At 44.2% G+C, this 144,179-nt stretch overlaps 1 protein-coding gene across 5 annotated transcripts; it reads right to left on the minus strand.

Moving 5' to 3' along the window:
- Nucleotides 1–5,706: 5,706 nt before the first annotated feature.
- Nucleotides 5,707–96,627, minus strand: ESRP1 (epithelial splicing regulatory protein 1). Of its 5 annotated transcripts, none has more exons than XM_077270949.1 (16): nt 96,152–96,618; nt 95,801–95,929; nt 76,788–76,901; nt 54,061–54,175; nt 35,087–35,185; nt 33,259–33,313; nt 31,932–32,042; nt 31,137–31,269; nt 31,006–31,048; nt 27,712–28,013; nt 26,775–26,993; nt 20,906–21,104; nt 14,334–14,505; nt 12,120–12,273; nt 7,181–7,252; nt 5,707–6,623 (listed from the first exon to the last, which is right to left on the minus strand). In XM_077270949.1, exons 1-16 carry the CDS (start codon nt 96,284–96,286, stop codon nt 6,582–6,584), a joined length of 2,094 nt encoding a protein of 697 aa, XP_077127064.1. In that variant the 5' UTR covers nt 96,287–96,618; the 3' UTR covers nt 5,707–6,581. The 5 variants fall into 5 exon arrangements, with proteins under 5 accessions (XP_077127064.1, XP_077127068.1, XP_077127066.1 ...); XM_077270953.1 differs by having other exon boundaries at nt 5,985–6,623; nt 7,141–7,252; nt 96,152–96,627; XM_077270951.1 differs by having other exon boundaries at nt 5,985–6,623; nt 31,932–32,039; nt 96,152–96,495.
- Between the last annotated feature and the right edge of the window lie 47,552 nt (nt 96,628–144,179).

Consider the following 144,179-nt stretch of genomic DNA (forward strand, 5'->3'; position numbering starts at 1 on the left):
TGACTCCAAGGCAGCGGGCATGTTGCTTTGGAGTAATGGTGGAACCGCACACGGAGATGGCAATGTCAGGCAAAGGTAGGTTTGTAGAGGGAGAGAACACGAGGAGTTCAGTTTTTGACAGGTTCAGTTTCAGATAGAGGGAGGACATGATGTTAGAGACAGCGGTAAGACAATCACTGGTGTTTTCTAAAAAGGTCGGCATGATAACAGGAGAAGAGGTGTATGGCCGGGGTCACACTAGACCGTAATACGGACGAGTGCTATGCGATAAAAAATCGCATAGCACTTGGCCCAATGTTAATCTATGGTCCAGCTCCCATCATCCGATATTTTCTCCACCGTATTTCGGATCCGAGGGAACTCGCAGCAGGCTGCGATTGTCAGCGTATCTCGGCCGAGACTCGCCAATGCAAGTCTATGGGTGCGAGAAAAAATCGGATTACACACGGACCATGCGTGTGCATTGCGAGAAATACGCAGCGGTGTTCTATAGAAAAGCCAGTAATTCAATTGCCGGCTTTGCATTTCTCCTTCACAAACCCGACAGGATATGACACATGGTTTACATACAGTAAACCATCTTATATCCCCCTTTTTTTTGCATATTCCACACTACTAATGTTAGTAGTGTGTATGTGCAAAATTTCAGCGCTGTAGCTGCTAAAATAAAGGGTTAAATGGCGGAAAAAATTGGCGTGGGCTCCCGCGCAATTTTCTCCACCAGAGTGGTAAAGCCAGTGACTGAGGGCAGATATTAATAGCCAGGAGAGGGTCCATGGTTATTGGCCCCCCCGTGGCTAAAAACATCTGCCCCCAGTCACCCCAGAAAAGGCACATCTGGAAGATGCGCCTATTCTGGCACTTGGCCACTCTCTTCCCACTCCCTGTAGCGGTGGGATATGGGGTAATGAAGGGTTAATGCCACCTTGCTATTGTAAGGTGACATTAAGCCAGATTAATAATGGAGAGGCGTCAATTATGACACCTATCCATTATTAATCCAATAGTATGAAAGGGTTAATAAAACACACACACACACACACGATTTAAAAGTATTTTAATGAAATAAACACAGCGGTTGTTTTAATAATTTATTGTTCTCTCAATCCATCAGCAACACCCTCGCTTGGAAAAATAATAAACGCACAAGATACATACCTTCTGATGTCCTATCACGTCCAACGAGGTAATCCATCTGAAGGGGTTAACTAATATTACAGGCACGAGCTGCGATAAACCACTCGCTCGTGCCTGTAATCCCCGGGTGCTGAAAGGAAAGCAGAGTGATCTATACTTACATTGAGTTGCGGTGATGCGCCCCTGCTGGATGTCCTCATGAACTGCAGCCTGGGAACTTTTTCCCACGCTCCAGGTCATATGAGGACATCCACCAGGGGGCGCATCACCGCGACTGTAGGAAATGTAGGTCAATGACCTACATTTCATTCATTCGCCGGGGATTACAGGCACGGAGTACAGCTGCATTTGCAGGGCTCCGGCTTGTAAAATATTTTAACCCCTTCAGATCATGGATTGCCTCGTGGGACGTGACGGTTCAGCTGAGGGTATGTATCTTGTGCGTTTATTATTTTTCCAAGCGAGGGTGTTGCTGATGGATTGAGAGCAATAAAATACTGAAACAACCGCTGTGTTTATTTCATTAAAATAATTTTTAATAATGTATGTGTGTGTGTGTGTGTGTGTGTGTGTGTTTTAACCCTTTCAGACAATTGGATTAATAATGGATAGGTGTCATAATTGACGCCTCTCCATTATTAATCTGGCTTAATGTGACCTTACAATAACAAGGTGGCATTAACCCTTCATTACCCCATATCCCACCGCTACAGGGAGTGGGAAGAGAGTGGCCAAGTGCCAGAATAGGCGCATCTTCCAGATGTGCCTTTTCTGGGGTGGCTGGGGGCAGATGTTTTTAGCCACGGGGGGGGCCAATAACCATGGACCCTCTCCTGGCTATTAATATCTGCCCTCAGTCACTGGCTTTACCACTCTGGTGGAGAAAATTGCGCGGGAGCCCACACCAATTTTTTCCGCCATTTAACCCTTTATTTTAGCAGCTACAGCGCTGAAATTTTGCACATACACACTACTAACATTAGTAGTGTGGAATATGCAAAAAAAAAGGGGGATATGAGATGGTTTACTGTATGTAACCATGTCTCATATCCTGTCGGGTTTGTGCAGGAGAAATGAAAAGCCGGCAATTGAATTACCGGCTTTTCACAGATATCGCGCTGAATGAAATATAAATACAGAATATATATATGTGTCTCAATGACATCTCTCTCTATATATATATATATACTGTATATACCGGTATGTTTTCCCGAACATTTGAGCACATAAATCCATTAGATGTCAGTTTTGCAAGCTTGCGAGAAAATCTCGGCATACGGATGTCACACGGATCATTTGATGCGAGGAAATCGCATCCTTGCACTGCACACGGATCACTGTTTTTGAAACATTTCTGCGATTCTCGGCCGTGAAAAACGGACCGTTTTTTTATACGTTAAGTGTGTCCCCGGCCTATAACTGAGTGTCGGCATCATAGAGATGGTACTGGAAACCAAATCTACTGATTGTTTGTCCAATAGGGGCAGTATACAAAGAGAAGAGGAGGGGGCCTAGGACTGATCCTTGAGGAACCCCAACAGTAATGGGAAGGTGAGAGGAGGAGGAACCAGCAAAACATACAGTGAAGGATCGGTCAGAGAGATAGGAGGAGAACCAGGAGAGAACGGTGTCCTTGAGGCCGATGGAGCGGAGCATAGTGAGGAGGAGCTGATGATCCACAGTGTCGAATGCTGCAGAGAGATCCAAGAGAATTAGCATGGAGTAGTGACCATTAGATTTAGCTGTTAGTAGGTCATTAGCTTTTGTATCATCTGCAAATATCAATATTTTACTGTGTTAACCTTCCACCAGATCGTTACTATGTTGAAGAGAATAGGTCCCAACATCGACCCTGTGGTACCCCACTGGTCACAGCGACCCAGATAGAGAATATACCATTTATAACCACCCTCTGCTTTCTATCACTAAGCCAGTTACTTAGTCATTTACACACATTTTCCCCCAGACCCAGCATTCTTAGGCTATGTGCACACTTTGCGGATTCTGCTGCGGATTTTTCCGCAGCGGATTTGATGAAATCCGCAGTGCAAAAAGTACTGCGGATTTATTGCGTTTTTTTGTGCGGTTTCCACTGCGGTTTTAGACACCTGCGGGTTTTTAACATGGAACAGGTGACAAACCGCTGCGGATTCCGCACAAAGAATTGGCATGCTGCGTAATGAAAACCGCTGCGTTTCCGCGCGTTTTTTTCTGCAGCATGTGCAGAGTGTTTTTTGTTTTCCATAGGTTAACATTGTACTGTACACCACATGGAAAACTGCTGCGGATCCGCAGCAAAAACCGCAAAGTGTGCACATGGCCTTACTGTTCCTACTGCTCCCAGTATTAATCCCTGAGGTCTCCACTGCTAAATTTATCCCATTTAGTGAATGCACCATTTACAATGAATTTTTGTTTCCTGTCTCTTAAGCAGGGTGGTTTTTTAAACATTTTTTTAAAACACATGCATAGAAATGGCACCTAGTCCTTGCTTCTGAAGCTTCAGTTCAAGTCTGTTTGGTGATACAGTATTAAATGCACATTTGCAAAGTCCAGATATATCACATCAGCTGCATGGCCAATATCCAGATTTTGCACTCTTTGGTAGGCAGAGTCAGAGGTCGCATATATAGGCATAGTAGCATTGTACATCACTGGCTCTGCCATATATTGTGCCAGGTTATGAAAGGAAGCAGCAAAATGCGCCTCCAGGTGTGGCAGTGATACAGTCAGGGCCAGTGTTGGGGAGGAAGGAAGTGGGCAATTGCTCAGGCCCCCATTCTCATGAGGGCCCACAGCAACTACAAGCAGAAACTGCACTGATAATAGCAATCCTACGTTATTGACACAGCAGGAACTTTGGTAACACAACAGGTCATGTTTTCAGGATTTCCTTGTATTGCACAGGTGATAATTTAATCACCTGCACAGAATGATTCCAGCACATTGTGGAATGCTAAGGAAATCCTGAAAGCATGACATGTTGGCGGCCCTCGAGGAATGCAGTTTGACACCTCTGCTCTATAGTGTATGCGTGCGCTATTTAAACACATGTGGGCACTGTGGTTTGTATACCGTCCGTGAAGTACACCCGCCTGAACCTGAACTTAGACACTCAACACTATAATATATATATATATATATATATATATATATATATATATAGTAGTGTGGCTTCACTAGAATGGCAAATAGGTAAAATTATGAAACTTCCTGTGCCCTAAAATTAGCCAAAATTTCAGACCAAACTCATAACAGAAAGGAAGCCAAGTAATAGGATGTAGTCTAAGCTTACGCAACCCAACACTGCACCAAAATCAGCAAACCTGAAATGCGAGAAAAAAAAAAAAATATATATATATATATATATATATATATATATATATATATATATATATATATATATATATATATATATATATATTTTTTTTTTTTTTTTAAGCTAAACATTATGTGATGTAGATGCATTTTTGTCATGTTTCCTCAGACATTAAAATTTGATATATAAATCAAGGTAAAGCAAACCCTTCAGTGGTAGCTGCAGACAAACAGAATTTTATAAGAATGTGTTTTTTGATCATTTAGCTATCCGAATACTGGAAAGGCCTGTACTTTGTCTATGGATAAGCAGTGGTCACTAGTTCTGCAGGGACTCACCCACCGTGATCACAAGGAGCGCTGAGGACCCAGGAGTATTTGGACAAGCAGAAAAAAAAGCATTTTATTATTATGTGCACATGTAAACAGTTTATTCACAGACAATTATTTTTTCCTATTTGTTTGCAGTTTGTGCAATACAGCATTAATAAAACAGTCATGGAATCGGTACACAGAGTATAAACAAACAGAACTACTTTTTATAGCACAAACTATGATAAACTTATCTAGACATGCAATGACACACAAATGTATATAGTCACGTAGAATTGTTCAGCTTTTTTTTTTGCCATGAAACCATTGGGTCAATGTTCTCACTGATTGTTTTAAACACAAAAGTGGTGTAAATGTGACAAGAACATGCAAGTAGCTTCCAAGTCTACAAGATGATCGGTTCGGACCAGGAGTTGACACCGTTGGGTTCCTTTGGCTTCCCTCCATGCCTGGATGCCAGAACAGGAAATCTGCTTCATGGTGGATCCATAAATTCCCCAGGTCTTGGTTTATATAGATATGAACAATCTTAATCTCAGCATCCACTAAATCATCGCTCCATGCAAAGCCAAAGAGCTCAGGTAGTGTCGTGCGTAGGGGAACCTTTATATGAAGAACATCCGCACAGTATATACACATCCGCCTTTCTTATGTTGCTGGACTATGTGGCTTCTCACCATGGATGTACGTGGAGCACAGACCATGAAGAAAAAAAAATATATATATATTCAGAGGAAGCACAAATGTTTGCTCCATGGATAGGACCGTCAGCACAGAATGATCCAAATATCTCATGGTCGTTAATAGGTGCACAAAGGAGGGTTTCTTGACGGAACCCAGGAAAAAAAACATTTTTTTTAATTTTTTATTTAGAGAATTATATTAATAAAAAATGTAAGTGAATAATTAAAGCGCCAATTCATACTTAAGCAACTTTACTATAATATAATGTTCACAAGAGGTTCACAAAATATATACAAAATATTTAATATATAAATGTAACAAATAGTGTTTGACAAAAGCAAAAATAAATGACGGGAGTGCATCATGCGAGGGCATTTGCATTCACAGGAAAGTCTGCTTCATGTTGCCAGCACACAAATTCATAATTTTTTTGTTATTTATTTTCTTTAACTTTTTTCCACCTTTATTTTTATTTTTTTTATTATCATAAACTAAAAAGGTTACATAGAATATTTCAAAGCTTTTTTTTTTTTTTTTTTTTTTCTTCGACATTTTGAATTCTGATCTAGGTGAAAAAAAAAATGTTGCATCATATACAACATAACGTATGCAGATATGGAAAAGCCAGTCTTCTCTGAGCAGGGCAAGTGGTCTTATTCTACAGAAAGTGAACCTCTGGTTTCCTAAATTGAACAAATAAAATATACATAAAAAAATATCACCCGCTGTATTAACACTTTTGGTGCAGCAGTGGAAAAAGACTAAACAGAAAGTTCAAAAATAAAAGGGTTTTCTATTTTTTCTTTTTAGGTGTAGAAATTCCTCATACTTGGTGGCTAGTGCCGCTTCTCAACATGTCAAAGAGGTCAAAAGAGAAGTTATCCCGCCTTAAAATGGAGCGATGAGGTCATCATTAAACGTCTGATCTCATCTCGGGGTTAAACCATCTTTACACATGGAAAGATCTGTCCATCCACCCGGGTCTGCGTTACATATATCGACATCAAATCTCGCAGGGATCGGCTGATTTTTCCCAAAATTCTTTTCTGGCCGGGTTAAGAAATACAAAAAAAACAAAAAAAACAAACAAATGGCCAGGTGCTTCCTGCTTAGCAAAGTGACAATGTAGGATTAATCTGGTTGAGAAAAACCTGTAGAAAAGAGAAAATGATAAAACATGTCAGGACAAAGGAACGTTCACCGAGAACACAAACCTTGCCCCCTATGTTCTGTGACTTCGCTAATTATTAAAATAAGAAAATGAAAGCACATATAAATTAAATGGACTAGGAGAAGTTTGTGGAAAATATAAAGAGAAATCTGTCAAATAGAACTTAAAAAAAAATAAAAAAAATTTAAACACCCCAAAACAGGTTGCTCTTTAAATTTCCTTCTGGCAAACCTAGCTACCCACAAAAACTCTGGTAGACCGTTGTCCTGTGTGTAGCCCTCGTGGTTTATTATAAAGTCATACATATAAATTGTATTTCTATGATTAAAATCAATATTCCAATCGGGGATATAACTTCTCAGCGACTCCTGTGATAACTCGGTGGCAGCCGGTATAATCTACCGTTCATTGTATTTATGTATTTTACTACGCAAGTGGTGAATCTTCTTGACAGGACATGAATATCACAGGTTAGGGGGAAGCACAATTTAACATACCACTTGTTTATAAGCGCTGAAAAGACCTCTATATACAGACCCATTCTTTTGGATGGGTGATCAAGGTCCTGGCTTGGTCAGTGACTGGGAGCAGACCTTCATCCGGTGAGTACTAGGGTAAAGTAATAAGTACAAGTGAATATACAGATTTATTGGCATCACGTAACTTATGTGCTCTATGGGACGTGCAGACTGGGCAGGAAAAACAGTTGAAACCAGAAGTTTACATGCTCTATATAAAAAAAGACACATGCATGTTTTTCTCAATATCTTACATGAAATCAGAATAAACCTTTCCTGTTTTACGCCAATTAGGATAACCATAATTATTAATATTTGCCAAATGCCAGAACAAAGAGAATGTTAAAGGAATTTTTATTACTTACTGCAAAGTCAAAAATTTACATAAACTAAGATTACTATGCCTTTAAACAATTCTGGACTGAAGATGTCATGTGTTTGGAAGCTTCTGATTTGTGTCAAGATCTGAATTAGAGACACTTTCGGATGTATTTTAATGCACACCTGAAACACACTGCTTCTTTGTGTAGCATCATGGGAAAGTCTCAAGAAGTCAGCCAAGATATCAGGAAGAGAATTGTGGACTTGCACAAGTCTGGCTCATCCTTGGGTACAATATCAAGATGCCTGAAGGTGCCTCGTTCATCTGTACAAACAATTATACACAAGTACAAACAAGATGGGAATGTCCAGCCATCATACAGCTCAGGATGGAGACGAGTTCTGTGTCCCAGAGATGAACGTGCTTTGGTCGACATGTGCATATCAACCCAAGGATAAAAGCAAAAGACCTTGTGAAGATGATGGTGGAAGCTGGTAAGATAGTGTCAATATCCACTGTGAAACGATGACTATATCTACATGGGCTGAAAGGTCAATCTGCCATGGAGAAGCCATTACTCCAAGAAGAAACATAAAAAGACAGATTAATGTTTGCAAATGCACACAGGAACAAAGACCTTAATTTTTGGAGACATGTCCTGTGGTCTGATGAAACTAAAATTGAACTTTTTGGGCATAATGACCATCGGTACATTTGGAGGAAACAGGGAGAAGCTTGGAAGCCTAAGAACACCATCCCAACTGTGAAACACGAGGGTGGCAGCATGATGTTGTGGGGCTGTTTGGCTGCAGGACGGACTGGTGCACTTCACAAAATAGATGGCATCATGAGAAAAGAAGATTACGTGGCAATGATGAAGCAGCATCTCAAAGCTTTAGCCAGAAAGTTAAAGCTTGGGTGAAAATGGCTCTTCCAAATGGACAATGACCCAAAGCATACTGCCAAAATAATAAAAAGTGGCTTAAGGATAACAAAATCAATGTTTTGGTGTGGCCATCACAATGATCTCAATCCTATTGAAAATTTATGGGCAAATCTGAAAAGGCAGGAGCGAGCAAGGCGACCTACAAACCTGGATCAGTTTCACCAGTTTTGTCAGGAGGAATGGGCCCAAATTAAAACCAACTATTGTGAGAAGCTTGTGGAAGGATATCCCAAACATTTGACCCAAGTATTCGGTTTAACCCTTTGACCAGAGGCATTTTTGTTTTTGCATTTTCTTTTTTGCTCCCATTCTTCCCAGAGCCATAACTTTTTTATTTTTTGGTCAAAATAGCCGAGTTGACGTTTTTATTGGTACCATTTTCAGGAACGTGACATGTTTTGATCGCTTTTTATTCCGATTTTTGCAAGGCAGAATGAACAAAAACCAGCAATTCGTGAATTTCTTTTGGGGGGGCGTTTATACAGTTCCACGTTTGGTAAAATTAATAAAGCAGTTTTATTCTTCGGGTAAGTACGATTACAGCGATACCTCATTTATATTATTTTTTTATGTTTTGGTGCTTTTATGCAATAATTTTTTATATAAAATAGATTTTATTTTTGCACAGCTTTATTCTGAGGACTAACTTTTTTATTTTTCTGCTGATGACGCTGTATGGCAGCTCTTTGCGGGACAAGATGACATTTTCAGCGGTACCATGGTTATTTATATCTGTATTTTTGATCGTGTTCTATTCCACTTTTTGTTCAGCGGTATGATAAAGCATTGTTTTTTGCTTCTTTTTTACGGTGATCACTGAAGGGGTTAACTAGTGGGACAGTTTCATAGGTCGGGTCGTTACGGACACGGCAATACTAAATATGTGTACTTTTGTTTTTTTATATATTGGCAAAAATGTTTTTTTATTTTTTTTTTCTTTATTTAGGATATTTTTTTTTTTTTTGTTTACACATGTAAATATATATATATTTTTTTACTTTGTAACATTGCCCCAGGGGGGACATCATGTTACAGTGACAGATCGCTGATCTCACACTTTGCAGTGCACTGTGTCAGATCAGCAATCTGACAGGCACTGCAGGGAGGCTTGCTGGCGCCTGCTCTGAGCAGGTGCTTGCAAGCCACCTCCCTGCAGGACCCGGAAGGCCCCCCCCCGCGGCAATTTTGGATTCGGGGCCTTCAGGGAAAAGGAGGTAGGAGACCCTCGCAGCAACGCGATCACATCGCATTGCTCCGAGAGTCTCAGGGAAGCACGCAGGGAGCCCCCTCCCTGTGCGATGCTTCCCTGTGCCCCCGGAACACTGCGATCATGTTTGATCGCAGTGTTCCGGGGGTTAATGTGCCAGGAGCGGTCTGTGACTGCTCCTGGCACATAGTGCCGGATGTCAGCTGTAATAATCAGCTGACACCCGAAGGCGATTGGCCGCGCTCCCCCCATAAGCGTGGCCGATCGCCTATGATGTACTATTCCGTCCATGGGAAGTAGGGCCCACCCCACATGGACAGAATAGTATGTCTATAGGACGTCTAATGACAAAGGGGTTAATATTTTAAAAAAAAATAATAATTGTTTTTTTACTTTTTGCATATTTCAATAGTCTCCATGGGAGACTAGAAGCTGCAGTACTTTGATTGGCTCTGCTAAATACAGGCAATGATCAGATCGTCTGTAGAATACTTACTTGGTATAAGCGCCGACCACTGGGCTGCGCTCATAGCAATCTGGCTATGACAACCATAGAGGTCTGCTGGAGAACTCTGGTTGTCATGCCAACCCATTGGTGACCCGCGATCACGTGATGGGGTCACCGATGGGCGGGATTTCTGGCACGCTTATCGGAAGCATGTATTAAATGCCACTGTCCGATTGACAGTGGCATTTAAGTAGTTAATAGCCACGGGTCGATCGCGATTCCACATGCAGCTGTTGTGGGCACGTCAGCTGTATATATCAGCTGACATGTGCCCGGAAAGGTGCAGGCTCAGTGCCAGAGCCCGCACCAAACAGGGGAACTCAGACATCGGTGTACTATTACGCCCGATGTCAGAAAGAGGTTAAGAGAAATATTACCAAATACTACAAAGTCAAACGTTTACATACATTTCATTACTAAATAATATAAATGCCTTACAAAAAACAAAAAAACATTCTCTCGCTCATTATTCTGGCACTTGACAAATAATAATTATGGTAATCCTAACTGACCTAAAGTGGGAAAGGTTTATTCTGATTTCATGTCAGATATTGAGAAAAACATGCATATGTGTCTTTTTATACAGTGTATGGAAACTTCTGGGTTCAACTGTAGATGGGGCTCTGTAGAGCCAGATTCCACAGCCAAGATCATGAGCTAGGTGGTTCCTTGCAATTGAACCCCCACCCCCTTCCCGAGAGATCAGCAAATTATCTCCTCTCCTATAGATAGTATTTCAGGCATAACCCTTATTACACAAATACTACTGTAACCTCCTGCTCTTTGGCCACCCTTCTACCACTCTCGCACCCCTCCAATCTATTCTCAACTTTGCTGCCCAACTAGTCCACCTATTTCGCCCGCTATTCCGCAACCTCTCCCCTCTGTCAATCCCTGCACTGGCTCCTCATTACCCTGAGACTCCAGTTCAAAACCCTAACCATGTGATACAAAGCCATCCACAACCTGTCTCCTCCATACATCTGTGACCTCGTCTCCCGGTACTTACCTGCACACAACCTCCGACCCTCACTAGATCTCCTTCTCTACTCCCCTCTTAGCTCCTCTTCCCACAATCGCATACAAGATTTCTCTCATAGATCACCCCTACTCTGGAACTCTCTACCACAACAAAACTCTCGCCTATCTTTGAAACCTTCAAAAGGAACCTGAAGACCCACCTCTTCCGACAAGCCTACATCCTGCAGTAACCACCGATAGACCAAACCGCTACACGACCAGCTCTACCCTCACCTACTTTATCCTCAGCCAACCCTTGTAGATTGAGGGTCCTCTCCTCCTGAACCAGTCAGTGACTTATTGTTTAAGATTAATGCATTTGTTTTTATCATGTACACCCCTTGTCACATGTAAAGCGCCATGGAATAAATGGCGCCAATAATAAATAATAGTAAAGAAATATAACAATCACAGTATAAAGAAAAATCTCTACAACTTTCGGTTCCTCAGCATTTTCAGCTTTGCGTGCTGTCTGGGAATGAAAGCATTACCTAGACACGTCTGAACGTAAGCAGATTGTAGCAAACCCCCCCCTAGAGAAAGGTGAGCAGGTGGAGATATATTCCGCTCACAGAGCATTGCGTAGACTGAACAGAACTATAGCCAGTCCTCAACTCAGCGCAGGATGCCCTGTACATGAGGTCTGCAACCTCCGCATGTCAATATGACTGTTCTCATTCACAGACAGCAAAAAATAAGAACCTAAAATACAAAATATATTCAAATGTTGTAGAACATTAATACAATGATTAAACCAGAAGACTCCTTTAAGAAGAAAGGTGTGTATTGAGGTCAGTGCCACACTTATGGAATTATCAGCGGCTCTATGCACAGAGAAGGGCCAGAGGCATTGACACTGGAGCCCATGGAAGCTCCTGACCTCGGTTGTACCGATGCACAACAGTTACCACCACTCACACCAATACACCGCCTAGTGACACACAAGGCCGCTTACCTGATAACCTTGGAAGAAATTCAAGATCTCTTTTACACCAGAGTTGTAGGCCAGCCCTTGCATGCGGACCACCGCACCGCCGTTGTGAGCGGGGATACTGCTGGCACTGGCTGTGGCTGGGAAGAACCCAAGATTGCTTGGAGAACCTGGAGGGCTGAAGAATGGAGAACACAACATGAGTGAGGAAAAAAAAAAAAAAAAAAGAAAAGCCTTATTGGACATTTCATTCATATAAATATCTGGCTGTTGTCCCTCCATGACCAGGGAATCCTAATGTTTACACAAGTGACTCATGAAGGGGTCAGCTTCAAGGAAAATCACAATCCCTATTTCTAGAAGGCTGGCCTTTAAACGCCCTTGGTCATTCTGGAGATCTCAGTGGGACTTTATGCTCTTCACATGGCACTTTATGACTTGACACTGCAGGAAACTGCTAACGTGCCGCCGTCCTCTACCAGGTGCAACACTTATTATGGCCACCAGGGGGAGCACAGTTTACGGATTTACTATTACAATTAGGAGGAGCTTACTGCATAGGGGTGTATTCAGCCAGCGGGTGGAGGCATCTAGATTTACTTTTATTTTGCAATTTTCAGGCTGCCACACATATGAACATATTATAATGTATATGTATATAATTTCCAGCTGTGATTATGTTCGCCAGACAAGCATAAAAAAAAAAACTTGAATCAATGATATCAGTAATTTAAAAAAAGGCTGAGTGGTCTAGTGGGCATCTATTTACCCCAGCGGGCTCCAACATACTTGGAAACCCCTTTTTAAAGACTTCTTTTGATGCCCCGATGGCTCCACATTACATTTGGTGCCTACTTTTACAATTGCTTTTCTATCATGGCTACACAAAATTAAATTCTGAGGCAAGACGCTAAGTAAGCACCTACATAGGCTAAAAGCAAAGGGCGGGCTTCACTAGAAAAACACATTCCAGAACACCAAAAAATGAGATACTAAAGTAAAAAAAAAAAACCCTTAGGGACAATCTAACTTCAAAACCACAAATATTCATAAACCCGTCCACACCTTGCAGAGCGAAAAGTGTGAGAAGGTTATTTTGCCTCTAGTCAAATGATCCACATTCATAAAAAAAAAAAAAAAAAAAAAAAAAATAGAGCAAAAGGAAACAAATCTAATTTGGTCAGTAAGTAAGGTTAACAACCCCTTATACAAATTAGAAAAAAAAAAGTCGTCAGAATCATTTTACCACCTGGTGTATGGGAGGGTGTATGGCAGGAAGAGGTACACTCCCAAAAATCTTTCAGGAAAGATGAGGATGGGCGGTTGCAGTAGATCTCAAGATACAGAATTTCTCGTGTGTGGGGTGTTGGCAGAGATCGCCATCAGCCCAACAATCAGACGGCAGATTTTCCCTAGCTCAGCATTTCATGGTGGAGATGGGAATAACTCTGCTGATCCCGTAATCCCACCTCCCGTGATAGGAGTGGAGATGAAAAAAGCCCTCTACTAAATTTTTTGTTCAGTAGCATCTGTGTATTAATCAAAAAATACATTTAAAAAAGAGATTACTGTTTCAGATAATAAATAAAATATTGGAAAATTATAGAATTTTTTTTTTTCTTCCAAGATTGATGTTTGCCGTGACCGTGAATCTTCATCGTCCACCTTTGTGACCAGTCAGAGCTGTATCTTCTAAGGAGCCCCAGAAAGAAAGTATATTACCAAAAAAAATAAAAGATTGTTGCGTAAATGGAGAATTATCCATTTTTTTGCTGACACTAATATCTTTACAGAGCGCACCACCAAACGAGAAGGTCTACTGTGTCCTAAGGTCTACCACGCCCCAGGAGCTTTGGAAAGTCTCCTACGTAGGTAACATTCTTTTCTCTGTACAGAAGCTGCAGACCTAAGACAAAGCCTGACCTTGCACACAACTATTTTAACTCCAGGGCAACAATTTGGCAGGTTGAAAGATTTCTACTCCTTACAGAAGCCTTTACTGCTGGAGATTTATTGCCGCTCGATCACCCATTAACAGCCACTGCCGCCTTATGCCCTTGAATTTCAATCTCCAGGGTACGTCCCACTGAACACAGACTCGGGGTCCTTGGCTACTGTAGGTGCACAGTTGTGGATTTATGCACTACAAGTCCCAGAGTAGTGATCGCCTGGCGATATCCACAGTGCATAGCTAACCTGTTATCGGTGCCAGTTCACACTGTTCCTGGCCATTCGTACCTTGGGTAGTAAGCAGTGTAGTTCATGAAGAGCTGAGCGCCAGCTGGGTAATACGCTGCCGATGGCTGCAGGGCACGTGGATTGAGGAGTAAGGAAGGCTGGTAAAGGGCAGCTGCATCAGTAGGAATGACGGCGGTGGGTGCTGGAAAGGTGTACGACGGGGGAGACAAACCTAGAGGAAGAGTGAAACGCATCTATGAGAGAAGGATCCTGGTACAGGACATCTTTGTTTCTGTAGCGGACGCCCATGAAATGTAATAGCCCAAGCAGATTAAGGGGAATCTGTCAGCAGGTTTTTGTTTTGTAATCTGATAGCAGCATAATGTAGGGGCCGAGACCCCGATTCCAGTGATATATCACTTGCTAGTCTGCATGCTGTCATTTTGATACAATTCCTTTTTTTCCCCTACTGCAGATCCGTGGTTGGACCAGGAGGCACGACACAACTAGTCCTCTAGTGATAATCTCCTGCTGATAAAACACTGACTTCATTGAAATAGGCCTAGTAAGTGACACATCGCTGGACTCAGGATAGCTCTGCCCTTACATCGTGATGCGCCTAGAATACATAACAAAAACCTACTGACGGATCCCCTTTAAAAAAAATTTTTTTTTCAGCCATCTACGCTGTGAAATGGCTGATGAATTCTCAGTTGCCCATCGCTGGCTGCAGAATTGGTTAATGTAACAAAAGTTTAATGACACCCAATTGCAAAAATAATTTGTTGGCCATTTGCATGCATTTAAATTAAAGAAGGAAAAAACAAAAAAAACAAACAAACACGGGGTTGTCCACCTTCGTGGCCCAATTTTTAAATACTACATTCACCCTTGTCCTTTTCATTATTACATCCATAAAAAGGTATAGTTTTCTCCAAATGGTCTTCAGCTTTTGCATCTATTTTTTTCTCATTATGGTTTTTTATCAAACTGAAAAGCGGAAGGTTTAGGTTCTTTGGACTGAAAACTGATGAGAAACAATATCTGTAAATGTATCTCTGGGGGATTGTCAGCTCTCCAGAAATGTCTGTCTGTAAATACTTGTATTCCCCATGAAAATAATAATTTTGGCTCATCTTTTCTTAAAGCCTTGCATCACTCCTCTTATTACTCCTGGAAAGGAATAAATAGTCAACTGGGCGTTACCATCCCCATTGTCGCACTACTTCATCGACATGGGAAATTTAGTTGTCAATATAGTCACAAATATCCAAGAACAAAAACAGAAATGACAAAAATGGAAAAAATGTAACTGCAGGATGGATGGATCGGGTGATCTTTATCTGCTGTTGGGTGGGGACCGCATAAAAGCAGCGACTTAAGCTAGCTCCAGTTGCTGCTATTTAACCATTAAGTTGCCGATCATGGTGCACTCATGAAGCCCAACCATATTACAAGCTCCGATGGAGATCAGGTTTTTCCAATTCATAGCAAAAAAGTTAAGAACCCTGCAACTTATGATCACATGATCCTGTTTTTGTGAATTTGTGTGGACCACTCTGCCAGCAAAACAATATCAGGAAATGTGAACAGCCCCATAGACTATACAGGTACAAGCTCCTTCCATGAAAAACACAGACAGATCTTGTATCTGAATTAGCTCTTTGAAGAATGGGGGGAAAAAAAAAAATGTGCAAAAAAAAAAAAATTGCTGCATCCTTAAAATTTTATGATCAAAGTTAATTTTAATCAACATTTTAATCACTGAGATTCTTTAATATTAAATTCCACAATTGGATGTGTTTAATAATAAAATGTTCCTGTGCTGAGATAATCTTATAAATGCGCTCCTGCTGTGTACTATGTAATCGCCATGTCTGACCGTACAGGGAAATGGTCTGATCATACCACAGCTCCTGGGCAGGAGAGGAAGCAAAAAATAAATAGATACAAACAAAAGGAGGATACAGACAGGACAGCACATGATCATGAATAATTCTGTTAAGTAAAACAATGGTTAAAAATAGGCAGTGAAAGGTTTTGCCTCACAAAAATATTCAGCTGTGATCCCCTGCTGTCCTGTCTGTATACTTTTGCTTCCTCCCCTGACCAGGAGCTGTGGTATGATCAGACCATGTCCCTGTACGGTCAGCCACAGCCATTACACAGTACATATCAGGGGCACATTTATAAGATTCTCTCAGCACAGGAACATTTTTTTTTTTTTTTTTTTTTTTAATTGATTATTTTTAAACACATCCAATTGTGGAATTTATTTTTATTCCAAGATCTATTAATTAAAAAATACTTGGTTAGTGGGAAAACCATTTACAAAAGGTGTTAATACGAGACACTAATTTTATTTGACTGCTATGTGGTTAGAATTTTTTTTTTTAAATTTCCAATTACATCTGCTGGAAGTTGGTTGCAAGCATTTAGTAAATCAGTTTCAAGATTCTTCAGAATTGTTATTTCATGGGGAATACTAGCAAATAAAAAAAAAAACAAACAAAGAAAAAAAAAAAAAAAAAAACACCAGCTATGTGAGAGGCCATCACTGTGGAAGACGCTACCTCCCCTCCTCCTTTCACCCCTGAAATCTAAATGCTATGAAGGTATGAGACCCACAGGGTACAAAGACCAGAACCTAAAACAGGAGTCAACTTGAAAAATAATATACCACTGGAGAGATCAGATTGCCAAGACAGTCAGTCTTCCAGGTAACTTCCGCCACTCGCTTTAAATTACAGCGCTACAAAATAAATTGTGGGCTCTACACACCGGAGCATGATTACAAGTCCCGGGGCCTCGGGGGGCCCATTGTGGCAGGAGCCCCCTATATCCTCCACGTCCATCAGGAAATTGCAAAGAACCAAATTCCTCGATTTACTTTTGTACAATACGGTTTTAAACTAGCAAATCATTAGTGACGTCTTATTTTTCATTGGTAAATCAGCAGGAATCAAATGAGAATCTTACAAAATAGTTTACTAAAGATTTATTAAAATATTTTCAATTGTGTTGTGCACGAAAAATTATCGAGTGTCAGCGCTCCACACATGTTTATTTTAATAAATACTTCTAATCCTGGACACTTTCCTATAGCTCTGCATTGTGCCGCTCCGTTCCTCTGGTACTCCTAAAAACTCATGAAGAAATGGGCGGAGATTCCATTCCTGTTGTCAAGGGGGTGTGTTTATGCAGCAAATGTCAGCCCTTATTGGACAGTCAGGGTGCACAGGGACACACCCTCAACTGATAAAACCCAGGTGTATATTCAGTGATAAAATTTCCAAGAGGAACAGAGGAAAGGCACAACACAAGTTACTTCAGAAATATTTCTTTGGTTTTGTTTTTTTTTTTTGTTTTTTTTTCTCCAAACAGGCATTTACTAAAATAGACATGTCAGGATTAGCAGTACGTCCTAATTGAATTGCAAAAAAATAATAGATACAGGTCCTTCTCAAAAAATTAGCATATAGTGTTAAATTTCATTATTTACCATAATGTAATGATTACAATTAAACTTTCATATATTATAGATTCATTATCCACCAACTGAAATTTGTCAGGTCTTTTATTGTTTTAATACTGATGATTTTGGCCTACAACTCCTGATAACCCAAAAAACCTGTCTCAATAAATTAGCATATCAAGAAAAGGTTCTCTAAAAGACCTATTACCCTAATCTTCTGAATCAACTAATTAACTCTAAACACATGCAAAAGATACCTGAGGCTTTTAAAAACTCCCTGCCTGGTTCATTACTCAAAACCCCCATCATGGGTAAGACTAGCGACCTGACAGATGTCAAGAAGGCCATCATTGACACCCTCAAGCAAGAGGGTAAGACCCAGAAAGAAATTTCTCAACAAATAGGCTGTTCCCAGAGTGCTGTATCAAGGCACCTCAATGGTAAGTCTGTTGGAAGGAAACAATGTGGCAGAAAACGCTGTACAACGAGAAGAGGTGACCGGACCCTGAGGAAGATTGTGGAGAAGGACCGATTCCAGACCTTGGGGAACCTGAGGAAGCAGTGGACTGAGTCTGGTGTGGAAACATCCAGAGCCACCGTGCACAGGCGTGTGCAGGAAATGGGCTACAGGTGCCGCATTCCCCAGGTAAAGCCACTTTTGAACCATAAACAGCGGCAGAAGCGCCTGACCTGGGCTACAGAGAAGCAGCACTGGACTGTTGCTAAGTGGTCCCAAGTACTTTTTTCTGATGAAAGCAAATTTTGCATGTCATTCGGAAATCAAGGTGCCAGAGTCTGGAGGAAGACTGGGGAGAAGGAAATGCCAAAATGCCTGAAGTCCAGTGTCAAGTACCCAGTCAGTGATGGTGTGGGGTGCCATGTCAGCTGCTGGTGTTGGTCCACTGTGTTTCATCAAGGGCAGGGTCAATGCAGCTAGCTATCAGGAGATTTTGGAGCACTTCATGCTTCCTGGCACCTGCTCACAGTGCCAAAACCACTGGTAAATGGTTTACTGACCATGGTATTACTGTGCTCAATTGGCCTGCCAACTCTCCTGACCTGAACCCCATAGAGAATCTGTGGGATATTGTGAAGAGAAAGTTGAGAGACGCAAGACCCAACACTCTGGATGAGCTTAAGGCCGCTATTGAAGCATCCTGGGCCTCCATAACATCTCAGCAGTGTCACAGGCTGATTGCCTCCATGCCACGCCGCATTGAAGCAGTCATTTCTGCCAAAGGATTCCCGACCAAGTATTGAGTGCATAACTGAACATTATTATTTGATGGTTTTTTTGTTTGTTATTAAAAAACACTTTTATTTGATTGGACGGTTGAAATATGCTAATTTATTGAGACAGGTTTTTTGGGTTATCAGGAGTTGTAGGCCAAAATCATCAGTATTAAAACAATAAAAGACCTGACAAATTTCAGTTGGTGGATAATGAATCTATAATATATGAAAGTTTAATTGTAATCATTACATTATGGTAAATAATGAAATTTAACACTATATGCTAATTTTTTGAGAAGGACCTGTATATACTGATATTGGTGGCGCAGCACTAGTCGCTCCCAAGACCGGCATTGAAGATAAGTAGAAAAATGAAGTAATTTAAACAAGAAAAATCAAAAGATGCAGTTTTGCCTCTGCTCCGGGTGAAAGTTTCTAGACAACTAAAGGCACTTAAAGGGGAACTAAATACAGACAAAAAAAAAAAAAATAGAAATTAAAACATCATTCTTAAAGGGCATCTCCTGTTTATATTTAAACAGGGTACTAGGTCATAAAAAAATGCAAGAAAATGAAGTTTACAGCAAGTGACCTACTGCCCATTAATAATCCACAGTCTATGGTCCCCAGACAAAAACGAGGGTCAGGGATACACATCGATCGTTACTCCAATCTTAATGGACTTACAGGGAAATTACGGCACGTGTTTTACAGCGAATCAATTCAATTTATGTTACACATGACAAATTTTACATACGGTATTTATATATTATATTTTTCAGCGCATCATGGAGTTTAAAAAAACAACTTTATTTACGGTATTTATTTTGTAAAAACCATGATGCACTGAAAAATGGGGGAGGAAAATTTCCAAGGGGAGTGGTACTGGAGGGGGAGGGGGGGGATTTAGGAAAATCCAGATGTTCCGCAATTGTGTATTTTTTATTTTTTTATTTTAATGACATTCATTTTGCTGTAAAAATGGCAATTTTGTTTTTAACAGTCTGTACGATTGTGGTGGTAAAGTAATTTATAATATTGTCTTTAGTCTCATTTTGAGACCAATAACTTCAGTGTGTTTAGGTTGATAGAGCTGCATGGGGCTTTTTTTGGCTGAGTCTGATGTTTTTATCATTGCCACTTGTTAGTACATATAATACTGACCTTTTTATTCAATTTTTTGGGATAGGAGGTATGAAAAACTAAATTCTGACAAATTAGTGGCACATTTCCGCCATACACCTATGCCGCACATTGCCAAGGACTTAAGGGAAGGGAATTATGGTTATGGTAAACAAAAGTTAATTGTTTAATGAAAAATAACACGATTATATCCAGTTTTCAAAATCTCCGCTTCAAGTCATTAAACGGGAACCCTCAGTTAACTTCACCGGAAAAACAAGCCTGTTACTGTCCAGCCATCAGAGGGTTAATCAGCAGTGTACAGAATCTATAGATTTTTACAGCAGAAATAAACAGTGAAGGTTCCTATTGAATGACAGCAAGTGGAGATCTTACGCAAGCGTCAAAGCTCCAGTTTTAGGATATACGCTCGTTATCACACTGGCTGGTAATGAATGAGTGGAGACCCAACACTTGGTCTTCAAACTTCTCCCCGCAAAAAAAAAAAATAAACAATGTCTGTAGTACTTCTCTATTGAAGTGTTCATGGAGACTTCATTCTTTGGTCAGTTTTGCTTTAGTTCCCCTTTAAGAAAAATACAAAAAGGATAAAAGGCTGCATAAACATTCCACTGATGCCCCAAAATCTCATTCATCACCAAAGGAATTGCAGAGGTTGATTTGTTATCCCCCAACTTCATAAATAAGTACAACCGGCCAAATCCCCACAAAGAAGGAAGCAGTTCCAGCACCTACCAGCTCAAAGCGCAGAGAAGCGGCAAGACCCTCAGCCCAAACTTACATGGTAACTTACATGGCGGTGGGGACAAGCCATTGCGATTTAAAGTTCCCCCCATTAAGACAAAGTTCATCTCCTCTGCAGAACACTGAAACACCTCCACATATCTGTCCTTCATGGTCTTCTTGTGACACTTTTGTGAGGCCAGATAAGCCCTCTCTGCTGACTTCATCTGAATGAATGAGTCTCCCGATGGCCGCCCCTGGAGAAAAGAAAAGAAATTACAAATTGCATCAACTTATCAGATGATCACTTTTGCTAAGGGAATCAAAAATATAAGGTGGAAAGAAGAACGGTAGCTCAGTGTTTAGCTGTTGCTTTGCAGCCTTGGGGTCATGGGTTTAAGACCCACCAAGGACACAACATCTGCAAGGAGTTTGTATGTTCTTCCAGTGTTTGCATGGGTTTCGTCCGGGATCTCAGATTTCCTCCCACACTCCAATGACATACTGATAAGGAATTTAGATAGTGTGCCCCAATGGGGACAGCAATGTAGAATACGGCTGCTCTACACAGGGGCATACATAGAAATCATGGAGCCCCATAGCAGAAGTTCTAATTGACACTCCCCATAGTCCTCCATACAGCACTCCCCATAGTCTTCCATATTGTATAATACAGTCCCCATAGTCCTTCATATAGCTCCCAGGGGCATGTAAATATGTAGAACAGCTAGTAGAAACCAGATAGCAAAGCGGTATTTGGTCTTCACACGTAGCAGGGGGCCGGCCGGTCCCGATGATACCAAAACCGCCTATTAAGGAATTAAGATCCATGTTAGGTTTCGGAGTTTTTAGCTGCAGAGGCAAAGGAAGGGGATTTAGGTTCAGCCCAGAAGGCAGGAGGGCAGTGACCTAAAGGGGGTAAAGGCTAGTGTAATGCCATGTAGTCTCTCTCTGACATGGTTGCTGCTCACTTCTAAAGTACGGGGCCGTGTCAAGTAACATACCGAGAAGGGGCCAAGGAACAACTGGCAGCCCATGCGCCTTGCGGCCCAGCACACACATGGTCGAACAACAACCCAGTAAATAACATTCTGCTTATATCTTTTGTCCTACCACTATTTGTATTTGCATATCTGAGCATTGTATATGTGTAACTATTGAGTATATGGTGTATTGTCTACTGTGCCCTTAAGGCGATTAAATATATAATTTAACCTTGGGCTGCTCTTATATGTTGATCCACACGTCTGTTTCTCGGTTTAACTTTCCATGCCATCGAAGCCTGTTTCTGGCCCGATAGATAAGCCTGGTCCGTTAACAACATTATATAACGAAGAACTGGTGGCAGTCCTACCGGGCTGGCAGAGCTCGGTATCACTGGTGATAGTGAAAGTGGCCTCTCAGCCTGTCAGGGTAATGAGCGAGTGTGGTGCCAAATCAGTAACTGTTTGGGCCACATCCTCTCACTCCCCGTGCCTCCCTGGGCCCGTGTGGATAGGGTGCGTCTGTGTAAACCTGTACCAAGCTGACCTTAGGTGCCCTCAGGGCTGCAGAACTTCACAATGGTGAAACTGGGGAGACCACATTACGTGATCCGTCTGACGTTCTAGTGACGTCAGGCGGGGTGGCAAGGTGCAAGTTCCTCACATGTTGGCAGCAGTAGGATTCTGCATGATCTCTTCGGTGTCATTCTTCACAACCCACCTTTCCTCCTCCGGTTTCTGCAGCGTCGCACAATTTCAGCACAGCAGGCGCCATGTAGTGATGTCATTGCACCCGCTGCACCGAGAAGCGAGACGCCGGAGGAGAGATGATGGAAGAAGTGGCAGCTCACGGGCGTACATAGAAACTTTTGGGCTGCAAAGGGCCATTTTCTGTCTAATACAAAATTGAATTTGCTTTGGTGGTGGAAATGTACCCCCTTACCTCTTGGGCTCCTGTGCGGCAGCAGACTGCACCAATGATATGTCCGCCCCTGCTTCAGCTGACTACCTCTTTTAGCTTTACTTTCAACTGTATTGTTGGTGGCACCGGGACTCCCCCGGCTCATGGGCCACAGCAACTTTGTGGCCTGCCACCATTACAGGCTATATACCGTAAGCATAACAAAATAGAGAAGCTGGCTTCCAGTCAACACACTATAATCCCACCCTCTGCTCCATGACTCACACAGCCCGCGCTGTACACCTGCTGCAGACTAGGATGTCCATAAGGTGCAGAGAGATTTTGTGGCCCTTATTAATACTGTGGTGAGTAAAAGTTGGTGGAACCTACATACAGTAAATTCAACCTAAACCGATAACACATTTTGACAAATCCCACAAGTAGATAGAGATAAACCAAATCAAATAAATTAGTCAAAATTAGATCTTCATTTTGTTAAGTGAGGAAAATAACCCAATGTCACATCTGTGAATGGCAAAAGTATGTGAACCTTTAGGATTTGGATATAATGTGAAGTAGAAATCAGAGTTTGGTGTTTTCAGTCAATGGGGTAACAATCAGTTGTGAGTGGGTGACCTGTTTTTATGTAATGAACAGGGATCGGAGTCTGGTCTTCCCAAGGTTCTCCTCCTGCACTCATTAGCACAGCCTTTGTCAAAAACTGCACAACTTTCAAGGTTCTAAAAATGGCTACTGATGGAGGAGCAATAGAAACACCACTAAAGAAGGCCAAATTGGCAGAAAACAGTGATCCAGGCTACTTCAGATCAGTGCTTGCAAGCTCTTTTGGAACATGCTTGTAAGCACTGAGCATGTTCAACCAGCACTGCTACGGCGAAGCAATGGCCGGTTCTAAGAAAAAAGCAGCAAACATTAAAAAAACTCTCAGGTCCCAAGAACGGAGCGATTTTTAATTAGTACATGGAAAAGTTGATTGTTAATGAGTGCAAAGTGCTTGTAAAAATCAATAACTTTAAAAAAAGGTGAAAGGACTGTCTTATTGCACCATTATTTATTTTTACATAAAAATGTACATGTTTCTTTCCTACAAACTGGGATGAGAGCGCTGCAGTACTGGGTTGCTTGGATTGGTGGGTCACAAGGAGCGGTGCCGCTGTCATGACCGATTACAGAAGCGACCAGCAAGAATGCCAGTCTCATAGCGGTCAGCCAACAGGAGGTGGTTCCAGACACATCGACTTGCGGTCTCTGGGGCGGACCTGAACCCGACCTTGCGGATACTTTATATAGGGAGCAAGTCATTTTTCTAAATCGGAGTACAGCGAGAGGCACTTTTGCATCTCACGATGGCATTTCTCCTCTTTGCATATTTTTCAGTTAATGAATATGAGTTTATTGCAAAGAATCAAGGCTGCTTTGAATGACTAGCATGCTTGGTAGGTCATGGTGCTATAAAAATCTCAATAAAACCTATATTTTACACAGGGCACTGTAGACAGTCTGCAGTTACAACTACGCCACTGTTCATATGAGTGAGCTGCGGCCACATTTCCTATAAGAAGCGGTTACAGTCACCCAAGAGGCACTGCAGAATACTGTACAGTGTGCAGATCATTCTCCAGGATTTCCATTTGTCACCGCTCCTTGGCGTTCAGCCAACAGGAAATCTAATAATGCATCTACGCCACAATCTACACCTTACATAACACTAGTTTCTGCAGCGGCTGTCACTTAAGTGAGGGAGTGTGCGGAAGTACGGTAATCATTAAAGCTTTGTCATTAAGTAATTGGGAGGTGCCCGATGCCAAGCATGGTATTTGCTTGGTGACCTTGGAAAAGTCATTACACAGAGTGCAGCGTCTAGACTCCCTGTGTATAATGGACGCTGCTGCGATATACCAATAATGGAGGAATGCTCTATACCACACACTGCCCATGATCAAGTAAAAACACACAGAACATAACTAAAGTGACAATCAATAGCGATGAGTGAACGTGCTTGGAAAATGTTATCTGAGCATGCTCAGGTGCTAACCGAGTGACTTCAGCGTGCTTGAAAAATATGTTCGAGTCCCCACGACTGCATGTCTAACAAACAGGCAATCCCTGCATGTGTTGGGGGCTGTCAAACAGTCGACAGACATGCAGCCGCAAGGACTTGAACATAGTATTCCAGCATGCCGAAAACAGCCGGTTAGCACACAAGCATGGTCCATGGTCATGACCTTATGATCATCACTAGACAGGACCGCTTTAGATTGCGTGCACAATTTGTACAATGAAGCAGTCTTGACGCCCATGACGATCTATAGCACGAATAAGTGGCATCATTCATACAATTTGCTCTTTAGAGACGCCGAGCAGTACAATGCAAGAGCAGAATGAAGCCATGTAATGTCCATATACGCAAATAATAACAGGAAACAAAGGAAACTGGTTTACTTGAAGCCATTTGACATGATCTGGCGTGTAGAAGTGGTTGTACTGGTTTTACGTCCTCGTTTGAGCAAACACCAAACATATCACAAATCCCATATTCAGATAAATATTTCCTGGAAGTGTTATTATAAATTTTAACTCTACCATTTAAAATCAAGCCATTGCCTACTTAATGTCACCCTGCAATTATTAAGGAAGTCAGAAACATCAGCCAGGACCTGCGCTATGTAGCAGAGGAGAGGTTATAGTTACTTACAAAAAAAAAAAAAAAATCTTTATAGTTATCAGTTCTCATCTTTTTACTGCATGCGCCTCTAAAGTCGGAGTGTGCACGGTCTCACTCGACTACATCATTCTCTATAAAATCTGGACTGCGTACACAAACGAGAAATCTCACAGGATTAGATAAAAGAGCGATGTGAAGAGAAAATAGACATTAGATGGACAAACGATCTAACAGCTCTCTCCCTCATACACAACTATTCTGTCAGCTGCGCTCTGCTATTTTGACAGCAAGGGTGATCAATGAGTGGAACAGGCTGCCACGAAAGGGGGTGAGTTCTCCTTCAATGGAAGTCTTCAAACAGAGGCTGGACAGACATCTGTCTGAGATGGTTTAGTGAGCAGGGGGTTGGACACGATGACCCTGGAGGTCCCGTCCAACATTCTATGACTCCTAGAGAATGATCCGGTTGCAGCTCGTCTCCGGGCAAAACAACGAAGTGCAGCCATTGAAATTCCTAGGTTCGAATCCTTCATAAATCAGAAGATAATTGGGAGGCCCCCTGCACACAGACAGCGACCCCCGTTATTTAACTCTTCACTCAGAATTATTTTTGGTCTAAGTGTTAAGACTGGCATGAAAACATGACAGAAGAAATCCCTTGACAGTCCCTTATTTTAGTAACTGGGACTCGGCAGATGTTATGTTCTCAACCTTATCGACCTGCAACAAGGATATCTGCTAAAACAGTCTTCATAGTAAACAAATTGGAAATGAAAATGGATGTAAACCTGCGCTGCCGAGAATCCAATATACAATAGGTGACCAGTTGCGGTATGGATGTGGCTTTTTGTCAACGTGTTTCGAGGTGGTCATATCTCTTCATCAGGACAAACCACAATGATATGCCATCATTGTAGTTTGTCCTGATGAAGAGGTATTATCACTTCGAAACATGTTGACAAAAAGCCACATCCATACCGCAACTGGTCACCTATTGCATATTGGATTCTCGGCAGCGCAGTTTTATAGCCACTTTAATCTCCAAGTTTGCTTACTTCCGGTTTGGTGGCTCTGCAGCAGCAGTCTTTGCTTACAAGCCAACAAAGGGCTTGTGTCACAACTCCCCCAGGTGAGAAAATCCCATTTTACTCTTTTGTAATCCGGATAAGATCCTATTGCGCTTATTGTCATTCCAGTTTTTTTATCTACACACAAAACAGTCTTCATGGCACATCTCATGATACATACAGGGGAGCTTTCACTTTTTTTTTTTTTTTTTTTTAACCAAACTTCTTGAATATTGCTTTTTGCCAATCTAGTCTTAGAAATGGAGTTTCTGCAGGTTCACAGAATTTACCTGGTGATTGAGTACCATGTGGACTCCATGTGTCCTGATATCAACCGAGAATTCACCAAGAAACTCCAAGATGTCCTCTATGGTTGCAGCATATGGAAGCCCTCGAAGACGTATGCAGTCTCTGACATTGACCGGAGGAATGAACGGCTGAGGTAGTACAGGGATAATTGGGGGTGTCGGGAGCGGGATTAGAGGTGTAGAAGAGTATCTGTTCAGAACCTGCGGGAATATGAAGCGTATCTAATCAGTTTCAGACTCCAAATAAAAACTTAAGAAAAAAAAAAAAAAAACTTGCTGAAATGTAGGACAACATAAAACTGCTGACAATGGATTGGTTTTAGAATCAAAGAGAAACAAAAAAAAAAAAAAAAGCCACGTTACTGGACTATTGTTCTATTCCATCTAGTAATATCACTTTTTTCATACCTCGAAAACAATTGTTGGGTTGGGTTGAAGGGCGTGAAAGGTTTCACAAAGTTATCAGTGACAGGTTTAGTGGTGGATGAAGACGCAACACGCTGCATCCCTAGTCTAATAGATGTACGGCACATGGGTGGAACAATGGTGCGTGCGGAGGTAGAAGTCGCACATGAATGGTGGTGGTTGGAGATGCCCCCATAGCTCCACACCCGTATTATAAAGGGCAATGCTAGGTGACTGGGCTGAGAAGCTGCAGATTACACATACGATGACGGACATTGTTTGGTACCTTGTTTATAAGGTGATTGTCATATATAAAGTTGCCCATGATCTATTATATGCCCTGAAAAACAGAAGTTAAACAGGTGCACAGAATAGGTACCTGGTTCTGCAATTGGCAGACCCTAGATCTTGGTGCACCCACAGCTCACATATCAAACATATAGTAAATTTCCTCCCATATCAACCCAGTAGAAGCTTCAAATGCAATAAGTCCTAGAAATAAAAGCCAACAAACCTGCTGCACCTCCGCTGCCGTGCTCCTGAACAGCTCAATATATCGCTTGCCCAGCAAGTCCTTGTGCTTCTTTAATGCATTTTGTGCATATTCCTCACAGGCAAATAACACAAATGCGTCTCCTGTCGGCCGGCCGTCAGGGTAAGTAACAAACAAAATCCCTTCTTTGCCTCCAGTTACGGGGCAGTGTTGGCCAAAGAACGTCAGCACTTCCTCGGCGGTGGCAGTGAACGGCAGCCCCCTCATGCGTACAATCACCTGGTTCTCTTTAGACAGAAACTGAGCAACTTCATTGGATGTGCCTAAAGAAAAAAGGAGGAGAGATCATTAAGGAGCACTCGCCGGAGGAATACATCCTTTGTTGTAGACGACCAGAAATATTAATGTTCTGCTGGAAGAAAAACCAGTATAATACATTACTAATCCCATACTGGCAACAGCTGATCTGGGAGGACCCAAGCCAGAAGCCCCGTCATGGTCCGCTTATGGACTAGCAACTGAGAAACGAAGAGAGACATCTTAGGGGGGGTTCTCCAACAAAAAAGGGTCCATTTCTTCAAAGAAATGACTTTTTCACGGGTCTTGTCAGTCAGACACTGCATCTTTATGAAAAAGGGGCCGGTACACAGTCGAGAAAAGTTGCATGAGTTGGATAATTTCCGCAGGATAGGCAACAAAAATTCACTCTAAAAAATGACCATAATGAAAAAAAAAACAAAAAAACAACAACCTAAAAAAAGGCAATTATACTTTGATATTTGGTTTCATTATCTTTTATAGAGTTTAAGGCTGCTTTTTTCCCCCCTGAATATTGCTGGCTGCAGAAGGAGATTAACTAAAATGTTAGAAAACGGTTAAGAGTTACAAACCCAGTGAGAATAAGCTCAATGATAGATTCTCAGTTAACTCGCTCTGCAACCAGCACAGTGCAGGGAGACAAACAACCTGAAAACCCAAATGGTGCAAATTGTTTAAAGAAACCCAATTTGATTTAATTTTTATTTTTTTAAAGCCCCAAATACACGCATTTGTGTGTATGGAGGGTGCCAGAGTCCAACCCAAAAGATGATGCAGTGTATAAATGAATACAGAATCTGACATCTAGAAAGGCTGGAGAGCCTCATAGGGCGTACAGGCCACATAATACAGAGGATGGGGAGTAAAGAGTTTAATCATTTGAATGGGAAATGTAGGGATATGCAGCGCCCCAGATTCCTGGTCGTTGCAGTACTGTGGCTCCGCCGCTAAGGGGGGCTATGGTACGTCTGATGGCACTGAAGGAGTTCATCTGACCAGGTATCACAGACACCAATACATTTCACAGTCTGGCCTCAAGGGGGAGCTAAGGGAACTATTAATTAGGCCACTCCTCACAATCTGGTAAAACTGGGGGTTAGGCAGGAAGTTAGAGAAGAAGCTGACTGGGGATTGAACAGGCAGCACCCTGTGGCAGAGGGTGTTGCAGGGAGAGACTCAGAGGGGTCCCTGTCAGGGGTGGGATCCTGACAGAGGCCTAGCAAACAGAGGAACGTTACGGGACCGCGCCTGCACGATATAGCGGCGGTACCCCAAGAAAGGACAAGAAGCGAGGTTTATTGTGCTGAGTGAGAAACGAGATCAACGCAACAAGGAGAATACCAGTAGGAGTCGTGCTGTAAGACGAGGCAACATCCTACTGAGGCGCATAACCGGTGGCCGGAACGCCGAGGAAGTATAGAGCTCCAGGCCAAACTTCAAACCTACGGCAGGACAGTCAGTTACAGGCGGGCTGTCTCACCCAGACCCAGGAAGACACAGGGGGGTAACAACAGGAGTGGGGCGACGCTGGAGTCCCGGAAGAGCTCCGAGCCTCCCCGTCATACGGGTGCGTCCTAACCGTAAGATCAGGGGGACGTAGAGGGAGAACATCAGAATCGAGTTGTGAGGGAACACGAGAAACAGAACAGTTGTGGGGACTATCCCGTAAGCACAGCAGGGGAGGACCACAACACAAGCGCAAGAAGGTAGGCACAGATTTCCACCTGCAAAGGGAATTCTGGAGGTGCCATCGGACCGGCCAGACTTGCGCAGCCCGGTTAACCGTATTCCGGATTGAGGACTCAGAAGCCTTCAGTAAAGAGGTAAAGAGACTGCAACCTGGTGTCCTCGTTATTTACTGCACAGCACTACCACCACCATTCACTCCCTTTCATTGAGCGCCCCTCAGCAGGGTCACGGACCGGGTCTAGCCACCGTGACAACCCCAGAGCAGAGACTCAGAGGCCCGGTACCGGGTACCCCTCGGCCCTGCGGCAGTGGGGGCGCTGCAGATACGTGGGGGGCTTGTGACTGGAGGAGGAGGTTAGGGGCAGCATTAGGAGGAGATAAAAGGAGGTGAATGGGATGGTTACCTCTTTCTGCCTGGGACACAGCCGCTCAGTCACCCGCCCAAATTAATTAATCAAATAAATATATAAAAATACATGTATCTGTCACAGTGGAAGGGGATAGGTCTGATGCAAAAGCTGGTTATTGGTAAGGTCAGTTTTGGTGGGAAGTCACTTGTGAGGAATCTTGTTGCGACCAGGGATATCTGTTGGAGGCGGCTTCTGGACAAGACGGATCTGTTATTATATATGTAATCTTTACATTAGTGATGAGCGAGTATACTCGCTCGGGTTTTTTAGAGCACGCTCGGGTGATCTCCGAGTATTTGTTAGTGTTCGGAGATTAAGTTTTCATGGCGGCAGCTGAATGATTTACAACTATTAGCCAGCTTGATTATGTGGGGATTCCCTAGCAACTAGGCACATGTACTCAGGCTGGCTAGTAGCTGTAAATCATTCAGCTAAAGCGATGAAAACTTAATCTACGAATACTAACAAATACTCGGAGAGCAACCGAGCGTGCTCGGGAAAACCCGAGCAACGAGTATATTCGCTCATCACTAGTATACATGGTTGTTGTTTGTAATGTTCTGCGGCGCCATTGTTGGGGTTGCCTCAAAGTGTATGTAATATTTAATGAAAGGCTGAAGCCAATTAGCCAAAGTCACAAGCAGTCGTGTATTTTATTCAAAGGGGTCAGTAAGGAAGTGGTTGGTGGGAATGGTAAGACTAAATTCCTTCTTGGATTGTCAAATTTTGATGACCACCCCTTCCCTCTACAAAAATAAAAAAAGCGGCTTTGGAGGGGGGGGGGGGGGAAGGAAGGAAGGGATCACGTTTCCTGAGGGGTCTTCCTCTTGGAGAACGCAACATGTTCGCCTGCCTGAAAAGGGGATCGTGTGCACATACCCTTACGGTGAATATTTACCTCCAGCTATTTTCAGGAAATCCTCTCCAGTTGCTTTGTACACCTAAGATAATAGAAATTTTAGTTAACATTTCTACAGCAGCAAGTTAAAAAAATAAAAAAAAAAAATAAATCCATTCCTGGAAGCGTACCTCAATGTATCTGTTGCCCATGTGATGTTTGTGTCTCTGCAGCGCCAAATCTCTGTGTTCCTCGCTGACAAATCGCACCAAAGCTTCACCGTTTCTTCTTCCCTGGGCATTGAGACACAGAGCAGCTCCACCCCTATACATGCATTACACAGGAATTATACAGGGGACACACAGGAACTACAAAGACCCCTTACTGAACCGTGCAAATATGTCAACCCATATGAGAAGTGGATGAGAATGTGGAACAATGAGCTCAATTTGAAGACCACAGTTCACATCGTCATTAAGGAGAATAGGCAACCCCCTAAATCAAAAAGATCCAACCAGCAACAATAGGTTCACAGCAAACTAAAAAAAAATATTAAAAAAAGTTATGACATGCAAAGATCAAATAGATCATAGTACCGTCTACAAAATTACGCCAAAAGGAACAAGAATAGAATTTAAAACCATACTAAACACTGCGACCAGAAAAAGTGGAGAAAGGGGTGGAAAAACGCACACACGCCGCTGAAAAACCAGTAAGGCATCCTGTTTAGCAGAGACCATAACCTGCCTTGTAACCTGCGCTAATCTTACCTTCTGTAATGCAGGGTGTATACAAACCACCCCTTTAAGAAATGGGAATTTCCCAACTGGGAAAAACAAACAAAAAAAAACAAAAAACAGAAAAATGACTAAGTCACATACACACAGCATAAAATACAAAAGGAATTTAGGACAGAAGTAAAAATAAATAAATCAATCAATAAATAAATAAAAAATAAGGAAGGAATGGAAGGTGCAAAAACTCACTTTGCAATATTTAAGCCCTTGAAAAACCGGGCAATGTCCTGGTCCGATGACTGCCATGGTAAACCTCGTGCTCGGATTATGGTGTTATCATCAATTATTTCCAGCTTGCTGCTAAAAAATAAAAAATAATGAATAGGCAGAGTGAAAAATGCATCAAGAAAGAAGAAACAGAAGCGAGCCTCCATTATCAACACAAATGTAAAAACAGTCCTTGTTGCCAATACCAACCATAGTAGATTCCCCTTAAAACCCTATGGGTGGGCTTAAAGGGAATCAGTCACAAGGTTTTTGCCATGTATTCTGAGAGTGGCATGATGTAGGGGTTAAGACCCGAATTCCATTTATGTGTCACTTACTGGGCTGCATACTGTAATTCCGATTAAAAAAATAAAAATAAATAAAAATAATCACAGTTTTCTCTACTGCAGATCTAGCGGAGCTCAGAATGCTGAGCTGTGTATAAACCAGCCCACACCACTGATTGCATAGGCAAAAAGCTACCACAGTGTACACAGAAAACTTCCAATCACTGGTGGGGGCAGATGACTAAGAGCAACAAGACACCTAGTCCTGTAGTGAATCTCCTGCTAATAAAACACCGATTTTGTTGAAAACGGCAACATGTAGCCTAGTTAAAAATAAATAAATAAATAAAATAATGACACATTGCTGGAAACAGGTCTACCCCTACATCATGCTGATCTCAGACTTCCTAGCTTTTCCACCTTTAACAAGACTATATACATTTTTTTTTTTTAGTCAAGGGGCTGTGGTCCTCAAGAAGAGATCTACAGAAGAGGAGAATATGAGCTCACTTGACTAGCTAGATTAATAGAAGCAAGAAAAAGAAAAAGTTGAAAACAATATAAATAACTTCTAGCAAGAGACGGGTTCTATTTAAAGGAGATTTAGTGCCTCACACGTGAGTGGAGAGATGTAAGGTGCTACTGACATTGTGTCAGCTGCCACCTGACCGGCATTGTGCGCCTGTCCTGCTAGAATAGGATGCGTGCACAATACCTGGCAAGTGTCCATCCATTCAATATTAGAAGAGTCTCATTTCACCACGTGAAAGTAAGAGGTGCTGGATGACCCCTGTGAGGATCCCACCTAAAGCCAAGTGTATGTAAGGCAATGGCACATTAGGGAAATTGCAAGGTAAGGAATTTTTGTAATCCAATATGTGACTGTGGCGCTATGAGCCGACACATCATCCCATGTGATTTAGACGTAGCAGATGGTTTCCTTCGTTTCTTTAAAATTAAAGTTTAGTAATAATTAACAATATGACTGGCAATTAAAACAGGAAAATATAATGAGGACTCACCAGGTACCAGACTCAAATTTGTAGTTTACTCGTTCAGGGCCTGAAAATTTGTGACCTAAAAAAATAAATAAATAAAATTGTAAAAAAACCACAACTCTGAATTAGAGAAGCCATTAGCTTTATTAAATTTCGAACCAAAAGAAAAAAAAAATAAATAAAAGATTCCCAAAACACCTCAGCAAAGGGGTGGAATTACTTTATTACCATAGGGATTTGCAAATTAAAGAGGACATGTCTGGTTTAGAAAACTCGTTTTAGATTCCCCTTTTGGGAATCCTCATTAATTGTCCCCCTATTCAGGACCCTCCTACCCACGCACTGATGTGAAGACCCAATATTTCACACAAAGTGCAATGATTTTCATAGGATCTCTATAGTCCTTCAAAATGATCAGTCACCAGACTACACAAGACAAACTGCATGCATTATATTGATCTTAGGCCTGATGGGGCTAGTGTACTCACTTTGCAAGATCAGTTCTAGCGGACCTTGAAATGCTCAGGATTACAACAGCCAGGGGACTGTGACATGGATTTTCAAGTTGCGTACACCAGCCTTATCAGGTCAGAGACCTTTCTAAGCATTGCATGCAGTTTGCATTGTGAAATCTTGTGATGGACCCACTTTAAAATTGTAAAAACAAGCAACTTTGCAATTTTAATCTTATTTAAAATCCTCTGTTCAAGAATGGAGGGATATTCAAGATGTGATTGTCTAGGTTACCAACCACAGCTGTAGTCTGTCAGGATGGCCCAACAGGCGCAGTGCTTACAGGCTCTTTTCAATAGAGCCCTGTAAGCACTGATCTAAACTTGGCAGGCGCTCATAATCGATCCGGCCAGCTTTAGTGTCCCTGCCTTATTCCGAAGCTCCTGCAGCATCAGGATAGATCAAAGTACAAAGCAGAGGAGCAACCGTGCCGCTGGTCTGCACTGTTAATCTTCAAGAGCGCACCGCCACTGGCAATCAAGAAGCTAGGAGGCAGAGGAACGGTGCGCTCCCAAAGACTAAACCTGAGCACAAACCTTTAAATAGTAGATGCAGTGCTCCTCAATTCGATTGTAGTTGCTAGGCGGGGCTTCAAACAGCAGGATATCCTGGTCTCCGCTTATTGTTAAAGGGACTGTCCGCGCAGAATGACTTCAAGTACAGGTGCCTTTGACATGATCAAATATTTAAGTGCTTCTTTCCATCCACTTGTTTTCCCTCCATCTCCAATCCCCTCTCTGACAACTGAGGGCAGCGATCGAGGGAAAACAAGCAGGTCGGAAGGTGCACCGAAATGTTTGGCAACGCCAAGTGTGCACAGAGCGCCTGTGCTTGGTGTGAACAGTCGTTATGTGTTGACTGAGTCCCCTTAACTCATTTCACTAAACATTTTTAACTCTTATTACAATATTTTATGTCTTGGTTAACAGTTCTAACGCCACTATTCAAAAATTATCAGATCCTCAAAATTAGGGGAGCCAAGTCTACCGAAAAAAACAACATCATTGACAATTTTATTTTCCTGGCATCTGATTAGAAGGTAATTTCGAACGCGTGGTAAACAAGGCATTTGCAAGATAAACTGAAAAAAAAAAAAAAAAGGGACCGTCTCCTGTTACAGAAGAACAATTCACTACAAATGCGCCGGAAAGGAAAAGAAACTTCTGCCATTGAATCCCCGAAATTATTTTGGCTGCCCATGTAAGCAAGTTCACAAGTGACAGATCTGAGCTAAACTTGTACACAGGGTATGTAAAAAATAAGTGCACAAGCTGTAGAAGCAACCTTGCTCATATGTATGGACCAGATCTAGAAATTGACAAATGTGAAGGCAACTTACTGTAAGGCTTGGAAATCAGCGTTGCAATAATGTCTCCCATAGCGTCCACTTCTGAGGCTCCATGGGGCATCATCATGTCCTGTTCTTCCAGACCTAAGTCTGCAGATATCGGGTTAAGGAGAACTAGGCAGTGATTGTGATGGGAGAAGGTAAGTGACTGCAAGGTGACATCCATATCTGGAGCAAAAGGCGTTAATCTTTGGCTACTTCAAATATCCCAGCACAAATTCTAAAGCATAAGTGAACATTTAATACAAGAGTCTATAGGAGTAACACTTCTCCTTCTGGAGAGTGACATGCCATGCAAGGAGACTTGTAGGCCCTGCAATATTCCTCTGCAAAATTAAATATGCAAAATTGCCTCTTTTGAGAGGAAGACGACGAACTCTAGTGCCACTTATTACAAATAGAAACCCTAAAAGTTAATATTGACCATTGCCAGAACTTCAGATTAAAGCCAAATCAGAATCTTAAATTTGCAGATGTGTGTTTCGTGGGTGTGGACCCTCCTCAGTGCAAAGCATGAGATCTGATCTGGCTGTATGATGGGCTTCAGACTGCACATAATACAAGTTAGTCATAAAGAGCCAGTGCTGTAAGAAAGGCCCTATGCGCAATTCCTAACATGACCCCCAATGAAAGTGCCATTTATAAAACTCATGTGGCGGAAAGACCTTGGAGCTCCTTAAGACACTGGGGCACTGATGCAACAACACCCCCTGTACAGAGCTCTCCTCCAGAAAAGCTAGCATAACTATTCTTCTGAGATGTTATCTTGCTGGATCTCTAATTCACGGAGGTGGTTCTCAGTCCTTTCTCAAGTCACAGAATGGAGAAGTCATAAATTTGCTTATTGTGTTTGGGGAAAAAAATGAATTTAAACCACTATCATGCCAAGCTAATCAACTCCAACTTTCTTAAGGCTCTGCTCATGGCATGGTTTATTTTATTAAAGGAGCCATGACAGACTGACAAGTCTTGGGATGGAACCCATCACTAGAAGGGTCCGACGTTCCTCCACCGCTCACATCTATAGTGAGGAGGAGTGTTTATGTGAAGCGGTGCCACTCCATTCACAGCCAAACAATGCTCGGCAGCTCTGCCAGCCTGGCTTTAAACAGATCTGCAGAATGCATGCGCCATTCAAACTATGGAGGAAGATTGTGGGACCTTTTTTAAAGAGTGGTGGGAGTCCTGTTGATGGGAAATTGTGTTTTGGGTGGGGGTATCCCTTGAATAGTGGTTTTTACATAGGACTGCAGGTAAGCCTACTACAGAATCCAAGCAGAGTTCACAACAAATTCTTCTCCGCTACATCGAAGAATAAAACTCAGTACTCAGTCAATCAGAAATGTAATTTATTAATATTTCATTATTTTTAGCCTTTCTTCATAGGTTTATGACTCACCTTTAAATTCATCGTTCTGATTAAAAAATATTAAAAATTTTTAAAAAAGTACACGATGTGGTGGGAGTGGAGCGCCCAGGACGAGCTCTACCCAGACATGTTCTCGGCATAACACATTAGCATGTACTGAGACCCAGCCCTTCCCATTATTACCACCAAGTATCTTGTCGCTGCCTGTACAAGTCAAACACATCAATTGGGTTTTCACGATATTTGTTGTGCAATGATGCAGAGAAACAAGTTTTTTTTTCCTTCTTCATTATCATCATCTGGCAGCTTAACTAGTAGCTAAAATGTTAATCTTGGCTGGGAGAATAAAAACCAAGTGCACCTTGACATGCAACTAAGTCACTACTAACAATACTCTGAAGACCTTTGTATGTACATATGTATATGCACACACGCACCTCACAGAATTAGAATATCATCGAAAAGTTAATTTACTTCAGTTCTTCAAGACAAGTGAAACTCATTATATAGAGTAATTACAAACAGTGATCTATTTCAAGTGTTTATTTCTGTTAGTGTTTGTGATTATGGTTTACAGTCAATGAAAACACAAGTCATTATATCAGTAAATTAGAATAATTAACAAAAAACACCTGCAAAGGCTTCCTAAGCGTTTAAAAAGGTCCCTTAGGCAGGTTTCACCCATAGGGGTGGAGCCGCATATTCATCACTGTAATGAGCAGTACCACGTGACCGCTCATACAGAACAAGCTGCGGTGCTGAGAGGAAGCATCGCGGGAGCTGGGTAATTATTTTAATGCCAGCGGGCGGGCGCACAGGGAGTGGGAGGCAGGAGGTGACCGGGAACTTTATTTTAAAAACAAAAAAATACATGATTTTTCATTCCTTCTCTCCAGCGAACGCTGCTGGGGAGAAGGAATGAATGGCGGCTTCAGCACCACACGCAGGGGGCGAAAGCGCTTATTGTAGCGCTGTCTCCTGCACGGTCCGTGTGGTACTCAGTCGGCACACGGCTGCCGCACGTGTGCCACGTGAGCTCACGGATACGGATAACTCCGGTACCGATTTTTCCGGTACCGGAATTATCTGGACGTGTGAGACTGGCCTTAGTCTGTTTCGGTAGCTTCACAATAATGGGGAAGACTGCTGACTTCACAGATTTCCAGAAGGCAGTCATTGACACACTCTACAAGGAAAGTAAATTTTGTATTTCATTTGGAAATCAAGGTCCCAGAGTCTGGAGGAAGAGTGGAGAGGCCACAATCCAAGCTGCTGGAGGTCTAGTGTGAAGATTCCACAATCACTGATGGTTTGGGGAGCCATGTCATCTGCTGGTGTAGGTCCATTGTGTTTTATCAAGAACAAAGTCAGAGCAGCCATCTACCAGGAAATTTTAGAGCACTTCATGCTTCCCTCTGCAGACAAGCTTTTTGGAGATCAATGGAGTATTGTCAAGAGGAAGATGAGAGACACCAGACCCAACAATGCAGACGAGCTGAAGGCTGCTATCAAAGCAACCTGGGCTTCCATAACACCTCAGCAGTGGCACAGGCTGATCGCCTCCATGCCACGCTGCATTGATGCAGTAATTGATGCAAAAGGAGCCCTGACCAAGTATTGAGTGCATTTACTGAACATACATTTCAGGATTTTAAAGTCATTTTTCAAGCTGGTGTAATAAACTATTCTAATAAACTGAGATAAAAGACTTTTGGGTTTTCATTGGCTGTAAGCCATAATCATCAACATTAACAGAAATAAACACTTAAAATAGATCACTCGGTTTGTAATGACTTAATATACGAGAGTCACTTTTTGTATTGAAAAACTGAAATTAACTTTTTGAGGATATTGTAATTTTGTGAGAAGCACATGTATACACACACACACACACACACACACACACACACACACACACACACACAATATATATTTTAGTGCAAACCCTCACAGTAATTCACGTTACAGATGTTTCAGCCAAGTCAGTTCTGTTCTCCTGAACATGGTGGTTTTGTGGTTGTTTTGGTGGCACACAGATTTACAGTTGTACAACTGTCTGCCATGTGTGAACACCTTATGGTGGCTGCTCCTTGGATATTAAAAACTATAGGGACTATTTGCATACATGCATTTTGTGCTAAAAAAAACCAAACTATATTTTGTGCATTATTTGGCTTTTAAAAGACTGAACTATTTAAAACGAACTGCAAACTCTCCCAAAAGAAGGAGCTCAGATGGCTCATTCGATAGCCAGCAATAGGTAGGACAATGGAGGAGAAAACTTAATGAAACAATCGTAAAAATTACGTTATAAAAAAAAAAAATCCTACATCTAAAGATGTCCCTCTCCTTTAATTTCTTAGGTTATTGCATTCTTTAGAGAGTCACCGACAGACCTAGCTGAAGTAGCAGTCACACCCTGGTCCTGAAGTTTGTTGTGGAACAGAGGGCTCCTCTACCACAAAAGACACCACTACTATACTAAATAAGAGGTGAGCCTAAAATGTACCTCTGCACCCCTCCAAATCAGTCAGTGCATGGGACAATCACAGTAGGAATGTCTGACTTGCAAAATTACACAGGGACATTTGTCTTTTTTGTCCACCAGGGCAAAAAGAATGGTTTAAAAAGGTGTACTCAAACTAGTGATGCGCATTTAGCCAAATCTGCTGACCATCTAATATGTATGGAGGGGCTCCCGACTCTCCTACTCCACATCAGGGAGAACAGAAATCGGAGAGTTGGATTTCAACATGCCCAATACTTGTGACCTCAGATACATTAGGGACTTTCTCCCTTCTTTCTGTTGAGAACATATGTAGGTTGGATTGCACGGAGCATGTACACACGTGGTCAAAATTGTTGGTACCTCTTGTTTAATGACAAACCCACAATGGTCACAAAAATAACTTGAATCTGACAAAAGTAATCACAAATTAAAAAAAAATTATTACAATGAACAAATGAAAGTCAGACATTGCTTTTCAACCATGCTTCCACAGAATAAAAAGAATAAAACAAAACAACTAACTCATGAAATAGGCCCGGACAGAAGTGATGGTACCCCTGAAAAGAATGTGACAAAAGGGACATGTCAAATCAAGGTGGGTCCACTAATTAGCATCACAGGTGTTTACAATCTTGGAATCAGTGAGTGGGCCTGTATATAGGGCTACAGATACTCACTGTGCTGTTTGGTGACATGGTGTGTATCACACAACATGGACCAGAGGAAGCGAAGGAAGGAGTTGTCTCAGGAGATTATAAAGAAAATTATAGACAAGCGTGTTAAAGGTAAAAGTTATAAGACCATCTCCATACAGCTTGATGTTCCTGTGACTACAGTTGCACATATTATTCAGAAATGTAAGATCCATGGGACTGTAGCCAACTTCCATGGACGTGGCCGCAGGAGGAAAATTGATGGCAAATCAAAGACCGATAATACGAATGGTAACAAAAGAGCTCAGAAAAACTTCTAAACAGATTAAATGTGAACTTCAATCATAGTTTCAATGTAGTTGTGCATCCTAGGTGCCGTGGATGAGAAGATGTGGGTCCACCATGCTAGAATATTTCGTCGGTAAGTTCTATTTATGGCTAGGAAAGCAGTAGCGTTGAGGTGGATGGGGAGGGGGAAAATCTCCTTCGAATAATCAGCGGACGAAACTAGTGAATTATATAATTCCTTATGAAAACATTACATAGAAACAGAGGATGTCCCCAGAAGTTCCGTAAGATTTGGGAAAGGTGGTGTAACTCGCCATTGACCCACTTGGCTCCTAATGCTGTAGTCTCTTCAATCTCGTGATACAGTCCCTAATGTATATCTCTTCTAGACCATGAAAGTGATGATTTGTGTAGGCTTAATAATATATGTGTCTATTATAATCTGACCTGGTACGAGCTTAAAACTTTTATAAAGAATCTGTTGGTTAGGAGGTGCAATGTCTGGTAGAGTACATTGCGCTGAATGCCATGTTTCATTTGTTTAGTTTGTTTATTATTGAAAGTGTGATGTTATATCTATGTCAATGTGAACGATGATTATACAGATTTTGACTTTATACTACCGTATATTGTCATATGTTTGTTATCTTATTCTGTGGAATCTTTCAAAAAAAACAGGATTTTTGGTTGCTTACCGTAAAATCTGTTTCTTGGAGCCTCCATTGGGGGACACAGGAACCATGGGTGTATGCTGCTGCCACTAGGAGGCTGACACTATGCAAATAAAAAAGTTAGCTCCTCCTCTGCAGTGTACACCCCACCGACTGGCATTATACTCTTCAGTTAGTGAGAAAGCAGTAGGAGATAAGTAACAAGGTTGAAAAACCATAACCACAAACTTGAGAATTGTAAACAGAAGAACAGTCATAAAAACATATAACAGAAACATTGGGAGGGAGCTGTGTCCCCCAATGGAGGCTCCAAGAAACAGATTTTACGGTAAGCAACCAAAAATCCTGTTTTCTTTATCGCCTCTCATTGGGGGACACAGGAACCATGGGACGTCCCAAAGCAGTCCCAAGGGCGGGAAAAAAGACTGCCATCAGGTCAGAGGACTCACCACTGCCGCCTGCAAGATCCTTCTGCCTAGGCTGGCATCCGCCGAAGCGTAGGTATGGACCTTGTAAAATTTGGCGAACGTGTGGATGGAAGACCAAGTTGCCGCTTTGCAAAGCTGTAGGGCGGAAGCCCTGTGGCGCACCGCCCAGGAGGCGCCGACTGCCCGGGTAGAGTGAGCCTTAATCCCAGGAGGGGGCACTCTGTTCTTGACCCGGTAAGCCTCCAAAATTGCCATTCTGATCCAGCGAGCAATAGTCGCCTTAGAAGCCGGTTGGCCTCTGCGCGTGCCATCAGGAATGACGAAAAAGGAATCAGTCTTTCGAAAAGTGGAGGTTCTATCCAGGTAGATCCTCACAGCCCTGACAAGGTCCAGCTTGTTCAGAGAGCGCTCCAGAGGATGAGTCGGAGCTGGACAAAAGGAAGGTAAAATGATGTCCTCGTTGAGGTGGAAGGTTGAAACCACCTTAGGAAGAAAAGAAGGTGGAGGTCGGAAGACCACCTTATCCTGGTGAATGACCAAAAACGGAGGTCGGCAAGACAGAGCCGCCAACTCGGAAACGCGGCGAATAGACGTGATGGCCACAAGAAAGGACACCTTCCAAGATAAAACTGATAGAGGAATCTCCCGAAGGGGCTCAAAGGGAGAAAACCTCAGGACGTCCAGTACCAGGTTCAAATCCCATGCATCCACAGGGGCCCTGTACGGCGGGACAGTGTGGGCCACTCCTTGAAGGAAGGTCTTAACCTGTGGCCGAGAAGCTAAAGTCTTCTGAAAGAGGATGGAAAGCGCAGAAACCTGGCCCTTCAGGGAGCTAAGAGCCAGGCCCGAATCCAGTCCTGCCTGAAGGAAGGCCAAAAGAGAAGGCAGGGAAAAGGTCATGGATGGAACGCGGTTGGACTCGCACCAACGGAAGTAAGCCTTCCAGGTACGGTAGTAGATCCTGGAAGATGAAGGCTTCCGAGCCTGAATCATGGTATGAATCACCCGGTCTGAAAGGCCGGACGCTCTTAGAACCGCGGTCTCAACAGCCACGCCGTTAAACTGAGCGACCGAGAATTCGGGTGGCAGATCGGACCCTGAGACAGCAGATCGGGCCTGTCTGGAAGGCGCCAGGGGGCGTCCGCGAGGAGGTTGACGAGCTCTGCGAACCAAGCTCTCCTGGGCCAATCCGGGGCGATCAGGATGACCGGCACTCCTTCCGCTTTGATCTTCTTCAACAGTTTGGGAAGAAGTGGAAGGGGTGGAAACAGGTAAGGCAGCCCGAACTGTGACCAAGGGATGGCCAGAGCATCGACGCCCACTGCGAGAGGATCGCGAGACCTGGAGACGAACTGCGGAACCTTCCTGTTCATTCGAGACGCCGTGAGGTCCACGTCCGGAGTCCCCCATCGAAGACAAATCTGATGGAAGACCTCCGGATGCAAGGACCATTCCCCTGCCGCGAGGCCCTCGCGGCTGAGGAAGTCGGCGGCCCAGTTGTCCACGCCGGGGATATGCACCGCCGATATCACTGGAACTGTAGCCTCTGCCCAAAGGAGGATCCTGGAGACCTCGGCAAGGGCTAGGGAGCTCCGGGTCCCCCCCTGATGGTTGACATATGCCACGGCTGTGGCGTTGTCCGTCTGGACCCGGACTGGCAGGCCCCTGAGAATAGTTTCCCAGTGGCGGAGGGACAGAAAAATGGCCCGAATTTCGAGGACATTGATTGGCAGAGACGACTCCTGCAACGACCAACGGCCCTGGACCGTCAGGTGGCGAAACACCGCACCCCAGCCGAGCAGGCTGGCGTCCGTCGTCACCACCTGCCAGTGAACTGGAAGGAAGGACCTGCCCTGGGAGACAAGAGGAGACGTCAGCCACCAGTTGAGAGACTGTTTGACCCGAGAAGAGAGACGGATTGGCCGATCCAGGGAGAAGACAGACCTGTCCCATTGAGACAGAATGGCTTGCTGGAGGGGCCGCGAGTGAAATTGGGCGAAGGGAATCGCTTCCAATGTTGCTACCATCCTCCCCAGAGCCCTCATGGCCGAACGGAGAGAGAGAGGCCGAGGACCCTGGAGCAAGCGTATGTCCCGACAAAGAGTGGATTTCTTGTCTTTGGGAAGAAAGACTCTGGACTGGCGAGTGTCGAAGAGCATGCCCAGAAAGATGATGCGCTGAGAAGGGATAAGGCAGGACTTCTTCCGGTTGACCAGCCACCCGAAACGGACTAAGGTGTCGATAAGAATAGACAGGCTTTCGTGGGCCTGAGCAAAGGACGGAGCCTTGATGAGGATGTCGTCGAGGTAAGGAAAAAGGACCAGGCCTCTGACCCTCAAGATGGCCATCAGTGCTGCCATGATCTTTGTGAACACCCTTGGCGCGGTTGCTAGGCCGAACGGCAGGGCAACGAACTGAAAATGTTCCCGGAGCACTGCAAAGCGCAGGAAACGGTGATGTCCAGGAAAAATCGGGACATGTAGGTAGGCGTCCTGGATGTCGATTGAGCACAGAAACTCCTGGGCCTCCATGGAAGCAATTACTGAACGAAGAGATTCCATCCTGAAGCGTCTCAGATGAACTCTCCTGTTCAGCAATTTGAGGTCCAGAATGGGACGAACCTTGCCGTCCTTTTTCGGTACCACAAAAAGGTTCGAGTAGAAACCCGTGAAACGTTCTTTTTCTGGTACGGGAACGATAACCCCGGCTTTGAGGAGAGAAGCGATGGCTGCAAAGAAGCCCGGAACTAAAGCGGGATCTCTTGGAGGACGGGATTCGAAGAAACGATCCCGGGGTCGTGAAACGAACTCGATCTTGTATCCCGAAGATACAACTTCCCTGACCCATGCGTCCTCTACTGCGGAAAGCCAGACGTCCCTGAAAAAGAGAAGACGGCCGCCCAACCTGGGAGTTGGGCTGGAGTCTTGCCGAGAGTCATGCAGAGGTGGATCTTCCAGTCCTGGACCTGGAGGATCTACCCTGGGAATAGCGAGGACGCCAGGACGGAGTGGGTCTAAAGGACACCGCCTTCTTCTCTTGACGTGCCTGTGGCCTCTGTTGCTGCTGGGAAAAGGAGCTAGACGCCGCGAAACGGCGAAAAGGCCGGAAGGGACGAAACTGCCGTCTAGGAGGACGACGAGGCTTAGCCTGGGGGAGAAGAGAACTTGTACCTCCGGTGGCGTCTTTAATGATTTGGTCCAGCTGGGAACCAAATAGACGAGAGCCCTGGAAGGGCAGGCTGGTAAGGGACTTCTTGGAAGATAAGTCCGCCTGCCAGGCCTTGAGCCAAACGGTCCGGCGGATGGCAACAGCATTGCTGGAAGCCTGAGCCGCACAAGACGCGGTATCCAGGGAGGCGGAGACCAGGTATTCACCAGCGTGGGAAATTTGGTTGGCAAGCTCCGCTAGTTGCGCGGGAGGCGCCCCGTCCAGGATACCGCGACGGAGATCTTTGGCCCATTTGGAAATAGATTTAGAAACCCAAGTAGAAGCAAAAGCTGGGCATAGCGCTGCCGCAGCCGCTTCAAAGGCTGACTTCGCAAAGGATTCTACAACTCTATCGTTAGAGTCCTTCAGAGATGCTCCGCCGGACAGTGGAAGCACAGTGTTGGTGGACAGCCTGGAGACAGGGGGATCCACCGAGGGAGAGACCGTCCAATTGGCGGTAAGTTCTGGAGGAAAAGGATATAACACACCCAGGCGTTTTCCCCTCTGAAAACGTCTGGTCGGGTTCTCTCTCTCTCTGGACAAGATTTCCACGAATTCAGGATGAGGAGCAAAAAACTTGGAAGGTGGTTTGGCCCGTCTAAACGAAACCGCCTGATCTGCGGGTTCCGTAGAGGGATCCTTGATGCCACAGGTTTGGTTTATTGCCCCAATGAGATTCTGGACCATATCCCTCATAGTGGCGATTTGGTTAGAATCCAGCTCCGAAAAATCCTCCGAGGGCGCATCAGAGAGAGCCTCGCCTGACTCAGGGGAGGAGGTTCGGGGGGACACCGACCGCCGGGGAGGGCCGTGTGGCGAGATGGAACGCGAAGAGGACTCAGACCGACAGTCCTGCCTGGACCTTTTGTGGCGTATCAAGGAGGGCTCGGGCGGTGGTTCCTGGGACCCGCTGGCTACTGCGGGGGTCTGCAGAGGTAATCGATCCAGCACGGACACCAGGGTTTGAGACACCCGTGTTAAATCGGCCACCGATTGAGACAGAGTGGAGGCCCAGCCTGGGATGGGGGTATCACTCTCGGGCGGATCGGCCGGGGGAACCTGGGCGGTGGGAACAATTGGGTTGCTGCAGGCCTGACAGAGCGGAGAGGACTGACCTGAGGGAAGTTTGCTGTTGCAGGACGAACATGCAAAGAACTTGACTATGGCAGAAGAGGAAGAAGTAGGAGGACGGGAGCGGCCCCCTTTAGAATTAGACATTTTGAGAGGTCCCTGAAGAAAATGCCAGCAGGTTAGGGGACAGTGAGGCAGAGGGGGGTGTCAGTCTGCAGTGCAGCTACTCACGGACCCGGTCCTGGAAGATGTCCCACTGTCGGGTGAAAAACTCCTGCCTGAGGTGCTGTATACTGCGCAGTGCTGTGCCGAAGAGATGCGGTGCGGGCCGCACTGCGTGGGCTCCAATGCTGAGTGTCCCTGGAGGAAGGCGGGCGGGGCCAGACACAGAGGCGCCGGTGGGTAGGGCACAGATGTCGGGCGGGAAAAAAGCCCGCCCGCAGCAGCGGAAGTGGAGGGGCGTGAAACCGGAAGTAGGCCCCGGCAGAAGCTGGGACCTAAATTAGAGGCCGGCGCCGCCGGAGAAAGGAACCGCGGCGCCGGAGCAGTGCGCCGCACGGACAGAATAGCGCGGCGACCTGCTAATGCCCCCCTAGAGACCGGAAGAGGCGGGGTCGCGGCGCCAGAAGTAGGCCCCGGCAGAAGCCGGGACCTAAATTAGAGGCTGGCGCCGCCGGAGAAGAGAATCGCGGCGCCGGAGCGGTGCTCAGAAGCCGGCGCCGACCGCAGGAATAAGTAGCGCGGCAGCCCCAAGAATGCCGCGCAGAGGACACATTGCGGCCACCGAGCGGTGAGGCCGTAGAGCGGCGCGGCAGTGGAAAGCCAGACGTCCCCTGCCAGGCTGTCACGCTGTAAGAGGGGACATTGTGGCCGCCGAGCCGTGCGGCTGCAGGGAGAGCCCGATGAAGGGTGCAGCTAAGGTGTGATCCCTAAGAAACACCGCATTAAGGTACTTCTACTTCCCCACACTGCGAGGAAGATCCCGGGGGGTTGGAGAGGAAATACTCACCTAAACATCCCACGCCGTTACTAACCTGAGGGGAAATGAGACGTCCACGGAGCCATGATGGACGTCCTCGTCTCCTCCAACCGACAGGCTCTGGTGGGCGAGTGGGTGGGGGACGGATGCAGGACCGGACTTCTAAACACGCTGGTGTGCTAGGCTCTTGGTCCTGCAGAAGGATCTATGAGGATACGGGGTGGCAGTACACGCCGTACTCATAGTCCGAAGTGGGAGTACAGGTGTGACTGTTCACCCTGTATCCCTCCGGAAATCTGAAAAGAAACGACGCACATTGAGGTAGATAAGGGTCTAATGAAAGACCCGTGTCCACCTCCTACTGACACTAAGCTAAACTGAAGAGTATAATGCCAGTCGGTGGGGTGTACACTGCAGAGGAGGAGCTAACTTTTTTATTTGCATAGTGTCAGCCTCCTAGTGGCAGCAGCATACACCCATGGTTCCTGTGTCCCCCAATGAGAGGCGATAAAGAAAAGGTAAAAAAAAAAAAAAAAAAAAGCGAACTTCAAGCTCAAGGAACATCAGTGTTAGATCGCACCGTCCATCGTTGTCTGAGCCAAAGAGGACTTCATGGGAGATGACCAAGGAGGACACCATTGTTAGAAAAAAAAAAAAAAAAAGCCAGATTGGAATTTGCCAAACTACATGTTGACAATCCACAAAGCCTCTGGGAGAATGTCCTATGGACAGATGAAACAAAAATAAAACTTTTTGGCAAGGCACATCAGCTCTAAGTTCACAGACGGAAAAATAAAGCATATTAAGAAAAGAACACTGTCCCTACTGTGAAACATGGAGGAGGCCCTGTTATGTTCTGGGGATGCTTTGCTGCATCTGGCACAGGGGGTCTAGAATCTGTGCAGGATACAATGAAATCTCAAGACTATCAAGGATTCTGGAGAGAAATGTGCTGCCCAGTGTCAGAAAGCTTGGTCTCAGTCGCAGGTTATGGGTCTTGCAACAGGATAATGACCCAAAACACACAGCTAAAAACACCCACGAATGGCTAAGAGGAAAACATTGGACTATTCTGAAGTGGCCTTCTATGAGCCCTGACCTAAATCCTATTGAGCAGAGGTGTCAAACTGCATTCCTCGAGGGCCGCCAACAGGTCATGTTTTCAGGATTTCCTTAGCATTCCATAAGGTGCTGGAATCCTTCTGTGCAGGTGATTAAATTATCACCTGTGCAATACAAGGAAATCCTGAAAACCTGACCTGTTGGCGGCCCTCAAGGAATGCAGTTTGACACCTCTGCTATTGAGCATCTTTGGAAAGAGCTGAAACATGCCGTCTGGAAAAGGCAACCTTCAAACACGAGACAACTGGAGCAGTTTGCTCTTGAGGAATGGGCCAAAATACCTGTCGAGAGGTGCAGAAGTCTCATTGACAGTTACAGAAATCGTTTGATTGCAGTGACTGCCTCAAAAGGTTGTGCAACAAAATATTAAGTTATGGGTACCATCATTTCTGTCCAGGCCTATTTCATGAGTTTTATTTATTTTTAAATTCTGTGGAAGCATGGTTGAAAAGCAATGCCTGATTTTTGTTCATTTTCATAGATTTTTTTTATTATTATTACTTTTGTCAGATTCAAGTTATTTCTGTGACCACTGTGGGTTTTTCCGGTCATTAAACGAGGGGTACCAACAATTTTGACCATGTCGGTATGTGTATGGAGGGGGGAGGGGGAAAAATAGCCGCCAACAGAAAGCATCCAGCCCAAGGTCTTCTGAAGTATATTGTCACCTTTAGTCTTGGAACAAAAAGCTTCAAATGTGACACCAAAAGGAGAGAAAAATAATTCTCACATCTGCTGACGCTGTGAATAAATTGGGTGGATCACAGGGATCCAATTACGCACTTAAACAACATTTTTTTTCTTCAGGGAAAGGCGGTTGCAAGCTAGGTGGAGTGACTCACGGGAACAGCCAAGAAAACTGTACTCACCCCGCCAGAAGGCAGCTATAAACAAACCAAACTGGCTCAGCAGGCTTGACATATATAGGACCTGTCATGTCGAATGATGCGCTGTCCCTACCTAAATGTCTACGGTAATCCATCAGACATAAGAGTACCTGAAGTATGTGCAAGACATTATTCACCTCTTTCATGTACAAAATAATACTGCCAGCGCATTATAGTACTATAAGGAGATGGAGTCTCATATCCCATCTAGAATAGAGGACCAATCAGAGCTCTATTTAAAACCTAAAATGCAACCGATGAATATATACCCCACTCTGTAGTCCGTGCTCTACATACTACTACCCTGTTCACTGCAGAGCAAATCAACAGAAATTGTTTTCTTTCCTGCTTGTCAGAAGAGGAGCAGGAGCCTTTGCTGTAAAAGAGGGAAACTAAGCAAGGACTATATTGCCAGCTGCCAGAGGGTGGAGGAGACTGATTCTATCCAGAAGCCTCAAAAAAGTGGCAGATTTACAGCATTTACCAAGATCGTCACATGACTTGCGAAGATTCATTTCTGCTTTCATCTTAAAAACAGCAATAAAATATTTTCAATTTTTAAGATAATTTTACACGTGTCCCTCTTCGTGGTGCTGCTGCTTATCTGCACTGCTTTTGGGAAGTTTCTGGATAGAATCAGTCTCTTTAGCCCTCTGGCAGCTAATATTAGAATGTATAAATATATAATATACTATATTTTTTTTTTGTTCTGTTACTGGAACCAAAAATTATAACCGTAGTGCTGGACAATACATGAAAATACGGATTATATTCGAAAGACCATTTACCAAGGTTTTGTCTTTATTTTATTTATTTATTTTTTTTTAAAACATGCTGTGCTATTTTCTGCCAGAATTTGCTCTCAGCGCGTCCTATACAAATGGTTCAATCATTTATGAATCAGGAATGAATGCAAATAATCTCCATAATCATTATCCCTGGTTCACAGAAACCTCCTTCAAGCTGCAAATGTTCTTTACCAGGCACAACAAATATTAGGATGATAAATATTCATCTTCCTTACTGTGCACAATGAAGACTTAGTAGTGATTACGTTTTCACACCTGGGGATTAAGATATGTTGGAAGGTAACGTTCCAGGACTTCTCTAGAGTTTTTGCTTAAAAATTTTTTTATTTTTTTTTTTCTATCTTGTAACAAGCCGAAACTAAAACCCAGGTTGGAAACTCAAACTGGAAAACAAAACCGTAGAACATTAGGCAGGGATGGCAAACATGAAAAAAAACGAGATTTACTCGAAGATTAAATCCAAAAAGTCAAGAACCAACATCAAGACTGCAGCATTTTTTTTTTTTTTTGCCTCGAGGAAGCCACCCGAAACATTTCTTAGCAAGAACACACACTGTGCAAACAAAGAACCAAACACATCCGGGATGTGACAACTGAAGGCATTTAAACAAAAAGATACCAATAGAAATTGGCATTAACTCCTAGGATTATAGTCATAAGAACATTGATTCACTATTATACCCTATATGGATTAAAAACAAAAAAACAAAAAACAAAACAAAAAGGAAATGGCTTAGCCAATATGAAGTTGAGGACATGCAATTGGTAATGCAGAATTACTTTGCTGGAATTATAAAAAATTTTCTATGAAATATCTGTATATGAAAGACAGGCCCGATTGTCTGTACAGAGGCGTGAAACGCTGATTGGCTCCAGAGTAAATAGCTTCTGCAGTAAGCAGCTCTGCCAAGAGATAATGCAATAGAGGTAAAGCAAATATAATCTCAAGGTGTGGATTTTCCTGCACATTGAGAATATCCACCCAAACGTTTTTCCTCCAGAAGCTCAAAGTTCCGTATTGCATGGGAAGACAGATCTTATTAGTCTTTATTAAAACACCGACTCCCAAGCTCCATTCTGTGTGTGGATAATCATTCTGTGGGAACAGAAGTGCGGCCAGCCAGTCCAAAAAGAACACTAAGGGTATGTGCAAACGTTGCGGATTTTGCTGCAGATCCGCAGCGTTTCTGCAGCTGCGGGTCCGCAGCAGTTTCCCATGAGTTTACAGTTCAATGTAAACCTATGGGAAACCAAAAACGCTGTGCACATGCTGCGGAAAAAACCGCGCTGGAACGCAGCGGTTTACAATCCGCAGCATGTCACTTCTTTGTGCGGAATCGCGGCAATTCTGCACACAATTGATCCGCTTACTTCCCACATGGGGCTATGCCCACCATGCGGGAAGTAAGCGGATCATGTGTGGATGGTACCCGGGGTGGAGGAGAGGAGACTCTCCTCCAGGCCCTGGGAACCATATTTGTGTAAAAAAAAAAAAAAAAAAAAAAAAGAGAATTAAAATAAAAAAATAATGATATACTCACCTCTCAGCGCTGCACACAGCCGTCCGGTCGCAGGGTTGCTATGCGAGCAGGACCTGCGATGACGTCACGGTCACATGACCGTGACGTCGCGGTCACATGACCGTTATGTCACCAAGGTCCTTCTCGTGTAGCATCTTTGGAACCGGACCGCCGCGTGCAGCGCCGAGGAGATCGGGACGTCGGAGGGTGAGTATAACCATTTTTTAATTATTTTTAACATTACTATTGATGCTGCATATGCAGCATCAATAGTAAAACAAGTGCAGGAGTAAACCCGCAGCGGAAACAGCAAGACAAACCGCGATAAATCTGCAGGGATAACCGCAGCGGTTTTGCCCTGCAGATTTATCAAATCCGCTGCGGGAGAACCCGCAGAGGACCCTTCCTACGTGTGCACCGTTTAACAGCTGCAATTCTTCAATATAGCCTATTTTATGGATAAAATGATTATAAAATAAGTTACACCCTTTAAGGATCTAAGCTTTCACCATTCCTCAGGTGATGAGTATGATCCAAATAATTAGGCATTCCCAGATTTAATCTGCACCCATGAATAAAAGATGAACTTCAGAAATTGGCCGATGCTCAATGAGAATTATTGCTGCAGAGTTACTAGATTTTTTTTTATTTTTTTTTAATTTTAATAAAGGGAGAAACCTTTACTTTAATTATTTTAAGAACACACTGTACACTGCAAACAATCCCTTTTTGTTAATATTAATTGACGTATATACAAAAAAAAAAAATTTGAAATGTCCAAGAGCCTTAGGCAATACTTAAAAGAAAAAAAAAATTAAAGTTCTCACAAAATCCTTAAATACCCATTTATAAATTAGATAGAAAGTTGTCCGAGATGTCAAGTTTCAACCAACACCAGCGGTTGTCAGGTGGTTCGGTGACACGAACAATCATCTGTTTCATCTGATGCCCGATTACTGAGAGTTCATTATTGAAACACTGGTCAGCCATGTTGAACATTTTCCCTAAATAATAAGCCCTGGCCAAACAAAACCCAATACGGTCGAATCAGTGCGAGAGGTGTTTTTTTCCGCTGACGAATGAGCATTCATTGGCCTATTCTTTTGTCTACGATATATGGGAGCCTTTACCCCCCCAAAAAAAAAAAAAAAAAAAAATCTAGATATAGGCAGGATTTAATTGATACAGGCAAAACCAGATACTTTGGGTGACCAGCAACCTTGCCAATATGTGACTACAATCGACCAATATAACACTGCTAGCCTCCGATGATTCAAGCCGTGACCAACACTGGAGAAACAAATAGGGGCAGCTAGTTAGCTTGCAATGGAGTTGTTTAGTGTGAGCCTTTCTTACAGATCGGCCACAGAGCAGTAACGTCAATTCAACTATGCTAGGTGAATCTATAAGGACACCATAAGCAATGTTTAGTGAGCCAATAACCAGATTTTACTTTTAGTAACTGGGTACTGCCAGGGGATCACCCCTCTCCCCATCAGCAAGACTTAAATTTTACAGCTCTGGATGCAGACAATGGGATAATGAACAAAGAACAGCACGGCTGACCCCAATCCATGCAAGCCTAAGCCCACTTCAAAGCAGACATGTGACCACTATAGGGTCTGGAGGGTGTAATACAGATATATTACAGGGATATGAAATTGGTCTTAAGATTTCAAGGATATATAGCTTGCTTGGCACATGTTAGCACATGGTTACATGTAAGGACACTATGTGGAGGATTCTTAGATTCTGTATTGGCAGCCGAAAGTCGCAGTAAAAACATTGGTATGTGAAGAAGCAGGACAAGATTCTTGTGTGACAGTGAACTTTGACATTTTAATGAAAAAAAAAAAAATCTCCCAGAGGTGACAGCATTTTAAATCACCTGATGTCAGAAATTAAGTACGGTAATTTTTTTTTTTTGCTGCAAGCCAATGGCTTACATACCATAGATGCTGCAATTGGGCGCTTAAAGATGGAAAGCCCAGCTCTAGTGAGTCTTAACCACCTTTCTTACTGGGTGGAGAGAACCTTCGCAAGGTCCTAGAAAAAAAATATATATATTTCACGAAAGGGTGCAGTCTCTACAAATTATCTTTTATCAAGTTAACACAAATTAGGCTACTTTCACACTAGCGTTAACTGCATTCCGTCACAATGCTTCGTTTTGCCGAAAAAACGCATCCTGCAAAAGTGTTTGCAGGATGCGTTTTTTCGCCATTGATTAACATGAAGCGACGCATTGTGACGGATTGCCACACGTCGCACCCGTCGTGCGACGGATGCGTCGTGCAGTGGCGGACCGTCGGGAGCAAAAAACGCTACATGTAATGTTTTTTGCTCACGACGGTCCGCTTTTTCCGACCGCGCATGCGTGGCCGGAACTCCGCCCCCACCTCCCCGCACCTCACAATGGGGCAGTGGATGCGCTGGAAAAATGCATCCGCTGCCCCCGTTGTGCGGCGGAGACAACGCTAGCGTCGGGAACGTCGGCCCGACGCACAGCGACGGGCCGAGCCCGACGCTAGTGTGAAAGAAGCCTTAGGGAACTGTTCTTAAAGAAAAAAAAAACACATTTAAATTTTACAATTTTTTTTGTGCAGTACATAAAACTAAGCTGTGGCATACTTCTCAGCGTTATATATAGCCCAGCATTGTGACAATTCCTGCCGTGATAGGGATTTATGGCATTATCTCCACCTTTAGGCAATTGTCATTTCAGAAATTTCATTTATCAGTTCCGGCTTACTAATGTGAAACATTTCAAGAAAAAAAAAAAACAAGAAAGAAGGAAAAAATAAGCAGTGCACCTATGCAGGACAAAGAACACGGATATAGCACATGACAAAAATCAACAGAGGAGTGTCGGAGCTGAACTCCTATTACAGGCTGCGAACACGACAGTAACACTTTCCAGATATTCACTAAATTAGAGATTAAATTATGAGCGCAAATAAAATATTTGATAAAGACACTTATCTTTCAACATTTTTTTAAACACATGCATAAGGCCAAATACTGACAACTTAAAGCTTGAGAGTCATTGTGAAAAATCTGATCTGTGATCGAGCCCCTTGATTGTCCCATGCGCACCGTGCTCAGACGTACACAGCATATAAAATTCGCAAGATGGCTATTTCCAAGATTATAACAATTTAGGAAACGCCCATGCACCGGCCATTTAAGACATTGAGGTTCTCTTCTCTGGCACCTGAGCCGTCCCAGAGATCGACTCGTGTTCACCAAAGCAAGAATCACCGCAAGTCAATGGCTCTCAGCTCTGGTTCCAAGAATTGACCTGATGAGCGAGCCCTCTGGCAATTGGGGCTGCAAATTCTGCTTCACCTAGAGGAGCTCTGCTGCCGTCAAGCAAATTTCGTCCTTCCCAGCCATTATCAAAGTGAAATCCACCCTTTTTTAGTTAGGACTCTTACATACAAAAAGGATACAACTTGCCATTGCGGTGACATCGAGTTCACCCGTTTCATCGGCTCCCGGGCAGCATTTCATGAATTCTTTCCTCAAGTCAAAGAAGGAGTAAAAACATTCAGGAAGAAGGATATTCTGCAAGGAAAGAAAAAAAAAAAAAAAGTTTGATGTTAGCCGAGTTTATTTTTATTTATTTTTTTATTTTTATAATCAAGGTTTTAACGTCCTTAAGTCCAAGTTTAGACATGCTACAAACTTGTGGACCAGTCACATCTGCAAATATTGGCTCCAACTTGCTCCTTGTGCAGCTCCATGTGCTCAACCGAATAGCAGAGAGGTATAGAGCAGACAGCCATTTACATGCATTAGTTTGGTCTAAGTGGGACCTGCCTAGCACATTCTGTAATTAATCCAATTGGACCTGAGGTTTATGGGGAAATGACAATATAGGCCACAATTGCACGCATGTACACCAAAAAAAAAACAAAAAAAAAAAAAAAACACACACACCTCACGTTTGTGCGAACTTAGCCTTAGGCTATAGTCTTGGTGAGAATTGTGGAAAAAAAACTTAATGTAGTTTTATCTTAAAAAAATAAATGAAAAAACCAAGCCAAACACCACAGTAATTAAGGTTTTTTTTTTTCCTTCATGCCCTGCCTGTGAAAAACAGTCAGAGGTCAACGTGACCTCTACTATAGGACTTCAATTTCTTGCAGAGGTTTTTTGTTATAGTCCATGTGAATTTCTGCTCGCAGAATCCCTATGGCCAGAGATTCTTCCCTGAAGGTTTTTCTATCCATAGAGTCCAACGGATGCAAGTGCATGGCTCCGTTCACACTACTACTAACAAAGTTTCAGAAACGACAGATCAGTTCGGAAATGCCACGTCTTAAAAACATTTAAAATAGGATCCTAATTCTGGAAGTTATTAAAATACTTACTGGCTTTCCAGTGCTGCTCGGCTCCTCTTCTGGCCCACATGACTAAAAAGCTGACTTAGGCTACTTTCACACTAGCGTCGGGTAACGTCCGTCGCAATGCGTCGTTTTGGAGAAAACGCATCCTGCAAATTTGCCCGCAGGATGCGTTTTTTCTCCATACACCTGCATTAGCGACGCATTGCGACGGATTGCCACACGTTGCATCTGTCGTGCGACGGATGCGTCGTGCTTTGGCGGACCGTCGGCACAAAAAGTTCCATGTAACTTTTTTTGTGCGTCGTGTGCCATTTTTGACCGTGCATGTGCGGCCGAAACTCCGCCCCCTCCTCCCCGGACATTACAATGGGGCAGAGGATGCGTTGTTAAACTGCATCCGCTGCCCACGTTGCGCTAAATTAACACACTGTCCGTCGGGCCGACGGTTTGCGACGGCCCGTACCGACGGATTAGTGTGAAAGTAGCCTAACTGGCTGTGTGGAGCCGAGTTGCTTTCTTGATTAAAGTCTATGGAGCCCAGTATGGAGTCTTATATTTGCCTAGTATAAGATAACACTAATCCACACAGTGTGAGCTGTCAAAGCTTAAAAAGCAGTCATGTGGGTGAGAAGAGGACCAGAGCGGCTCTGGAAACCTAGGAAGATGGTGATTGTGTATATGATATATATCAAAATATTTACCAATTAGAAGGGATTATGGGGAGAGAAAAAAAAAATGGATTAATGAGACATTTTGCCTGCAGATATTGGAACTCTGGTTTCTTTCTCATCTGGGCCGGGTTCCGTTCAGAGGACCACTAACAAATCAAAAACTGCTTGGAAAAATCACATTCAATGGGCAAATCCTTCCACACACATTGTGTAACAATAAACCATGTGCTAGATAAACTTGTCTTACATTTACACAAGCATCACAAAGACAAGGCAAGGTTATTGGACTACTGGAGAACAGAGAACCCAATGGAAAAGAGCAGGGAGCAACCAGTCAGATCACTTGTTTAATTTTCCATACTTCACAGAGAAGGAAAACATACAAAATGGCAACGTATTACGGAGAGGATGTCCGTCAGAAGCAATATTCACAAAAGGAGAATCTCTTATACAAAGTAAAACAGAACACTGAACGTTTCTTCTGTCAGATTCATAGAACAGGAAAAAAAAAATTCTTAAAAATAAAATTGGGATGTACAAGTCCTAAATAGACTTGTCAGTGGTGTAGCACAACTAGGGTTGTTCGTCTGTATGTGCAACTCATTCACAAGAGCAAGAACATTGAAATGAGGAAGGGATCAATAGCAGCTCAAGTGAAAGCCACCATATTACCAAGGACAGATGGCCTGAGGAACAATTCTATCCATTCCCAAGTACTTGACACTTAACATAAATCTGCAAATAGATCTATATTTTCATAGAAATACATGAAAATGTCACGCTCGGGAAACACACTGGCCAGTCCATGCCTTGCGGACCAATTTATACGGTCATCTGACAATTGTCACTAAATTCACCATGGTCAGCCATCATGGTTACCTTGCGTTCACACATTGCAGCTGAAGGGTGATTTGCCACGGTTTTCCAAAATAGACCGCAATAAGATGGCAGCCGCAGCATGTAGACGTGCACACAGTGTACTTGATGAGAATTTTCTGTGCAGATTTCCACATGGAAAATCCACAGCATGAAATCTCATTTACGTGGCTGGTACTGTAACTTGGGCAATTTTGTAGAGGATTGGCTTTGCAAAATCTACTAGCATGTGAAAAGTTGGTTCAGACCAAAGCCATCTGTCCCCCACTCCACTGTAGGCGGGTCAGCCCTTGCCATGCACTGAATGACACTGACTAAGGCTACTTTCACACTTCTGTCGGTACGGGGCCATTGCAAACCGTCGGCCCGACGGACGTTGTGCTAAACAGCACAACGTGGGCAGCGGATGCAGTCTTACGACGCATCCGCTGCCCATTGTGATGAGCGGGGAGGAGGGGGCGTTTTTCCTGCCGCGCATGCGCGGTCGGAAAAAGCGGAACCGACGGACAAAAAAGAAAAAAAAAAAAACACGTTACATTGAACTTTTTTTGTGCGTCACAGCCGCCAAAACACGACGCATCCGTCGCACCACGGATGCGACGTGTAGCCATACTTTTTGTTCTTCGAGAAGTCGCTGGCGAAGGTGTCAAAGACTTCTACAAGAATAAAAAAAAAAAAAAAAAAAAGAAGATAGGCATTTGCATTAAACATATGTGATGCTCATAGCCTTAAAGCGCCTTAATGCTAATACGTCTTAACTGACCTGAGATATTAGAGAATAACCTCCCGATACAGGTGACAAACCAGCAGCTGTACACTATAGCTGACAACTTGCCGCATCAGCCACGATCAGTGCTGGTACCGTCCAAATCTGTTTAACCCCTTAGATGCTGCTGTCAATAGTGACTACATCATATAAATGGTTAACAGAGTGTGGGGGCTTCCTCTTAATCCCAATTGGTGCCCTCAGATCATGAGTGTATGGCCCTGATGTTTGCCATGGCAGTTCACGACCAAATAGCGGCCTTAGAGTGACGGCTGTTGTAACCTGTTCAGAAGTTAGCGACATTTAAGTGGTAAAAATACACATTTTCATTTCTGTCATACCACTTTGCATTAATTCCTGAAAAGCACCTGAAAGGTTAATAAACTACCTGACAACAGTTTTCAGTATGTCAGGGGGTTCTGTTTTTAAAATGATATTACGTTTTGGATTTCTCAATATACAGGACCCCTAAAGACATTTCAAACCTGGATAGGTCCCTAAAAAAATAAATTTTGTAAATTTCCTTGAAAAAAAATGATATTACTGCTCCATTTTTAAAACCTCCTAAAATGCTAAGAAAATAAAACAACATTTTACAAATGGTGCTGATGTAAAGCAGACAGGAGGAAAATGTTATTTATTAATGTTTTGCTGTGGTATGACTATCTGGATTAAAGGGATAATCATTCAAATTTGAATATTGCTATTTTTTTTTTTACATTTCTCAAATTTCTGATATTTTTTATAAATAAACAAAACATATCGACCTAAATTTACCATTATCATAAAGTATAATGTGTCACAAAAAAAAAAACAATCTCAAAATCACTGGGATTTGTTGAAGTGTTTCAAGAGTTATTACCACATAAAGTGACACTGGTCAGATTTAAAAAAATTTTGCTCCGTCACTAAGGGGTTAGTCATCCGTCAGGGGAGAGTCTGGTATTCCCCATACAACTATGAACCAGACCTAATAAATTTGTCTTCAGGCATACGTCGTACGAGTTGGGAGATATGTAAAAAAAAAATGCATGCAAGAGTGTGCCATAAAGCTTTTTTCCCAAAAAAAGGCCAGATTTATTAAAACTGGCACTGATGAGGGCACTGTTGAAATTAGATGCCCCCAATTCAATGAGTCTCCACCAAAGATTTAAGTTAGTCTGGGACTCTAGTACATTTCTTGCCTAAGTTTACAACACTTTAGTGGCTCAAATTTTTGAAGAGTTTTTCAGGACACGTTTGACACACCCCATCCAAGCTCTGCTCAATTTGGCAGAGCCATTGTAAAAAATTGTTGCCAAACTTTGAAATGTCACAAACATATAATCAATCTGCTTTTACACAAGCAAAAAGACCCTGATGAATCGGACTTCGTGTATTTAGTATTTTCTAAACTAACTTCTAAATATGGTACAGACTATATTGAACTGTACTGCTATATGTCTCATTAAAGGGAACCTATCACCCCGTTTTTTAAAAATTAGATAAAATAGTGTGAAATAGGGGCAGAGCTGGGCTTTACATTAGTGCCTTTTCGGTGCCTTTACACCCCCGTTAGGCTGCCGAAATACCTTTGTGAAGTGGCCGTTTTGTCCTGTCACTCAAGTTGGTCAGGTCGGATGGGCGTGGTCACAGCGCTGTTTCTCCCCCAGATCAGGCTCATCATTACGTTGGTGGCGTAGTGGTGTGCGCATGTCCAAAGAGAAGATCCACTGCCCAGGAGATTCAAAACAGCGCGGTCTTCGCTATTCGCCGTTTACCGGTGGGCGCGGCCATCTTTCCTGTGGCTGCGCGTGCGCAGATGGAGCGCTCTGCTGCCCGGGGCTTCAGGAAAATGGCCGCCGCGATCTCCATCTGCGCACGTGCGGAATCCCGCGGCCATTTTCCTGAAGCCCCGGGCAGCAGAGCGCTCCATCTGCGCACGCGCGGCCACAGGAAAGATGGCCGCGCCCACCGGTAAACGGCGAATAGCGAAGACCGCGCTGTTTTGAATCTCCTGGGCAGTGGATCTTCTCTTTGGACATGCGCACACCACTACGCCACCAACGTAATGATGAGCCTGATCTGGGGGAGAAACAGCGCTGTGACCACGCCCATCCGACCTGACCAACTTGAGTGACAGGACAAAACGGCCACTTCACAAAGGTATTTCGGCAGCCTAACGGGGGTGTAAAGGCACCGAAAAGGCACTAATGTAAAGCCCAGCTCTGCCCCTATTTCACACTATTTTTATCTAATTTTTAAAAAACGGGGTGATAGGTTCCCTTTAAAACAGTGGAGCAGGAGAGAAAAAAAAGTGCCATTAATTCCACAGCGCTTTAAAGACATCATCATCATCACTGTCTCCATTGGGGCTCAATCTAGATCCCCTATTAGTACGCCTTTATAGTGTGGGAAGGAAGCAAAGAACTCGGAGGAAACCCACAGACTTCTTGCAGATGTTGCTGGAGCGCCCCCAGACGCAGGGCAGTGGGGTACTCTGTACCGGGTCCCTCGGTCTCGGTTCTGGGGATGTCACAGTGGCCCGACCCGGCCCGTGGCCCTGCTAAGGGGCGCACAATTAAAGGTGGAAATCAGTGGCCTTCCTACCAGCGCCTGTGTGTTGTAGTACCTCCCTGCTGAGCACCACGGGATAGTCCTCACAACTGTCGTGTATGCTTCTGTTCTCTCTCTCCGTCCCCCAGATGATATGGATAGGATGCACCCGTATGATGGGGTAGGCCTGGAGTTATTTTATGGGGACCCTAGAGACGCCCCCTCCCACAATTTGCCTCCGTTGTCTTCATTAGGTGTAAAAGGTGAGACAGCCAACTTGGAATTAACTGCCCTGCCGTAGTTCAGAGTAATGCGTAGAGCAAATCACTCCCTCGGCGTTCCGGCCGCCGGCTACGTGCCTCAGAAGGATGTTGCCGATCTTAAGGCAGGACTCCTCCTGGTGTCATCTCCTTGTGCTGTGATCTCGTTTCTCACTTCTCCACAATATACTTCGCTTCTTGTCCTTTCTTAGGACATGTGGGGGTTGCCTGGTTGCTAGGGAATCCCCACATGTATTTATGCTGGCTAACAGATGTAAATCATTCAGCTGGGGCAAGAAAAACTAAATCTCCGAGCACTAAAAAAATACTCGGAGGACCCCTGAGTGTGCTCGAGAAATCTCGAGTAACGAGTATATTCGCTCATCACTAGTAATATGCTTCTATATACACCTGAACTGAAAAGAAAAGCTACTCAGATGAATTAACAGAGCAGAATACCTTGCCCTGTACAAACATAGCTTTAGGTTGTCAGTCGACTGTACCCATCTTAATCTAATGTGCATGTGGGACTTTAAGATGGCTACACCTTAGACAAAACATGCAACGTATGATCCCTGGAGGTTTAACCACCATCAAAACACACATTTACCATCCATCCTTTGAATAGGTAATAAAGCTTGTGTATTGGTCTACCCCTGTCAGGCTTCGTTCCCACAATGAGCTTTTGGCGAGTTCTTGAGGTTGCAGAATTTCTGCACCCATTATGTAAATTAGGCTACTTGGGTTTACGTGGATGCCACAGAGCAGAGGAGGAGGAGGACAAATTGTTAACTTAACCAACAAATATTTGGTTAAGGCAAGTGTAAGTGGTGAAGCAAACGGTGGAAGGACCGCAAGTTATCGATGAGTCACTGCACACCCGTTACACTGGCTGCATTCGTGTCCTGAAGCAAGGAACCATGTACTGCAAGTCTACACTGGAAGGCATAGCTGACGTGAATGGCCCTCTTCAATGGCCTGGTCGTCTCAGCTCTGTTCCCTCATCTCGGATCTCTTAGCTCTAGTCTCCGGTAAAGACTATCCAGCTCCGGTCACTCCCCAAATTTTGGTTACTCAATGCAGCTTTAATTTGCTGGTCTGCTACAGGTTCAGGTGCTGACTCATCCCCTTTACTGCCCTCCTGTCCCTTTTAAAATTACTAAAAGCACAACATATGTTGCTTGGCCTAGGGTCTCCTCCAATCTCTTCCTCTCAGGAACCAGGCCCTTCATGAGGCTGTTTCTGCTGACGCATTTTTTTCCTACTTTTTCTTGTCCTATAATTTCAGCCAGTAGATAGTGGTGCTGCATTGTGGACCTTCTGTCACACTAACTGTGGAAGTTTTCCATTTGTCCATTTCCTTACATGTGGTAACTGCAGGCTTACCACCATCAAGAACCCAAAATACACATTTACCATCAATCCTTTGATTAGGTGAAACGTTCTCACAATGAGCTTTTGGTGAATTTTTGATGATACAGAATCTCTGCATCCATTACGTAAATTAGGTTACTTTTTTTTTTTTTTTTTTATTCCATTGCGTTTTCGATGCTTTTTTTGTAATACTTCCTGGTGTTTGGCTTTGACAAAACTTTATTAACAGTTAGGTGTTTTAGAGGAGGCTCAGATGCGGAAATGCACTAAAAACACATGTGCGCTTTTTACCTGTGGATTCTCCGTAAAGACGCTGCATTTTCGACTTAGCAAAAAAAAAAGAGTCAGAAACTCATCAAAAACTCATCTTGGAAACGCAACCCGAGTCTGTCCTATGTACCACCCCACATCTGATTTGCTTCTACACATCCTCCACAACAAAAGGTCCACCAACCAACGCTGGTAACATTCCCTTGTCTCAGAATTCAATCTCATCTACCTGAAAGGAACAGTAATATTTTTACATGTATTCTAGTAACTATTATACATTGACAGATCAGTGAATTTGACTCATCATTTATTCCGCCACACCCAAGAGATTCCATAAAAGCTAGATAAAAGCTTTCCGCTCCTACACTGTACATTATGTGCGCAAGAGGAGGAAAAAAAAAAAAAGCGCTAAGATCACCGTATGCATAGTATTAGGCAATGTGCACATGGAGTCTTTTTGTTGAGTTCTTGGATAATAAACTCAAAAGTTTTAGAGGAGTTTTGAGATTTGGAGAGTTTCCACTCAGTGTCTGCTCCAAAAACTGTTTCTATATAGCCTTCATATAAAAAGACACAAACATTTAGTCTGCCTGGTCTCCATCCTTTACGGAGCAAAGTCGTAGAGGTTTCTGAAACAGTAAGAAGCTTCATCCCCAAACTTTTATCACATGCATAATAGTTGAAGAAAGTAAAAACCAAATAGATACCAGGGACTGCACTGTGGCTCAATGGTTAGCACTGCATGGTGGCTCAGTGGTTAATGCTGGGGTCCAGGGTTCAAATCCCCCCCATGTTTGTGTGGGTTTCATCCGGGCTCCCCTGTTTCCTCCCTCACTCCAAAGACATGGTAGGGAATGTAGATTACGAGCCCCGATGGGGACAATGCTGATAATGTCTGTAAAGTGCTGTAGAATTAATGGTGCTATAAGTAACTAAAATGAATAGCTCCTATAAAAAAAAAAAATTATAATTCCTCCCTCCATGAGGTAACAGGCACACAGGTCTTTCAAGTTGTCATGAAAGGATATTCCAACAAGACTACAGTGTAAAGTTTAAAACTGTTGTTTTCCTCCTTTATTCAGATGTCCTAGAAGGACAATAAAAAGAACCAAATGAACAGGTTTGCTGGAGTCGCCTCTGCATAACGCTGGCATCAGCTACAGATAAAAGAACAGTCCTCTTTTGTGTCAGTCGCGTTTTCAGAACGTAAAACTCATTCTAACACTACGCCAAGCGAAGAAACCAGTCATGCTTGTCAAACCCGCTCTGACCATCTCACTTTTTGATGCACCTGCCTGAACGGCCAGAGCCAGGGAAATAGAGCCATGGTGTATTTCTCCACGTGGCCGTCTCTGGTTACTGACAATTCTCTCCAGATATACCTAGATATTTACCAGGTGGGCAAAGAGAAGAGGAGAGGAGAAGGGGCACAGCTATAAGGACAAGTCTGCAGTCGCTTCAGGTTGCTGGTACCCGAGTGGGCCTAAAATATATAATACCGTGTATATGTGTGTGTTACAGATTCTGCATTTATGTCCAGGACCAAAATAGTAAATTTCACCAAGTCTGGGTTCTGAGACCCTCATGGAAGACCCCAGACTCAAGACACTGCTGTGATGCGCTCACTCTTTCAGAAGCCTGTGCAAAGATTGAGGAAGGAGCATATATGCTATTCTAATAATATACATATACATATATACTTATACATACAATATAAACTACTCCTGACCACCCAGATTATGTGCATACATCAGCTTTACAGAAATTTAGTGTGAAGGCTGGGTATGCATGGCGTCATGTATCGCATGGGATATGTTGCGTGCCACTTCGACAGAAAATCCAACATATGTGGAAACCTTTGACTGTCTCAGTATGTTGCAGGTTGCAACACTACAATATAGGTAATCCGTACATCCATTGTTTCTTTGTGTCGCTGCTATTTGTGTCACACAACAAGTTGCCATGTAGCCTAAAACTTGCTGTATCAAGTATTAAATCGATACTTGTAAGTAGTAAGCCTCCTTTATCATACACTGGGTCAGGATATTGCTATAAAAAACAATCAGAATTACAAAATAAGGAAACCTATTCACACAAACCCTGTAATGGTGAAACACCTGATTAGCGTTTCGCCTCACTTGATCAGGGGGAATACAGTCTCAGTAGTAAAATCATACTGACTGGTTCCCCTTGTAAGTTCCACAAATGGTCCTAAAAATGGGGCTGTGTATATATGTATATATACACACACGTTGGATTTTCTGTCGAAGTGGCACACAACATATCCCATGCGATACATGACGCCATGCATACCCAGCCTTCACACTAAATTTCTGTAAAGCTGATGTATGCACATAATCTGGGTGGTCAGGAGTAGTTAGTATGTATGTATGTATGTATGTATGTATGTATGTATGTATGTATGTATGTATGTATGTATGTATGTATGTATGTATGTATGTATGTATGTATGTATGTATGTATGTATGTATGTATATATATATATATATATATATATATATATATATATATATATATAGTACAGACCAAAAGTTTGGACACACCTTCTCATTTAAAGATTTTTCTGTATTTTCATGACTATGAAAATTGTACATTCACACTGAAGGCATCAAAACTATGAATTAACACATGTGGAATTATATACTTAAAAAAGTGTGTAACAACTGAAATTCTATCTTATATCCTAGGTTCTTCAAAGTAGCCACCTTTTGCTTTGATGACTGCTTTGCACACTCTTGGCATCGAGAGAATCAAGAAAAGAACACAAAATTGCAAAATTGGGAGCAAAAAAGGCTCTCAAGCAAAACCAAACTATATCTACAGTATATATTAGTCCAAATTATTTATTTTTGTATAGTGTAATGGTGCGTTTTCTTAAGTGCAATAGTCCTGAATCGGACACCAATCATTGGCTCTCCTATAGGTGCTTGTTTGTTCATAGCTTGGCATCCTGAAACACGGCTGGATAGCTACTAGAATAGTAGTATAACTACAAGACTGAGATCACTTATTGTGAGTCAGTGCTGAGAAATTGTGCTTGGAAGCCACATGTAAATCATCTCAGAAGCGCATATGGAGAGTGTCTGTGCCGTCTATAGTGCGCCGACACAACCCCAATGCAATTTCAGGTTAATCTGCATGTGGCTTCAAAGCACAATTTCTCAGCGATGGCACAACAGGGAACTAGAAGTCTGATATCAGTTTTACTCTTGTACTATGACCTATGCAGCCATACGATTAATTTCAGGAGAAAAAAAAAATAAAAATTCTCCTGACAGGTTGCCTCCGAATGCATTTTCTAGGTCTTTGATATTGAAAGCCTATGCATCGTACTTTACATGGAACACACCTATAATTTACAAAAAATTGCCAGAATAAGGTAAATAGTTTTGCAAGGAATGTTTAAAAGTATAGACAGTTCAGACATGAAATCAGTTCTGCTGGCTATATAGCGTACATTACATATCAGAAAGGACCTAATGGCGAGATCTGAGAAGGGCAGAAAGTGGAAGTAATTGACATATGAGCAATGCTACAATAAAGTCTAGAAGGACTGTCGACAACATGATAAGACGACACAATGACAACAAGGATCTGTTCATTGTGGGGTCAATATCACCGTCAGGAATTCTATAAATCATGCAAATAGGGATGCAAAAAGAAAAAAAATAGTTACTCACCGATAACGGTGTTTCTCTGAGCCCATGACGGCACCACGGAGAGAGGGGATCCGCCCACCAAGGACAGGAAACCTACAGATAAAAAGGCGGTACCTCTCTCCTGCATCAGTTGTTTACTAGAGAACGATGGGAGACTATGAACAGAGACTTGCTTTAAACATTATCTAAATACTTATCATGAGATACCGCGTGACTATTATACTATTAACATAAGGCACTATATTAATGTGCACACCCAGGAAGTGAAGGGAGGGAATGTACGGGTGCCGTCATGGGCTCAGAGAAACACCGTTATCGGTGAGTAACTACTATTTTCTCTGACGCCCATGACGGCACCACGGAGAGAATTGCAGAGATTTGTACATTAGGGAGGGACCACCGCTTCCAGAACCCTTTTACCAAAGGTAAGGTCCGAAGAGGAGGTAAGGTCCAATCTATAGTGCCTATAGAAAGTGGACGGTGAAGACCAGGTAGCAGCTTTACATATCTGCTCAATAGAAGCTCCGGCCTTCTCCGCCCAAGAGGTTGCCACTGCTCTTGTCGAGTGTGCCTTGATTTTTCCCGGAACGGGTACGCCACTCGCTGAGTATGACAGGCTGATGGCTTCTGTAATCCATCTTGCCAGGGTGCCTTTAGATGCTTTCTTCCCCTTCCGGGGACCCTGGAAACACACAAAGAGAGGAATCCTCCCTACTCTCCCTAGTGGCTTCTATGTAACGTATCAGACATCTCCTTACATCTAATGTATGCAACGCCTCTTCCTCTTTGTTTTTGGGGTTAGGACAGAAAGGGCAGAGATATTTCCTGTGTTCTGTGAAAACGGGATGCCACTTTTGGGAGATATGCAGGGTCCATTTTTAGGATGACCCTATCATCCAGGATTTGCGTGAAAAGGGGGTTGGCGGAAAGGGCTTGGATATCACTGACCCTACGTGCGGAAGTAAGTGCAACTAGCAGGGAAGTTTTCAGGGATAAGATTTTTACTGAAGCATCCGCTAAAGGTTCAAAGGGAGGTTTAGATAATGCCCTAAGAACTAAATTTAAATCCCACTGAGGGGTAGATTTCACGGGTAGAGGCCTTGATCTACCGGCTGCTTTGATGAATCTTGATATCCATCGGTTCCCTGCTAGGTCATAGTTGAACAGAGCTCCTAGAGCCGCTACGTGAACTTTTAAGGTGTTTGTGGCCAGACCCAACTCTAATCCATTCTGCAGAAACTCCAGAATGGCATTAAGAGGGACGCCCTCCCCAATTTTGGAGCCTGAAGATGAGAGAAATTTTTTCCAAACTTTCCCGTATTGTTTGGTTGTAACGGGCTTCCTACTTTGTAATAGTGTAGATACTAGCCCCGGAGAAAACCCCCTGTTTTTTAGTAGCTCCCTTTCAAATGCCAAGCTGTCAAGTGCAAACTTGCCACCTGAGGATGATGAACTGGGCCTTGGGAGAGAAGGTTCGGGAGATCCGGCAGAACCCATGGATTGGAGATGGACATTCTCATCATCCAGGAAAACCAAGGCCTTTTTGGCCAGAAGGGGGCAATCAAGATTATGTGAGCCCCGTCCTCCCGAATCTTCCTCAGTACCGCTGGAATCAGAGCAATAGGGGGAAATGCATACGCTAGTTGATGGTTCCAGGGTATCAGGAACGCATCCAGGGAAACTGGGTTCCCCCACGGTGTTATTGAGCAAAAAGTATTCACTTTTTTGTTCAGATGGTTTGCGAAGAGGTCTATGCTTGGTGAGCCCCATTTTACCGAGATTTGATTGAACACCGACTGACTTAGCTCCCATTCCCCTTGCCTCAAGCGGGAGCGACTTAAGTAGTCTGCTCTGAAATTGTCTACTCCCTTTATGTGCAGGCCTGATAGAGATTGAAAGTTGCTTTCGGCTATGTGGAAGATTGAGCTGGTTATCTCCATCAGACTCCGAGAACGGGTACCCCCTTGGTGATTCAGATATGCTATCACCACTTTGTTGTCTGACATGATTCTGTCATGGTGAGACCGAAGGGGCCCCAGGAACTCTAAGAGTGCAAATTTGACTGCCAACAGTTCTTTCATATTGGAGGACGCTTTTTTCAGATATGGAGCCCAATTCCCCTGAGCTAACAGGTCGTTCAGGTGAGCCCCCCACCCGCTGGGACTCGTGTCCGTTGTCACTACCCGAGATACAGGAGTCACCCACGGGATTCCCTGAGAAAGATTGCTTAGCAATGTCCACCAGCCTAGAGACCGAATTGTGTTTAGCGACAAAACGAGCTGACCTTCTAAATTCCCTTTTAGAGAGACTTCCTCTGACAAGATTTGCCATTGAAGTTCCCTTGAGTGTAAGTGAGCCCATTGGACTCCCGGGATGCAGGCCGTCATGGATCCCAGGAGGGACATCGCTTGGCGCAGTGTTATGGAGGGATTGTCTCGCCTTCTGGACACCAGATTTATGATGTTCTGTATTTTTTCCCCTGGAAGGCGACATTCTTGTTTTATAGAGTCTAGAGTGAGACCCAGGTACTCCTGGATCTGGCAGGGTAACAATCTGGATTTCGTTAGGTTTATTAACCAACCTAGTTCTTCCAGAGAATGTCTGATTGTTTTTAGCTGTTCCTCGCAGTGTTGTGGAGAGGAACCTATTATCAAAAAGTCGTCGAGGTATGGTACTATCAGGGTATCCTTCTCCCTCAGGTGAGCCATTACCTCTGCAACTATTTTTGTGAAGACCCGCGGAGCTATAGCCAACCCGAAGGGTAGGGCTAAGAATTGAAAATGGTATACCACTCCCCTTATATAGACCGCTATTCTGAGGAATTTCTGATGATTTTCGTGAATAGGGACGTGGTAGTAGGCGTCCCTTAGATCCAGGACTACCATGAAACAGTGGAAACAACATCTTTATTGAGGTTTTTATTGTCTCCATCTTGAACGGCTGGATTTCTAAGAATTTGTTTAACTCTTTCAGATTCACAATAGTTCTGAATGAACCGTCCGGCTTCTTCCTCAGGAACAGAGGGGAGTAGCACCCTTGACCTCTTTCTTGTAGGGGAACTTCCATGAGAACCCCTTTGTTTACCAGTCCCATGACTTCTTTTTCTAATGCCAGCTGCTCTTCCTCCGAAGATCTTAGAGAAGTCGTCCTGAACGAGGGGTGAGGGGGTTTTTGAAATTTCAATTTTAGTCCGGATCTTACTATGTTCAAAACCCAAGGACTGTTGGTAATCTTTTCCCAGGCTGAGGCGAAGAGGGCAAGTCTTCCCCCCCACCTGGGGCAAGCATTCATTGTGCGGGTTTTTTATTGTCGTTAGGGTTTTTGTTGAAGATGAAACCCTTGTTTTTGTTTCGCTTGTCGTCCCACCTATCCTGGTTTTTTCCTGGCTTCCTTCGGAAGAACCTCTTGCTCCGAAAGGGCCTTCTGTATGAAGGGAAGCCCAGGGAGGGAAAAGATTTCTTTTTATCCCCTGCTTTTTCTAGTATGTCATCTAGAGTGGGCCCGAATAGGAACTCTCCTTCACAGGGAATTGTACATAATTTAGACTTGGTCTGGAGGTCTCCAGGCCAACATTTTAGCCAGAGGGCCCGCCTTGCGGCATTAGAAAACACCGCCGACCTAGCTGATAATTTGATTGAGTCCGCCGAGGCGTCTGCTAAGAAGGCGGCAGCTCCCTGCATAACGGTCAACATTTTTAGAATTGAGTCTCGGGAAGACCTGTTTTTGAGTTGGCTTTCCAATTGGTCTAGCCAAACCATCAGGGAGCGGGATGTACAAGCGGCAGCGACTGCTGGTTTACGGCCTCCACCAGCCGCTTCCCATGAACCTCTGAGGAAACCATCTGCTTTCTTGTCCATTGGATCTTTCAAGACCCCCATGTCCTCAAACGGAAGGGCATATTTTTTGGATGCCTTGGCGATTGCCACATCCAGTTTAGGTGCCTTATCCCAGTAGGAACAGGACTGGTCATCGAACGGGTATTTCTTTTTTGGAGTGAGTAGCGACTTCCTCACAGGCTTTTTCCACTCTTTTTTAATCAAAGATTGGATTTTTTCATTGAGGGGAAAGGCCCTTCTCTTTTTCTGGTCAAGCCCTCCGAACATTATGTCTTGGACGGATCTTTTGGGGTGAGGATCTGCCAGCCCCATAGTGTTCCTAACGGCTTTAACAAGGCTATCAGTTTCTTCTATAGGAAAGCAACTACGGCCCCCCGAGTAAGATGATGATGATGATGATGAGGATGAGGAGGAAGAATTAGATGAGTCTGAATCCATATCTTCCCCTGAATCACCCGATTCAGGAGATGGAGATCTGTGTTTAGTCTTCCTTCTCTTTTTTCCCCCTTTGAGGGATTTAAAGGTTTCCTCCACCTGGACTTTAATCAGGTTTTTGAGATCTGCCGCAAACCCGGGAAGGCCTTCTGACACTGTCTGCTGAATACAAATACTGCACAGTCGTTTGTCCCATGAAGATGAAAGATCTTCTTTGCATAGGGCACATATGATATGTTTAGTTTTACTTGCGCTTTTTCCCTATGGTAAAAGACATAAAGATAGATTCTCACTATCGCTAACATTCACGGAGATCACTCACCACCTTATGGACCCATAAATACCGGTTGGGCACGATCCGTGTTTGCTTTAGAGCCGGACGCAATGCTGGATTCTTTGCTGCGTAGTGATCCAGAACGCCCTCCGGTAGAGCCTTGGTGCCCTTTCTGGGTCCGTCGCTGCTTCTGCTGCTGCGGTGTTGGTTGTGGAGATGCCCTGGGCAGGGGAGATACCTGCTCCACATCGCTCACTGGTGAGCATTGGCCAGACTCCATTTTAGAAGCACTTTTGCCCCCAGATGCCCCGCTTAAGATAGCGGTGGAAGGCGCCATTTTTTTTCTTGCGCATGGAATCCCGCGCAGATCGTCCGGGCACGAAATCCCGCGCCTGCGCATTTTCCAGCGGCCACGCAGGTGCTCTGGGCGGGGATCGCAGCGCTTGTGCGCACGCAAGCCCCTGCAGCTTGAAAACACGTCTGTTCCCGAGTGGGCGCAGATGGGGCAAGATGGCGGCGCACTTACTACACGCTGACTCCACGGAAACTCCCGGGAGCTCAGGCTGCAGACTGACGCCAGGGAGCCACATCGCTCCTATCCATAGAGCGGACCCTTGGACACGGTTGCTGCTGGTGAGTCTTCTTAGAGAGGCAGCTCCTGCCACCTCTCTCCGCGCACCCTAAAAAGGCCTACCAGCCCCTAGCGGTGGCGCTTCGGGTCACCACATCTAACCGAGGCAGGGGGGCCCCCGCTGCCTGGATCGGCTGATTGGCCCCGGACTCCCACGAAGAACTTTTCCTCTGACGGAGGTGGATCTGTAGGTCTCCCATCAAGGACAGGAAACCAACTGATGCATGAGAGAGGTACCGCCTTTTTATCTGTAGGTTTCCTGTCCTTGGTGGGCGGATCCCCTCTCTCCGTGGTGCTGTCATGGGCGTCAGAGAAAACTAGTTAACCCAGTCATGGGCATAGAGATAGTAGCTGAAGAAAGATACACACACACACACACACACACACACACATATACACACAAAAAAAAATCCTAGATATCACTGAATGAAATATTCCAGTTGTAAGTCTTTATTCATTACATAGTGGAATGTGTTGAGAACAATAAAACCTAAAAATGATCAATGTAAATCAGTGGTATAGCATTGTTCTGCATTAGGATAAACCCAGGGCCAACTGCACCAGCATTTGGTGTCAAGGGGTCTGAGCATCTCATCTCAGTACCTAATGGCAGTCAGGTTACCTCTGGCGAGCACATGGAGGGCTGTGTGGCCCTCCAAAGAAATGTCACCCCACACCATTAATGACCCACTGCCAAACTAATCATGCTGAAGGATGTTGCAGGCAGCAGATCACTCTCCACGGCATCTGCAGATTCTGTCACATGTGCTCAGTGTGAACCTGCTTTAATCTGTGAAGAGCACAGGACACCAGTGGCGAATTTGCTAATCCTGGTGTTCTGTGTCAAATGCCAAGCGTCCTGCACGGTGTTGGGCTGTGAGCACAACCCCCATCTGTGGACGTCGGGCACTCAGACCATCCTCATGGAGTCTGTTTCTAACCGTTTGAGCAGACACGTGCACATTTGTGGCCTGCTGCAGGTCATTTTGCAGGGCTCTGGTAGTGCTACTCCTGTTTCTCCTTGCACAAAGGCTGAGGTAGCGGTCCTGCTGCAGGGTTGCTGCCCCCTCCACATCTCCTGGTGTACTGGCCTGTCTCCTGGTAGCGCCTCCAACCTCTGGACACTATGCTGACAGACACAGCAACCTTCTTGCCACAGCTTGCATTGATGTGCCATCCTGGATGAGCTGCACTACCTGAGCCACTTGTGTGGGTTATAGCAGAGGTGTCAAACTGCATTCCTCGAGGGCCGCCAACAGGTCATGTTTTCAGGATTTCCTTGTATTGCACAGGTGATAATTTAATCACCTGCACAGAATGATTCCAGCACCTTGTGGAATGCTAAGGAAATCCTGAAAACATGACCTGTTGGCGGTCCTCGAGGAATGCAGTTTGACACCTCTGGGTTATAGAGTCTGTCTCATGCTATCACAAGAGTGAAAGCACAACCAACATTCAAAAGTGACCAAAACATCAGCCAGAAAGCATTGGTACTGAGATGTGGTCTGTGGTCTCCACCTGCAGAACCACTCCTTTTGACGGTGTCGTGATAATTGCCAATAATTTCCATCTGTTGTCTATTCCATTTGCACAACAGCATGTGAAATTGATTGGCAATCATTGTTGTTTCCTAAGTGGACAGTTTGATTTCACAGAAGTTTGATTTACTTGGAGTTATATTCTGTTTAATTGTTCCCTTTATTTTTTGAGCAGTGTATATAAAAAAAAAAAAAAAAAAAAAAAAAAAAAAAAGAGTGTATCGATGATGTCAATGGCTGCCATGGCGACGATGATATCATAAAGGTTGCCATGGCACAGATGTCATAATGGGTATATGGGCACGGAACTATAGGATGGAGGATGTGTGATGGGTATATGGGCACAGGACTATGAGATGGAGGATACCCATCATACACATCCTCCATCCCATAGTTCCGTGCCCATATACCCATCATACACATCCTCCATCCCATAGTTCCGTGCCCATATACCCATCATATACATCCTCCATCCCATAGTTCCGTGCCCATATACCCATCATATACATCCTCCATCCCATAGTTCCGTGCCCATATACCCATCATATACATCCTCCATCCCATAGTTCCGTGCCCATATACCCATTATGACATCTTTGCCATGGCAACCATTCTGATATAACAGTCACCATTGCAACCTATTATGACAGTCGCCATGACAACCATTATGACATCGTCGATACATACATACATATCTCTTTAGGCTTTGCTTTATGCACAGGGCAGTTATCGCTACAAGAGCTCAATAGTCAAGACCTGAAAGCTTAACCGCTTCTTGTAAAATGTGGTCACTGGACATGTAATGGGGGAGGGTGGAATAAAATCATCAGATAAAAGGATTAGACAATAACGAATTATTGAGAGACTGTAAACAAAGATCATCTCGCATCTCTTGGTCCTTGGGGACTGCTGCCTTGTAATAAATTATAATTAGAGATTCTATTTTAAGTATTTCATGTTGTCAAACACCTAAAAATGCCGGATTTATCCAGCACAATGTTTTTTTTCTAATTAAACTAATCTACTGGTTCCAATGAGGGGAAAAAAAAAAAAATGTAAAAATCAATAAAATGTTGGAATATCTTCAATAATTGAGAGACCCTGGAGAGTGAGAAAATCCAGTTAGTGTTAAATACTCAGGGATTAAATCCCCCCTAATATAGTACACGCCACAATTATGTAGATTTTAACAAGATTTCACATTTGGAGTTTTCGGTCATATATCAAGAACCTAGGAGTCATTAAAGCCCATGTTCACAATTGTTAATTTGCTCCTGATCTCCAGCTCCTGGCTTTGACTACTCGCTCTCTCCATTGTAGGTGTAAGGCCGCGGTCACACTTGCGAGTGTGATGAGAGAAACTCGCGCAAGTCTCTCGCATCAATACCCGGCACTGGGGACCGGAGTGTGCAGCTGTATGTATTTCTATGCAGCCGCACACTCCGGTCCCGAGTGCTGGCGGCAGTGCCGGGTATTGATGCGAGAGACTCACGCAAGTTTCTCGCATTACACTCACAGGTGTGACCCCGGTTTAAGGTTGCAGTCTGACAGCCATATAGCACAGACGATGATCGCATTGCCACGCTCGGACTGGCCGGCGGTTCTCTTGACCCGAGCATGACAGCATTATTTCTATGCAGGAGTCACGCCAGGAGAGCTGCCGGCAAGCCCACGCAATTGCAATGCCATAGTCATCCGTGTTACACGGCCGTCGGACTGCGGCCTTAGACATCGCAGCGGGTAGGAGTGGAGTGGTACACAGAGGAAAGCATTTATGGAGAACAGAGAAACACACCGTCTATAGACAGGGAGGAAAGCTAATAAAGAAAATAAGAGCAGGTTAGACACTGTGTTGATATATAAAAGCACATGAAGATAGCGGCTCACATAGAGCCTATACTACAGGATGGGATACTCCCACAACTTGGATCAAGAAGCAAACTACATATCAGAGGGTCTGAAGATGAATGAAGAACGGCAGGCACTGTACTAAATAAGGAAAGTGAATGACTGTGGTGCCCCTCCCCCTGCTGTTTCATGGTGCGCCCTGGTGCCATACCACCCACCCCTGTATGTGGTTATAACATTGGTGGGCCAATGGAACGTGGAAGGAGCTAGTACAGCCTCCTTCCTATTAAAAGCAAGGACCGAGCCACCCATCAGATGGTTGTTTACCCTGTTAAAATGAATTACTTAATTGTTAGAGGAAGCAGTTGTTTTCTCTTGTCCCATTTGGATGGTTCCCCATTAACGAGGTACCAGTTTCGAGCATTATTCTGTAAATGTCTGACAACGGCAGGAGCGCTGCCAAAGGGGTATGGGGCACACTTGTTTCGCATAGGAGCAACCGCAGATACTACCAAGGCAGGTTTACCTGAATCAGAAGTTCAGAGGTTAGGCCGATGGCGCTCTGCATGTTTTGCAAGATATACAAGACCGGACTTGATAACTTCATGCTGTTCTTTTCATTTATAGGTATCATCAATCCAGCAGTTTGGTTCTTAGGCCATTCTTACATTTTTTGGGCAGCGCAAGGGGCTGAATGTTGTCCAGGCGGGAGGAGTTTGGGATTTCGGGGTTTGAATTTCCTTGAAGAGGAATCATAGAATGGTAGAGTTGGAAGGGACCTCTTGGGTCATCTGGTCCAACCCCCTGCTCAAAGCAGGATTCACTAAATCATCCCAGACAGATGTCTGTCCAGCCTCTGTTTTAAAACTTCCATCATCAGAGGACTTCAATGGACTTCAATGGCCACAAGTTTTCTCCGAAGTGGTGGACATTGCAAGAGAGGCAATGGGTCTGGTAATTTTGGTATTACACGCAGAGGGCAACAACCTGTGTTCATACAAAGGTAGCTGAATTGTCCCTAGGGCAGTTTGGCAAGGAGCCAGAGACGGCATGGCCATCGAGCTCACTAGGAGGACAATCAATGCTCGAATATCAACATTTTTTAAAAGAGATTTGGCGTGGTCATACGTCAACAACTGGAGAGAGATAATGCTACATTGCTAAAGGTACCTTCACACGAAGCGACGCTGCAGCGATAGCGACAACGATGCCGATCGCTGCAGCGTCGCTGTTTGATCGCTGGAGAGATGTCACACAGACCGCTCTCCAGCGACCAACGATGCCGAGGTCCCCGGGTAACCAGGGTAAACATCGGGTTGCTAAGCGCAGGGCCGCGCTTAGTAACCCGATGTTTATCCTGGTTACCAGCGTAAAAGTAAAAAAAACAAACAGCACATACTTACATGCGTCCCCCAGCGTCTGCTTCCTGACACTGACTGAGCTCCGGCCCTAACAGCACAGCGGTGACGTCACCGCTGTGCTTTCACTTTCACTTTTAGGGCCGGCGCTCAGTAAGTGTCAGGAAGCAGACGCTGGGGGACGCATGTAAGTATGTGCTGTTTGTTTTTTTTACTTTTACGCTGGTAACCAGGGTAAACATCGGGTTACTAAGCGCGGCCCTGCGCTTGGTAACCCGATGTTTACCCTGGTTACCAGTGTAAAACATCGCTGGTATCGTTGCTTTTGCTTTCAAACACAACGATACACAGCGATCGGACGACCAAATAAAGTTCTGGACTTTATTCAGCGACCAGCGACATCACAGCAGGATCCTGATCGCTGCTGCGTGTCAAACGAAACGATATCGCTAGCCAGGACGCTGCAACGTCACGGATCGCTAGCGATGTCGTTTCGTGTGAAGGTACCTTAAGGCCTGACGTTCGTTTAACAGATATCGGCCTAGACATAATCCTATCAGGGCTCCAGGATGGATTCGAAAAGGCACTGCTTTTGATGGGTGGGGGTCAGAGTCCTATGTAAGTACACATGATCCTCTGACAGTAAGTTAAAGAAAGGACACATGGATATGTTAAAGCTCGTTGGGTGACTTGCCTGCGAATATACAACAGGGCATTTGGCGATGAGCACGGTTTAAGAAACTTAAGTGCCTTTCTTATTGTTAAAGCAAAATAAATTAATAAAGCTGTGACCGACCTTAACCCATCAATTTGTGTACTTGTTTTATTTGTTATGATGCAGTAGTTGTGGGTGGGAAGGCGCACCAGTGGGTTAAGTCTGGGTCGCCGCAGTCATGAAGTTGGCAAATTGAAACTTAGTGCAATTTTATTAGAACTTTCATAGAAAAAAACCCGTATGTGTCAAAAGGTGGTGTCCTGAGCCTTTAAAGTTATACAAAACCCAATACATATATTTGGTTAACTTGTCTCCCAAGTGCCACAATTAAAGGTGCCGTCTGTGTCTTGTGCACTGACATCCAACACCCCCCTTGACATATACCAACCTTCCCATATATATTGCCTTCTTCTAAATGGTGCCTTGATAAATCAGTATTGGATAAGCTAATCACCACCATAAACCATTTACATCTTCACTCAGATATGTACCCCTGAGCTTAAATTTTATTAGAGAGAAAAGCAAAGTTAAACATAAAACCTTCACCCCATGTGCCTGCCCCAAGCTAATGGTATAGGGCTTATAGCGAGAACTTCCAATAGGCCGTATTGGAGACGTGGCTTGCCATTCGTTGAAGGTTAGGAGACATGCTTATACAGAGGGTGGACCAGGTTAGGTTCTCGTACTATAGGGGAGAAAGGATGAGCTGAACATACAAAACAATTAAAACATATGCATGTAGAGAAGGGGTGCACAATACCTTTTTGGAGGCTTCGGGGTGCAACACTTGTCTGACGTGGAGCTGTCCATCAGTGCACAAGCAGAAAGAGGTCCCCATACCGATGTTGATCTCATTTCCTACTGACTGGTTGAACTGTAAGGCAAGATGAGTGAACGTTACATCTAGTAATTAGAAACTACGTGTAATGAGCGCATTGTGCTAAACACATAAGTACCAACACTTTGTCCTCAACACAGTCAACGTAGTCCAAGGTGTTGTGCATGCTCTACAATGGTGGTCCACAACCTAAAACCCTAACAGATGCAAAACTACAACTTCTGAATGCCCTGGTGGCCCATGAGTGGGGTTGCAGTTTCGCAGCTGGAAAGCCACGTTACTAAAAGACACATTGTTGGTCTATAATGAGTAGTAGTGTGTATAGGATCAGACTCCTACAGAATTTTGACAATCAAAACCAAAGAAAAAACAATATGTGCATATACCTTAATGAAAAATAAATGAGTAAAAAAAGCAAGTGCTTCAATAATTAACATAGGGTACTTAGTAAACACTTTGATTAAAAAAAAAAAAACAAAAAAAAAAAAAAAACAAAGCTGTTCCACCGCGGCAACATGTACCCAATTGGGACAGTAACTACACTCTAATGTTAAAACCTACCTAGTGTGAATAGTGGCAGAGAGACTAAGTAGGTTTTAACATTAGAGAGCGTAGTTACTGTCTCAATTGAGTACACCTTGCAGCGGTGGGACAGCTTCATGCTTTTTTTTTTTTTTATCAGTTTACTAAGTATCCTATGTTATTTAATGCACTTGCTTTTTTCCCGTATTTATTTTCATTAGGGTATATATATATATATATATATATATATATATATATATATATATATATATATATATATATATATATATATATATATATATATATATATATATATATATATATATGCACTTTTTTTTTCCTTTGGTTTTGTTTGTTTCCATGGCCAGTGTGAACATGCTCTTACATCATGCATGTTTTCACGTCATACTTCGGCTCAGTTTTTTGTTTTTCTTCAGAATTTTGACAATGTATCACCTAACTTTGAAAATTCACAATTATTGAATGAATTTTTTTTTTTTTTTTACATATTTTACTGTGCTTAGAAGATGTAATGCAACGTTTTTAAAAGGTCCATGACCACCCTCAGACGACCGCTGACCTCCTCATGCATCTATATACACACAGTTTGGCCATGTAAGTACGTGTTCTTAATGCGTTTTACCTTGAAATTTAAGTACGGTAATCAGTAATCCTTCTTTCCAAAATCAGATGTGGGAGGCCTTCACCAACATAAAATAGGCGACCTGGGTCAGCAGTCTTTGCTCATATTTATGAATAAGATATTGTGAATTTGTGAAGGAAGCCCTCCTATAACATTGGGTGACCAAATCCATTGATATGCATCTTAGGCATTCTAAAGATCCCCAAATGTGTAGCTGTAGATGTAAAATTATCACAAATATACAGTCATATGGTGTATGAATTCACATGCAGATTTGTTGCAGAATGTTCTGCAGAAAATCCATGTGCTTATGGTTAAAACCATCCTTTTCACACTTTTGAAAGCTCATTTTGGTGCCAAAACTTCTACCGCATTTGCTGCCTGTGAACACAACAACTCAAGAATATTACAATTTATCACCACATCTAAATGCAGTGTCGATTAGTGTCCTCAGCCATATTCACCTCGGTTGATTGGCAAGAGCTCCATAATTATGGTAATCTTCTAGTCAGAAGAATGGAACTAATGCATTTAGGGATTGGAGGTCAATTTTGAGCATAAAGACAGACTTACCCTTCAAATAGAAAACGCAACTTATATAAAATACATTTACTCGCCGTATGCACCATAAAGGTTTCCTCCCTTGCCCAACCATAATAAGATTATCTGATCGCAATAATCAGAATAAATTGATTTTAAATGATCAATATGCATATTTTATTTATTCAATGCAAATACATTTAACCCAGATTCACAAAGCGTTCACCACCATGGTGCCCTGAAGGCATCAGAGACACCTGTACTATTCTTCTGGATGCACCAATGTTATTATCCAGTCCGACTACTTAGAGAAGCCTGTTTGAGCATGTACAAGCTAAAGAAGCAAAAAAAAGGACACTTTAAATGCAGTCGGTGACCAAGCCGCACTGGAGACTAGTCAGACAGGTGGGTCCCCAGTGGCTTCTCTTCCCTCGCTGCCCTGAAATGAAAGGTCTCTGCCTAACTGCTCAAATAGAGAGACACCTGTCACTCCAGAGGGAAAGGGGTCAGGGAGAAGCACGTCGGCCTAGTCTACAGCACGGCTCGGTCCTCAATGGCTTATAAAGTATGCTTTTCTCCAAAACGCCTTAGAATTTCAGAGTCAAAGATACCTGGCTGAGATCATACAGCCATCGTCTGGAGGTTGACCTTGGATTGGGCAATGTATCAGTTGTCAGGTTTCCTCTAAACAACTTTTTAAATAGTTTTAAATTATAAATAATTTAGCACTTTGCTGCTGCAAAGTAACCAACTCCTTTATCTTTAAAGGGAACCTGTCACCACGTTTTTGGAAGATGGGATAAAAATAGCGTTAAATAGGGGCAGAGGTGGGCGTTACATTAGTGTGTGTGTTATGCGTTTATTACCCACCTAAGTTGCCGAAATAACTTTGCAAAGTCTCCGTTTTCGCCTGTCAATCAGGCTGGTCAGGTCACATGGGCGTGGTGTCTTCACCCAGATTTGGCGTAGTTTTCCGTTGGTGGCGTAGTGGTGTGCGCATGCCCAAAGTCCGGAATCCTCTTCCAGGGGATTTAAAATAGCGCGGTGTTCGTTATTGCATTGGTGATCGGTGGGCGCGGCCATCTTCCTTTGGCCGCGCGTGCGCAGAAGCGGCGCTCTGCTGGCCGCGGCTTCAGGAAAATGGCGCGCGTGCGCAGATGGATATCGCGGCGGCCATTTTCCTGAAGCCGCGGCCAGCAGAGCGCCGCTTCTGCGCACGCGCGGCCAAAGGAAGATGGCCGCGCCCACCGATCACCAATGCAATAACGAACACCGCGCTATTTTAAATCCCCTGGAAGAGGATTCCGGACTTTGGGCATGCGCACACCACTACGCCACCAACGGAAAACTACGCCAAATCTGGGGGAAGACAACGCCCATGCGACCTGACCAGCCTGATTGACAGGCGAAAACGGAGACTTTGCAAAGTTATTTCGGCAACTTAGGTGGGTAATAAACGCATAACACACACACTAATGTAACGCCCACCTCTGCCCCTATTTAACGCTATTTTTATCCCATCTTCCAAAAACGTGGTGACAGGTTCCCTTTAAGACCTCACTCAAGCACAGTCACTCCAGGAAAATAACAGCAGAAGTTTTCCAGAAGCCAGTGGTCTTGCCACCGTTCTTTAGGTGGCTCCACCGCTGGAGTCTTTCACTCTACACTGTGAATTAGAGAACGGGTTGCTTATCATAAGCGGTCCGAAGAATGAGCTTGTCTCACTTAACTGCTTCAGGATTTCCAACCCTGAAAAACGGTTAAAAGCAACACAAGACTAGGCTTTTGGGGCACTTTTTCAGCAGGATTCTAAGCAAAAATCACCTTAAAAAGACACCATGTACACATGGCCACAGAGCTCTTGCTCAGTTCTGATGGATTTCGACTTCCCCAATCCCTATTTTTCTCAGTGTTAAAAATAGCAGGAGGGAGAGGGAGGCGGCAAATGTAGTAATTTCATTAACTAAGGGAAAGCCAAGCACAATGTCAAGAGAAGTGTACCCACATCTCCAGAGTCCAATGATGCCGATACTTGGCATGGAGATCTTAGGCTTTTGCTCCACTGCCTGTCATAGGAAACCTGATCCATGAACCTCTTGATAAAGCTCTGCGGTAGGCATAAAGCTGTATTCACGGGCCAGCCGTGGGTCTCCTAACCCAAACACAATAAGTTAGTATATACCTATGGCTCGGTTGTATTCAGGAGGTCAGAAAAGTAATTCCTTTTTCAGCTTTTGTTTTGGCCTACTGTCCTGCAATTGAACTGTTCCTAGGAGTTTTCACCTTATCTGACCATCACTTTCTGCAGACGGGGCTTCAACAGCAGGTTAGAAATATGAAAGAATCATCCCATGATCAGTCCATTCTTATATACAGTACAGACCAAAAGTTTGGACACACCTTCTCATTTAAAGATTTTTCTGTATTTTCATGACTATGAAAATTGTACATTCACACTGAAGGCATCAAAACTATGAATTAACACATGTGGAATTATATACTTAACAAAAAAGTGTGAAACAACCGAAAATTTGTCTTATATTCTAGGTTCTTCAAAGTAGCCACCTTTTGCTTTGATGACTGCTTTGCACACTCTTGGCATTCTCTTGATGAGCTTCAAGAGGTAGTCATCGGGAATGGTCTTCCAACAATCTTGAAGGAGTTCCCAGAGATGCTTAGCACTTGTTAGCCCTTTTGCCTTCACTCTGCGGGTCCAGCTCACCCCAAACCATCTCGATTGGGTTCAGGTCTGGCAACTGTGGAGGCCAGGTCATCTGGCGTAGCACCCCATCACTCTCCTTGGTCAAATAGCCCTTACACAGTCTGGAGGTGTGTTTGGGGTCAATGCCCTGTTGAAAAATAAATGATGGTCCAACTAAACGCAAACCGGATGGAATAGCATGCCGCTGCAAGATACTGTGGTAGCCATGCTGGTTCAGTATGCCTTCAATTTTGAATAACTCCCCAACAGTGTCACCAGCAAAGCACCCCCACACCATCACACCTCCTCCTCCATGCTTCACGGTGGGAACCAGGCATGTAGAGTCCATCCGTTCACCTTTTCTGCGTCACACAAAGACACGGTGGTTGGAACCAAAGATCTCAAATTTGGACTCATCAGACCAAAGCACAGATTTCCACTGGTCTAATGTCCATTCCTTGTGTTCTTTAGCCCAAACAAGTCTCTTCTGCTTGTTGCCTGTCCTTAGCAGTGGTTTCCTAGCAGCTATTTTACCATGAAGGCCTGCTGCAAAGTCTCCTCTTAACAGTTGTTGTAGAGAGGTGTCTGCTGCTAGAACTCTGTGTGGCATTGACCTGGCCTCTGAGCTGCTGTTAACCTGCGATTTCTGAGGCTGGTGTCTCGGATAAACTTATCCTCAGAAGCAGAGGTGACTCTTGGTCTTCCTTTCCTGGGGCGGTCCTCATGTGAGCCAGTTTCTTTGTTCTTTGTAGCGCTTGATGGTTTTGCAACTGCACTGTGGGACACTTTCAAAGTTTTCCCAATTTTTCGGACTGACTGACCTTAATTTCTTAAAGTAATGATGGCCACTCGTTTTTCCTTTACTTAGAATTTGTATTATGGCAAGAAAAAAGCAGCTAACAGTCTATTCAGTAGGACTATCAGCTGTGTATCCACCAGACTTCTGCACAACACAACTAATGGTCCCATCCCCATTTATAGGGCAAGAAATCCCACTTATTAAACCTGACAGGGCACACCTGTGAAGTGAAAACCATTCCCGGTGACTACCTCTTGAAGCTCATCAAGAGCGCACCAAGAGTGTGCAAAGCAGTCAAAGCAAAAAGGTGGCTACTTTGAAGAACCTAGAATATAAGACAAATTTTCGGTTGTTTCACACTTTTTTGTTAAGTATATAATTCCACATGTGTTAATTCATAGTTCTGATGCCTTCAGTGTGAATGTACAATTTTCATAGTCATGAAAATACAGAAAAATCTTTAAATGAGAAGGTGTGTCCAAACTTTTGGTCTGTACTGTATATCTACGTACGGTAGATCACGTGGCTTTGTGTGTGGACAAATAAGCCAAAATCCACTAACTATAGGACGAGACCATATACACGAATTGCTGTGTACACAATATACTTAAGTTGCTTAAAAACTTGTTTGTGCTCCTGCTAAACAAAAACTCTTTGAGAAGCTTTCCCTCCTTTTCCCAATGAAATAATGTACAATATGTATAGAGAATTCAGGAGAGAAAGCTATTTACCAAATAAGGGTCCCACGGAGAGCTGAGCTCTTAACCCTTCAATGTACGTTGGATTGCTGTCTGCCAAACAATGGTTTGGCCAATCGTTCATAAGGCAGCAATTTTGCCCAACTCTGCCATACACAGGAGTGCTCACCCCGCCGAGTACTCATTTATTCTCTATGCGAGAGCTACTGCCAGATATTTCTGCCGTTGTCTCCTCATACTATTGATATTAAAAAAAAAAAAATTACCAAGTATGGGACTGACAAGGCCTAACCTAACCGTAAGGTGGATTCGTAAGTGGCCAAGTGATCGTACTCAGAGTGGTAATAAATGCACATCCAACTGGAAGAGTGTTTCAAGTGGGGCAATATAAGAATCTGTCCTGGCCCCAGTGTTCAACATTTTAATAAATGATGTAGATAAGGGAACCGAAGGTAAACTAATCAAATTTGAAGACAATACAAAGCTAGGAGGGATAACTAACACTAGAGAAAACTGAAAAAGGTTTCAGAAAGATCTAGAAAGTTTGAGCAACGGGCAGCAACTAACGGAATAGTATTTAACAGGGAGAAATGCAAGATTCTACATCTGGGTAAGAAAAACTAAAAATGACATCTACAGAATGGGAAGAACAGAACTAACAAACAGCTAGTGGGAAAAAGACTTTGGTATATTAATAGATCACAGACTGCACATGAGTCAACAGTGTTATGCTGCAGCAAAAAAAATGCAAACTGTTCTGGAATGTATTAAGAGAAGCATAGAGTCTAGATTATGTGTAGTGATTATCCTGCTCTACTTGTCCTTGGTCTGGCCTCATCTGGAATATTGTGTCCAGTTCTGGTCACCACATTTAAAAAAAAAAAAAAAAAAAAAAAACCACATTGAAAAACTGGAGCAAGTTTAGAGAAGAGCTACCAGGATAGTGACTGGACTGCAAACTACGGTATATGCTACAAGGAACGGTTAAAGAATCTGGGAATTTTTAGCTTGCAAAAAAGAAGGCCAAGAGTGGACTTAATAGCGGTCTACAAACATCTGAAGTGCTGTCACAGTGTAGACGGATCATCATTCTCATTTGCAAATGGAAACACGTGAAGCAGTGGAATTAAACTGAAAGGGAGAAGATACTGATTAAATATATTAGAAAAAACGTGTTGACAGTGAGGGTGATCAACGAGTGGAACAGGCTGCCATGAGAGGTGATGAGTTGTTCTTCAATGGAAGTCTTCAAACAGGCTGGACAGACACCTGTCAGATGGCTTAGTGAATCCTGCATTGAGCAGGGTGTTAAGACAGGATGACTCTAGAGGGCCATTCCAACTCTAACATTCTATGATCTCTGAAGAACAAAAAGGATGGGGAGTCGTAAATCTGATATTGTGGATCTTCATCTTCCCTGACATCACCTGTTGTGAGACCCTTTGATATTAACTAGTTCACCCAACGTTCGTCTAATGCGCACGAGAGCCTTTATTTTCATGTCAACACTTGTAATCTAAAAACCAATAGTGTAAAACTGAGACTAACTTAACATTTCACAACTGATCTGTGCTCTGGGTCAATTCCTCATTTTGACTAAAAAATACTGTTGTGCGAATAAGACCAAAGGCTGCATTTACAAATGCATCATACACGTCAGTGTGCCGTCCCTTTTTCAAACGGATGGTACAGGTACCCATAAGATGTCATTGATTTATACATACTCATGCATTTTAAGAACTGATTCGTGTGGCTAGACCAGTGGTGGACACCTTTTCTCCAGCCCATGGGCCTTTAACTCCTTCTTGCTATACTGAAAGTTGTGACGCATGCAATGAAGGATTTTGTCTCGACACTGGCTAGCGCGTTCTTTTGGGGAGGAGATAGCAAGCAACATGCTCCCGTACCACGGTTGAAAACTGCAGTGGCAGCCTCAGCGTCTCCTGTGTGAGGCCTATGCTCCAGCCTCAGCGTCTCCTGTGTGAGGCCTATGCTCCAGCCTCAGCGTCTCCTGTGTGAGGCCTATGCTCCAGCCTCAGCGTCTCCTGTGTGAGGCCTATGCTCCAGCCTCAGCGTCTCCTGTGTGAGGCCTATGCTCCAGCCTCAGCGTCTCCTGTGTGAGGCCTATGCTCCAGCCTCAGCGTCTCCTGTGTGAGGCCTATGCTCCAGCCTCAGCGTCTCCTGTGTGAGGCCTATGCTCCAGCCTCAGCGTCTCCTGTGTGAGGCCTATGCTCCAGCCTCAGCGTCTCCTGTGTGAGGCCTATGCTCCAGCCTCAGCGTCTCCTGTGTGAGGCCTATGCTCCAGCCTCAGCGTCTCCTGTGTGAGGCCTATGCTCCAGCCTCAGCGTCTCCTGTGTGAGGCCTATGCTCCAGCCTCAGCGTCTCCTGTGTGAGGCCTATGCTCCAGCCTCAGCGTCTCCTGTGTGAGGCCTATGCTCCAGCCTCAGCGTCTCCTGTGTGAGGCCTAAGCTCCAGCCTCAGCGTCTCCTGTGTGAGGCCTATGCTCCAGCCTCAGCGTCTCCTGTGTGAGGCCTATGCTCCAGCCTCAGCGTCTCCTGTGTGAGGCATATACAGGAGTCTCTGACTCATATGTGATGTATTTAGAATACCTCCCACTGCTTGAGTTCCATATTGTGTGAGCAGTGACTAATTTCACACCTTGAGGAGACATGCAGTGTATACATCTGTATTTGGTGCAAGTTACTGCTGCAAGTTCTTTACAAAAGTTGACTGTGCTCCAGACCAATGTAAACCTGGAAAAGCAGTTGCAAGTAGCAGCACTATACCCAACATCAGGACTTCAAAGAGAAGCATTTCCAGCCATCATATTAGGGGTAAGTTAATTACAGTAAACGTTTGACCAAACATAGCAGGGTAATTTTATAGGGCCCCCGAATGACAGTATAAATATCCAGAAGGGCCCTTGGGAAAGAAAAAAAAAAAAAGTTCCCCACCCGTGGTCTAAACTCAGACTTCAAGTATGTCCTATTCATCCGTTTTGCGGCTCAGACTGCCATAAAAAAAAAAGTCAATGGAAAGCCTTCATTAGAAGGGAAAAAGAAAAAGTTTAAAAATGGATGTAAAAACAGACAAATGGATGATATGAGCGACCAATGGTTTATTTTTTGATGGATGCAAAAAAACAAACAGATGTATGACTGCAGGTCGAGGTCTGTGGACATCTTATGGCCTAAAATGATCTATGGGTCTTTTCACAAAATCATCATCTAGTACACAAGACCGCTAGACACAAAACTCCATCACCATGCAATTTTCTTTAGTACTTACGTAAAAAATAAATAAATAGTTTAAGTCCAAATCAGACTTCATTTTTTCGTGTTTCATGTACAAGTGCTATTAAAGTTTCACAATCATATGCAAAATATAAGCCTGTACCATAAGCGACACTAATCCACTGCACCTTTATAGAGGCTTTCTAAAAATATTCATCAACAAAAAGGTCATTCCTAAGCATGCACAGGTTTGGCATAATCCCACAAAGAGTTAACATATTAGAAGTATTGAATACAATGAGGCCGGTAGAGTTACAGGTTGGGTGCCAGGTAGTTGCTCAGCACAACATACAATGTACCAAACAAAATACTGAGCACGTGCCCCAAACCCTTTCCTATGACTGCAATGTAACCCTTTATACACATTCCACATAGTAAATACTCCAGGCTCATCTGACCATGCACACTACACAGTCATATCAGAATAAACTTCATCTAAGCAAGCGTGAAGACAACACCAAATGCAAAAAAAAAAAAAAAAGTTATATCAATTCACACTTAAGCTTTATTCTAACTATAGAAATACAGTGCAGAAATACTCAAATAAGCATTTATTAGTAAGGAAACTCCATTTGCGCAACACTAATCAAAAAAAAAAAAATTAATTAATAAATATAAATATAGGAAGTATCCAGATCCCTATCCAATATAAACCTGCTGTACGTGCTTAATACCTTGCTTATATATGTCTATACAAGCTGTATAGATGGTGCTTACCTAGTTGTGATTGCTAAGCCGCTCCAGCGTCCTGTCTGGCGTCCGCTGTGGAGTGCGGTGCGGCGTCAATGAAGGGCGGGGGATGAAAGCGTCGGGTATTGCAGCAGTAGCGGTACCTGGGAGCCCCGGCCGAAGGCGTCCCTGGTAACCGCGAGGAGAAGAAAAAATGGCCGTTAACGCCGGCTCGTGGGTGCCTGAACAGTGACGTCACTACAGTACAGAGCGGCGTTGGAGCCAAAAAGGGTGGCGTCTAACCAACGCGTTTCGAAGGTGCTCGGCCTTCTTCGTCAGGGTTACCGCCTGTAGACAGTTTCACTCCTTTTGTACTCTGCAAAATAAGGTATCGCCCCGCCCTAGATCCGTCTCCATATAAGAATTGCATCGGGCAAATGGTATATGTGCTTTGGGTAATGTGAAGAATGGAGTTTTGTATATATATGCCTACATATATTTGTTTCATTAGGGGTATGGCTAGTATAAGACATTAAATCCATTGCTGCCACTTACATATGTGGTAACTGATAAAAGAAAACTTTATTGAAATTATAAAGTTAAAAACAAAGGCCATTTTTTCTTCTCCTCGCGGTTACCAGGGACGCCTTCGGCCGGGGCTCCCAGGTACCGCTACTGCTGCAATACCCGACGCTTTCATCCCCCGCCCTTCATTGACGCCGCACCGCACTCCACAGCGGACGCCAGACAGGACGCTGGAGCGGCTTAGCAATCACAACTAGGTAAGCACCATCTATACAGCTTGTATAGACATATATAAGCAAGGTATTAAGCACGTACAGCAGGTTTATATTGGATAGGGATCTGGATACTTCCTATCACATATTGGTATTAACCCCTACTGTCCATCATTACTGAACACGCACCCCCGAGCGCGGTCCCTCATATCCACATTGTGATATTCTAGCGCACATATTTTCTCCCAGGATAGGCACAGATCCTGTGTGGTCCAGCGGCTAGGGGTGCTCAGTCCTTACATCATCCCTTCACCCATTCCCCTTGCCATCAAACTGCCATTTACTTTTCCCTTCCCTCCTTGTGGAGAGCGCCATAGCGTGTGTAATTGCTCTTTAATTGTAATCCACTTCTTTCTGTGCCCCCACACTGCCAGGCAGCCGCACAATGGTATTCCAGACATTAATGGCAGACAGGAATTCGCGTTTACGTTGCATAAAAGAACGGTTTAGTACCAATAATTCCATCTCCCCCACACAAAAAGAAGCTATTAATCTCCTTAAAACTTTGGAGAAATTACTCTACACCGAGATGAGAGATATGTGGGAGGTAGCCTCCTTAGAAAAGTACTTACAATACCGAATCGTTCCCAAAGGTTTAATCATCCACAAGACCCTTACAGGAGACTTTGGAGATCCGACCACGAAACAGGAATGGGAACATATGTTTAAAGAATTCTCCCTAAAAGCACTTCAGTTCATCATTGATAAAAGAATGTGTAGCTTGAAAAAAACAGGTAATGAGATCACAAACACATTTACCCTGTTGAAAGCGTGCACTGTAACTGAGGAAGCACAGGAACTGGCAGATAATATAGTACACAGACTGAGAGAGAGAGAGAATGATATCATTAGTAAAAAAGTGAGAAAATTCCAACGCGACCATGTCCCCGAGCAAACATATATAGGTCATTCCGCTGTAGATATAGGGGCAGACAGACTGAGCAGCTCACAGATCAACACAAGTAAACTGGTTGTTCTGGATGAGTATAATGCTACGGAAACCCAAGAAGAGAGGGACATCTCAATCAATCTCTCATGTAACAACCTCTCATGCAACAACTCAAACTCCACTCAGTACACGCCAGTACGCAGGAGGGACCAACCCCACTCCACTCAAATATTGGACTATGAAACGCCCGATGCGGGTACACACAAACCATCCAGTCCGGATAGAAGCTTGGAATTTTCGGTTTATTTGGATACCCCATCTGATGCACATTCAAGCCCCTATGTGGGCAGAAACATTCCAATCCCCCCACTAACTCAAGATACCAATAGGTATTCCCCCCTTATGAGATGTGGGATGTTGGATCAAGAAGAAGGGGCATTAGCATGTTCAAATGCTACCCCACCACCTACAACTCTCCACACGAAAAAGACGAATAGAGGGACGCAGAGGAATATCCAGCCTCTTCTCCCGGCTAGGATTCCTACTTCTGTTACAAGTAAAACAGATAACAACACAAGCCATAATATGACCAGTAAGAACAAAAGTGTAACTAACAACAACAGTAAGAGAATCCCAGGCCCAGCCCAAAAGAGAAAAACAAATAACCCAACTACAATTTTAAATCGGGATTTTTTCCGGGTAAGAAACAACACAAAACCAAAAGAGGCAAGAGAGGTAGGCAACTCTCCAAAAAGAAAATAAATACATCCGGAGAGACTCAGGAAATCCATAACCTCAGCTCATATCAACTGACGGACAGGGAAATTACCCTGCTGCAAAAAGGGTTGAAATTTGCCCCCACGATCTCAGCCAGACCATTCAATCTATATGTAAGCACGAAAAAGTACTTACGTAATCTAGCGTTGAAGAAGTACTTTATGAAAAAAGAACAGGCCGGAATTAGAAATAATATCCAGGCCCCATCCAAGTTCGTCCACACATCACTAGCTAACCCTTCTGCGTTCAACCCAGTACAAGAGTACTCCAACGCGTTCCACACATTTGACACACTGGTAACGGCGGATATTAGAAAACTACATCGCAAGACGCAAAGGCCCGCACATGTCTCTCATAATCTGGACCAGAAAGAGAGAAAGGCCTTAAAGACGCTCCAGTCCAACAATGACATCATTATTCGCCCAGCGGACAAAGGAGGTGGCATTGTGGTCCTTGACCGCAAAACATACCAGGAGGAAGCTGAGAAAATCCTGAGTGATGAAACGACATACAAAAAGTTATTAGGAGACCCGACCTCACACTATGTCAGTAAACTCAAGTCATTATGCATGAAAGGCAAGGCTCAAGGTATCCTAAATAAAAAAGAGTACCAGTTTGTGTATAGAGAGAACCCAAGCATAGCCGTGTTCTACCACATACCTAAGCTGCACAAGAACAAAACGAAACCACCGGGAAGACCGATTATTTCCGGGATAGACAGCCTAACGGCTAATCTATCCCGATATGTGGATACTCACCTGCAGAAATGCATGCCGTTCATCCCGGCATATTTAAAAGATACAGGACATGTGCTACAAGTTCTAAGTACAATCATCTGGAAACCGCAATACATGTTAGCAACCTTGGATATAAAATCCCTATACACCGTGATTAATCAAGAAAAAGGGTGTCTAGCAGCGGGTGCCTTTCTCCAGAAACTGGGTATTTATCAAGACAACCAGATCCAGTTTATCCAGGAAGGGATCTCCTTTATCACCAAACATAATTACTTTATGTACGAGGATGGATTCTTTCTGCAAACATGGGGGACCGCGATGGGCACGCGGTTTGCGCCCAGTTTCGCAAACATATATGTAGCGGAGTGGGAGGCATCTCACATATACGTAAACGGACGTCTAAAGGAGGGCCTAATATTATGGCGGAGATTTATAGACGATGTAATAATTATCTGGGACGGCTCATGTGAGTCGCTGAAATTTTTTCTGTCCAACCTCAACAACAATGACTTCGGTCTCGAATTCACGCCTACCATCAGCTCCAGCAGTATTAACTTCCTGGACCTCACCATATACATTGAAGAAGGAAAACTGCTTACCAAATGCTATCGTAAAGAGGTCGATGCGAATAGCTACATTCATCTTACCAGTTGCCACCTACCAATCTGGCTCAATAACATCCCCAAGGGCCAGTTCACCAGAGTCCGACGGAACTGCACGAACATAAAGGACTATGAGAACGAATCTGAATACCTGACACAGCAATTCGTGGAAAAAGGGTATCCCCCAATTGCTCTGGAGAAAGCTAGAACTGAAGTAAGGGACACACCAAGAGACTCATTAATAGGCGGGAATAAACGCATAGGGGGGGAAATGACGAGTATCCCCGAACAAATAAAAAATCTACCAATTGTAACGCAATTCCACACAGGATACAGAAGGTTTCAGAAGATCATACGTAGGCATTGGGCAATCCTGGCAAGGGACAAAGTGGTGGGAGAGTTTCTACCACCACACCCTAGGTTTATTTTTAAGAAAGCCCAAAATTTGGGCAATCTTCTGGCTCCAACAAGCAAATTAGCCCTCAACAAGTCTACTAAACATATTAGAGCCCCCCCAGGTACAGATGTGGGGTTCATACCTTGCGGTAGGTGCTCCAACTGCGTTAATACAACTTTCAAAAAAACCCGCCAAACCCAGTTCAGGGATAGTAACAACACCAAAACCTTCAAGATTGAAAGTAAAATCTCCTGTTTCTCAACGGGGGTTATATATATTATTATTTGCCCGTGTAAGAAACTATATGTAGGTCGAACCAAACGGGGACTCAGGGTACGCATTAAAGAGCACCTCACCAACATCCAGAAGGGATATATGGGACATCCCTTATCACGACACTTTGCGGAGCACCATGGAAAGAAAGTAAAAGATATAGTCTTCTGTGGCATCCAGAAAATCCAGCCGAACGCCAGGAAAGGTGACTTTCTCAAGCAGATGTCAAGGATTGAGTCCCAATGGATATTTACACTGGATAGTTTAGCTCCGAGGGGTCTTAATCACGAACTAGAATTATACGCCTTTTAAATTGATGGCTTTTTAAGTAATTTTCACACATTCCAACTCAGGGATTTTATCCCTGTGTCTCAGTCCACCTACTCCCCCCCCCCTCTCTTCAACTCATCAATGTAACTCCTATCCTTTCCCCCTCCCTGTACATCAGTTGTGGGGTTTCCATACGCCTTTTTCCATCTATCCCCATAATAGGTGTAGGGATTACCATCACATCTTTCCCACACATACCTCCATCCATCCCCGTAATAGGGATGTTATTTATTTATAGGAGTCACCACGTCAGCGCTCCCCACAATAGGGGCGCAGGCGGACTAGGGGGTAAAACCCCCCCCCCCCCCCTGTTTTGGGGGGGCTTGTGCGATTATTACTATCAACCAAGCAACAGGCCAGTAAATCTGCAGGAACCGGAATGGTGTTCCCCTCCTGTTGCTATTATCTTGACACAGCCATATGGGCACCTTCCGCTTTAAATATATTTTTTATATATATTTTTATATATATTTTTAAGTTTCCATTTTTTATCCCTAGCAAGCCGTTTATAAGTACCGGAAACCTGTTGCTCCTGCAACAAAGGGTACACGCTTTTATAAATATCACTTGTTTTTTAACTTCTTTTTTAACTTCTGTTTTAACTTTGTTTTTAACTTTATAATTTCAATAAAGTTTTCTTTTATCAGTTACCACATATGTAAGTGGCAGCAATGGATTTAATGTCTTATACTAGCCATACCCCTAATGAAACAAATATATGTAGGCATATATATACAAAACTCCATTCTTCACATTACCCAAAGCACATATACCATTTGCCCGATGCAATTCTTATATGGAGACGGATCTAGGGCGGGGCGATACCTTATTTTGCAGAGTACAAAAGGAGTGAAACTGTCTACAGGCGGTAACCCTGACGAAGAAGGCCGAGCACCTTCGAAACGCGTTGGTTAGACGCCACCCTTTTTGGCTCCAACGCCGCTCTGTACTGTAGTGACGTCACTGTTCAGGCACCCACGAGCCGGCGTTAACGGCCATTTTTTCTTCTCCTCGCGGTTACCAGGGACGCCTTCGGCCGGGGCTCCCAGGTACCGCTACTGCTGCAATACCCGACGCTTTCATCCCCCGCCCTTCATTGACGCCGCACCGCACTCCACAGCGGACGCCAGACAGGACGCTGGAGCGGCTTAGCAATCACAACTAGGTAAGCACCATCTATACAGCTTGTATAGACATATATAAGCAAGGTATTAAGCACGTACAGCAGGTTTATATTGGATAGGGATCTGGATACTTCCTATCACATATTGGTATTAACCCCTACTGTCCATCATTACTGAACACGCACCCCCGAGCGCGGTCCCTCATATCCACATTGTGATATTCTAGCGCACATATTTTCTCCCAGGATAGGCACAGATCCTGTGTGGTCCAGCGGCTAGGGGTGCTCAGTCCTTACATCATCCCTTCACCCATTCCCCTTGCCATCAAACTGCCATTTACTTTTCCCTTCCCTCCTTGTGGAGAGCGCCATAGCGTGTGTAATTGCTCTTTAAATATAAATATATATATAATTTTTTTTTATTAAATGGAACTGTAATGCAAAAAAGTGCAATGCAAAAATAGGAGCTACAATAAGTAGCAGAGTACAGGCCCCCCCTTTATTGCTCTTCTATACATTCACCTTTAAAATAGCCATGTATAGCAAAAGAGCATTATCAGTGCTATCTGTATGAAGGGGGCTGGCTGACTGCTTGCTTCAATATCTTAACCATGCCATTTCTCTGTCTGCCCATTCCCTGTGACAGAAGGTGGCTTGCATGGCTACTGAAAACGTTAAGCCAGCACCCTCCTCTGTCACACCAATGCATAGACACAAGGAGAGTAATCAAGCTATGAAAACTAGTCAATTTATATTTAATTTATTAAAAGAAAACTATAAAGAGAAAGTGGCCAAAATGAATGGTCCTGGCTATTAAAGCACCTGTGCCAACACCATTTATATATGAATTTAAATCGGTGGTTTTATATTGCAAAGTTTAGGCACGGTCGGAGCTGCAGTGACAATTTACACACCAGAAGTCCATAGCTGATCACAAATGTAGTGGGGACATATATTCAAAATGATTTTCTAGCAAGTCATAGATACATCCTTGAAGACCAATGCCGGACCATAAATTAATTAAAAAATAAACGTGCTTTATAGGATGTAAAAAAATAGGAAACATAATGACTGTAATGGGGGAAAACACTCTGCCAACAGGTGGCTGTAGGGCAAGTTGTGTGAATATATCCGTATACCGGACCTGGAATCTGAACATTGCACAGAGAATATTTGCATGGTGGTGTTATATATCCAGTTCCCTTGGAAAAATCTTATGTTAATCGCAACAACAACAAATGACATGGTAGCAAAAAAAGATAGGGAAAAGAAACATTAGCGCTTGCATTAAAAACACTGAAAATAGTGGGTAAACTATATACACTTTATAGACACAGACACATATATTCTGCCGTACTCTGCCGTATTACAGTACATATAACGTGCCATGGTGCCCACTACCAGAGAATAAAACCTCTGGAGACGTCACAGAGGTGTGAAATAATCATCCAGAATAATCCGTCCCACCTCCAGGAAAGGCGGCACCACCCGGATCTCTGCCCTTGTGCGATTACGAGCTACCAACAGACGGATTATGGGCGGATAACGCCACAGCTGTAGTTGTGCAAAGCCACCTGTTTAGTTAATGACTTTCTGTGGGCGGAATGACACTCCACACAAGAAAAAAAAATAAATAAAAAAAATCTCAAAAACCTGGTCAATCGTGTTTGAAACAAAAATTTTGTTAAAAAAATGGGTGGGTGGGTGAGAGCTTACGGAGGTAAACTCTACAGCTGGAGGTGTCCAGGACATAACCTTACCATACATATCTATTCAGCAGGTAAAGGGTTAAACACAAAGCACGAGCGTGGCAGACAGCACTGACAGCCGCCATGTTCACAACATGCGCGCAAGGAAAGGCTGTCAGCAGTGAAAGCGTTAATGTGAGCACACACTTCACTTACTAACAAGGAAGTCCTCACAACCGCCATGACTTACTACCCCAGAATAACCAGCATGTAACCATACAAATAATGGGGCATTGCAAAAAATGGACGCATTTGTTGGTTGCTGTAACGGGGGAGGGGAGGGGGTGAATATGACACCAAATATGGCACAAACTTTAATTTTTCGGACAAAAAAAAACTGATGCACCAAGGAAGACGTTCGGGGACGAGAATTGCAGCCAGGAAAACACCGAATTGAACGATACGTGTTACCCACGTGACTGAATTTTCACTTCTTCCCCCACCCCTTTCTAAAAAGCAGACAGAAAACCGCAGCCAAAGCTTGGCGCAATGCTACAATAATCATGGTGCCGCCATATCATTTCACGTGCGAGGACAACATGACAGGCCTGACCTGTCCGCCATCCATGGAGATTTTACCTCAGGCAGAACCCTTCCCTGACTGCAGGGGGGCCTGATATTCGGTCCATCTCTGCACGCTCCTCGGGTGGAATGAGCGGACATTTCACTTTTTTCACCTCAAACAACAAAAGGACTAAGGCTTCCTTCACACAGTTTAATTACAGCTTGTAAAAAAAAAAAAAAAAAAAAAAAGCTCCATAAATGTAATAGTTTTTGGGTGCGTTTTTCAAGTCCTACATAAAAGCACCTGTTACACGCCAACACACAATTTTTGGACACTAAAGGCCTCCTACAGATGTAAGGCTTTTCCTCCATTTTTGGTCAGTGTGTCCATTTCTAATGTGGGGTGGGGGAAATAAATAAAAGCAGGAAAAAAAAAAAAAAAAAAAAAAAAAAGCAAGATTATTCTACCTATTACTCCAAAAAAAATAAAATAAATAAATTTAAAAAAAAAATAAAAAAATAAAATTTAAATGAACAGCACCCTGAATGGGCGAGTTTGACCCATGTCTTTTTTGGGGGGTCACACTGAAGACCTCCACCATACTGGTAAACAGCCTATAGACTATAATGGGTACATTATCTATGTGTGGAAGAAACGCGTACATGATAAATGGGTCTACAGAGTAATGAATTAGCATCTCCTCCCAATTACACGCATTTTATGGGGCGCTACAGCAGGTTGACGCTTGTGGAATATATATTATATATATTTACACAGGAAGCACTTTGGTACCAGGATATAGTGCTGACAAGCGCCATGCTGTCACAATACCCCGTCCCAGGTGCGGAGCTCCTCAGGAGGGGGCTGTCTGGAGGCTCAGGGGGCTTCTCACCTGCTGCAGGGCTTGCTCCAGCTGTGGGGCCAGGTACAGGCTCTCGGCCTCGATCTTGGTGGCTTCTTTGCATTCTTCTGTCAGGTCCAGGTGGTCGGGTCTGACCTTCACATCGTGCAGCTCCCCCACCTGCAACAGAAAGCAGCACAGAGGGGCTTCAGCAATGGCTCTGCCCTCACCAATTATGGGCACTTTTGCAGGAGGACTCGTGCATGGAGCCTCCAGGGCCCAGGTGCAGCTCTCCAGACTCCATTTTGCAGATGCTGTGCCCCCTCTCAGGTGTCCTTCCTGCTCCCCTCCCCTCACCAGCAGCAGGTATAAGACTAGGGGGGCTCCTGGGTGGGCACTCACCTTCCTGTTGGCCAAATCTATCACTTTCCACAAGAGCTGGATGACTTCTTTCTCGTCAGAGCCCAGCTTCGCACAGTTTGCACCCGCAGTGCTTGTGAACAGAATCACCAGGTAATCCGGGGAAGCCGCAGTCATGATGATTAACAAGTGGCAAAACAATTATTTACAAAACTATATAGAGAAAAAAAAACATAAACTTTCACCTTCCCCCAAAAAAGTGAAAGAAAAGCCCCCCAAATGCAGCACCACCCTACACCTTGAATCACCTCCACCTATAGATATGGAAGAGGACACCCTGGGGACCTGCACTCACTCTGCAGGAGGATCCAGGCTGGGGGGAGGGGAGGGAGAGGCCGGTTTTGCCTCTTTTTTGTTTTGCACTCCTGGAAGAGAACCAATACAATGCAGGCTGCGCCCCTAGCAGGCGCCCAGCACTGGCTGCTGACTTGTCATTGGGATGGGCAGGCGCCGCCCCCTTCCCACGTGGTCTCCAGGTAAGAGATACCTGGCCAGGTCGCTTCGGCTATTTCCGTACGATCCATTCGGCTGTTCTCGGCTACAGTCTCTCTGGCTCCCCCTACAGGCACTGATAAAAATGTTTCTGCTACCAATCTGCATAGTACACGTAAGATTAATGGTCATTGCGCAAAGGATGAAGAAGTGCTATAGACCAGGTCGTATATTTCATCTGATGACTGTAACCATCACAAGGTATAATGATCAAAAACAATGTATGATTGGCCACAGGAAAAGTGTCATTTTTTTTTTATTATTCTCTTTATTGAAAAATTATAATTATTATTTAAAGAATCACTACATTTTTGCACATGGTCTCATGCAGATCAGACGTGTGGTATGTGATATTTTATCAGACAGCACATTGACCCATGTTATTCCATAGGACTGTTCAGACTAATGACTTTTTTTTTCTTCGGGATCCAATTTGTGCGGATAGGCCGGGGTCACACTTGCGAGTGCAATGCGAGAAATTCGCGGGAATCTCTTGTATTCCTATGCAGTTGAACGCTCCGGTACTGAGAGCTGGTGGCACTATTCTCTCGGATGAGATTCGCCCATTCAAGTCTGTGGGTTTGCGAAAAAAATAAATATCCCATACACATTATCCGTGTTACAACTCCTATATTTAATAACCAGCAAAGGCTATGCAGACAGCAGCAGGCTGATATTAATAGCCTAGGAAGGGGCCATATAAATTGTCCCACTCCCAGACTAAAAACATCAGCTGTCAGCCACCACAGAAAAGGCGCATCCGTAACATGTTCCATTTATGCCACTTAGCCTCACTCTTCCCACTTGCCCTAGTGCGGTGGCAAGTGGGGTGATAGTTGGGGGGTTGATGTCACCTTTGTATTGTCAGGTAGAGGTTAGTAATGGAGAGGTGTCAATAAGACACCCCCATTACTAACCCAATAGTGATATTATATTAAACACACGCACACAAAATAAAGTCCTTTACCTGAAATAATGACACAGACTCATTTAATGAATCTAAATTAAACCAAACCAGCTATACTCACATCAATGCCCAGTTCACTGAAACCAATGTCTCCAGTAACAGAATTAAAATAATAAACAACCGTATTCCTCACCTTTCCACAGAGATGATAATCCATTTGTCCTGCGACTCATCTAGCTCTGCGCATCTAGATGGCAGGCTGCATGGTTGCTTGATGCAACTATACAGCCTGCCATCCAACAGAGTCACTAAGCTGTGCGTGCTTGCTCAGCTTAGTGCCTCACGGTGAACTCCTTTCACCTCACTGACATCACCACGAGCGTGAGAAAGTTCTCATGCTCACGGTGCCATCAGAAAGGTCCTGGGAGTTCATAGCCAATGAACTCAATGTAACTCACTGACGTCAGCTCGAGCACCATTAGAACTTTCCCACGGCGTTTACCCGTGTGTCCTTTTTTACCATCAGTGTGTCACCTGTGTTTCCTTTTTTTACCATCAATGTGTCATCCATGTGTTTATTTTTTACCATAAGTGTGTCACCCATGTCTCAGTTTTTGTCATTAGTGTGTCACCCGTGTGTTGTTTCTTACCATCAGTGTGTCCTTTTTTACCATCAGTATGTCACCCGTGTGACCTTTATTTACCATCAATGTGTGATCCATATGTCCTTTCTTACCATCAGTGCGCCACCTGTGTGTCCTTTTTTACCATCAGTGTGTTGCCTGTGTGTCCTTTTTTACCATCAATATGTCGATCGTGTGTCCTCTTTTACCATCAGTGTGTCCTCTTTTACCATCAGTGTGTCCTCTTTTACCATCAGTGTGTCCTTTTTTACCATCAGTGTGTCACCCGTGTTTTTCACGGCTGGATAAAGAAATAAATAAATGACAACGCTTCTTCTATTCTTTCCAGTGTTAAACACGGACCGCACACGGATGGCACACGGATGTCACCTGTGTGCTGTATGTGTTTTTCAAGGGGCCCGTAGACTCATCCGTGATGCCGGAAAAAAATGGTCCTGTCTTCGTGTGTTTTGCGCAGAAACACAGTCCGTCAAAAAACAAAGACATGTGAACAGCACCATAGATTATGATGGGTACGTTTTGTATCCATGAAAAAAATGGATACCACAAGCACGTACACTGAGGACGTGAATGAGGCCTTAGTAGAAGTGATCTGTACAGGAGGCATCCATTACCCCGGGGATTGGTCGCACGGACCCATCACTTCTCTACAGTTGGGTGTGGGCATTCTCCATGAATTGTAGTGAGATGTCTCTGACACAACTTTCGTTCTCACTTTCGCTGGACTCATTATGTGCTTATGCCAATGAGCGGTATGGCTGCTTTGAAAGGCATTGTAGTCTCACAATGTCCTGATAGAAGATGATGCTAATCACAGGGCTGGGCCCCATTACATTACCATTTTATTAAAGCAAGCATTGTACTGTATATAACTGACGTGTCACCAGCATTAGATTAGAAGGGATCCAGTTGCCGGTGCCTCATTGATCAAGACCAACAGGTTCCTGTCCCTAATTTACCCTGTAGAGTTTAGGAATATGAAGCTTCCTCTATAATAAATATGATGCCCTAGTTTTGGGTGTGGGTTACCGATTCCAGACTAGAACTAATTGGACAAATTTACCAAAGCTTATTGTGGGAATTTTTACCAGGTCCATAAACTAAGGGTGTACTCATATGGAAAAGTAGAATGGATGAATTTTATAAAAAATACTGCCAAGCAACAGTAATAAACGTATTTGCTTAGCACGACCAATCAAAATTCACCTTTCATTTTTAACAGGCTCTTTGGACAATTTAAGAAGAAATTTGATTGGTTCCCATAGCTCCACTTTGGGAGTTCTCCCTTATGTGGACTATCTAATTTATGTCTTTATTAGCCATATCTGTTTGATTGCTTCCTTAGTGAAGTAAAAGTATTTATACTGCTGTTACATTACTACTCCTCAATTTACTGTCTCTAAAGTGGAGGAAAGGCCATTGCTGACGTTGCTATGTGGCCACAGATGTAGCTTGAAGCTCTTGTGCCCCAATGGCTAATCTATAGCAGGGCCCCATCAGGGTGCAACTGCTACCTCTGCTCCCATTACACCTTTGGGATAGGTCTATTATTCTTAAATTGGATGACCACCCTAGTGGAATTTTAAAAGCACGATGTTGACTTTCATTCCGCTTTAAACCTTATTCAGACATCCATTTTTTACGTCCGAAAAAAAACGGACCAATTATTTGGATCAGACTTTGATCAGAGTTTGATCAGAGTGTGATCCAAGCACCATCAGTTTTTCTCTGTGGTGGAGGAAAATAAAAAGTTTCTCCATCTTCTCCTTTCTGACAGTCCGTGAAAAAATCGGACCACACTGAGAGCGGCCTGATTTTTTCTTAGACCTATAGACTTGCATTGCCTATTTTGCCGATTATCAAAATCGGACATGTTGTTTTTTTTTCAACAGACCACTCAGTCCGAGGAAAAAATCGGATAAGTCAGCAGCCCCATAATATATAATACGTATGAATGCTATCCGTGAAAACCATAGATAGCACTCGTACAAGAAATACTGATGTCTGAATGAGCCCTTAGGAAGAAGTTGTCACCAAGCATGGGGTAATTTATTGCTTGATGGGGTTTAGACAGCTGGGACCACCTACGATCACAAGAACGGGACACTTTTATCCCCGTAAGAGCACAGTCAGACGTCAGTATAAATCGGGCCAAGATCGGACCTCAATACTCTTACTGGCCCTATTCTAGATCGGAGGGCATCCCGACAGTTGGGATCTATCCTGTGGATAGGTGATCATGATGTCTTACCAAATATCCCCTTTAAAGACATGTTCACTTCAAATTATGGACCTATGCTTTTTGTATACACCAGGAAAAGATCCCTGTGTGTATACCAAGGTCATCATTCCCCCTTCGAAGCCCAACCGTGTCCATTCAGCCTCTATCAGGCTGGTACATCTTTGTCTTTTGCGGAATGGAATTATATAGAAGACTGCGCTCTCCCACCATGTGGTAAATTTTCACTTTTACCTTTGTTTTTTTTTCATCCTAACCGTCTTCCAAAAGCCGTAACTTTATGTTTTCTGCTCCTACATAGCCATATGAGTTCCATATTTGTAATATCATGTGTGTTTGTTGGTGGAATACATTATAGCCATATGAGTTGTATTTTTTAACGACACTGTTCATTTTACCAAATAATGTACTGAAAAACTGGAAAAAAATTTCCAAGTGCAGTGAAATGATAAAAAAATAGCAACAATTCCTCCACTTTTTTTAAAAAAAATTGTTCAATGTGAGGCACAAATGACCTAGCTACATGATTCTTTACGAAAAAAATATGGTGATACTAAACTTGTAAATTTATTTTTATATTTTAATAGTTTAAAAAAATCACACATTTTCTGAGAGCCATAACTCGACCAATGGAGCTGTGTGATTGCTTGATTTTTGCCATGTTGAGCTGTCGTTTTCATTGGTATCATTTTGGGGTACATAAATGGTTTAAATTGCTTTTTATTGTATTCTTTCAGGGAGTTGCCCAGAAAAAAAGCAAACTCTGGCATATTGATTTGTAGCAATTTGGCTCGGGGATGTCATGGTTATAACATTGTGTTCTTATTGCGTGACAGCAAAATTGCTCAGTAAACCTTTATCATAAAAATGCAAAGTTTTTGCAACAACCAACTAATTAGCTGTCAGTCAGGTCTATTTGAGGTGAGGGGAACAAGGATTCTAGCCTTCAAGGTGAGAAGTCATTGTGCTGAGTGACTTGACCCCTGAATAGCTTCCTGCGGCTTGTATATGCTACTGCGTTCACACTGGAATATTGTCATGTTTACTCTTTAGTCTTCCATTAAAATTCTATTGGCATCAAATAATGATGATTTTATTTCCCAAACACCCATTATAACACAGTACATACTGATCATTGACAGAGCAAGAAGTAACAAGGTTGCCCAAACCTGGGCTTACATAAAGTCCTAATACCCCAGGGGCTCACTCTCAGAAGTTGGAGTGGACAGCTCCAAAATTTGTTTGAGAATAGGAAACATTGATCCTAAAGAACCCCCCCCATACATGTTAGATGGCTGTCAGCTGAATGATGGTCCGGCCAACCGTTTGGCCTGCAGCTCTCCCATACAAAGGAGCTCAGTCAGGAGCTCAGTCAGGTGCTCCTGTATTCTCTATAAGAGAGCCACTGGTAGACTCCTTTGCAGTGGCTTATCTCTTAGAGAACAAAAGAATCGACAGGCCAAAATCAGGTATGCTGGAACCTTATGTCTCCGACAATTAATTGTCAGGGGCCCCCATACAGATTAGGCTTCCAAGCCAAGCTATCAATACAGTTGTTGACATTAGTCTAATGTCTTTAAGGACCTTAGCATTTAACTTTATATTTCAGTCAGATGAAGAAGTGTTCTGGTATCAAGTAGGTTCTAATGCCTACTATGCATACCAATATATTCAGATACGATGGACCTGTCCAGGGCCTACACCGCTCTTCATCAAATTAGTAGAGATAAGTGGTTTAAATACTGGAGCTTAAAACCAAAGAGCTAGGGCTACAGAGTAATGATGCCATAAAAGTCCATTTACATACTGTAAGAACGCTTGTTTCTGATTATTGCCCCTTTGTATAGATTCTGCAGATCAACCGACAACAGAGAAAAACTCTTGCTCATCAGCTGTTCGAAACGTTTCTGTAGGCCATTGCTTCATCTTGGTGAGGAACACATCACCCGGGGTAAAAAGGAATGGGCTGTTGATAATGTGCATGTTTTGGTGGGACAAAAAGAAAATATTAACAATCACTATGTCTCTTTAGAGTTTGTAATGGCCTTCGAGTGTTTATTGACTTAGATAAAGGAGATTGGTCCTAGTTTATCTCTCTAAATCAGTGTTTTCCAAACTCCAGTCCTCACAGCCTCCAACAGGTCATGTTTTCAGGATTTCCTAAGTATTGCATAGGTGACGGAAGTATCATCAAGACATCAGGAATTCTCTCACCTGTGCAATACCATGGAAATCCTGAAAACACGACCTGTGGGGGCCGTGAGAACCGGAGATTGGAAAAAACTGGTCTAAGTGAACTTTTAGGGCTCGTTCAGACGAGCATATAACTGGTCCGTGTGTAGTTCATGTATGCCACAGACCGCACACAGACCCTTTATAACCAGTGTGCCAGTGCACACTGCAGATTTTCCATGAAAAATTAGCAGCATGCATTACTTTGGCCTGTTTTACAGACCAGAATAATTTATGCAATGTGAATGTAACTCATGCACCTGTCTGCAATGCGGATGAGCACGCGGAGCCATCCAATTTTTAAAAGGCTGGTGGAACCGTTGGTTGTAGTTGAATTGCCAGGCAAATGTGATCAAAATACATCTGTAACTACATGTTTCCTACCGGGAAAAAGTTACCTTGTGATCATAGCATAGGCAGGGTTTCTTTTCTTCATAGGAAGATTTGCAAACTGCTTTAAAAGGCCAAACCAAAAGATCCCCATAATCAGCAATCGTTTATTAGTCTGTTTAGACAGGCCGAAAGCACTTACAATACACACAGTACGAAGATGTCACGGGGTTACCGCAACAGTGTGGAGCCAGAAGACAGCAGGGTCTGATTGCTCCTACTCTGGCTCTGAGAAGAAGCACTTCTCCTTCATTTTAAATGTATTTATTCCTTCAGGCATAACAGACAGGGATTAATCGGCCATGTTGGAAATCCCTTTCCTCACAGCTGTGCTAGGTTAGCCACTCCTTTTCCCTTTATAATCTTGTCTCTGATACTAATCCTTGTGAGACCTAGCTTTATTGCAGCATGTCTAACGGAGGGAGAAGAGTTCGTATGAGAAGGAGAGTTGAAGGAGTTATTAGTGACTGTTGCTTCATTTGTATGTGTGACGCCCCAGTGTCCTGGTCATCACAGTGGCATCGCTTTCCCCTTGGGGAGAGTGATGTCACGCTTGGAAGCAATGAAGGATAACTTTCACCAGGTAATCACTTACATACAACACGTTCATACTCCAGGCCAGAAGGGGGAGCTCTAAACATGTTTTAGGGTGAACTCCCCTATAAATACATTCTGGTCTGGAGGGAAAGAGAGAGTTCAGTCAGACTGTCAGAGGACAGAGAAGAGAGCAGACAGACATTGAGTGTCAGAAGGTCTGAAGGGGCCCTGTAGTCTGAGGTACTACAGCCCCTGGAGAAAGAGAAACAGAGTAGGAAAGAACAACTTGTAAAACGTGTGCAGGAGAGAAAAGGCACAGGAGAGTGACACCAGGGGAGCAGAGCAGTGATTTGTCTACCTCCCTGGCTGGCGCAGATTCCAGTAGCCGGAAGACCGTGGCTGTGCTGAACTCTAAGTGGCATAGCTGAAAACTGGCAGGACAGCTGAGACTCCTGAATTATCCCCTATAATTATTACAATGTGAGTGAGTATTTTGTATGCCTGGAGTTTTCTGTTAACCCTTGTTTGTGTTGCCTTGTTTGTTGGGTTGGTGTATTACAGAGCACAGTAGTGCCCCCGCTTCCCTGGGTGGGGGAACAGAACAGACAGAGGGCTAACTCAGCAGATAAGGCAAGGGCGGAGGCCCCCGCATCTCCGCCATCTGAAGTATCCCGAGGAGCAGGGCAAGCAAGGGCAAGCAAGGGCGCCCCCTATTGTTAGGGATAGTGAAGGAACCCCTGCTACCGGGTCACACATCAGCTGTGTCATGACAGAGGAGATATAGATTGTTCTGGGCACATAGGCTGTATTCAGCAGCACAGATCATGTATACTCTATGATGTGCTGCTGAGAAGAATGATTTTTCAGCAACTTAAAAAAGCATTTTACTTGTCATCGAATGAGCATTTTCGGCAGTCTGTTTAAACAGGTCAACTACGGAGCATTCCTATGAACATTTCTTCCTGATTGGCCAGTGTAACTGCAGCCAAAGCCTTTATGTTAATCTCAACAATGATGGTAAATCTGTAGGGTAGGAATTTGGCCGACATCTATTTCCACGTCCCTAAACACCTTACATAGTGGTCCCTGGGTGTGTGCATATGGTTATGTTTTGGTTGCGAACACCTTCAGGGTACGTTCTTGAAGGGGTCACAGGGTTGGTTTGCTGTGGACCAGAACTGAGTTCTGGTTGCCCTGAAACCCCTTTTCTAAACAGGAGTCAGACAGGTGTATGGGGTTTGTTCTTTACTCGCTGTTTCTTGATGAGTTCTTCCTATCTCCCCGTTCATGGGATCGGGTCCGGCTGTAGCTTCAGACGAGACCTTGGGTCCAGGTTAACAGGTTCAGCTTTACTGTGCAATTCAGTTACACACGGCTGCAGCATACAGAATAAGACAGAGTTCCTGTTTAGTGATGTTCCCTTTGTATTCTGTCCTATCAAAATCCATTCTGCCTGACTTGTCCTTAGCCCAACTTTTCTTGCTGAGCAAAGGGATCCTCCTTCTGGCATAACAGCTTACCTGAGGACCACCATCTTTCGCTTTCTCTGCAACTCAGCTGACATCTTCCCCACTGGGGACAGAGATATGGCACTCAATACCTCTTCCGTACCTCAGGCTCAAGACTGTCCAGATGACCGTCCAAATGAAACTTCGGATGTGTCCTCATGTTGTGAGAGGATTTGAACTGATAGAACCGTCTCTTCTCTACAGCATCTACTTTTCTTAGAACCTGTTAGAACTGTAATGTCTAACCTTGCTTCTACTCACTCACACCTCACTACTCTCTATTCCTTCAGAACTCGAACTTCATCCACACTAACCTGGAAAACACTTTGTGATACAGTGACGGGCGTCATTGTGAATGGCCGGTATGTGTTGCAGAGACAGAGGTTGTCCTCTGCGCTGTAAGCCTGAAATGTTGTTGTTCTCGGACTTGTAGTTCCACAAGTGTTTGTTTTGTTATAAGGGGGGCTTACAGGGTTAGTTGTAGAGCTGGGCAGGACTGACTAACCACACACACACCTCCCTCCTATGGGGGTGGTTACAGCTACATAATGTGACCAGGGTTTGGGTCACATGTTCAGAGTGTATGGACCTGTATGGTCGGAGTGTAAGGTCCTGGGATGGCCTGTGTTGAAATATCCTGGAGTGGATTCCTGGAAGATGGTGAGGCCATGGACTGAAGGCCTGTGTGTTGGAAGTTCCTGGGACTGGTTTTCCTGAATAGCACATGGAGAGGCCGTATGTGCAGAGTCTGTGACGGCTCATTGGGGAAGCTACAGTTCCTACTGAGGGTCTGGACTGTCTGGAGTGCCCTGGCCACAAGGACGGTGATCCCAGTTAGGCAGCTTCCCTGGGAACCAGGACTGACAGGAGTCAGTGTGTGGAGCAGGAGCTCCTGTAAGGTAGCTCCAGTTAAAGGGGGTTACGGGCAGAGAAGTATCTGCCATTGGAACAGACTGTCGGTGGTTCTTATGTTCCGTGGATGTATATTATGAACTGTTCGTGGTGCGGTTTATGATGGCTAAATAAACCAAATAGACTGTTTTTGTGAGAAACCATGCCTGAGTGCTCTAATCTCGTTGCCAAGCGAGTATCCCCCAATGCACTCAGGGAGCACTATCTCACACTTATAAAACTCCTCTAACCCCTCCTGAAGTATGGGCTAATCACAACACTATTAACTACCTAATGCCCTGTGTAGTGCAAGCGACTTCAACATCCCCATTGACACTTCCCTTTCAGCTGCCACTAGACTTCTATCTCTCGCTTCCTCCTTCAGCCTCGCCCAATGGTCTTCTGCAGCCAATCACAAAGATGGTCACATTTTGGACCTCATCTTCACCCAACTCTGCTCCCTATCTAACCTTTCTAACTCACCTCTCCCTCTTTCTGACCACAAAATACTCACATTCTCTTCCCTTTCCTCTCCAGGTCCACAATCCCCACCCCACAAACTTGCACACCCTTGCAGAAATCTCAAACACCTCGATCTACACTCACTCTCTAAATTCCTCCTCCCTCTTACAGACATAAGTTCCCTACACAATGCGGATGCTGCTTTGTATAACACCACTATAGCTGTAGCACTGGATTTGGTTGCCCCTCTCACACATACCAAAGCTCGCAAAATCAATAGACAGCCCTGGCACACCAGCCTGACTAAAGAACTGAGACGGGCTACCATGGTTGCTGGGCGGAGATGGAAAAGATCCCACTCCAATGAGCAGTTCATCGCATTCAAACAGTCCTTCACTACTTTCAATGCCACACTCGCTGCAGCAAACCTACTTCTCATCTCTCATATACTCCCTGTCTCACAACCCTAAACAATTTTTCAACACTTTCAATTCTCTCCTCCATCCCCCAGCACCCCCTCCTTCTCCACTCATCTCAGCCAAAGACTTTGCCTCATTTTTCAAGCAGAAGATTGACAACATCAGAGACAGTTTTGGTCGACAACCCCCAGAGCCCTTCCTCCTAACTGCTCAGCCCTCCTCCTCCAAAACCAACTTCTCCACCATTACAGAAGATTGACTCTCCACTCTACTCTCAAGATCATATCTCACCACCTGTGCACTTGACACGATCCCATCCCACTTCATCACAAGCCTCACCACAGTCTTGATCCTAATCCTAACCCATTTCTTCAACCTATCACTAACAACTGGTATTTTCCCCTCAAGCTTTAAACATGCCTCAATCACACCTATACTCAAAAAGCCCTCTCTTGACTCATCCTCTGCATCTAGCTATTGCCCCATATCACTTCTCCCCTATGCCTCAAAATATACTGGAACAACACGTCCATCTTGAACTGTCCTCCCACCTCTCTTCTTGCTCCCTCTTCGAACGCTTTCAATCTGGCTTCCGGCCACATCACTCCACTGAAACTGCCCTAACTAAAGTCACCAATGACCTATTAACTGCCAAAGCCAAGCGACACTACTCTGTCCTCCTCCTTCTAGACTTGTCCTCTGCCTTTGACACAGTGGACCATTCTCTACTATTACAGACCCTCTCATCTCTTGGCATCACTGACTTGGCCCTATCTTGGATTTCGTCATACCTAACAGACCAGACATTCAGTGTTTCCCACTCACACACCATCTCCTCACCTCGCCCTGTCTGTCGGAGTCCCGCAAGGTTCACTCCTAGGGCCTCTACTCTTCTCCATCTATACCTTTGGCCTCGGACAGCTCATAAAGTCCCATGGCTTTCAGTATCATCTCTATGCCAATGACACATAAATCTACATCTCTGGCCCAGATATCACCACCCTACTAACCAGAATCCCACAATGTCTGTCTGCTATTTCATCCTTCTTCTCTGCTAAATTTCTAAAACTTAATATGGACAAAACAGAATTCATCATCTTTCCTCCATCTCACTCGACTCACCTAACAGACCTATCCATTAAAGTAAATGGCTGCTCACTGTCCCCAGTCCCACAAGCTCGCTGCCTCGGGGTAATCCTTGACACTGATCTCTCCTTCAAACCACATATCCAAGCCCTTTCCACTGCCTGCTGACTTCAACTCAAAAGTATTTCCCGGATCCGTACATTCCTAAACCAAGAATCTACAATAACCCTAGTCCATGCCCTCATCATCGCCCACCTTGACTACTGCGACCGCCTGCTCTGTGGCCTCCCCTCCAACACTCTCGCCCCCCTCCAATCTATTCTAAACTCTGCTGCCTGACTAATCCACCTGTCCCCCCACTATTCCCCAGCCTCTCCCCTCTGTCAATCCCTACACGCAACCTCTGATCCTCACAAGATGTCCTTCTATACTCCCCTCTTGTCTCCTCTTCCCGCAATCGCATACAAGATTTCCCCTGTGCATCCCCCATACTCTGGAACTCTCTACCCCAACACATCAGACTCTCACCTACCGTGGAAACCTTCAAAAAGAACCTGAAGACCTACCTCTTCTGACAAGCATACAACCTGCAGTAACCACCAATCGACCAAACCACAGCACGACCAGCTCTTCCCTCGCCTACTGTATTCTCACCCATCCCTTGCAGATTGTGATCCTTCGCGGGCAGGGTCCTCTCTCCTCATGTACCTGTCGTGACTTGTATTGGTTAAGATTATTGTACTTGTTTTTCATTATGTATACCCCTCCTCACATGTAAAGTGCCATGGAATAAATGGCGCTATAATAATAAATAGTAATAATATTCCTATAGCTAATGTGGTTTCCCTAGTGAACAGACCTCCCGCATTCCCAGGGACGGCCTGGAGGAGAACCGAACCCACAACACCGGCCATAGGAATAAAATCAAACCACACAAGAACATATTAAAATAGTAAACAACATCATGTAACCCCTTGTTGCCACGGCATCTTTATCGACCCGCAATTTGTTGCGAACCGGACCTCTTTAACTTAACAACGAAAAAAAACAGACGTCTCATTAGTTGTGATGGACGTTATGTATATATAACAGGTTACGCTGGGTGCCTCCGTCTTCCCACTACAGGGCCACTCGAGTCAATGTGTTTCACTGTGACCACTGCACCCTAGCTGCACTCTTGTTAGCAATGTAAGGGAGTGCTAACTAGCTACCACCTTACAGAAGTACCCCAGTCTGGCCTTCAGGTATGACTAACACTGAAACTTTCTCTAAACTTCTCTTGCATAGATGCCGCAACTTGACTGCTAAGAGGAAAACTGCCACCACTGTTGAATTGCTTGCTTTAAACATGCTCTCTTTCAGGTCTTGTTCTTCACACACACCCAGTGATGAGCCGAACTTTCTGAGGGTGTCCTTTCTCTTCCCTATCTCTCTCTAAACTCACTTCTATCTCAAACTAACTTCTAGTGCCCATTACTCCTTCCCAACTATGGGCTGGCCCTAGAGGTAAAAGGGTTATCCACTACTAGGACAACCCCTTCTTAAACTAAATGTTCGGCCCCGATAAAATAAACAAACCTATACTCAACTCCCGTGCCGGCTCTGTTCATGCAGTGTTGGCACTTGTGGTCCTGGGGCTGTGATAAGGTGGAATGACACGTAGTGCCCAGTCTGTGCTGGCATTACTGTCTCTGCCTTCATATGGACTAAACATGAAGCGGAATTGCGGAATTCCGGGCTACAGCTGATCCCATACTTCCTCTTCATGTTCATTTCAACAGGAGGCGGAGACAGTGATGCCAGCTCTGATTGGGCGCCGAGCACCATGTGTCATTCCACTGTATCACGGCTCCGGGACCGTGAGGGCCGACACCGCTGGAATGGAGGTGGCACGGGAAGTGAGTATAGGTTTGATTATTTTATCAGAACATTTAATTTTAACCCTTCCTGCCCCTGAACACAGGAAAACTGCAGCTACATGAGGAATAACCATATCGCATACACAGGTCACACAATAAATTTACATTAAGACAATTCAGAGAGGGTGTTCAACATTTTCTACAGAATTTGGTGCAGTGTGGCACCACCAGCTAAAACTGCATAACATGGGAGGTCACACATAAAGTACAATGAATTTCCTGTCAGCAGCACTGGGATGTAATGTATGTCCGGGTCTTCTTCATACAATGAGTTACGTGGATTTGTAGCCAAGGTGCTGGTGTTCGTGGTGTGCAAATAACTTAATCTGCAGTTGCGAGCAGCTGCTTTCTGGTGCGGAAGCAGGCTAAACATAGGCAAAACTTGTGGGTTCAACTTTTTTTTACTATGGTCTGCTATCAAGGGGCCGGTGCCTGCTGTGATCTTATTTGTGATATCCAGCTTATGGCTGGCGTCATAGACTGTGATTTTTCACTATATACAGCGATACTCTGGTATTACTGTATTACTGTATAATAGCATGCCTCACAACTTTTGAATATGGGAAAGATGGACAAAGTTTGCGGCGAATTTTAGGCCACGCCTCTGATCACACCCATTCATAATTAGTCACACCCATATCCACGTCCCAACCACACCCATTTAGCACTGCTGATCACACTGTTTCATATACAATAATTATAAACAAAAAAATATGGCCACACAGTGCTCCATACTGTATAATGGCCACACATGATGCTCCATACTGTATGATGACCACACATGATGCTCCATACTGTATAATGACCGCACATGATGCTCCATACTGTATAATGACCGCACATGATGCTCCATACTGTATAATGGCCACACATGATGCTCCATACTGTATAATGGCCCCACATGATTCTCCATACTGTATAATGACCGCACATGATGCTCCATACTGTATAATGACCGCACATGATGCTCCATACTGTATAATGACCGCACATGATGCTCCATACTGTATAATGACCGCACATGATGCTCCATACTGTATAATGACTGCACATGATGCTCCATACTGTATAATGACTGCACATGATGCTCCATACTGTATAATGACCGCACATGATGCTCCATGCTGTATAATGACCGCACATGATGCTGCATACTGTATAATGACTGCACATGATGCTCCATACTGTATAATGGCCCCACATGATTCTCCATACTGTATAATGACTGCACATGATGCTCCATACTGTATATTAAAAGAAAACAACCGCACTCAAACTGTAGATTTGCGTCATAAATGTAATGGATTTAATAGGGACACCACAGTGATACAATCAATTGTTGAGGTATTGCAGAGGTAATGTTTCGACCCTTACATGGGCCTTTGTCAAACCTCACTGACCTTCAGGAAGGAAGAGAAGAAAGCAACGTGGAACACAGTGGCTCCACTTGGACAGGAGAACTTGATAATCCGGAATGGCACGGATAAGGGGTATGATCCCTATATGAACTGTGGGTCCTGTGTCCGGGAAAGGCGGCTGTAGTGTCACTACATACGGCGTATGGAAGGTGTGCACTACTCCCGCAAATCCAACACGTTTATTCATGTTTATAAAAGCGTGTGTGATGAGATTCACATAGAACATTCCTGCAAAAGAAAAAAAAACAGGAAAAACACCTGAAATGTCTTCAAACATTATACAGTCATAGCCGAAAGTGTTGATGTTGACACCTTCAAAAGTGTTCAAGAAAATGAAATATTTCTCCCAGAAAATTATTGCAATTACACGTGTCGCGGGGTTACCGCAACGGAGCGGAGCCAGGAGACCGCAGCGTCTGGTTACTCCTACTCCGCCGCTGAGAAGAAGCGCTTCTCCAGTTTATTAAACTTGATTATTTCTTCCAGCATAACAGGGTTTAATCGGCCATGTTGGAAATTTCTGTGTTCAGCTGTGCTCGGTTAGCCACTCCTTTTTCCTATAAAATCTGGGCTCTATTACCAAGTCCTTGTCAGAGTTTGCACTTGCATGACGACAGGAGGGAGAGAAGTTGGTTTGAGAAGGAGTGCTGGAGGAGTTATAAGCGACTGTTGTTTGGTTTGTACGTTTGCTTAGTAATTCCTTATCCTTAAGTATTTTGAATTTTTCCCCTTCCTGCACACCCCGGTGGCTTGCTCTGTTATATGTGAGTGAATATTGTGTGTGTGTAGTTTTCAGTTTCCTCTATTCTTTGTCGGGTTGGTGTCATGCCATTCTGTCTGCTTCTGGTTTTCGGCATGACAATGCATATGTTTGCTTTAACCCTTTACTCTTTTCCCCCTAATTTGAGCTGGGATACTGTTGGCTGTTACCTGGATGGAGCCTTCTCAGTTCCCTGCTCTGCTGCGCAGCCATACATGGTGGTTAGGTCTTTTCTGCTGTTGGACCATCCGCATGTGCGGTCCCTGGTTGCTGCTGTGAAGCTGTCCGTGGGTTGTGAGGTCATTTGCAGCTGGTGCATGACTTTCCACGTGTGTCAGTGCATACAGTCACAGTCAGGTGCCCTGAGCCTCAGATCCTGCACTGATTGTGCTGTAATGGTTTTTGTTTGTGCTTAGGGCATGCGCGGCCACACCTCCCCTGCTTTTATCAGGGTTAATAGAATAAACCCAAGAAGAAAATTAACTGTTTACGGTTCACCCACATTGCTCACAACCCCAGTGGGGGAGCATATAAATAGGGAGAACCACCAGTAATTATAAAGAGGACACTCCTGCAATATTAAGAACCAAAAAGGAATTGGAGTATATGTCCAAAAGATTAATATTCCAAATTTTATTAAATAAATATCACAGATAACAAGACAACCATTTAAGCAACACATAAATATATATATATATACATAGATTCAGTTAAAGTGGGTAGTACAGACCAAAAGGCCGGTGCTGTCCATTACCCCCAACACCCCCCTGACGAAGCCGACGCGAAACGCGCGTTGGGGCAACGGTGCTGTCCAGGTCTGACGCCATCTTTGTGGTAAGTGCAGGAGGTCGGGTTCTTGACTATTGGCTACCTGAGTGCTAGCCTGTGTACAGGGCTGCACGGGTGTTTTTATATACGACCCAACATATGTCCCCTGTGTCTTGGTACAAAACTTTGCATTATGCACATTACTTGTTATATTTATACGGCGTTGGTAATGGACAGTACCGGCCTTTTGGTCTGTACTACCCACTTTAACTGAATCTATGTATATATATATATTTATGTGTTGCTTAAATGGTTGTCTTGTTATCTGTGATATTTATTTAATAAAATTTGGAATATTAATTTTTTATCAGGGTTAGTGTGTGTACTTGAAATGCTGTCCCCAGCCAATTGCTGAGGGGCAGCTCCTATATAAAGTTCCCCTGCCCTATGGGCAGGGCCTGAGTTACTCACAAAGCTCCTGAACTTTGCTATGTGTGTTTCTGTTCCTGCACCTCTCCTGTCTATGTTTTGGTACCAAAGTCCTTAACTTTATTCCTGTTTTGTCCTGTTCTGGCGCCTGTCCTGGAGGCAGTATATCCAGGCCCGAATCCTTGATCCTGTACCTGAACCTGTCTGAACTGTGTCTGCTGTGATTATGTCCTGGAATCCCTCTGCATCTGGAGCCTCTCTCCCAGTGACTTTGAGTCTCTTGAAACCAGTGTTTCTGCTGAGCATCTACTACTCTGTGCTCTGACTACCATGCAGTGTTAACCCCGTCTGGCTCAAGTCCAGTACGGTGGTGCTTGCACCATCACGCTTGAGTTCCTTCCTAGGTCCGATACCCGGAGTCTGACGACCGTAGTCTGGAACCTGATGACCGCTGCTTGGAGCCTGATGACTGGTGGTGCCTGTAGGTCGTGTCGGATGTCCGAAACCAAACGACTCCTGTCTGATGTCTGCCGGTGATCCTGGGTCCAGATGTCCTGATGTCCTGTCTGTACCCTGATGTCCTGCCTGATGACCTCATGGACCCTGATGTTCTCGTGTCCTGATGTCTTACCTGCATCCTGATGACCTCGAGTTCCCTGATGTCCTTCCTGTGCTCGATGTCCTGATGTAACTGATGACCTGGGCTGCCACGCCAGTGTCCCAGCTGATGACCTGGGCTGCCACGCCAGTGTCCCAGATGTCTATCCAGTATTCCTGTGTCCTGATGCCTTGCCTGTGTCCTGATGTCCTGAGGTCTTTCCTGAGTCCAGATGTCCTGTCTGTATCCTGATGTCTTGCCTGCGTCCTGATGTCATCGTGTACTCTGATGTCCTGCCTGGGTCCTGATGTCCTGCCTATGTGTGTCTCAGTGATCCGTTGGTGCCTTGGGGTCCACTGGGTGGTACCCTTCTGGAGGTGTGGAATCGGGAGCCTGACATCGTCATGTTTTGTTTATGTACTGTGTGACTTTACTTTAGTAAACTTTACTTTTTCTATACCTGAAGTTGTGGGGTGTAATCAAGTCCTACGTGTCTCGTTCCTTGTCCACATGCTTAGCTGCCACGGAACCCCGGTCTCTGCCCTCCCCTAGTTCGGGTAGGCCCGGATCCCCCTCTGCGGTACAAAGGGTCCGTATTGCGTCCCCAGGGGACGCGCGCCCCACGCCTTCTGAGGTCGGTCAGCTTGGGGGCGTCTATGGGCTGGGCCGCATCTGCGGCTGCAGCTGACCGTGACAGTTGGTGTACTATGCTGCACAGTAGTGCCACGGCTTCCCAGGGTGGGGGAAGGGGACAGAGGAAAGGCTAACTTAGGAGACAAAAGAAGGGTGGAAGCCCCAGCATCTTCATCATCTGAAGTATCCCAGGGAACAGGGTGAGCTAGAGTGCCCCTAGTGTTAGGGCCAGGAATGGAGACCCTAGTCCCAGGTCACTCGACAGCTGTGTTGTGACAACATGTTTTGTTATACACATGTTTATTCCCTTTGTGTGTATTGAAACAGCAGAAAAAAAGGCCAATTGGACATAATTTCACCCAAAACCTCAAAAATGGGCCTGACTAAAATTGTTGGTACCCTCAATTTAATATTTGACTGCACACCCTTTGGAATAAATAACTGGAATCAAGCACTTGATATCACCATCAACAAATTTCTTACACCTCTCAACTGGAATTTTGGACCCCTTTTTTTTGCAATCTGCTCCAGGCCTATCATACTTAAAGGCGCCTTCTCCTAACACTGGTGTTCAATGTGATTTAGATCTGGACTCAGTGCTGGCCACTTCAGAACTATGTTTCATTCCATTTCTGGGTGGTTCTTGAAGTATGTTCAGGGTCATTGTCCTGCTGGAAGACCCATGACTTAGGACGCAAATCTAGCTTTCTGACACTAGGCACTACATTACAACCCAACATTCTTTGGTAATGTTCAAATTTTGTGATGCCTTGCACATATTTGACTGATTTCAGGATTTTGGCCTACTCATGTACATTTTGACAAACTGCAGTCTAGCTTTTCTATGTCTCTGTGTCAGCAGTGGGATCCTCCTTGGTCTCCTGCTTTAGTGTTTCATTTCACTCAAATGTCGGTGGATAGTTCTCACTGACACTGATGCACCCTGAGCCTGCAGGACATGAGCAAGAGAAAAAGGATAGACTAGATGGAGTAGGCACAACCACAAATATATAAATATCAAAAAGATCCTTTATTATCACCTCACAAATTACCATAAAAACATTTAAAATACATAAGAAAAACGAAAAATCACACCCCCACTCATGGGTTGAAATAGACCCCTGAGCCCTGAAACAATCATAACACAATGTAAATACGTGCACAAAAGTGTATATGCAGTTATATACTAAACCCCTATCTGCACCAACACATCAATCCATGTAGTGAAAGTATTCAGCCCTAACAAGGATTCATATAACGGCCACAAAAAATATACAACCTGGCTGTAACTGAGTGATGGGATCATAGTACAGAATCCATGGACTTGCGGCTGCTGAATGGGAGAAAATGCCCAAAGTTGTGCATAAGGGAATGATCCAACACAGGGCTCAATAGAATAAGGTTCCCAAATGGAAAACAAGGGCATAATAGCCCTGAAGAGAGTGGGATATTAAGAGCAGGCCTCACGCGTATCGCTGCCGCAGCTGCAGGACAGCTTGAATTTCTTTGGAACTTGATTGGGACTGCTTATACACCATCCAGACTATCCTGCGTTGCAACCTTTTGGAGCGGCCCCCAGACGCAGGGCAGCGGGGTACTCGGTACCGGGTCTATCTCTCGGTGCTGGGGATGTCACAGTGGCCCGACCCGGTCCGTGGCCCTGCTAAGGGGCGCCCAATAAAAGGTGTAGGTGGTGGTGTAGGTCGCAGTAAATGAAGAGGACACAAGGTTGCAGTCTCTTTACCTTTTTACTGAAGGCTTCAGCATCCGCAGTCCAGAGCACTGCTAACAGGGCTGTCTGAGACCGGCCGGTCCGAAGGCACATCCAGAGTTCCCTTTGCAGGTGGAAATCAGTTGCCTACCTACTAGCACCTGGGTGTTGTAGTACTTCCCTGCTGAGCACCACGGGATAGTCCTCACAACTGTCGTGTATGTGCAGCGCCCCAGAGTCCTGGTCGTTGCAGTACTGTGGCTCCGCCGCTAAGGGGGGCTATGGTACGTCTGATGGCACTGAAGGAGTTCATCTGACCAGGTATCACAGACACCAATACATTTCACAGTCGGGCCTCCAGGGAGAGCTAAGGGTACTATTCATTAGGCCACTCCTCACATACTGGTAAAACTGGGGGTCAGGCAGGAAGTTAGGGAGAAAGCTGACTGGGTTGGAACCAGGCAACACCTTGTGGCAGGGGGTGTTGTGGGGAAGATTCAGTAGGGTCCCTGTCAGGTTTGGGACCCTGACAGAGGCCTGGCAACGAGAAAGAAGGTTACGGGACTGTGCCTGCACAGTATAGCGGCGGTGCCCTAAGGAAGGACGAGAAGCGAGATTTATTGTGCTGAGTGAGAAACGAGATCAAAGCAAGAAGGAGAATACCAGTAGGAGTCGTGCTGTAAGACCGAGGCAACATCCTACTGAGGCGCACAACCGGCGGCCGGAACGCCGAGGAAGTATTTCTATATATATAGCTCCAGGCAATACTTCAAACCAACGGCAGGACAGTCAGTCACAGGCGGGCTGTCTCACCCAAATCACCTAAGAAGACATAGGGGGCAACCTGTGGAGAGGGGCGACTCTAGGGTCCCGGAAGAGCTCCGAGCCTACCCGTCATACGGGTGCGTCCCAACCGTAACATCAGGGAGGGACGGATTAGCAGAACATCATCTAATCGAGTTGTGAGGGAACATCAGAAACAGACACAACAGTTGTGGGGACTATCCCGTAAGCACAGCAGAGGAGGACCACAACACATAGCGCTAGCAGGAAGGCACAGATTTCCACCTGCAAAGGTAACTCTGGAGGTGCCATCGGACCGGCCGGACTTGCGCAGCCTGGTTGACCGTATTCCGGACTGAGGACCCAGAAGCCTTCAGTAAAGAGGTAAAGAGACTGCAACCTGGTGTCCTCGTTATTTACTGCACCGCACCACCACCACCATCCACATCTATTACTGTACGCCCCTCAGCAGGGTCACGGACCGGGCCTAGCCACCGTGACAACCCCAGAGCAGAGACTCAGAGGCCCGGTACCGGGTACCCCTCGGCCCAGCGGCAGTGGGGGCGCTACAACTTGGCGTCACGAACAGGATCTACTTAAGCCTGAAGAATCAGGTCATGTGTGCCTTGGAACTGTGATTTATTATACTTGGACTGTACTTTATTGCAAAGACTGTGACGCGCCATTTACCGCCAAAATCCGCCATTACAGCGCTGAGGAGAGCGCAGGAAGAGAAGAGGGGCGTGGAGTAGGCGTAGACAAGCTGGAGAGCGCGAACGACCATGGCCGCCCAGTCTAAATATTTCTGCACCGTGAGGACGTGTCCGTCAGCAGCAGAGATCCGCCTCCTGATTCTCAATGGTGGGCGGAAACAGAGAAAACGAAACCGCCCACGAAGGAGAGAGCGGGAAAAGAACCAGGAAGCGACTCACGTGGAGGACGCCATGGCCAGCAGCTCGGAACCCGAATGTGGGGTGGAAGCAGAAGTCTCCCCCAACTACCCGGACGAGTACCGCAGCCAGTTCTCCATGGACAGTGCTGATCTTCTGCAGGCTGAGATGGGAGACTTGATCCACCAGCTCCTTCAGCTGAGCGTGAAGGCCCCGGCTCCGCACCAGGTAGCGCTGGAAGGAAGTCCTATGACATCGGATCCTGTACCACTGCCGGAGTTGTTGCTGAGGACCTCGCCGACACCGCCAGCGGAACCCGCCGCGGAGGAGGAGCCTGCATTGGCTGGTGAGTCCGTCGACCCTGCCCCGCCAGCAGAGGACCTGCTGATAGGCCCCGTCGCGGCACCCCCTCTCCCTGGGACCCATAGACTCCAACGCCTGTTGCCATGGGAAGAGGCAACGGGCATGGAACACCGCCTGAAGGCCCCGATCGCGCCAACCACCCTGTTGTGTGAGACCCGTGCGGAGCGCACGGTATGCCGCTGGGTGAACCCAGGATCCGATCTCATGGGGTTCCCCGGGGTGAAGACACGGGAAGGGGAGATGGTGCAGGCCCTGAGCTGGGAGGAATACCAGGCCCAGCTGGAACAGCAGTGGAAGGAGAAGGAAAAGGAGTACCAGGCTGGGCTGGAGGCCTACCATCAGAAAGACCTGGCGGTTAAGGACCGGGCCCGCAAGGACCCCACCGCTCACCAGGCCCCGCGCAGGCAGGGCATCATCACCACCTTTAAGCTCCGCGGAGGCTGGGGCTTCATTAAAGAGCCGGGCCTGTATGCTGAGGTGTTTGTAAACCGAAGGGATGTCGAGTCGCATCTCAGAGAGGGCCACCCAGACCGGGATCTCTACCCGGGGGATGAAGTCTCGTATACCAGGCACCTTGGGGAAAAGGGGCGGTTTGCCCTGAATGTCCGCAAGAGACAGAGCCCTGTGATGCCCCCGATTAAGGTGCCAGTGAAGCTGACCCCTGTAGCGAAGGTGCCCCCTTGTGGTCAGCCCATGGTCATTACCAGGACCACCGAGGTCACCCCCACGTGCACTATGGTCAAGACCATGACATGCAGCATTGTCACCTCCACCACCCTCGTGGCCAAGGAGGCACCTCTTCCGGTGGGCGGTGCCCGTGCTGCTCCATAACTGAAGACAGTGGGTACGCAGACCCCCAGATGGGACAACACGTCCCCTTACGCAGTACCAGGTGGTGCGCAATACCCTAGGGGGTTGCCTCCACCGGTGCTGCCCCCTGAGTGGTTCAAGTAACTGTACTAACACTCTGCAACTGTAAATAGTTAATTGTTTTCTCTGTTATTTTGCTGCTAAAACCCGTATAGGGTTAACTCTTAAAGGGATCCCTTTGTTGACCCGGGATCCCTATTATTTTTGTTTGTTTTCTACTTTTTTGCACAAGTTATCCAGAACTGCTGAATCATGAACAATGCATGATACAAACTCCTTGTATATAGTTTGCACCTTCTTAAAGGTGCTCTCTACTGGTTTTATATAACAGACGGACTCTTTGCGAAGATACGGTTCTTGGAACTTGTACTGGAGTCCTTGCTGCATACGGACTTGCAGCTTGAGAAGTTGCACTACCTCATAGAGACTTGGTCCCCTCTTAAAGGGGATGTTCACATCTTGCACTTATGTACAGCATTGCCTTAAGAAAGTTAGATGGCAATAATGTCTTGAAAGAAAAAGTAATGATGCTAATATGAAGAAGTTATATGTATGAAGAAGTTATATGTAGCCAACTAGTTGATTGTAAGAAATGTTTAATGATGTTGATAGAAGAACGAGGACAGGAAGTGAACCCGTAGGGGTTAGTAGTGAGTCCTCCTAGGAGCCATATAGAGATGGCTCAGTGATCTTAAACTGAAAGAAAAATGATATGTTCTATACTGTGTATAGTAGTGGAAGGACAGTAGGCTCGGGCGGAAAGGTGCGGTCCTGTAACAGAAAGGAGAGGCAGTAGGTCTGGAGCAGTTAGGACAGGCGGTCCTGCAGATTTAAAGAAGGAGAATGCATAAAAGTTAATTAGCCTTATATGTGATATAAGAAGGTCTTTAGTGGATTTAGAGTGTACATCCTTAAAGGCAATGTTAAATTATTGTTCAAAAATTTTGCACTTAGTAGAATACCCGGTTGGGTAAGAAAAGTTATTTATAGTAAAGTTATTTAAAAATATTTAACCATGTTTGTAACGTTCAAGTGTCCTCACCTCCCATAAAGGGAAGCTCTGTTCAAATATGCTTATTGTTGTTACACTCACAAAAATTGTATGTCTTTTTGCTGACATGTATTGTTGTTTTCTTCCCAGTCCCGGAGTACTGGATTTAACCGGGGGGGAGTGCAGCGCCCCAGAGTCCTGGTCGTTGCAGTACTGTGGCTCCGCCGCTAAGGGGGGCTATGGTACGTCTGATGGCACTGAAGGAGTTCATCTGACCAGGTATCACAGACACCAATACATTTCACAGTCGGGCCTCCAGGGGGAGCTAAGGGTACTATTCATTAGGCCACTCCTCACATACTGGTAAAACTGGGGGTCAGGCAGGAAGTTAGGGAGAAAGCTGACTGGGTTGGAACCAGGCAACACCTTGTGGCAGGGGGTGTTGTGGGGAAGATTCAGTAGGGTCCCTGTCAGGTTTGGGACCCTGACAGAGGCCTGGCAACGAGAAAGAAGGTTACGGGACTGTGCCTGCACAGTATAGCGGCGGTGCCCTAAGGAAGGACGAGAAGCGAGATTTATTGTGCTGAGTGAGAAACGAGATCAACGCAAGAAGGAGAATACCAGTAGGAGTCGTGCTGTAAGACCGAGGCAACATCCTACTGAGGCGCACAACCGGCGGCCGGAACGCCGAGGAAGTATTTCTATATATATAGCTCCAGGCAATACTTCAAACCAACGGCAGGACAGTCAGTCACAGGCGGGCTGTCTCACCCAAATCACCTAAGAAGACATAGCGGGCAACCTGTGGAGAGGGGCGACTCTAGGGTCCCGGAAGAGCTCCGAGCCTACCCGTCATACGGGTGCGTCCCAACCGTAACATCAGGGAGGGACGGATTAGCAGAACATCATCTAATCGAGTTGTGAGGGAACATCAGAAACAGACACAACAGTTGTGGGGACTATCCCGTAAGCACAGCAGGGGAGGACCACAACACATAGCGCTAGCAGGAAGGCACAGATTTCCACCTGCAAAGGGAACTCTGGAGGTGCCATCGGACCGGCCGGACTTGCGCAGCCTGGTTGACCATATTCCAGACTGAGGACCCAGAAGCCTTCAGTAAAGAGGTAAAGAGACTGCAACCTGGTGTCCTCGTTATTTACTGCACCGCACCACCACCACCATCCACATCTATTACTGTACGCCCCTCAGCAGGGTCACGGACCGGGCCTAGCCACCGTGACAACCCCAGAGCAGAGACTCAGAGGCCCGGTACCGGGTACCCCTCGGCCCTGCGGCAGTGGGGGCGCTACATATGTTTCTGTTCTTTCTCTCCGTTCCCCAGATGATATGAATAAGACGCACCCGTATGACGGGGTAGGCCTGGAGTTATTTTATAGGGACCCTAGAGACGCCCCTCTCCCACAATTGCCTCCGTTGTCTTCATTAGGTGATTAAGGTGAGGCAGCCAACCTAAAATTAACTGCCCTGCTGTTGGTTTGAAGTAATACGTAGAGCCCAATACTTCCTCGGCGTTCCAGCCACCGGCTACACGCCTCAGAAGGATGTTGCTTATCTCGGGGCACGACTCCTACTGGTTCTATCGCCTTTGTGCTGTGATCTCGTTTCTCACTTCTCCACAATATACTTCGCTTCGTGTCCTTTCTTAAGATGCCGCCGCAATGAAGTGCAGGCGCGGCTCCGTAACGATCTGTCCTTGTGTTAGGCCTCTGTCAGGATCCCACCCCTGACAGGGACCCCCCCTGGATCTTCCCAAGCAACGCTCTCCTCTCACTAGATGTTACCTGGGCAAAACCCAGTCAGCTTCTCTCTAACTTCCTATCCAACCCCCAGATTTACCAGAGTGTGAGGAGTGGCCTAATACATAGAACCTTTTGCTCCCCCTGGTGGCCGGAGTGTGAAGTGTAATGTGTGACTGTGATACCTGGTCAGGTGAACTCATTTAGTGCAATCAGACATAACATCGCTCCCCTTAGCGGCAGAGCGACGTTACTGCAACGACCAGGTCTCTGGGGCGCTGCACTTTCATGAAATTTTCTCTGCCGTCAGTGTTTAGGGAGATTAGCTATAGTGCCATGTGTTGTAAATTTATTGTTTATGTTGTGCTCTGTGGACAAAGGAACATCAAGATCTCTGGAGATGGACTTGTAACCTTGAAATTGTGATATTTGGTTCTCAAAAACTCAGACAGTTTTCTTCTCCTCTTTCTGTTCTCCATGCTTCAAAGATTGAGTTAACTTTTCCCCTTTTTATCTGGTTTCTGGTGTGATAAACATATTGCCCACACCTGTTACTTGCCACAGGTATGTTTGAACGCGCATCACATGCTAGAAACAAAGTTGTGTACCCCCAATTTTGGAAAGGTGAGAATTTCACTGTGATCTGCGGTGAACTCACTGAGCTGAACTGCGGTGAACTCAGTGACTTTTTCTCACGGTGCCGAGATCACCGCAGTTCAGCCCAGCTGAGAACGCAGCCTCAGTGACTCACGGTCACCTCTATGAGGTCACTGATGCTGCATTCGCGGCAGAGCATTCATCAATGGTTCTCAGCTTGAATGGTCACATCTTGGCACCATCCAGATTGAAAACAATTTATCCCCAGACATGGATTACAGCGTGGGACAGAACGATGGACAGGTGAGGGTTATGGTTGTTTTTTATTTTCTATTTATTACAGGAGACGTTGGCTTCAATGGATTGGACGTAAGGTGAGTAAAAAACATTCTAAACTCCGAACTGCTTGTTACCAGTAGGCAATGCAAAGGACATTGTGTAAATATTCTGACAATTCGAGAGATGCTTTGTTCTTACTATTTTTTTTAGATAGACCTTTGTGTGTCAACCATCTATCACACCAAAAGAGTATCAGTTCAAAATTGGCTACAACCAGGTTTATTATCTTTATTCACATACTAAAGCAGTTTTGCAACAAAGTGCAGAACAAATCCTTGGCCATCTGTCTACTACTTAAAGGGAACCTATCACCCCGTTTTTTTCGGTATGAGATAAAAATACTGTTAAATAGGGCCTGAGCTGTGCATTACAATAGTGTAGTTTGTGGACCCCGATTCCCCACCTATGCTGCCGAAATACGTTACCAAAGTAGTCGTTTTCGCCTGTCAATCAGGCTGGTCAGGTCGGATGGGCGTGGTTTCTTCCCCCAGATATTGCGTAGTTTTCCGTTGGTGGCGTAGTGGTGTGCGCATGTCCAAGGTCTCGAATCCTGCACAGGGGTGTGAAAATAGCAGCGATGTCCGTTATTCCATTAGTGGTCGGTGGGCGCGGCCATCTTTCTTTGGCCGCGCGTGTGCAGAAGCGGCGCTCTGCTGGCCGCGGCTTCAGGAAAATGGCCGCGGGATGCCGCGCGTGTGCAGATGGATATCGCGGCGGCCATTTTCCTGAAGCCGCGGCCAGCAGAGCGGCGCTTCTGCGCACGCGCGGCCAAAGAAAGATGGCCGCGCCCACCGACCACTAATGGAATAACGGACATCGCTGCTATTTTCACACCCCTGTGCAGGATTCGGGACCTTGGACATGCGCACACCACTACGCCACCAACGGAAAACTACGCAATATCTGGGGGAAGAAACCACGCCCATCCGACCTGACCAGCCTGATTGACAGGCGAAAACGACTACTTTGGTAACGTATTTCGGCAGCATAGGTGGGGAATCGGGGTCCACAAACTACACTATTGTAATGCACAGCTCAGGCCCTATTTAACAGTATTTTTATCTCATACCGAAAAAAACGGGGTGATAGGTTCCCTTTAAGCATGAATGTGAATTACAGTTGAGCAAAATGATTCACAGGACCCTGGTCTAGTAGCCACTTTGACAAGCATATGGGAAATCGTCATACTTTTTTCTAATGTTCATCCATGTGTCTGTTTTTTATGTCCGTGTAACACCCTTGTGATGTCCATGTGCGATCAGTTTTCATACATCTACACTAAAAGACGTACATGATCAAATACAGTTTCCAAAGTTTATAATAGAAATGTATCTGTAAAAATCGGATGCCACACAGATATTCCGTGTGGGACCCATTTTTTTTTCTGCATCCACTGACTTGATTGAGTGAGTCTCATCCGAAACTCAGAAGAAAGCAGTGCATGTTGCGATTTTTTTCTCATGGACAGTCAGACTGAGAAATAACATGTATCAGTGTGCTGTCTGTGTATATGTGTCTGCATGAGCCCTTAGACTGCAGTTGCGGGAACAAAACCTTGTGAACCTCCTCCTAGCTTCTCTGGCACCTCTACTGATTAGTAGGTTTAGCACAACCTAATGAGTGCATCACACTGCAAACCTTCTAATCAGAAGGGGCACCAGAGATGTCGGCAGGTAGGAGGAGGTAAGTCTCTGCTTCTACGGCCGTAGACTACCAACATGCCCGCTGGTCCGAGGTCCTGTGACTCATTTTGCTCATCTCTAATGTACAATGTTCCTAACACAAGTGGTTCTCACCTTTCTTTGCTCCAGCACTGAGTGCTCCTTCTTTCTTATTCATGGCTCTCTGTTCCCTTGCACGCCCCAGTAACTTCATCACTAGGTCATTCAAGCCAATTTAGGCAGTAGGACGCCACCTGTGTAATTGGTATTTGGCATCCTGCCACTATAAGGTACTGGACTTCTCTCTGCTACATAGTGGTTCCACTCTATGCCAAATCTGCTACATCAGTCACCGCTGAGCCAGCTTTGCTAAATCAGCGATCACTGTGCCATCAGGGCAACATCAGTCACTGCTGTGCCTCCTCTGCTACATCATCCATCATTGTTCCAGCTTTGCTACATCATCCATCATTGTTCCAGCTATGCTACATCAGTCATCGCCATTCCAGCTCTGCTACACAATTTCAGCATCTCCTCTACAGCCTAATACATCTTTGACACCATTTCATCGGCATTAGATGTCTGCAGTGCTCAAGAACTGCTCATTCGGACCAGAGCTTCGTAGATTCATCTCACAAGGTACGACTTATTGATGAAGAGAAGACTCATACACAGGGTGCACTTGCCTGCTTTTCATGCTGAGAGCCAAGATGTGTGAATGGCATACTATTTTAAGTAACCCTAACAGGATGCTTTTGATGATTTCCAAACCCTTGACCAACCAAAATATGGAGTGGAGTCTTTTCTTCTCTTTTCACTCCAGGAAAATATATCTAATTTATTATTATAGTAACAGAATGAACAGGAATTACTGCTGTACTCACTGGACTGGAAGGTATAACTTCCAAAAGTTGTACCACATGAAGATTTTTGCTAGTAATCTTGGAACTCATAGAAATGTTTTCAAAGTATTTTATTATTCAAGATCAGGTTAAAAATTATATCATATTATTAAAAGGATCTTCTCACATCAAATCAGGTGGCAGGTTCATTCTGTCCCTGCATCAAGATATCCTATCATAAGTAAACTATACACACAGCAGTCTAGCGAATAGGGAAGTATATTCTGGCTTACATTTTGAAGGTGAGAATAAAAAACAAATAGCATTAGAATATTGAATAACTTAGAAGCACTCCTCCTCCTACCAAAGTTTGTGTCCTCTTAATATATTGCAGTCATCATATTATATACCACTGTGTACTTACAATTGCTCATTTTGTCTTCCTACCCAGTTAATGCTTCTCTTTTCCATTAGGTCTATGACATTATGTGATTAAAAACTAACTAGCTGAATCCTTCTAAGCTCTGTGTAGAAACAGGAAGTCTATTTTCCCTGCATGAGTCATGATTAGAACCACAATTATACATCATTGCAAAGTCCTTGGCATCCCAGCTCTACATTTTCTTCAAATCATGACCCAGCTGCTCCACTCCTCCTTCCAGGGACTTTGCAGTGATATAGACTTGCAGTTCTAATGATGACTTGTGCAATTAAAGGAGACTTCCTATTTCCACATAGAGCTTAGAAGGATTCATCCAGTCTATTTTTAATCAAGTGATCTGGAGAAAATGAGGGGGGCAATACAAATGCAATAGGATCTTAACCGATAAACCAGCGAAGGATAGGATACGATAGCTATTAATCTTGTTAGCTTGCGTGACCCAAAAGAAAAATGAGTGACTTGGGAGGTAGTAATGCCAGCTGCTGCAATCTCAACAGGTTGGAGAATCCAATGTGGTAGTCAGGTAGTGGAGACAAGTGGGATAATCTGCACTGCTAGTTCCGAGCTCAAAATAAAGAACCACAACAGTTGTGGTTGAGAAAAAAAACGCCATGGATGTCCTTTAACCACGTGATGTCATAGACCTAATGGAAAAGAGAAGAACTAGCTGGGTAGAAAGGCAAAATGAGCAATTGTAAGTACACAGTGCTATAGAATATGATGACTGCAATATACAGTATATATGAGGATAAAAACTTTGATAGCAGGAGGAGGGATTCTTTAATGGAACCTGTCAGGTGATTAATGCTGCCCAAACCATGAGCAGCAAGAATCAGAGACCGGTTCCTCATTACATAAATCCATGTTATATTCAAAACTAAAAAGAAGAGAAACCCCTAGTCTCTGTGCCACATCGCATATTTAGGATGCCAACCTACGACGATAGGTAGGCCTTCAGATTCTAGGGCCTACAAGGGGCAGATAGTATTAACTCGGTGTGATATGAATTGATAGAGTGCTACCCTGACTCCCTGTTGCTATCCTAATATTTGGGTTATGTTTGAACATTTGTTCTTTTTACGCAATTATTAATAAATACTTTTTGTTTTGTTTTGAATTGGTCTTTCGATCCCTTGTTAATTTATTTATTGTGTGGTCATACTCTAATATATCCATGTTATACTGTGAAATGCTGCGGCGTTCAGAGAAAACATTTTCAGCAGGGAGCTGTGGATACTGTAGGCAGCCAGAATAATCTGATTATATGGCTGTAGAAAGGAAAGCACTCTAGAACTATCTCTGCAGAGCACTTTTCAACACATTAATTTATATGTGGCAGCATTTGGCTGTTTTAAGGCACTCTCCTAACACTGTTTATTGGGGACACTGTCATGATTCTCAATGGCGAGAGAACATAGCCCAGCATATATGAGAACTAGCTCTTGGAAGATGGAAACTATACTGACCATGAACTAAACCTGCCGCACAACTAGAAGTGGCCGGGTAGCATGCCTACGTTTTTTTATCCCTAGATGCCCAGCGCCAGCCGGAGAACTACCTAATCCTAGCAGAGGAAAAGACAGTCCTGGCTCACCTCTAGAGAAATTTTCCCAAAAGGCAGACAGAGGCCCCCACATATATTGGCGGTGATTTTAGATGAAATGACAAACGTAGTATGAAAATAGGTTTAGCAAAAATCGAGGTCCGCTTACTAGATAGAAAGAAGACAGAAAGGGCACTTTCATGGTCAGCAGAAAACCCTATCAAAACACCATCCAGAAATTACTTTAAGACTCTAGCATTAACTCATAACACCAGAGTGGCAATTTCCGCTCACAAGAGCTTTCCAGACACAGTAACGAAACAGCAGCTGTGAACAGGAACAAAATGCAAAAACACACAAGGACAAAAGTCCAACTTAGCTGGGAGTTGTCTAGTAGCAGGAACATGCATAGACAGGCTTCTGATTACATTGTTGACCGGCATGAAACTGACAGAGGAGCAAGGTTATATAGCGACTCCCACATCCTGATAGGAGCAGGTGAACAGAGGGGATGATGCACACAAGTACAATTCCACAAGTGGCCACCGGGGGAGCCCAGAATCCAATTTCACAACAGTACCCCCCCCTCAAGGAGGGGGCACCGAACCCTCACCAGAACCACCAGGGCGATCAGGATGAGCCCTATGAAAGGCACGGACAAGATCGGAGGCATGAACATCAGAGGCAGTGACCCAAGAATTATCCTCCTGACCGTATCCCTTCCATTTGACCAGATACTGGAGTTTCCGTCTGGAAACACGAGAGTCCAAGATCTTTTCCACAACGTACTCCAACTCACCCTCAACCAACACCGGAGCAGGAGGCTCAACGGAAGGCACAGCCGGTACCTCATACCTGCGCAACAATGACCGATGAAAAACATTATGAATCGAAAAGGATGCAGGGAGGTCCAAACGGAAGGACACAGGGTTAAGAATCTCCAATATCTTGTACGGGCCGATGAACCGAGGCTTAAACTTAGGAGAAGAAACCCTCATAGGGACAAAACGAGAAGACAACCACACCAAGTCCCCAACACAAAGCCGAGGACCAACACGACGACGGCGGTTGGCAAAAAGCTGAGTCTTCTCCTGGGACAACTTCAAATTGTCCACCACCTGCCCCCAAATCTGATGCAACCTCTCCACCACAGCATCCACTCCAGGACAATCCGAAGATTCCACTTGACCGGAGGAAAATCGAGGATGAAACCCCGAATTACAGAAAAACGGGGACACCAAGGTGGCAGAGCTGGCCCGATTATTGAGGGCGAACTCCGCCAAAGGCAAAAAAGCAACCCAATCATCCTGATCCGCAGACACAAAACACCTCAAATATGTCTCCAAGGTCTGATTAGTCCGCTCGGTCTGGCCATTAGTCTGAGGATGGAAAGCAGACGAAAAAGACAAATCTATGCCCATCCTAGCACAGAATGCCCGCCAAAATCTAGACACGAATTGGGTCCCTCTGTCAGAAACGATATTCTCCGGAATACCATGCAAACGAACAACATTTTGAAAAAACAGAGGAACCAACTCGGAAGAAGAAGGCAACTTAGGCAAGGGAACCAGATGGACCATCTTAGAGAAACGGTCACACACCACCCAGATGACAGACATCTTATGAGAAACAGGCAGATCCGAAATAAAATCCATCGAGATGTGCGTCCAAGGCCTCTTCGGGATAGGCAAGGGTAACAACAATCCACTAGCCCGAGAACAACAAGGCTTGGCCCGAGCACAAACGTCACAAGACTGCACAAAGCCTCGCACATCTCGTGACAGGGAAGGCCACCAGAAGGACCTTGCCACCAAATCCCTGGTACCAAAGATTCCAGGATGACCTGCCAACGCAGAAGAATGAACCTCAGAGATGACTCTACTGGTCCAATCATCAGGAACAAACAGTCTACCAGGTGGGCAACGATCAGGTCTATCCGCCTGAAACTCCTGCAAGGCCCGCCGCAGGTCTGGAGAAACGGCAGACAATATCACTCCATCTTTAAGGATACCTGTGGGCTCAGAATTACCAGGGGAGTCAGGCTCAAAACTCCTAGAAAGGGCATCCGCCTTAACATTCTTAGAACCCGGTAGGTAAGACACCACAAAATTAAACCGAGAGAAAAACAACGACCAGCGCGCCTGTCTAGGATTCAGGCGCCTGGCAGACTCAAGGTAAATTAAATTTTTGTGGTCAGTCAATACCACCACCTGATGTCTGGCCCCCTCAAGCCAGTGACGCCACTCCTCAAAAGCCCACTTCATGGCCAAAAGCTCCCGATTCCCAATATCATAATTCCGCTCGGCGGGCGAAAATTTACGGGAAAAAAAAGCACAAGGTCTCATCACGGAGCAGTCGGAACTTCTCTGCGACAACACCGCCCCAGCTCCGATTTCAGAAGCGTCGACCTCAACCTGAAAAGGAAGAGCAACATCAGGCTGACGCAACACTGGGGCGGAAGAAAAGCGGCGCTTGAGCTCCCGAAAGGCCTCCACAGCATCAGGGGACCAATCAGCAACATCAGCACCCTTCTTAGTCAAATCAGTCAATGGTTTTACAACATCAGAAAAACCAGCAATAAATCGACGATAAAAGTTAGCAAAGCCCAAAAATTTCTGAAGACTCTTAAGAGAAGAGGGTTGCGTCCAATCACCAATAGCCTGAACCTTGACAGGATCCATCTCGATGGAAGAGGGGGAAAAAATGTATCCCAAGAAGGAAATCTTTTGAACCCCAAAAACACACTTAGAACCCTTCACACACAAGGAATTAGACCGCAAAACCTGAAAAACCCTCCTGACCTGCTGGACATGAGAGTCCCAGTCATCCGAAAAAATCAGAATATCATCCAGATACACAATCATAAATTTGTCCAAATAATCGCGGAAAATGTCATGCATAAAGGACTGGAAGACTGAAGGGGCATTTGAAAGACCAAAAGGCATCACCAAATACTCAAAATGGCCCTCGGGCGTATTAAATGCGGTTTTCCACTCATCCCCCTGCTTGATTCGCACCAAATTATACGCCCCACGGAGATCAATCTTAGAGAACCACTTGGCCCCCTTTATACGAGCAAACAAATCAGTAAGCAGTGGTAACGGATATTGATATTTAACCGTGATTTTATTCAAAAGTCGATAATCAATACACGGCCTCAAAGAGCCGTCTTTCTTAGACACAAAGAAAAAACCGGCTCCTAAGGGAGATGACGAAGGACGAATATGTCCCTTTTCCAAGGACTCCTTTATATATTCTCGCATAGCCGCGTGTTCAGGCACAGACAGATTAAATAAACGACCCTTAGGGTATTTACTACCCGGGATCAAGTCTATGGCACAATCGCACTCCCGGTGCGGAGGTAGTGAACCAACCTTGGGTTCTTCAAAAACGTCACGAAAGTCAGACAAGAATTCAGGAATCTCAGAGGGAATAGATGATGAAATGGAAACCAAAGGTACGTCCCCATGAGTTCCTTTACATCCCCAGCTTAACACAGACATAGCTCTCCAGTCGAGGACTGGGTTATGAGATTGCAGCCATGGCAATCCCAGCACCAAAACATCATGTAGATTATACAGCACCAGAAAGCGAATAACCTCCTGGTGATCCGGATTAACACGCATAGTCACTTGTGTCCAGTATTGTGGTTTATTACTAGCCAATGGGGTGGAGTCAATCCCTTTCAGAGGTATCGGAGCCTCCAATGGCTCCAAATCATACCCACAGCGTTTGGCAAAGGACCAATCCATAAGACTCAAAGCAGCGCCAGAGTCGACATAGGCGTCCGCGGTAATAGATGACAAAGAACAAATCAGGGTCACAGATAGAATAAACTTAGACTGTAAAGTGCTAATTGAAACAGACTTGTCAGGCTTCTTAGTACGCTTAAAGCATGCTGATATAACATGAGTTGAATCACCACAATAGAAGCACAACCCATTTTTTCGTCTAAAATTCTGCCGCTCGCTTCTGGACAGAATTCTATCACATTGCATATTTTCTGGCGTTTTCTCAGTAGACACCGCCAAATGGTGCACAGGTTTGCGCTCCCGCAGACGCCTATCGATCTGAATAGCCATCGTCATGGACTCATTCAGACTCGCAGGCACAGGGAACCCCACCATAACATCCTTAATGGCATCAGAGAGACCTTCTCTGAAAATCGCCGCCAGGGCGCACTCATTCCACTGAGTAAGCACAGACCATTTGCGGAATTTTTGGCAGTATATTTCAGCTTCATCTTGCCCCTGAGACAAGGACATCAAGGCCTTTTCCGCCTGAAGCTCTAAATGAGGTTCCTCATAAAGCAACCCCAAGGCCAGAAAAAACGCATCCACATTGAGCAACGCAGGATCCCCTGGTGCCAATGCAAAAGCCCAGTCTTGAGGGTCGCCCCGGAGCAAGGAAATTACAATCCTGACCTGCTGTGCAGGGTCTCCGGCAGAGCGAGACTTCAGGGACAAAAACAATTTGCAATTATTTTTAAAATTTTGGAAGTGAGATCTATTCCCCGAGAAGAATTCAGGCAAAGGGATTCTAGGCTCAGACATAGGTGCATGAACAACAAAATCTTGCAAATTTTGTACCTTTGTGGCGAGATTATTCAAACCTGTAGCTACACTCTGAAGATCCATTTGAAACAGGTGAACACAGAGCCATTCAAGGATAAGAAGGAGAGAAAGAGAGGAAGGCTGCAGTATAGGACGACTAGCAGGTGATTCAATTAAGAGCACACTCAGAACTAGAGGAAAAAAAAAAAAAATTGTAGCAGACTTCTTTTTTCTCTCCTTTCTCAGCCAGTAATTTAACCCTTTTTTTTGGGCCGGTCAAACTGTCATGATTCTCAATGGCGAGAGAACATAGCCCAGCATATATGAGAACTAGCTCTTGGAAGATGGAAACTATACTGACCATGAACTAAACCTGCCGCACAACTAGAAGTGGCCGGGTAGCATGCCTACGTTTTTTTATCCCTAGATGCCCAGCGCCAGCCGGAGAACTACCTAATCCTAGCAGAGGAAAAGACAGTCCTGGCTCACCTCTAGAGAAATTTTCCCAAAAGGCAGACAGAGGCCCCCACATATATTGGCGGTGATTTTAGATGAAATGACAAACGTAGTATGAAAATAGGTTTAGCAAAAATCGAGGTCCGCTTACTAGATAGAAAGAAGACAGAAAGGGCACTTTCATGGTCAGCAGAAAACCCTATCAAAACACCATCCAGAAATTACTTTAAGACTCTAGCATTAACTCATAACACCAGAGTGGCAATTTCCGCTCACAAGAGCTTTCCAGACACAGTAACGAAACAGCAGCTGTGAACAGGAACAAAATGCAAAAACACACAAGGACAAAAGTCCAACTTAGCTGGGAGTTGTCTAGTAGCAGGAACATGCACAGAAAGGCTTCTGATTACATTGTTGACCGGCATGAAACTGACAGAGGAGCAAGGTTATATAGCGACTCCCACATCCTGATAGGAGCAGGTGAACAGAGGGGATGATGCACACAAGTACAATTCCACAAGTGGCCACCGGGGGAGCCCAGAATCCAATTTCACAACAGGACACACTGTTAATTGGGGACACTCTCCTAACATTGTTTATTGGGGGACACACTGTTAATGGTCACTCTTCTAGCACTGTTTATTGAGGACACTCTTCTAGCACTGTTTATTGGGGACATTCTACCAGTACTATTCATTGAGGGACATGTTGCTTATTGGGGACCGTCTTCTGGCACTATTTATTGGGGCACTCTATTAGCTCTATTTATTGGGGCACTCTGCTAGCTCTATTTATTGGGGACATTCTTCTTATTGGGGCATTCTTCTCTAGCGCTATTTATTGAGGGTACTCTTCTTGCACTATGTATTGGTGGTACTCGGCTGGCCTTGTTCATAGCAGCACTATGATAGCAATATTTTATTGGGGTCACTCATCTGATACTTTTAAAGGGGTTACTCCAACCCACGCCTAAGGTAGTTCTCAAAGATAGGTTCTTTACTAGAGTTGAGCGAGCGAATTTGTTCGTATTCGGTTCTGAATACGATCGGCAGCGAATATTGTTTTTGCAATCTTCGAACACAGCAGAATGTCATTTTAATCAATGGGAATATAAATTACCAAATATGTTCGGAACCGATCAACAAACATATATTCTGCACGAATAGTGAACCAATATGGCACGAATATGGCAAATTTAGATTCGGCGACCGATTCCGAACAAATTCGCTCAACTCTATTCTTTACCCACATGTACCTATCAGGCATTTCTGGAACCAGTAAATTGGCTATAATATTCATGTACTGTAGGTCTGAAAGTGGCACCGATCTAATCCTCATAACCCGGCGAAGGATCACAATGCAATACTTGGACTGGCCATCAGCTCTCCAGACAGGAGCGTGACAGCATGTATTTATATGCAGCTGTTACGCTCCAGTCGGGAGAGCCAATGGCCAATCCAAGGATTGCGTTGCGATTCTCATCCAAGTTATACAGCCGTGCGACTCACCCCTCAAGTTTTGGTTGTGCGTACTGGCAGGTCCTATTTTGTTGCTAGGTAGAGGTGAGCGCTTCCGGCTGCGGCTCGTCACCGGTGCTGTGTGTGAAGGAGGCTGGCTGACTGCTCAGTTGTGTTAGATCCCTTTTTTGTCTTTACATAAGTTGTGACATCTTTAAAGTATAATAATTAGTAAGTTACAAAACTTTCCAATTTAAGAACATTCCTTTTGCAGAACAACAAATTGTTGCATGAACGAAAACTGAGATCAAGAACAAAAAACAATCACCGAATGCTTCTGAAGGTGCCCTACGGCATCGGGGGGGAAACACACACATTAACATTGATTTCAGTGAATCTGGGAGTGCCTGAAATTGCTGTGCAATGTGTAATACGCCTCCAGGATGAGTCCATGAAACGTGTGGAGATGTAGCAAGCATTATGAAATGCGCAGTGTAGTACTGGAGCGAGGGGTAAAGTACTGCCGAACGTTTAATGATAGGATTTTCTTTACCATATTTAAGATAGCATATACACAAACAGCAGAATTAAAGAGTAACGAGAATATATATATAATTGGAGATGCAATGTGCTGCCGATCAGCGGGGGGTCCTTGACCTGAGCCCACCTCCGATCTGTCAAAATACTGCTATGAAGTGCTCAGATTCTATAGGTCCATTCACTGCCCTGGTCCCAAATTCCCAAGAATTGGCAGCACATGGCAGTCTCTACAATATATATATAACAATTGTAAATGATAGCTCTTAGTGTACGGCACAACTCTCAGGTAGGTTCATACGACCATGTTTTCGGTCCAAGTGCTGTCCGTGTAAAAAACTCACCTCACACAGACAGCACTAGGACCAATGGTATTCAATGACAGTTTTTTTTTCTCACGGACTGAGTGTCACAGAAATATTACAGCATGTACCATTCTTGTCTGTATTTTGGATGAGACTCTCTTATTCAAGTCTAAGGGTCTAAGTTTGGATCCCATGTGTGTCAGCCATATAGCATTCGATTGCGATTCTTGACACAGGAAACTGTATTTGGTCTTTTATTTTTTTTAAATGCTGATGTATAAAAACTAATAATGCACGAATGTGCTGGGAGAAGGTGTTAACTGAGTTTCTTTGGCATGCTTGAAAAATATGTTCGAGTCCCCGTGGCTGCATGTCTTGCCGCTGTTCAACAGCCACAACACACACAGGGATTGCCTAAGAAACAGACAATCCGGGCATGTGTTGCAGCTGTCAAACAAAGTAAATATAGGAAAACTGACTGAACAGCAATCTAGTCTGAACTGGTGCATAACCAAAAAGTCTTACATAGCAAATAGATCAATAGCTGCACTCAACTGTACTTAAGCAAGGAAATGTGCGATACATGAAATGTGAATAGCATAATGGCTTGTGAAATCTATGAAAAAACACATGAGATGCTTAGCACAAGATTTGGCCAAAAAATGTGAGCCCATCCACCAAACGTCAGGCAGGCTTTACCATGTTATTAGCCATAGGTAAGTGTTCACACTAGGCAGACAGGTCAGGTACCCATCCGATCTGAGATTAACTTGACGTTTGGTGGATGGGCTCACATTTTTTGGCCAAATCTTGTGCTAAGCATCTCATGCGTTTTTTCATAGATTTCACAAGCCATTACGCTATTCACATTTCATGTATCGCACATTTCCTTGCTTAAGTACAGTTGAGTGCAGCCATTGATCTATTTGCTATATGACTTTTTTGGCTATGCACCAGTTCAGACTAGATTGCTGTTCAGTCAGTTTTCCTATATTTACTATGTACTATTTTTTTCTGACTTGAACGCCCCGCCCTTCACCATGCTGTGATTTTAATTACATCCAAACAAGGTTGGTTCTGACCTTCCTATAAATGCAGGCTTTACCATGTTATTAGCCATAGGTAAGTGTTCACACTAGGCAGAGAGGTCAGGTACCCATCCGATCTGAGATTACCTTGACGTTTGGTGGATGGGCTTACATTTTTTGGCCAAATCTTGTGCTAAGCATCTCATGTGTTTTTTTCATAGATTTCACAATCCATTAAGCTATTCACATTTCATATATCGCACATTTCCTAACTTTAGTACAGTTGAGTGCAGCCATTGATCTATTTGCAGCTGTCAAACAGCCACGGAGACTCAAACATACGATTCGAGCACGCCGAAAGCACTCGGTTAGTTCCCGTGCATGCTTGAATAACACCTTTGCTCATCACTAACAAAAATGAATTCCCCATAAATGACAATACAAATGAAAAATCATCTTTTTTTTATTGACGAAAATGTGCATTTTTTTTTTCTTATAACAGGGTAAAATTGATTCAGAGACAAAAACAGTTGAACTCAACTATTTCTGTGGTGCTGAAAATGAATATGTTGCTTAAATTTGCTTATTGGCTCTAATTTTTAAGATGCAGATGAGCTTGCAATTACTTATGACTCATTTCATGCAGGCTTATAGAAAAATGGTGTCTTTATTATTTTATCATCATCATTATTGCATTGTTAGTAGCTCATCTATGACATCATCTAGTTTATTGAGCCTTCACTAGTCTATAATCTTAGGGTGACCAATTTTAAAAAAGCCAACTCAGCTCCGATGGCGTAATCCTAATTACACCTGCTTTTAGTTCTCTCTGTGTAAGGTATACAACTTTAGGAATTCTTAGCTTAGTTTCTGAGCATATTGACATGTTTGTATACAGTATGTTGTTTCAGATATGCCTTGTTCTTCCATTAACAAAGGGGATAGTCTTTGCTACATATGCAGAGAAGTCACATTTGCACCACAAAGGTGAAACTGGACTACCATGATAAGGAAGACCTACAACCTGTATTTTGGCTGCAGAATACGAGATCAAGCCTAAAATCCATCTTACTGCATAATGGCAATGCGCTACTTTCAATTCCAGTTGGTTATGCAGTTCAGATGCCCGAACTATGACCAACATTTGTGTTCCCACTTCAGCCAGGGAGTAGAAAGGTCCTGCATCTACCGTTTGTTGACCCACATAAGAATTTTGTTTCCACCATTGCATATCAACTTGGGCCTAATGAAGAACTTTGTAAAGATAATTGATAAAAATGCAAAAGCATTCAAGTATCTCATTTCCAAGGCTGAGTGAATCAAAGATAAAGGAAGGAGTCTTTATTTGATCTCAGATTCGGAAGCTTCTTCAGGATGTGGAGTTTCTCCATTTGTTGCAGGGCAAGGAAAAGGCTGCATGGTTAGTATTCACATTAGTAGTAACTATTTTGTGGGGAACTCAAGAGCAGATAACGTTATGGGTCTCACAAGATGGCCACATAAAACGTTTTTTCAATTACTGAAATATAAATGAAAAAAATAAAAAAATAAACTATAAAAAAAGAAAGTTTGGTATAAAAGTACTAGATGGTGGCCCGATTCTAACGCATCGGGTATTCTAGAATATGTATGTAGTTTATTTATGAAGTTTTCAGAATAATGCAATTTATTCAGAGGATTTGGCCGGCCAGGCGCGACCAATTAGCGAAGCGTGGTTCAAATTCCATGTCAATTCGCGGGCGGACTGCGGCTGTCGCTGATTGTTCACGGCCGGGTGTGACCAATCAGTGAAGCCAGAGCCGGCTCCAGGTTTTTGAGGGCCCCGGGCGAAATAGTCTCAGTGGGCCCCCCTCTTTAACACATGCCACGATTCATGATGCACAGATACAGCAGAGAAATATAGCACAGCCAAGTAGCATATAACACAGCCCACGTAGTATATAGCACAGCCCACGTAGTATATAGCACAGCCACGTAGTATATAACACAGCCACGTAGTATATAGCACAGCCACGTAGCATATTGCCAAGCCACGTAGTATATTGCCCAGCCACATAGTACATTGCCCAGCCACATAGTATATTGCCCAGCCAAGTAGTATATAGCACATATACGTAGTATATAGCACAGCCACGTAGTATATTGCCCAGCCACGTAGTATATTGCCCAGCCATGTAGTATATTGCCCAGCCACATAGTATATTGCCCAGCCAAGTAGTATATAGCACATATACGTAGTATATAGCACAGCCACGTAGTATATTGCCCAGCCACATAGTATATTGCCCAGCCACGTAGTATATTGCCCAGCCATGTAGTATATAGCACAGACACGTAGTATATTGCCCAGCCATGTAATATATTGCACAGCCATGTAGTATATAGCACAGCCACATAGTATATTGCCCAGCCACGTAGTATATTGCCCAGCCACATAGTATATTGCCCAGGCACATAGTATATTGCCCAGCCACATAGTATATAGCACATACACGTAGTATATAGCACAGCCACGTAGTATATTGTCCAGCCACGTAGTATATTGCCCAGCCATGTAGTATATTGCCCAGCCACATAGTATATTGCCCAGCCACGTAGTATATAGCACATACACGTAGTATATAGCAGAGACACGTAGTATATTGCCCAGCCACGTAGTATATTGCCCAGCCACGTAGTTTATTGCCCAGCCATGTAGTATATAGCACAGACACGCAGTATATAGCACAGACACGTAGTATATTGCCCAGCCATGTAATATATTGCACAGCCACATAGTATATTGCACAGCCACGTAATATATTGCACAGCCCACATAGTATATAGCACAGAGATGTAGTATATAACACAGCCCATGCAGTATCTAACACAGCCCACGTAGTATATAGCAATATGGGCACCATATCCCTGTTAAAAAAAGAATTAGGCTGCCGTCACACTAGCAGTATTTGGTCAGTATTTTACATCAGTATTTGTAAGCCATAACCAGGAGTGGAACAATTAGAGGAAAAGTATAATAGAAACATATGCACCACTTCTGTATTTATCACCCACTCCTAGTTTTGGCTTGCAAATACTGATGTAAAATACTGACCAAATACTGCTAGTGTGACGGCAGCCTTAAAATAAAAAATAGTTATATACTCACCTTCTGTCGGCCCCCGGATCCAGGCGAGGTGTTTACAGATGCTCCTCGCGACACTCTGTTCCCAAGAGTGCATTGCGGTCTCGCGAGACGATGACGTAGCGGTCTCGCGAGACTGCAACGTCATCATCTCGCGAGACCGCAATGCATGGACCAGACCGTCGCGAGGAGCGGGAAAGGCCTGGGCTGGATCCGGGGGCCGACAGAAGGTGAGTACATAATGATTTTTTATTTTTTTAAATTATTTTTAACATTAGATCTTTTTACTTATGATGCTGCATAGGCAGCATCAATAGTAAAAAGTTGGTCACACAGGGTAAAGAGCAGCGTTAAAGGAGTGCGTTACACCGCGGCATAACGCAGTCCGTTAACGCTGCCATTAACCCTGTGTGAGCACTGACGGCAGGCGAGTAGGGAGTGGCCATTTCGCGGCAGCACTGTGCCCGTCGCTGATTGGTCGTGGCCGTTTGACCGCGACCAATCAGCGACTTGGGATTTCCGTGACAGACAGACAGACGGAAGTGACCCTTAGACAATTATATAGTAGAAGTGTACTGATCTGAACCTGTTTTAAGGTTATATCACACACTGGGAAAAAAATAATGGTGGAATTGTGGGTTTTTTTCACCATTTCATTGCACTTTGATTTTTTGTTCATCACAGAAAAAAAGTTATGACTCTTGAAAAAAGGGGAAGAAAAAACGTGCAAAAAAAAGTGCAAAAAATAATAAATTAGGGTTTAAGAAATATATATAAAACATAGATGATCCTACATATCTATAAAGTTTTAGCTTATGAAAGTTTTAGTTTATAGATTAAAATATGGGAAGCTGTTTGCAAAAAAATAACCTAGTTCAGTAGTTCTGAGTTTTCAGCTTATTCTTGGGAAATGCAAAATTGCTGACGCCCTGAGGGAGGTATTTAATGCAAACCTAAAAACTGCTGACCAGACACAAAGTTACACAAGAGATAATGTTACATTTTATTAACTATTTGGAGAAATTTCATATAATTCCATGTTTCTCAATGAAGTTGAAGATGAAAGTAGAAAAATCTATATTGAAAATGTAGAATGTGAATAGAGTTTGATTTAGTAAGAATTCGTTTAGGGCTTCTTCAGGCTCTTGAGCGTCTTTTCGGTGCTGTCCAAGGGTATAAAGGACAACAAATGGACCACCCGAACCTATTGCAACTAAAGTGCTAGTGCACAATGGAGTTCTTCCAAAAAGACTTATGGTCCACATGGAAAAAAATTACAGCATGTATTAGTCTGATCATCACAGACCAGAATACTGTATGCAATCGAAGGCAGCTCCTGCACTCATCTGAATTTCGTACACGCACACAGAGCCAAACACATCTACATTTTGTGAATGTGACTGCCCCTTTTTTTTTACACATACCAAGCTAAATAGTCAGCCCAATCTCAAACTTTGAGGCTGAGTTCACACAGTGCGGTTATTTTTGTCCTTTAGCTGGGGAAAAAAGTGTGTCTTATAGTCTGAAAAATACGGTATATTTAGATGTTCGGACTCCGCTGCTTCTGATCACTGCTGTCACTACATTTGCATGTTCAGAGGCATAGTAGTGCAGGAAATTACCATAGTTCGTTATTATATTTCTGAACCATGTTCACTTTTTTGTCCAACATTTTTGGTCGCATTTCAATCAATAATTGTGGCGCATGACACAAATTTTCATGCAATTTTTACTTTTTGGTCAAAAACTCAAAATGCCTGTGCCAGAATCGTAAATATGTCCAAAACTAAGATTGCGAATGTAAGTTCTAGACATTGGAAGCTAAGAAACATTTCATAAATGTGCCCCAATGTTTTCATCTGATGGCTTATTTATTCGTAATACTTAGTTTGGTCGCATTGAAGTCATCACCAATCTACTTACCTAAGGGTTTGTGCAGGCGCCCATATTTTTGGTCCGAGTGCGATCTGACAAAACATCGGATCACACTCAGACCAATGTTATTTTATGGGGTCATGCACGTGTTTGATTTTTCTCCTTGGACCAAGCCTGTCCGAGGAAAAAAAATCACAGTATACAAAATTTGCATCAGTAAATTGGATCACACTCGGCCATGCAAGTTAATGGGTGCTTAAAAAAAATCAGACCGTACTTGGATGACATCTGAGTTTGGTCCGATTTTCATGGACAGAATGGAGAGAAAAAATGTTCCGTGTTCTAAACATGCAAGAAAATTGGATCACACTGTAACCACACTCTGAGCCTGGTCAGTGAGACAAATATTGTACAGACTGCTGCAGTTTATATAAGAGACACCCACAGAACAAAGCCTGTAGGACACAATTATTATTATTATTATTATTATTTATTGTTATAGCGCCATTTATTCCATGGCGCTTTACATGTGAGGAGGGGTATACATAATAAAAACAAGTACAATATTCTTAAACAATACAAGTCATAACTGGTACAGTAGGAGAGAGGACCCTGCCCGCGAAGGCTCACAATCTACAAGGGATGGGTGAGAATACAGTAGGTGAGGGTAGAGCTGGTCGTGCAGCGGTTTGGTCGATCGGTGGTTACTGCAGGTTGTAGGCTTGTCGGAAGAGATGGGTCTTCAGGCTCTTTTTGAAGGTTTCGATGGTAGGCAAGAGTCTGATGTGTTGTGGTAGAGGGTTCCAGACTAGGGGTGATACGCGAGAGAAATCTTGTATACGATTGTGGGAAGAGGAGATAAGAGGGGAGTAGAGAAGGAGATCTTGTGAGGATCGGAGGTTGTGTGTAGGTAAGTACCGGGAGACGAGGTCACAGATGTATGTTGGAGACAGGTTGTGGATGGCTTTGTATGTCATGGTTAGGGTTTTGTACTGGAGTCTCTGGGCAATGGGGAGCCAGTGAAAGGATTGACAGAGGGGAGAGGCCGGGGAATAGCGAGGGGACAGGTGGATTAGTCGGGCAGCAGAGTTTAGAATAGATTGGAGGGGTGCGAGAGTGTTAGAGGGGAGGCCACAGAGCAGGAGGTTGCAGTAGTCAAGGCGAGAGATGATGAGGGCATGGACTAGGGTTTTTGCAGATTCTTGGTTGAGGAATGTACGGATTCGTGAAATATTTTTGAGTTGAAGTCGGCAGGAAGTGGAAAGGGCTTGGATATGTGGTTTGAAGGAGAGATCAGCGTCAAGGTTTACTCCTTTCAAGAGTCTGAGCTGTCCTATCAGCCACAGGCGCTACTGCTACCAGAAGAAGACATTTGTTCCCGGTAGACCATGAACTGGCTGTGGATCTTGCTGACGTCTTTCCCTCCACTTCAACCAGAGGTGTCAGGTTTCAGACCCTCACTGATCTGTTATTGATCGCTTATTCTTAGGACACGTTCACACGTTTAGTATTTGGTCAGTATTTTACCTCAGTATTTGTAAGCCAAAATCGGGAGTGGAACAACCAGAGGAAAAGTATAATAGAAACACATCACCATGTCTGTATTTATCACCCACTCCTGGTTTTGGCTTACAGATACTGAGGTAAAATACTGACCAAATACTTAACCTGTGGAACATGTGAACAAGACCTACGGGTGAACCAATGACTATTTGGCAGGACCAAATACATGTTAACATTGCTGAATCAATTGTAGTGCTGCCAACTCTCCTGCTTCTCCCCACCACACTGACTGCTGGAGATGAAAACTGTTAATCACACTCAGGTCTGCTATTCTCCAGCACAGGTAATCACTCTGCAGACTGCTTGTCAATACATGTCTCACATTGAAGCTGCACTAAGCTATTGCAGGAGCATACTCTTCTTTGCCCAATTTGTTGCTTATGATTGATCAGCGTCAGAACTTGAAGGAGATGGAAGTGAAATCTCTCTGGTTAAAAAAACAACAACTTTTACTAAAAAAAACTGTTTAGGTGCTAAAAATTTTGATTACTAACATCCCCGCACCGCAAGCGAGAGGCAAAATAAAAAAAAAGAAAAGTTTAATTCTGCTCTGCCGCAACTATAACATGGTGCGTCCAGTTCAACGTGAAAAATTTGGTGAAAGGTCCTCCTCAGCTATTTGAGGATGCAGACTGCAGTGCAATCTGTGAGCACATTGAGAATTTGGTAGACAAGATACTGGATACTACGATCCATTGACACACTGGGCCGCCCAGCAACTATAATTAGTTATTTTCCCCCATCCAATAAGAATATAAATTAATTAGTCACTGTATTCCACCCACAATTCATTATAATTACATGTTCCGTCTCCACAATTCATTATAATATTATGTCCTCTTGAGCCCCCCACCCTCAATTCATTAAATTTAAAGAAAAAAAAGACCTTTATCTCCAGGTGGTCCTTCCTCTCATGACCATCAAGTACATGCTGAATGTCGCAAAGAGGAGAGCTACTAGAAGTGTTTGTAATGAGAGTCACCTTCTGCAGCACTGCTCCTCCCCCCACACTGACTGCCGGAGATAAGAGCTGAAAGCTGTCAGTTAATCACACTCGGGTCTGCTGTGCCCCAGCACATGTCAGCACTCTGCAGTGAGGAGAGCAGTCTGTCAAAACTATTGTGGAGGCTTGTTCTTCTTTCCCCAGTGTGTTCTTTAGGAAGAAGAACTACCGGCCCTTAGTTAAATATCTCTGGTAATGCCAACTTGTACATAAAGAAATAACTGTTTAGATGCCAAAATCTTTGATCGATAATATCTCTGCAATGGAGAGGTGAGATAAAAAAAATAAAAATGTTTTCTTCTGCTCTGCTATGCCTATTACATCGTGTGTCCAGTTCAACATGAAAAACTTGGTGAAAGGTCCTCTTTAAACATCAGAAAAAAAATTGTTTTACAACATTGGATAATGTGAGATTTGATGACCTCATGTGCTATAAGAATTTATATAGCCTATATAAAATAACAAAAAAATAGCATAAAAGGAACCAGACAGCTTTTACAGGCCAAATACTTTGTAGCATTGATTTCATGTCCTAGTCAGGGATCTATGTACTTTGATCTCCAAATGTTGACTTTTTGCTGCATTGTCCCTCCTAAAACATTCGGTTTGGATAGCGAACCTGTGTTTTATGCCCAGTAACGTGGCAGCTTTCACTACACAGTTGTAGATTTGGTGTTTCCTACTTTCTTTGCTTAGATGATATTTAAGGTCAAAAGGTTGGACGAAAGAATTGCAAGTAATGCTTTGAGCTAAGGGTGTGGATCAAATGTAAAGAGCTGGAAAAACCAACCCAACAACATTGTAGCAAGGTAACTTTTTTTGGACAGTGAGTTTAATTTGTGTCTGTGGTGTTAGGTTTCAAGGAGGGACACTTTATTCGCAGACTACACACCCCAGCCATCCTCAAGTATCCCATGATTGATATTAGGCAAACTAGAAGACTTTTTATTACATTAACACTGTACCTTACATCAATAATGTTCATGG

The sequence above is a fragment of the Ranitomeya variabilis genome, chromosome 6 (genome assembly GCF_051348905.1).
Source record: "Ranitomeya variabilis isolate aRanVar5 chromosome 6, aRanVar5.hap1, whole genome shotgun sequence".
NCBI classification, from domain to species: domain Eukaryota; kingdom Metazoa; phylum Chordata; class Amphibia; order Anura; family Dendrobatidae; genus Ranitomeya; species Ranitomeya variabilis.

Bases quoted from the DNA above. Each gene is read 5' to 3' on its own strand.
- ESRP1 (XM_077270949.1), bottom strand. From the start codon at position 96,286: ATGACTGCGGCTTCCCCGGATTACCTGGTGATTCTGTTCACAAGCACT. The intron at 31,270-31,931 runs GTGAGTTTTTGC...ATGCATGTATAG, and splicing joins AAGGGCTTAAATATTGCAAA to GGGTGGAGCTGCTCTGTGTC. The intron at 12,274-14,333 runs GTACGAATGGCC...TCCATTCTTCAG, and splicing joins TACACTGCTTACTACCCAAG to CCCTCCAGGTTCTCCAAGCA.